Genomic DNA, 144179 nt, shown 5'->3' on the forward strand with positions numbered 1-144179 from the left:
GAATTGTCTATGTATATACACATGTATCATACACACATGCATACATACATATGAACTTACATGTGTTATGTTTACTTTTTAGGTAGGTTGATAGTAATATGATTCCTCATGATTTCTTTCAGATATCTCTATTGTTACATTACCCTCCTCCTTTCTTCTATATTTATTTCTTTTTTTTCTCTCTCTATTTAGAGTCACCCATTTTCCCCTGTTTACCTCTTAAGATCCTGTGCACCCAGCTATCCCCTCTCTGTTTCTCCTATCCCCGTCCTCCTCCACCCCAAGCAGTGGTCCCTTTTTACTTTCCTAGTTCCTGCAGTTATTCCAGGTTATACATACTCGAATCTGAAGACGTGGAGCTCAGAACCTCACATGAGAGAAAAAACAGGCAATTTTTGTATTTCTGAGTCTGAGTTATGATCATTTCAAGTTACATCCATTTACCTTCAAAGTTGGTGCTTTTATTTTCCTTTGTGCCTGAACAGTATTACACAGTGTTTATGTATCACATTTTCCTTATCTATTCATCAGCTGAAGGACACATTGGTCGTTTCTATTTCCTAGCTATTGTGAATAGAGCAGCAGTGAACATGGCTGGGCAAGTAAGTATCTGTAGACGAAGTTGTTGAGTCCTTTAGGAATATGCTAAGTAGTGGTACAAGCTAGGTCATGCAGTGTACTTATGTTTCAATTTTTGAGGTATCTCCACACTGATTTCTGGAGTGTCTAAAACAGTTTGTGATCTCCTCAACAGTGATCAGAGTCCCTCTTCCCTCAGATCTTCTCCAGGATTTGTTGTTAGTTGTTTTGTTGGTTTTGGTCATGCTGATTGGGAAAAGTGAAATTCCAAAGTTGTCTTGGTTTGCATTTCCCTAATTCCTGGAGATGATGAACATTTTTTGCAACATGTCTTAGTCTTGTTTACTTATTCTTTGGAAACTCTCTGTTTAGGTCCCAGGTCTACATTTTTGGATCAGTCATTAGTTTTTTGATTCTTTATTTTTGAGTTATCTATATTTTCTGGGCATTGATCCTCTATCAGATGTATAACTGGAAGGTTCTCTCCTTCTTTGTGGGCTTCCTTATCACTGAATTGATTGTTTCCTCAGCTGTGCATAGCTTTTAGTTTGATGAGGTCCAACTTGTCACTTTTAGGCCTCAATTACTGAGCAAATGCAAGTCCTAATCAGGAAGTCCTTTCAGGTGAGGCACTAGCTATTTCTTCTAGCAGGTTAGTCTTTAAGCTTCCATATTTGTGTCACTGATCCATTTGTAGTTACTTTTTATACAAGGTAATAAATAGGTGTCTGTTTTCATGCCTCTACATATGGACATCCAGTTTCCTAGAACCATTTGTCGAAGATTCCTTCTTTTCTCCAGTTTATGTTTTTAAGCGTCCTTTTCACATATTAGATGGACGTAATTACATGTACTAACACTTTGGTATTTGATTTTGTTCCACTGGGCTGTATGTCTGGTTTTGTACGAATACCATTTTTTTTATTACTATGGCTCTATATCTTGAGACCTGGGATGGTATCCCTCCTATGTTCTGCTTTTTGCTCAGGATTCTTTTGGCTATACATAGTCTTTTCTGGTCACATATGAAGTTTAGGATAGTTTTGATGGTGTTGTTGTTGTTGTTGTTTTATTTTGTGAAGGATGAGGTGGGAACTTTCACTGGGATTGCATTGAATCTGTAATGACCTTTGGTAGAATGTTCATTTACAAATATTAAAACTAACAATTCATGAGTATGCAATGCCTTTCAAATTTCTAGTATCTTTATTTCTTTGTACAGCAATTTAAAGTTTTCAATGTAGAAGTCTTTCATCTCTTTAGTTAGGTTTATTTTTAAATATTTGCTTTTCTTTCATGTTACTGTGAATGGGAGTGTTTCCATGTTCTTTTTCTCTGTATGTTTGCTATTGGTAAATAGAAAAGCTATGGATTTTTTCCAAGTTAAGTTTGTATCCTGCAGCATTGCTAGAATTACTGACCATTTATATTGGTTTCTGGTTGAATTTTTGGGATCTCTTATGTATAATATCATGCTAGCTGAAAATAGGAATAGTTTGATTTGTACTTTTCCTATTTATCTCTCTTCAATTTCTCTGTCTCTCTCTGTCTCTGTCTCTCTCTGTCTCTCTCTCTCTGTCTCTCTCTGTGTCTCTCTCTCTGTTTCTGTCTCTGTCTGTCTCTGTCTCTCTGTCTCTCCCTCTCTCTCTCTCTCTCTCTCTCTCTCTCTCTCTCTCTGTCTCTCTCTCTCTCTCTCTCTCTCTCTCTTTCTCTCTCTCTCTGTCTCTCTGTCTGTTTCTCTCTCGTCTTATTGATCTAGCTAGTTCTTTGAGAATGATACAGAGGAAGTTGAGAATGTCCCTTCTGCCTCACTCTACCCCCATAACTGGGTTGTAGATCTTCTATGGAACTCTGGTAGAATTCTGTTGTGAATCCATCTGGGCTTGGACTGTTAGTTGGAAAGTTTACTAGTGTTTCAATTTCATTTGTTATGGGTTTGTTTAACTTGTTGATCTCTTCATAGTTTAATGTTGCTTATTTGGTTTAATCTAAAAATTTTTCCATTTCTTTTAGGTTTTTCTAACCTAATACTGTTTTGGTTTTTAAAAAATATTCTTTTTTAATATTCTGAATTTCTTTGGTGTGTCTTGTAATGGTCCATGTTTATTTCTGACTTAATGGAACACTGTTTCATTTTGGTTTTTTAGTAGTCCCTTTGAATATTCTGAATTTCTTTGGTGTCTGTTATAATGTTTCTGTGTTTCTTTCTGATTCTGTTAATTTGGGTCCTTGTTTCCTCCTTTGGTTAGGTGAGCCTCATGTATGTCAATCATGTTTATCTTCCCATAGAAGCAGCCTTTAGATACATTAATTCTTTGTAGTTTTCCCCTTTGCTTATATTTCACAGATTTCCACTCTGATTTTTAGTATCTCTTGATGTCAGTTGGGTTGGAGTTTAGTTTGTACCTGTTTTTCCAAATATTTAAGTGTGTCAGAATTTTTTAGTGTAGATACTTAGTGTTATAAATTTCCCTCAGTAGGACTGCTTATCATATATTGCAAAGGATTTGGTATATTGTATTTTCATTTTAATTTTGTTCCAGGAATTTTAATATGTTTTTGGTTTCTTACATGACCCATTTTTCATTTAGTAATGAGTTATTTACTCTCCATGAGTTTATATACTTCCTACAGATTCATTTGATGTCAGCTTTAAGTTTTATTGTATTGTTGTCATGTAGGATATATAGAGTTGTTCAATATTCCTGAATTTGTTAAGATTTGCTTTGTTTCTCAGGTTGTGGTTTATTTTAGTAGTGCTTCCATGTGCTGTGGAGTAGAACATGTATACTTTAGTGTTAGAGTGAAATATTCTGTAGATATCTATTAAATTCTTTTGATATATGATATTTTTTTAAACTCTGCTATTTTCTCTTTAGTTTTTTGTAATGGGTTGGAGTTAACCTGTGTCTTTTATCCTAGTTACACACTTTTTATGAAGTTGGATGTGCCACAGTTTGGTGCACATCTCTGGACATATAGGTAGAGTCTTAGAATCCTAGAGATTTTGTGTGGTACAGAGAAGGGTATCAAATCTAAGCCTGAGCACTGGAGGTGGGACCCAGGCCAGATTCAGGGGTTGGTGCATAGATAAAGATACCAGATGGATTAACCTAGCTAGGCCTTAGTAATGGTTGTGTTAATATGGCAGGGCAACTGTTATGTTCTTAGGGTAGAATCTAGAAAGTACCTGAAAACATTTGGCAACATTGATTTGACCCTATTATCCATACATGCTTTATCAGCATCTAATCTGTGTAGATACATAGCTCCACTTTTACAGCTGCATCAGTATTTTACTCGTTAGAGAACTCCAAACCACTCTTACCACCACTTACTCAAAGATCAATGTTACATCTGTTCACTAAACTACTCATCATTCAAGTGCACAGCATAAGCCAAGTAAACCGTTTCCTTCCCAATTTGGTCTTGGTCTTGGAGCTTCTTCATAGCTGTAGTAACCCAAACTAAGACAAAAGGGTTGGTGTGTTAGCTCATTCATTTATAGTGCTTTCTGCTATTGTAAAAAAGGAAAAGAAAAGAAAAAAAAAAGAAAGAAACTGGGTTCAAACTGGAGTGTGAACAGTGAGCAGGATGTAAAGTGAATAAGTAAAAAATAAAATAAAATTTAATTTAAAAAAAGGAAAGAAAAACTGTGTTCAATTCCCAGTACCCACATAGCAGTTCCATTTTCAGAAAATTGGAAACCTCTTTTGATCTATGTGGCCTTTGCACACACATGAAACACATACATACACTAAGGCATACATACATACACTAAGGCATACACACACATACAAATTAAAATTAAATATTTTTTAGAAATTAAAAGATAAATTAACTGAAAAGAGATAAATTAACTGAAAGAAGGAAAATCCAAATTAATAAAGTTGAAGATGAATAGAGAAACATAACAGCAGATACTGAGGAAATTCAGAGAATCAAGACAACATACTGTAAAATTTTATCTTCTGCCACGCAGGGCATTGCCTGCATAATGCCATGATAATGAATGGCTAGGGAAGCAGAGGCAGGGAGATTTCTGTTAGTTCCTGTTCAGCCTGATCTATATAACAATAACAATGTCTTTATATTTTTCATTAAATTAGAAAATTTACAAAGAAAATGTGAATTTCTACATGCATATAACCTAACAAAGTAGAAACAAAATGAAGAAGATAATTTAAGCAAATCTATAACAAGCAATGAGTTAGAATGAGTAACTAAAATTCTCCCTATCTGGGCAGCAGAGATGGATTAGCAGTTACGAGCAGTGTGCTGTTCTTCCAGATGACTGAGTTATGGTCCTAGCAACCATGCCATACAGCTCACAATCATCTGTAACTCCAGCTTCACAAAGATCCAATGTCTCTGTCCCCAATATGTGCCTGCCTTCATGGGAACCACCCCCTTCTACACACATACATACAACTCAAAATAGAAAAAAAAAATCTCCCAACTAAAGAAAAGCTCATCATCAGATGGATTCAGCACAGAATTCTAACAGTCCTTCAAAGAACTAGCATCAGTACTCTTGAAATTATTCTGTAAAAACTTTCTAAACTCTTTTAACAAAACCAGTATTACCTTGATACCAAAAAAAAAAGGAAGATCCAACAGAGAGAGAGAGAGAGAGAGAGAGAGAGAGAGAGAGAGAGAGAGAGAGAGAGAGAGAGAGAGAGGACTATAGGCCAATCTCCCTGATGAGCACAAACCAAATTTGATCAGGTTGTCTTTTTTTTTTCCAATGATTTGGGGATTCCATGACATATGCAAATTAGAAAAAGTAATTCATCACATGGATATATTCAGGGACAAAGAACAAAAATTGTATAATCATTTCCATTGATGCATAAAAAGCCTTTGACAAAAGGCTTTCATGCTAAAAATCCTAGAGAAAGGATGGATGAAGGGAACATAAGTTAACATGCTAAAGGATATGTATGGCAAGCTGATGGCCACAAATATATTAAATGGAGAAAAATGCCAAGCGTTCCACAAATATTGTGAATAAAACAGGGTTTCTACTTTTACCAACCCTGTTCAACATTGTGTTTGGAGGCCTAAAACAATAAGACAAAAGAACATCAAAGCATTATAATAGAAAAGGCATATTAAAAATTAACACACCAAAATCAATAGCCTTCTTATATCCCAAAGACAGACTGAGAAGATATCAGGGAAACAATCTAATACATAATAGCCCCAGGAGAAAAGATAAATTTGAATAAACTTACTAAAAAAAGTGAAAAGACTTATATCATAAAAACTTTAAAACACTGAAGAAAGAAACTGAAGAAGACACTAGACAATAGAGACTTCCGTGCACCAGCAGAGGTAGTTTTATTATTGAGAAAATGGTCATCCTATCAAAATAATTTTTCACAGAAACTAAAAAAAAAAAAAAGAAAAAAAAAAAAGAAAAATTTCACATGGAAAGATAAAATCCTTGGCTACCCCAAGGAAGCCTAAACAATAAAATCACTGCTTGAAGGACCGGAGAGATGGCTCAGTGTTTGAATATTTGCTACTACCACAGACCCCCAAGTTTGGTGGCTCTAAGAAACCATGTCTGCTCAACCATATTTAATTCCAGTTCCAGGGAATCCTTGCCCTTTGTGGGCACTGAATCCACATTGGGCACTTACATGCAAAACACACATGTGTAGATAAATGTACAAAATATTTTTTTAAAAGAGAGAAAGACTTCTGTAGGTATCGTTATTTTTGATTTCTTGTTATACAATGGTATAGTGGTAGCAGCAGCATAGTAACAGATACGAAATGACACTTAGATCAGTGAAACAGGATTAAGAACACTGATATAGATTTGTGTACCTACAATCACCTGTTTTTTTTATAAAGATGTCCAAATACACATTGGAAAATAATACGCCAGTTTTAATTAAGGTTTGCATACTAAAACTTGACCTTTCCCTCTTACCCTGCATATAAATCAATTCCAGATAAATCAAAGACAGCAATTTTGAAGCTTTAAGACTTGTAAAAGAATGACTAGGCAGTAGTACAATTCAAAATATAGGCTTATATAAGGCATTTCCGGCTAGGATTCCATCATACAGAAAATAGACCCAACAATCAAGAAGTAGTAGTTAGGTTCAGCCCATGGCTCTTTCCATTTTTCCAGAGGCCTGCTGGCATCAAGGACATCTAGGTCTGCCTTCATCTATGGAGTCCTGCCTGACTGGGCTTGCCAACATCTGGGACAACCAGGTAAACTCTTTCCCAAGTCCTTTGCCTGCCAAATCCCCTTAGGCACACCTCTGTACTTCATTTCTGGCCCACAAAGCTGCTTGCATGTCCAGATGCCCGCCTGTACCCAGTAAAACCCCTTTTCCCCAATACCCTGCCTGCCATGTAACCCTAAAGCACACCCAACAGCAATAAACTGCATCCCCCTCCTCTGTGCTCCATTTTCTGGCCCACAACCCTATCTCCATCTTGGTGGTCTGTGGGTACCTGATACAACCAGATAGCTACAAGCCAGCATAATAGCACAATCAACAAGGGCTAGGGCAATATTGCACCAGCAGAGCCCAGCTATCCTACTACAACAAGCCCAGAAGAGCCTAATGAGGTTGAAGCACAAGAAAAGGACCTTAAATTCAATCTTATAAAGGTCTTAAATAAGAAATGAATATATCACTTAAAGAAATACAGGAAAATGCAATCAAACAGATGAAGACAATGAATAAAACTGTTCAAGACATGAAGATAGAATAGAAGCAATAAAGGAAACATAAACTGAGAGAAATCCTAGAGATGGAAAACCTAAGGAAGAGAACAGGAACTACAGACACAAGCAACACCAGAAGACTATAAGAGATTGAAGAGAGAATCTCAAGTATAGAGATAGAATAGAAGAAATCAATACATTGGTCAAAGAAAATAGTCAATCTAAAAAGATCTTGACACAAAATATCCTGGAAATCTGAGATACTATGTAAAGACCAAACCTAAGAATAATAGGAATAGAAGAAAAAGATTCCCTGCTTCAAGGCCAAGAAAATATTTTCAACAAAACAACAAAATCATAGAGAACTTTCTAGAATTCATTTAAAATGAAGCACGACATACCCAAACTTATGGGACACAATTAAAACAGTGCAAAGAGGAAACTTCATATCAAGAAATGCCTTCGTAAAGAAATTGGAGAGCTCTAATATGAGCAACTTCCCAGCACACCTGTAAGTTCTAGAACAAAAAGATGAAAACACACCCAAGAGGAGTGGATGACAAGAAATAATCACACTCAGGGGTAAAATCAATAAATAAGAAATAAAAAGGATAATACAAGGAATAACAAAATCAAGAGTTTGCTCCTTCAGAAAATCAACAAGATAGACAAGCCCTTCATCAATCTAACTAAATGGCAGAAAGAATATCCAAAATAACAAAACTAGAAATGAAAAGGGAGACATAACAACAAATACTGAGGAAATCCAAAGAATCATTAGGTCATACTTCAAAAACCTGTACTCCACAAAATTAGAAGTCTAAACAAAATGGATGGTTTTCTTGATAGACACTACTACCAAAGTTAAATCAAGATGAAGTAAACAATGTAAGATGACCTATAACCCCTAAAGAAATAGAAGCAGTCACTAAACTCTCCCAACCAAAAAATCTCCAGAGGCAGATGATCTTAGTGCAGAATTCTACCTGATGTTCAAAGAAAATCTAACCAATACTGCTCAAATGATTCCACAAAATGGAAACAGGAGGAACATTTCCAAACTCATTCTATGAGGCCACAGTCACCCTGACACCTAAACCACAGAAAGACTCAGCAAAGAAAGAGAATTTCAGACCAATTTTATCTACATCGGTTTGAAAATACTCAATAGAATAATTGCAAATCAAATCTAATAACACATCAAAGACGTCATCCACTATGATCAAGCAGCCTTCATTCCAAGGATGCCCAAGTGGTTCAATAAGCAACAATCCATCAATGCAATCCACCATTAAAACAAACTGAAAGGAATAAAAACCCCACATCATCAATTCATTAGATGCTGAAAAACGTTTGACAAAATCCAACAGCCCTTCAAGATGAAAGTCTTGCCAAAATCAGGAGTTCAAGGCCCATACCTAAACACAATAAAGGCAATATACAACAAGCCAATAGCCAACATCAAATTAAATGCAGAGAAATAGTGAAAGAAGTTTGACAAAAGAGAAAACAATTCCACTGATGTGAAGGAAAAGATAAAGTTGTCTATTCTCTCCCTATCTTTTTAACATAGTATTTAAAGTTCTAGTTGGAGCAAGAAAACACTAAAGGCGATCATGGAAACAAAGAAGTCAAAGTATTAGTCTTTACAGATGATAAGATAATATATACAATAGACCCCAAAATTCTACTACAGCTGATAAACCTTTTAAGCAAAGTGGCTAGATAAAATATTAACTCAAAAGAAATCAGTAGTCATTCTTCACATAGTAGCTTTACATTCATAATAGCTTTATTTACAATAGCCCAAAACTAGAAACATCCTAGATGTACCTCAACTGGATACAGAAAGTGGGGTACAGTTACACAATGGAGTATTGTGCAGATATTGAAAACAAGAACATCAGGCAAGTGAATAGAACTAGAAAATATCATCCTAAGTGAGGTAACCCAGGCCTAAAATGACAAACATGGTGGTACTCACTTTTAAGTGGATATTAGTCATAAAGTACGGGATAACAATGCTACAATGCACAGACCTGAAGAAGTTAAGTAACATGGAAGATCTAAGGGAGGATGCTTGAATCTCACTGACAATGGGAAATAAAGTAGACATGGGGGATGGATGTAGTTAGGGAACTGGGTGGGAGAGGGAGGATGGAGGGGAACAGGAGAGAAGGAGTTCAGGGAGGGCAGAGGGTAAGAGAACTGGGAGAAAGAACTGAGTTTGGGGGGGCACATTTGGGACAAACTAGAAACCTAGGATAATGAAAACTCCCAGGAATCTATGAGGGTGACCCTAGCTAAGACAACTAGCAATGCTGGATACAGAACCTAAACTGGCCACCTCCAGTAACCAGGGGAGACTTCCACTGGAGGAGTGGGGACAACAACCCAGCTACAAAACATTCAGTCCACAATTTGTACTGCATACAAGATGTGGAAAAGAGGAGCAGAAATTGTGGGAATGGCCAACCGTGACTGATCCAACTTGAGATCCAACTGCTGAGAGAGAGAGCCCACCTTTGCATAACTGTCCTCTGAGAGGCTTTACCCAACAGCTGATGGAAACAGATGTAGAGACCCACAGCCAAACATTTGGCAGACTCCAGGAAATCTTACAAAAGATTACAGGAACCAGGGAGGTAAAGACACCACAAGAAAACCTACAGAATCAGCTGTGCTGGATCCACAAGGGCTCAGAGATTCTAAACAACCAACTAAAGAGCATGCACAGGACAGAACTAGGCCCCCATCACATATGTAACACATGTGCAGCCTTGTTTGCACATAGAATCCCTACCACCTGGAGCACAGGCTGTCTCTGATTCTGTTGCCTGCCTTTAAACCCCTAGGCTCAATAGGAGAAGCAGCATCTACCTCTACTGCAAGTTGATATGCCAGGGTTGGTGGATATCCATGGGAGAACTCCCCTTTTCTGAGGAAAGGGGGTTGGGGGGTAGAGGAAGAAAAGGGAGAGGATGGGATTGGGAGGCTGGGAGGGAAAGGAAGCTGTTATTGGGATATAAAGTAAATAAACTTTAATAAAAAGTAGTAGGAGTTTATGATGTACTACAAAGGAATCTCTCATTTAATTGAAAAGGCAACCTACAGAATGAGAAAAAAATTTTTGGTAGCTACACATTTGACAGAGGATGGATGCCTTGAATATACAAAGAACTAAAGATAGTAAAGACTAATGAAAAAAGCAAACCAATTAAAAAGCTAGTTGTGAACAGAACAGAGTTCTCAGAAGAAATAAAAATGGATAAGAAGTAGATTTAAAAGTGTTCACCACCCTTAGCCATCAGAAAAATGCAAGTTAAACACTACATGGGAAACATGAGTTTCACGTTACCGCAGTCAGAATAACTAAGATTAAGAAAGGAAAAATAAGAAACATGGGTGAGGATGAGGGGAACAGGGAGCCCTCATATATTGTTGGCAGGAATGTAAACCGGTACAGGCACTATGGAAATCAGTGTTGTATTCCTTAAAATACTAGAAAAAGACCTGCCATATGTTTCAGCGATATATTTCCTGTACATACATCCAAAGAACTATGCTTCCAGCTCCAGGGACACATGCTCACCCAAGTTTATACATGGTTTATCCATGTTTATAGCTACTCTAGTCATAATATAGAGGTATGGAAACATCCTAAATGCCCACTGGCTGATGACTAGGTAATGATCTATATCCTGTGGGATCTATACCCAATGCAAATCTATTTTCATTTTGTATAGATAAAGAAAAATAAAATTTCTGGGCCAATGAATAGAACTGGAAAATGCACTGAGTGAGGTAGCCAAGACCCAGAAATAAAATTTCACATTTTCACTTATATGTGGATTTTACTGTTGACTCTTCAACCTTCTGAGTTTAACTTGGAAGTACATCCAAACTCCAGTAAACTAGAGAGGAGCCATTGTTGGGGAAGAGGAAGGTAATGGTATACAATAAAACATTGTTGTTAAAAAGAAGGAAAGGAGAATAATGAGGAGAGAGGTTAAGCAGAGAGCAGGATGGGAAGGTATTGTGGAAAAAGATCTCAGAAGAGGAGCAACACAAAGGTTGTTTGAAAAATCAATACGGAAATATACTATTTCTTAAGCTTTATATATACCTATGAATATATATAGTCATATATTTATTTAAAGGTGTTTAGCTGGAATTAACCTACACAGAAGGTAGTGCTATATGTTGCCAAATAAAAAAATACAGCACCAGGTGTGTGCAGCCTCTCCTTGAGTTGCTGGTCAGAGGTATCAGTATAAGCTATTGCCACTGCTATTGTTTGCTCACCAAAACAAGATAGTGAGACCTTATTCCTAAAGACACTACACAATGTAGTCACAGGACATGGAGAAGTGAAGTTAGTACTGACTGGAAAGCTTCCTTTCAGCTAACTATCATTTTTACCAGCCATGCAGGTGCTATGCAGGCTGCTGGTGCTTGGGGTCATCAACTGTCTTACTCCTAAGCAGATCCTTTGAGCTGGAGGAATTACTTATCAAGATATGCCCTTGATGTAATTGTGGCACAAATATTATGAGATTAACTAACTACCTTGTGATTGAACTTAACAACCAGTCCTCATGAGGAAATACATCCCTGGTACTATAAATCTGGTCAAGAATCCATGGCTGGGAATGCATAGGTTCCAGGGTTGAATATACTAGTATTATTTTTGTTAAGTGAGCATAATTTCAAAGTTCCCTCTAAATTCACATCTCTCTATAGATTTGGGACTAGTATAGCCTTCATACCTTATCAGAGTAGTTATTGTGTGCAATGAACAATGATTAACACTGAAATTCACAACTGGTCAAAGTTCAGAGAATAAGTGTCTTTGGAATTTTAAAAAACAAATGGGATAGATATATCACATCTCCTTTTCCCAAGGCTTGGGGACAATGTGGGACAAAGGGATGGGATGATTATCAAGATAAAAACAGTGTCTTCTAGGCATGATTAGACCACTGGACTTATGAACTCTCAGCAATTATAGTGGCTCGCACAAGACTAGCACAAAATCAAGCCAGTCGATATGGTGTGGAAAATGGCTCCTGAATCCTCACCATTACTGAGGAATTATTAAATCAATTGGGATTTGACACAAAGTCCTGCAGCAAGCTCCAGAGTGCAGCACTCTTGCCAGAATGAGTTATTGCTGTTGCAGTTCTCTTTGAGTTGTCTGTGTTCCAGTATGAAACCCCTCATCCATATTCCATTGAATCTTCAGTTTGCTTACTGGATTACTAAGCCAGACTTGGATAGAAATATTTCTTTACTTATTTTTCAACTTTATAATTTTATTACATTTATTTGTCTATGTGTATATGCCCATATGTAAGCATGAATGAGGAGGTAAGAGGACAATGTGAGGAGATTAGATCTGTTGTTCTACCATGGGGGCCATGGGAAACAAACTCATTAGACTTGATAGCAAGTGTGTTTACCCACTGAACAATCTTGCCATTCCCTGATTTCATTTCTTTTGTCTATCATTGGTGGTCTAATCTGAGTGGAGGTGTTTTTTCATGTATCCTTGGGATTTCACACAATTACACAACTAAAAGTGACTTTGAACATTTGATCTGTCTGTCTTAGCCTCCTGTCCAGTTCACTTTCCTGATGATGTGGTAAAAGTACTTATCAAAAAAAGTCTGTGGAGGGAGAAGTCTAGACAGGAACTAAAGCAGAGACCATAAAACAGGTGGCTCACTTTCCCAGACTTGCTCAGCTACCTTTCTTATACTAATCCCAGGCCCATCTGCTCAGAAGTGGTATCACCTACAGAGGGTTTATCCCTCCCACATCAATCATTTATTAAGACAGTGCCCCTGAGAATGCCCACACCAGGTCAATCTGATGGTGGCAATTCCTTAGTTTGTATTTCCTATTCCCATGTGTGTCTAGGCTTGTGACAAGTTGACAAAAGTATTGGGATTGCTAATATGTGCTGCCAACACCCAGCTATTTTAAAAATTTTAAGTGTAAATACAGCAAGTGTATATACCCATGTGGTATAATGTAATAATCCAATGGATGTAAAATGTACTTTCCTGTTTTATGACTGTGCTGCAGAATGTCCAACACAGAGTATAATTGCCAGAGGGACAGGTACAACTCAAAGGTAGATTATGGGCACGGCATGCACAATTCCCTGGGTATTGGATAAAAAACTGGTAGAGAGACAGCTAATTAGGATTCCACAAAGCCACAGTGACATACCTCCTCAAAGAAGGCTATACCTCTTAATCTTTTTCAGAAAAGTACTGAGGAACTTCCCTAGACTCCTGAAATTTTATTGTGAGAAGCCTCTAACTCTACAGAAGTTATGTTTCTGGGCTTAGAAACTCATTTATCTCAAGGAGAGCCAAGACTACTTCTGAAATGTCATTTGAATATCAACATTGAATTGTCCACAGACTGAATCTTAAGTCCTGTATATTTGTGCAACCACTGGACAAGTAGGGGTACGAGGAAACAGAACTTCAAACAGCTATTGAAGGAATCAGAGACAAAATTTCCCTATCAAAAAAGAATACCAATGAGCTAACTCCAGGTGTCTAAAGATTCCATCACAAATATACAAATATGAATAGCCAAAACAATAAGCCTTCACTAAAAGTTATTACTCCCATACTAATGTCCTCCAATAAAAGGATGACATAAAATGTTATAAAAGGATGGCTTAGATAATATAATAGATAAGGATTTCAAGACACGATAATCTAATGATGAAAACAGAATTTAATAAAAAGGGATAATCTTTGAAAGAAGCAAAAATGGGATTCAAAGGAAAGCCATACTCACAGATTGAACCAAGTGGTAGAGAGAATATGGGTTCTCAAAACCAAGGAGGGAGACTTGGATCGCTCAATCAAAGAAAATATCAAATCTAAAAGATTATAAGAATAGAATATGCAGGAACACTTGAGACACTGTAAAAGAGCAAACTTGGAAAAAATAGAGATAGAGGAAGGAGAGATGATCCAGGTTAAAGGTACAGAAAATATTCTCAACAAAATCATAAAAGAAAACTTCCTTAATCCAAGGAAAGAGATGCTTATCCAGCTCCAAGACCCAAAACTCATGTCATATAACAGTCAAAACTCTAAATGTATACAACAAAGGAAGATATTGAAAGCCACAGGAGAAAATATATCAACTTACATGTAAAGGGAGGCCCATGAGAATAATAGCTGCAAAGAAGACCATAAGAACCAGAAGAGATTGGACTAAATGTTCTATAAGTTATGATAGATCACAGATGCTAGACTAGTATATACCCAGGAAAACTATCACTCACAATTGACGAAGAAAGGAAAAAATTCCATAATAAAACAGCTTTGGGGAATTTATGTCCATGAAGCCACCTCTATAGAAGATATTAGAAGGAATACTTAGGACTGAAGATAAACATACCCAAGAAGACACAACCAATAAATAATTCTTGAAAGAAATGACTCAGAAGAGGTCTACAAATTTGTGCATGATATGGAACATCTTTACTACTTTAATTGTAGCACTCTGGAGGCAGTGATAGACAGATTTCTGATAGTAAAGGTCAACCTAATCAGGCTGTACAGTGAGTTCCAGATTCAGAGTACAGACAGCTAGGTCTACAAAGAGAGACCATGTCTCAAACAGTAAGTAAGTACGTACGTACACACACACACACACACACACATATATATATATATATATATATATATATATGAAGTAAAAGAGGTCTGAAACAATACTAGAGAACAACCTGACAGAAATATATGTTGTTCAATAATTTTCAATAACGATGGTCTCAACTTCTCAATAAAAAGACAGATTAATAGAATGAATCAGAAAATAGCATCCATCTTTTTGCTGCCTTGTGGTACATCTACAAAATGGAGTACTAATCAGCTATTAAAAACAATTTCATTAAATTCATAGGCAAATGGATAGAACTAGAAAATATCATCCTGAGTGAGGTAACCCAATCACAAAAAAAGCACACATGGTATGCACTCCCAAAAGCTCGAATTATCCAAGATACAACCCACAGACCACATGAAATTCAAGACGAAAGACAACCAAAGTGCAGATGCTTCAGTTCTTCCTAGAAGGGGGAACAAAAATATTCATATTTTCTCATTAGATTTAAAAGCCACTCTACAAGATAAAATCCGTATCTAAAGCCATTCTGTAGCAAAGAACCTATGGCTAGTCAGGACATAGGCTCTTGAAAGAACCGACTACTATTATTCTGCCAAGTGGATGTAGTATTGATCCAACTCCTAATGACTCGTTAACATTACATCCATAGATTATGCACCTCTCAACTGACATCACGAGAAGTTTCCATTTGTAATAGATGATTAACCCAGAGATCCATACTAGTAAATTTGTAAAGGATAAGAGTCTGCAGAATTCTCAACCTTTGATATATTACAGAACATATATACCAGTATTACACTCCCACTGTCTTCAAAGGCTTGGGGATCATGTGGAAAAGGAGGACGAAAGAGTGTAAGAGCCAGAGGTGATAAGTGCCTACATGGAAACATTTTGGACATGGTAGGGAAGCTTCACATATATACTTACCACTATTGTGGCGGTATCTATAAGACCTGGGCAAGCACAATCTAGACCTAATCTCAGCATTGGGAGGAGAGTTGAGCACACAATCTCACTGCTAGCCATGAAGCTACTGACAATTGCTAGTTGGTAGGAAAGGAAGAGAAAACGTTTGCTAAGAATGTAGTCTCTGGTAAAGAAGTAGAAGATCACACATCCAATTCAAGAATATTTGAGCAGCACAAACTGATTTTGAAGATGTTTTGTTTTGTTTTGTTTCTTACATTGGATGGGTAGTGAATGGGCAATGATGAATCTGAGAAGAGTTGGGGGAGGGGTGAATATATTCAAAACATATTGTATAAAAGTTTGAAAGAATTTCAAAAGAAGGTTTTGTGTGTGTGTGTGTGTGTGTGTGTGTGTGTGTGTGTGTTTTTTTAAGTTGGGCTGATCATTCACCCCATCAAGAGACAACTGCTCAGAAAGGTAGGTCCACCTTAAGTCATGGTCAAGAGATTTAAGAAATAATTTTCCCTTTAATAAGAAAATGTACCCTTTCTTCCCAGAATTACTGTTCTGACTAGTGCAACTGCCTACAGAGCTACATAAGTCTGCTGGTTTTTCTAAATTTCCCTTTTCTTCTTTCTCTCTCTTCTAAGATACTTTCCCTAACATTTGGACTTCACTATTCTTTAAAGCTTTCCTCTCTTTCATATGGATTCCTCTCTGCCATGTGGCTCTCCTCCATTCTGACCTAACTCAAATGGCATGGCTTTCTCCTCTTCTCCGTCTTACTCTTCTGAGCAGCTGCCAAGATTTACAAATTGCTTGTACTGGGGTCTTCACTCAATCAATCCAAAGATTAGACATGAGTCTTTCTTAGCTATGGCTACTTAGGAGTGGGAGGAGTGAAGTGAGAGAAGTGGGGAAGCCAGCTATTCATCATGGACTTGTAGGTGATGGAGAACTTGCCTAGGTAGTGGTTGATTCCCTTTGGCTTGATTTCTACCTGGTTGAAGGTCTTGTTGTTATACATGCCCACCATGTTGTGCTCCATTTCAGGCAAGATAATCATGTCCCACTGTTGGGTCTTTTATCACTGCTGGCTTCTTTTTCTTGGAAGTGCTTCATTCTTTGCCTTGGACAGGCACTTGTATAGCAAGTGTTTCTTCTGCCACAACTGTATGTCTGTGCACCAGATCCATGAGTTGCCCTCACAAGTCTGAATATGTTGGAAATGGAGTTACATTTGTTTCTTAGCTGCCTGCAATGTTAGTGTTGGGCATTGAACCTGAATCTTTTGGAATATCAGCAAGTGCTTAACTACTGAGTCATTTCTCTAGGATCATTGTTCCATTCCTAAATTCTTTTATGAATCTGAAATGGGCAGCCTTATTCCATGGTAACATTTGGCAACTCTGGTGTGACTTCTCCTAATTTCTATTAATAGTACAAGAAGCTCATGGTTGAACTACATGGTATACCTGTCATAATTTCTTTCCCTTTCTTTCTTTTTTAAACCTGAATTTTCTTCTCTTCTCTTCTCTTCTCTTCTCTTCTCTTCTCTTCTCTTCTCTTCTCTTCTCTCCTCTCCTCTCCCCTCCTCTCTTTTTCTTTTCTTTTTCCTTTCTCTCTCTTTCTTTCTTTCTTTCTTTCTTTCTTTCTTTCTTTCTTTCTTTCTTTCTTTCTTTCTTTCTTTCTTTCTTTAAGACAGAACCACATTCTGTGGTCCAGGCTAGTCTTGAACTCACATAGATCTACTTGGGATTTTCTTACCTTTATCTTAGAAGTGCAGGGACTACCCACATAAATCACTGTATCTGTCTTTAACTTTTAACACATTTTAAAATTTTTCAGGAATTCAAAATATAAATAAGAGGACACTCCCCTTTTCTCTAGCAGAGGGAAATAACTTTTACTGAAACACTCCCTGGAGTTTGAAGATAGTGTCTTCTTAGAACTGCTAATTGGAAGGCACTTTTCTTAAGACAGGCATTATTCCTTGAGACAGCCTGTTTACATTAACCAACATTTCTCTAATGCTTGTCAGTGTTTTATAACACATTTTCAAGTGCCAATTGTAGCTTGCCAGTTCTCCTCAAGTGTGGAGGCTGCAAAAGGAGGAAATCAGAATGGAAAAGCAGTCCCTTGGGGTTGGTACTGCTACAGTAAAACAGCTTTGCTCCTTGGTCTCATTTTATGTAGTCATTCCTAGACAGATGGGAGTTAGAAATACTGGATGAACTGATTAGTCATTGTGTGTAGAAAGTGGTGATTTCTCTGTATTTTCATATTTATTGTCCTTTAAGGCAATTGAGATATATTATTAACTACAGATTGATTGGCTGAAGAAGTGGCTCAATGGCTAAGGGCATTTGCTGTTCTTCCAGAAGACCTTGGTAGGATACTCAGCACCTATGTGTTGGGTCACAATTGTCTGAAAATTGAGTTTCAGGGGATCCCCCTCTGACCTCTGTGGATACACAAATAAACAAACAAACACAATGTGGAGAATTTATTTACACACAAACCATAACCTGTTAATGTCTAACAAAGTTTTCCCTTTAATAAATACAATGCAGATAGAAAAAACAAAACTAAAGAAAAAACATATCCCTATGCAGCTAAGGATAAATGCAGCTATATTTTGAACGATCTATACCCAGCCTCTATCTTCGTTGCTAGGATTGTAAGTGTGTACCACTTGGCTTGGTTTGTTCACTGCTAGAAATCAGACTCTGGCCTTTGTATATGTTAGGTAGGACTCTTCCAAATGAGTCACATTCCTACCACAAAGAAGCAGGTGCACAGGGCATACTAGCTGTCTTCTCTCAGGTACACCTTATCACTTTTCAAGGCATTTCTGGAAATCTGATTATTAATATGTTGCAAACAGAGTGGGCTCTTCATTCCTATTTGGAAACCTATCTGCTATAGCAAATTTAAGCATTGCTAAGTGAATATAATGAGGGGGAAACCTATATTTGTACAAAACATTCCAGATTCTATTTCATCATTTTCTATTAAACAATGATACAGAATGAGTTCACAACATTCATATTTCATTAGATGGCGTGAATAAGCTAGAGATGACTTAAATATACAGACAGATGTGCACCATATCTAAAGGACCTGAACATCCACAGATCTTCATGGAGACCTAAAATCAATCCTCTCAGGATACTGAAAGGAGACAATGGGACTCTGCATGAGAATAATGTCCACTGTTAGATTTAGTGCCCTTTTTCATTTCATACTGATATTGAATGGTGGGTACTCAGTACAATAATGGACATCAGCATAAGACTTCAAAAATAGAGAAAATTGTGTTGCACATAGATCATATGATGTGGCATGTTTGTATGCTTACACACACACACACACACACACACACACACACACACACTAAGTAAATACAATTTAGAGATTTCAGAAAAAGCAAACAAATGCAAATGGAGTAACAAAATAAAAACATCTGAGGATCCAGAGCAAAACCATTGGGCAATAATTTATTACTTATGGCAGTTTTCCATGATCAGAATAAAAAAGAATGTCTTCTTTTCCTAGAGATATTATATCAATTTTTAAACTGAAGCAAACAGCACTCACCCTAAGGAAATTAGGCGTAGGGGCTGGAGACTCTGCTCAGCTGCTAAGAGTATCAGCTGTTTTTTCCTGAGGATCTGGGCTCAATTCCCACCATCTACAGGATGGCTCACAACCACCTGTAACTCCAGGGGATCTGAAACCAATTTTGGTCCCTTTAGGCACTGGGCATGCTTGTTTTGCATAAGTACTTGCAGGAGGAAACACCCATACAAATAAGATAAAAATAAATAAAAGATGTTTTTAAAAGAAATAAAAATAGTTGTGAGATGATGAACTTGTTTTCTTAGACTTATAAAATAATTTTCAAAATTTTACACGTGTGTGTGTGTGTGTGTGTGTGTGTGTGTGTGTGTGTGTGTGTGTGTGTGTGACTTGTTGCTGCTTTTGAGGTCAGAAAACATGCTGCAGGAGGTATAATCTCTCCTCAGATTGCACTCAGGTGGTAGGCTTAGCTCCAAGTGCCTTTATTTGCTGGACCATCTAAAAGCCTCTTTCTAGGCTTCATCATGAGAAATTTTAGACAGAAAAAGGATAAAGGGATAATGACATGAATAGCTGAAGACTCATCCCATCAATTCTATAACAGTAAGCCTGTTGCCAAATTTGTCAAATTTGTTTTCTTTTCTCTCTGGACACACTATTAATTTGTGTTCTTTATAATTTAATCTTATACGACAGCCTATTGATAGAATCATATCATTTTCATTAACAAAAGAATCCCAATTCCATATTACCCAATGTCCAGCCCACATTAAAACTACCTGTAACCTGTTCCAGGTTTTCAATCTAATAGGACTGACATATAGCATTTTCCCCACCCCCACAAGCCCCAAAGATCTTGTTAGCTTCTCCCACTTGTCATTCTCTCATTTCAGCCTCCTGAGTACTGGCATCAAAGGCCTGTGAGCCACATAGGACAAAATCATACATAGCATTAGCCCCTTGGCAGACATGAAGATTTCTGTTTTGTTTTACCTTTAGGTGCTGTAGATAAATCAAGGACGTTGAGCACACTGGGCAAGATCTTACATAACACATCTGAATTTCTCTTTTTATTTTTCTTTCTTTCACTTTTAATTGACTTTAATAATAAATGTATTCTTGAGCCGAAGAAACAGCTCAGAGGCTAAGACCACTTAACTGTTCTTCTAGAGAAGGTGGGATCTGTTCCTACAACACACATGGTTGCTCATAAGCACACCTGTAACTCCATTTCTAGGTTATCCTAGCACCTTTTCTGACTTCTGTGGGCACCCAGAACAAATGTAGTACAAGTATATACATGCAGAACAAACACTCATTTACATAAAATTAAATAAATATTAAGTTACAAAATAAAACCCTTATTTCTGTATTTATTATTATTGTACATATGCATATGAAGTGTGCGGGGGCACACATGTGGAAGGCAGAAAACAATTTTCTGGAGTCAATTTTCACTTTCCATTTTTACGTGGGTCTAGTAATCAAACTCAGGCAGCTAGGCTGGCTTATCAAGTGCAATTACCAATTAACCATCCTGCCTGTCCATTTTCCTGAGATGTCTGTTTTTAGGAAACAATCCTCCGCTTACTTTTATTTCGATCTGTCACTTAAAATTGACTTTTAAATTTTTATACTGGGCAAAAGCACTCAATATATATCCCATAGCAAATTTTGACTTTAACCCTGGCTGGTGTTTGACTCAGTAAGTAGCCTAGGCTGGCCTTGAATGCCTTGATCATCCTGTCTCTACTTCCTAATAGCTGGCAATGATAACAGGTGAGGCCCATTGATGCCTACTTGGGTCAGTTGGTTTTGAAAAGAGCCCAAGGTTAGTTGTTTTGTGGAATGCCTCAAAATTCAGTTTATGGCGTATGACTTCTAGACCTAGACTTTACATTTTAGAAATATGGTGGCACCTTGAACATGCCCTGGCCTGTTTGTGGATTCTGGTCCACAGAAGTCATCTATCTTAACACCAGAGTGTAAGTGTTATTAAAGGCAGTGGTGGTACATATCTTCAATCCCAGCACTCTGGAGGGAGAGGCAGGTTGATGTCTGGAGTCTGAGGTTAGCCTAGAATAAGTGTTCCAGGACAGCCAAGGCTACAAAGAAACCTTGTTTCAAAAACCAAACCCAACGAAACAAAACAAACAACAAAAAGAAGACCAGGGTCCCCAGCTCCAGCTCCGAAAAAAAGAACCAAAAAAAAAAAAAAAGAAGACCAGGGATCTCCTCTAGTTGAGTTAGGCCTTAAAAGCTTCAAAGTTAATTAAGCTTCTGGTTAATTTCAGAAAGAAACTTTATTCAAATAATATTGTTAGAACAAAAGCTTCCAAGATCTGAACAGTGTCTGTTTCAATCTGTCTGCTGACTTCCGGTCAATTCCTTGGTTTATAGTCATTTAAAGGGGTCACATTCCCTATTATGCAAATTTTTAGGAAGCAGCATCAAAGTGCTTCCTCAAACCACTTTTGTCATTTTACTACTAAATTCCCTTCAACTACAGTGCAGCCCAAGGCAATACTGAACTTTGATCAACTTTACCAGGGATTAAAATAACAGTAAAGTTGTGTTCACTGAGGTCTTCACTTTGATAGGAATTCCAGGCAACATTTGACCAGGTTTCCAAATACTAGCTCTCCTTTTTCCAAAGCACCTTGCTGGTGTACAGGGAAGAGCTCTAGCAGGAACGTCTTCTTGGACTACTTCAAAGAATCCAACCTTGAATCTGTTGTATTGATGTGAAAATCCTTCACTTTTTCTTTTCTTTTCCTTAGAAAGGTGTTTTAGGCTTACCTGGACTAGAGGATGACCTTGAACTTTCTGATCCTCCTGTCTCCTAAGTGCTAAGATTATAGGCATACATTACCATGCCAGGTTGATGTAGCACTAGGCTTTTAACACAGGGCCTCTTGCAAACTAGCCAAGTGTCTTACCAACTGAGCTATGTGTCCCCCTTGCCCAAATGAATCGGACCACATGAACTTGAAAGAATGTGCCATCCCAAGTGCAGTAGAAGTAAACAGGATTAGAAAGAAGCAGTATGTAAAAGAACATGTAGTACAATGGTATTTCTATCTCAGTTCTGTAATGAGTGCTTATAAACACATGTCGTTTTGGGTTAATACTTCTCTTAGAATACAGACTTAAATAAACAAGTTTGTCTCAGGCTGACCGTGATGTTCTAGGGCCACAGACAAAGACTCTAATGGCCTGATTGACTGACTTCCAGCTTCATAGTGTAGCACCTCACGTTCTCAAACAGTTTACTTGAATACTGAGTGAATAGTTAATCTCTTATAAGTTTGGGGACTTAACTGAGGTAAACAAATGGCTGGACTGCAAAAGTAATCGTTGCGTTTCCTCCCACCCTCATCCCGGTTTCCAGAATTCCTTCGCTCCCCTTTCACTAGCCTGTTTTCCCAAGTTTGGTTTCGTATCCTGTGAAAGTATTGAAATTGCAAAAGAGACCTTTTTAATTATAAGTACTACAGTAATGAATTCAAGTACACTCATTTATCATAAAGGGCTTTCCCATCTGTCTCTAAAGCATACTTAGAAATGCTGTGTATTTGATAACATTAGCACCAAGCATCTTCCACATGTTAATGTTTAGCGTTTTTAGATCTTGTTGCCATTTCCCTCCTCCTTACAACTTGGTGGTGGTTTGAGAAACAGCACATTCATCTGTGTATTTAGGAGTGCCTGTGTGGTCTCTTCCTAATTTATTTGTTCTCCTGTCCTAGGGGATCCATCACAATCCCCCTAGGCAGGGAGATTAGGGAATGGGGCTGTCTGCCTTTACCCACCCTGCCAGATGAGGAAAAACAACTTCCCCCAAGTCCCTCAAGTTCTTCTGGCCACTGTACAAATTGTTCTTGAGCATGGAGACTTTCCAAAAGCTCTAATTAGCAACTCACAGCAAACATTTCTTTGCATTAGCTAATGATCCGGCCACACTTGTAAGCAAACAGAACCAACATATCTAATCAATGCTGAAAACCAACCAAATGACTATTAAACATCTGGATGTAATTTTCTAGTTAGAACAAAATGAAAACATATGCAGGTCCCTTTGATCTTCATCTTAACAAAGAAATTGTTGATAAAAAGCATACTGGTCAGTCAATGTGTAATTTTCATAACGTCTGCTGGTTTCTCTTCAAATGCTCCCAGTTTAATTTGGTTGGTTTCCTGCAATCTCTAATTTTACCATATTGTGTGAAACCACAAGAGATTCTTTGGATGTGTTTTTATTTGCGGTTTTACTGCTGCATGGATCTGCTACTGATTTTTTTTTTTTCCTTCTCTGCCTACTCCTCTTAACCTCCTCTCTTTGGGAATGGAGTATGAACGAAATGTTACAAGCACCACTGAGAACAATTTCTTGTGGACTCTACTCCCAGGTTTTTAAGAAAACACTTCAAACCAGACCAAACCAAACCCAAATCAACCCAACCCAAGCATGTTGACTCCTGCTTATAATCCCATTAGTTTGGAGGCAAAGGCAGGAGGACTGTTACAAATTCAAGGCCAGCTGGGTTTAACATAGTCAGCTCCAGGCTAGCAAATTTATAAGCAAGACCCTGTCTCAAATAAATACACTGCAGAACAAAGGGTGGGGATGAAGCTAAGCTGGTGGAATACTTTCCTTGCCTGCACAAACCCTGTGTGGTGACGCTCTCACAATCCTAGAAGCAGGAGAATCAGTTTGTGGCTAGCTTGGACTACATAAAACCCTGTCTCAAAATCAAAAGAAGACAAAATAGCCATGCCCATTTATTTCAAGTGATTATTTACACTGTGTTGAAAAACTGCAATTAGCAAGAAATGAATGAAAATACACTTATATGTGCATCAAGATAAAATGAACACATTAACAGGATAAAACGGGTATTGTTTTTTCCAAGACAATTTCTTATGGGGGTGGTATACTTAACATTATTGACAGATTTCAAAACAAAAGACCAAAGCCAGACAAGACATGGTGGTACATGTCTGTACCAAATCCCAGCACTTGGGAGGCAGTGGGAAGAGGACAGCTACACATTCAAATTTGAGGCCAGTGTGGTGTACAAAGTGAGTTCTAAGTTAGTTGCAACATAGATGAGGCTGTTGTCTCAAAAATCAAACGTATATACAAAAATGTGAAAAATCAAAATTATAGATTTATGAGTAAGATTATATGTTCTTTTAAGGAAGCAGAAGGTAACTGCACATATTTATTCATTTCAAACATACGATTAAAGCAACTTGATTGTCCTAAACACCATCATCTGTAACAGTTTGATGAATTTTGCAGTATAATTACAGCATGCCAATCAGTACAAATGTGATCTTTGAAAATGAAAAAGGACACAGCCCTCTTCTGTTCTCAGGGAAGATAACCTGAATGGAAAGGTGCCTTCAAAATCCAGACATCTTTTTATGTGCTTCCAATTTTAAAATCATTATGCACCCCCCCTTCCGCAAACTGCACTTAGAAATAATCCGAAGGGCTGTTTTTCAAAGGTTGTTCCTAAGAAAGTATTAGTTAAGAGAGTAATTCTAGTTTTCACTCACAACAAATTGGGGACTCCAGTGAGTTCTGTGAACAGTTAGTTCAGAGTAAAGACAGTGATTTAGAAAGTGGGCAAGTAACAATACTTTGCTTCTGACCCTAAACCTAGTACTTTTAAATCTAATTATCAGTGTGTTCCAGTGAGTACACCTGATAGGTAAAACTTTTGGATGGGACCCCGGGGAGAAAATTTCACTGTAGGCGGCATCTCAAGTGTTTCCAACCTGGCCTGGGAGCTGTTCAGACTGGCCATTGACTAGGAAAGTGATCAAATCACTGGAGAGGTTGCTTTCTCAAGTACATCAGGATCACAGGTGTTCAAAAAGCACTGAGTGTTCCTTTGGCTAATCCACACATCACCAAATCTAACCAAGGAAAGTGAGCCCTGGTTTTCTTTTCATTTTGCATCCTATGAAAACTAGTAACATAAACCTCGTCCCAATTCCACCTCAAATTACACTGAATCAGTTTAAGCGTTCACTGAGCTCTACAGATTGGCTGATACTTTTTTGTTTTTCATTTATAACTGATGTTCTTACAGACACATCAGTACTATACATGTTTAAAAGGTCATTTCAAACTCCGTAATGCATTGCCCATTTTTTCCCAGTATTTCAAAGAAAAAAAATCTGTTAAGTGCAAATTCATATCTATTTCAGAAAGTTCCTCTTAGTAAGTCTCTATAAAGTAAAATAACGGGGATGGATGTTTATTGATGCCCCAAACTTGTTAACTAAGTTTCAACAAAAGATAAATGCTTGCCCAAACAGTGCCTTTCTTACCAGAGAAGTTACCACCACACCGAGAAACTAAAACAGCATCATTCACTTGTGGTTCAAATAAAAAACTGCTCCACGAACTGCTCTTTAAAGAAGGCAAACGTGTGATGATAGTACAGGTTTTCTGCTAGAGAAACAGAAAAAAATTTAAAATAAAAACAAAAACAAACAAAACCGGAGACTCTGCATTAGCTCCGTAGCATTGTCTCCTTTACTTAAAACTTCGAAATTCCTCTCAAGTCAATCCTCATTAAACAAGACCCTCAAGCTGCTTCTTTTACCAATTCTCAGTGGTTCGCACGCCTCTGCCAGGAGTACAACCAAAGCAACTTAGGAGGGGGAGGGGCAGGTTTCAGGTCTCAACGCTGAGTTATCCCATTGCCTTTCATTTCCCAGACATTTGAAACTGACTAGTGCTTTCCAGGCAATTTCCAAAAACGCTCCTATCCAAACAGTGAGAGCATTCCAAAACCAGAACTCATATTTCTCGCGGGGCGCATCTCCTCTGTGCGTGAGATACGTGTGTTAAATACTGCCGGCACCATAGGGATTTTTCTTGCTAAACGGAGACAGGTCGACCTTTCAAGAAGTGGTGCAAAATCCTTCGAAGCCCATGCAGCGGTCCAGTCTTCCCAAGATGGTGTGCACAAGCCAGCTGCTGCACGTCCCATCAAAGACGCAGTTCACTTCTCGTGCGTCCGTGGAACAGCAGCTCGCGGAAAAATAAGCCTCCGATAAAGTTGTGAATGGAATCTCACCTTCGGAGTAGCACAAAGGGAACCAATACCGGAAAACCGCATTCTGTTCTTGTTAGCAAGACGCATCCCTCCCCCAACAAGAAACCCCGCAGTTAGTCTCTGGTACTTTCACTGAGATTTTCTTCAAGGAAAAGCAGAGCGAGCCGCAGGCTTCTGCAAACTTCAGCCCCCTGCTTTTTCTTGCCTGCCGCGCGCAGGTCGCTCGGCTCGCGCGCACTGGCGCGCTCCCTAACTCGCCCCACGTTACTTTGATTGACAGCCCGGCCCGCCGCTCTCCTTCCCACCGACCTTCGGAAGCGGCTTGCCAATCTCGGCGTCTAGCCGCTCCCCATTGGCTGGCGTGGGTGCCCCGCAGCTCCTCGGGCGCCGCGGCACTCAGAGCGCACAGGACGCGCTGGCGGAGGAGGGGCACGGGCGGGTGGGCGGGGAAACAAGGCACAGAGGCCGCGCGAGGTGGGCGGAGCGAAGGCCAACACAGGCTGTGGCCGGCATGCGTCAGTAACCCACGTTGGAGCGGCGCACGTGGTTGGCCGAGCGGCTGCGGCTCCGCCCACGTCCGTGGCCGCCCGGGTGCTTGCAGCCCCCGCCACACCGCTCGGGCGGGGTGCTGGTTTGCTAGCGAGTGTGAAACCGCGTGTTAATGTAAGCGGCGCAAGAGGCGCGGGCGGCGGCAGGAGCAGCGGCGGGGACCCCGCGTCCCGGGGCAGGAGCCGGGACTCGCCTTCGACGTGGCCCTCTGTGGAGGGAGGCAGAGCGGCAGCGTGCTCTCCGTCGCGCGGACGTTTGCCTCCGGGTCGTGAGAGAACTTTGCGCCGGCTGGAGCTGGTCAGCCCTTTGCTTAGAGCCGAGGAGGGGAAGGCAAGCGCTAGGAGTGTTAGAGCCGCGGAGAGCGCCCGGAGGCCTGATGCCCGGGGCAGGGGCGCGGCGGGCGGCCGAAGAGCTGCACCGCGAGCAGTAGCCGTGGACTGGAGGGAGAGCGCATACTGGCGTGACCCTGCCTGGACCCTGCTTGGGCTCCGCAGCTTCAAGCCGCACCGGAGACTCTGCAACGCCGGTCGACGAGCCGGGGGTAACCCGGAGCACACCGTCGTGGGAGCGGGTGACCTCCCGACCCGAGAAGCGGCACTCGCCTCTGGCTGTCTACGTGGGTTTTAGCCAAGGCGCCACCTGCACAGCCGCCGACGCAGGGAGGAGACACACAGCCCCCCTGCATCCGTGAGCCACCGAAGGGAGCGCACCCGGGGCACCGGGTGGAGGGCCGCCGTAGGTCCGGGCGCCCCCGCTGCTCAGACTCCCAGGCGCGGGGCCGAGCCGCCCGCAATGTGGCCCTGAGGGCGGGGGCCGCACCCGTCGCGCCCTGGCCTTGCATCCCGAGCGCCCCGTGCGCCGGCCTGCTGCGCTGCTTCGCGTTCCTCGGTGGAATTCAAGTTGGAAGTGGCGCGGAGGATAGAGCTATCCCGGAACAGAGCCGCGGCTGCTGCCAGAGCGATGTTCCCTCAGAGCCGGCACCCAGTGAGTCGTCGGCGCGGGTGGGACCTTGCCCCGCGCGGGAGCCCAGGAAGCCCCATTTTCCCTTGCCCGCCCCCCCTCCTACTGGATGTCTAGACGGGCGGACGGGCGGACGGGCGTCGCGTAGTCACAGCCCGCTTATCCCGAGGCTGGAGTGATCCCTGCTTTGCCCTCGTCTTGCCTGTTTACGTGTAGTCAGTGCGGCCCGGTCACTCCGGGACTAGGGGCCGAGAGGGAGTTGGCATTTCATCTCCAGATCCTGGGTCTTTCTCGCACCGGTTGGGGAGGGGCAGCCCGGACCGCGGAGCTCTGACTTGGGCCTTCTCAGCCTCCTCCGGGCCAGGTGACCCCAGAGCACTGGGCACACACTGTCCACACTGGAGGCAGACTTATTTCTGAACCTCCTGAGAAATCAGGGCCCCAGGAAGATCTGCTTTCTCCCTCACTAAAGTGAACCCGAGGGCTCGAGTTTGGGCCTCCGTTCTCCACCACCTCTAACTTTATTTTATTTTATTTTTTTTGTTTATGTCCCATCTGCTTCTCCCTCTTCTGACTTTTCTGCTTTATGCCCTCATCCTCATATCTCCTCCCTTGGTTACCCTTGCTGGTCACCTGCAGACGCCGCACCAGGCTGCAGGCCAGCCCTTTAAGTTCACTATCCCGGAGTCCCTGGACCGGATTAAAGAGGAATTCCAGTTCCTGCAGGCGCAGTATCACAGGTGCGTGTCGACCTGCTCGGGTGGTGGTCACTTGGGGGGTCCCTTCTCACACAGGCCAGGCTGCTAGGGCTGTTGTACTTAGGGCTTGTGTCCAGGCGGTGGCGTGTGGAGTCACAGTTAAGTCCTGTCATTCACATTACCCCCCTTTCGTCGCTCTTCCTGGGCCGTCCCTTCTGTTGTCTCCTCCTCCTCCCATTGTTTCCCCTTTGCGCATTTGTGGCAGTTCCAGGGAGTCCCTTTTCGTGTATTTTGGAGTTGCATGAGAACCGTCAATATTTGCGCTTCGTTTATTTGTTTTGCAACAGGCTGAACTGAAACATGGGTTCAATCAATGGCTCAGTCCTAGAGTGTGCGTTCAGGAAAGCAAAGCCGTGTTGCAATCGCTGTTTGCCATACTAGAAAATTGGGTTGCCTGAGACAAAGTCCATTAGGGAAGGCTAGATGGGTTTAGCTGTGCCCATCAAGGGTGATTAGGTGGTAAGATGTAGATATGCGTGGCCCACACTCTGGGGTGTTTGGATAGACTAGGGAACTAGAGTCACATTCACCTCTGTTCTGGGTTCTTTATGTAATCATACCTTCTTCTATGGATTGGTTAGTGGAAATTATAGCTAAAAGCCCCATCTGTAGTGAATAGTCCAGAAAAGCTACTTATTTTTCTACTATGAGGTTTTGACTAATTGGCGCAAAGCAGTTTCTTTGAAGATTTTTACTTTTGTCATGCTTGAGAAAAAGGACCAAGGAAAAGCTTGGTGGCTTGGGTGTGAATTTTCTAAAGTTAGTCAGGGACTTTCTGATTTTTGACCTTTTATCTACTTTTATACCGTATCTCCAGAACTTGAGGCATACTTGCACACACTGTTTACTGAACAGGGACAGAAGAACTTCAACCCACTTCGTTTGCTGTAGCTGCTTGTCATGTCTTGGCAGGGATTCAAAAGGTTTTGAAAGGCACTAGTCACTGCGAGGAGTAACTTTACTTACCAGTAAAGTTTTCAGACCCGAAGACTGTCTTTGCTGGAGAATGGGGGTTGTGCAAAGGACAGACTTTGGTGTGGTCAAGAGAGGAGAGGACAGCTGTGTTTCCGTTCTTGGCCTCTCTACAGGACGTGTGCCCCACGAACAAAAAAGGACAGTAGTTGGTGGATATTCCCCGTCGTTCACCTTTTCCAGCATGGAATACAAAGACAGCTTTTAGGAAGTGTGCCCAGCTTACAACTTTTCTAAATTGTTTTTGCTTGAAGTGCAAATATGGGAGGCAGATGTTAAAACAAGTGACATAATGTTTACCTTAAGCTGCCTGTTTTGTTTTCATAGTCTTAAATTGGAGTGTGAGAAATTGGCAAGTGAAAAGACAGAAATGCAGAGACACTACGTGATGGTAGGTATCAAAGCGAGGAGGACCTTTTCTCTTTCTGTAATGGTGTGTGTCCTTCCCACAACCATGAGTTAACAGCATGCCTGGTTCTTCTCTTTACAGTATTATGAAATGTCATACGGATTAAACATTGAAATGCATAAACAGGTAAGCTATAGCTAAATCTTAAGCTGCGAAATCAGTTTATAGGTTTTCACTGTACCGGCTTTGTCCTCGGTCACCGCATGTTAAGGGGTGGGTGTTTGTGGGCTGTTTGTCTGCCCCCTCTGAGTTGGTGGTTAGCACTCTGCAGTAAGGATTGTTTCTTCACAGTTACAAGACGAGCTAGGTGAGATGCTTTGGAAATGCTTATGGGTAGACAGGAACTGAGCTCAGTTTGCTTTTCCACATGGATGGATTCCTCCTTTAAAGGTCTTGGATATATTGTGGTCACTGGAGTTTAGAACAGTTCATATTTTCATGTCATGTTTGCTTATAAAATGTGGAAAGTGAAGGGTACTTGGGTGTTTCTTTAATTGGATTTAATAAAGCATCTGACTTTAGAGTGCTCTTATGCTTTGGGGTTCCATAAAGTGACACTCAGGATTATTAGCAAACATGTTTTTGAAAATTTTCTCAGTTGATGCAGATTTGGAGGTGAAAAAAAATTTCCTTTTTACAGCCAATGAACGTGTTGGAAGGTGCTTCAGCCTTAGTGGTTTTAAAAGCATGAAAAGATTAGTGACTGGAAAGCTTTAGCAATGACTTGCGTTTGCAAGTTCCCATAAAATTCACACTTATGGCTACTATAATGGTGTATAAAAAGAGTATTGAGCTGGAACAAGACACTAAGGACCTCATAAGAGAAGAAAAGCTAAATGATTGCTCAGCCCAAAGGACCCTCAATTGAGTAGTCATTGTCTGCCAAAGAAAGCATTAATGGCAGGGTGCAAGTGTTCTGGAGATATGCTGACATTCACTTTATCAAAATGCTGGTACAATAAGTCTTTTAGAAATCGATTGACTCTTAAAAAATTATCATCAGATGAAGTTGCACAGTTGGACACGTTTCAAAGTGCAACAATACATTTCTTACTTGATGTATATGTGCTATTTCATCTCAGACCCTTGTTTCATTAAATTAAAGAGCATGGCTGACCGGCTGGGGCATGGTGGGGAAATTGATTAGTTCAGCTTTCAGAGATCTTCCTTATATTCAAAGATTTTCATTAAGCAAGTTTGTTTCAGAGTTGAATTCTGCTTTTGTAACTCTGTAATCTTTGATTTTTAATTCATCATAGATTTCATAATCTTGTACATTAGATCTGTTCTCAGATACATGTTTTCAGAGCACAAAGTTCAGAGCCTTTCCTTAATAATGTAATGATCCTTTTGCAAAATGTTTGTCTTACTGATTTGCAAATTTTCTATGTGCGGTTGTTTTCCTGTGTTTCTATAGCTGGTGTTATGTTGATTTTAAGTCAATGATTGTGAGCTAGAATATCTTTTGTCTGTACGTATTTAAATAAACTTGCTGTCTTGTTCTAATTTGCATCTTTTATTTTGTAAGTTTCTCTTTTCTGTTACACTTTCTCTTTTAAGTATTATGAGCACTTAGCTTTTTCTTAGGCACTTAAACTGGAAGGATTTAATGACTTATGTACAAGCAAGCACCTCTCGGTCCTGTGATATGCATTAGTCTTATTGGGGAAGCAGAAAGGTGTGTAGTTCTGAGTTCGGGTGACTTTTTATTTTCTATGTACAGAAAAGGCGTAAGGAGCCAGGAGGGTAGATTTAACCCTGGGGTGAACAAAGTTTTCTCTTTGGTTCTGTATTGTTCTGTGTGGGGATTGTGAGTATATGTGAGGATCTTTGTATGGCAATATACATTAATAATATACTGTGTGTAATTTGGCCAGTTATTTGAAACAAGTGGGAAGTTAAGAGACACCATATTCTTCATAGTAAGAGTATTAAGCCCCCTGAAATTTAGTTTTTATTGTAAATGCTGGCAGACCATTCACTAAAATGGTGTGCAAAGTCATGCTGTAATTTAGTTTAAAGTGATCTTACATTTGAAAAACATCCTTCTGAATGTCACATGTTAATAGTAAGTTTTGAGGAGGCATTTGGTGCTGTTGGTGATCATAATTCTTATTAAAACTAGTGACGCCTGGCCCCCAGGGTGTAGCCAGGCTCAAATTGATGCTTTTTGCCGCCTGATCACCAGCATGGTCTAAGTGCTCATTATATTGTAGAGAGGGCCTTTGGAGCGCTCATTAGATTTGACAGGAATTCTCTCTAGGGGGAAACTGGGCATTAGCAAGACTCCTGACAGGCTGAAATTATTCCTGCTTTATGGCTTATAACCAAATGCTAGCAAGGCATCATCAGGGGACACAAAAAATTGTCATTTCTGACAACATCTTTGTTACTGAAGAAAGGGTAGCAGTGAAAAAAGGGTAGCAATGGGGAAATTTCTCAGGGAGAGCACTTGAATGCTGTTAAGATTTGTCTCTAGTACAGCTCCTGCTTTCCCTTCCTAGCTTTCAACAGCTTTGTCAAGATCTCACCACTGACTTTTCTGTCTGGGAGTTTTAAAGTGGAAGTCCATCCAAATCAAGAGTGGTATAATTGTGGTTTCCTTTCTTGGTATGGTGCCCACAGTCCATGTTTATGTTGTGTCAACACTTCCTGATATAATCTTCCCATGACTTTTTTTCTCCATTCTGGGGCTGGTTACAGAAAAGGCAGCTTATTGAGACATAATTTTTCCCCCTTGGTGATTTTAATAGGTTGCTGATGTCTTTCTCTTTCCTGTGTGGGTGGTAAATTTTCTTTGTGATCAGCAGAGAGGTGGGACCGATTTGTGAGAAAGCAGGCAATTCTGAAAACACTGAAGTGTTGAAAATTGTATTGAAAATAGCAAGCTGGTGTGAGTCTGGGTTCAAAAGCTGATCCCCAGAGGAGGAACTATAATTTTTTTGTTGCGTCCTATGTCCCTTAATAGTTTGGGAGCCAAGATGTATTGTATGACCTCTATATCTTTTCTGCATGATTATAGAGCCAAGGATATAAGCTAGTATGGTGGCAAATACCTATACCAGCTTGGCAGTAAAGCAGGGGGATTTTGAATCTGAGATCAGCCAGGGTTGAGAGCACCCCTCAAAGAAAAGATGGATGTGGCTATAAGTGATGTTCCTCATTTTTGACTGTATCATTTTCAGTGGTTGTCTACCTCCTTTGTGACACATTGAGAAGTAGCTGAGTGGTAGGTGTTCCACCTTGACAGAGCACCTGGAGATCAGTGCTTACAATCATGGAAACTTTAGCTGGGATTGCTTGATTCAAGAGTTACCAGAACTGCTTCCTGTCTCCTTCAGGCTGCTTAGGAATATGAACCAGTTGCAGAATCACTTTTGGACCTGTGTCCTGACCTCTATCTCCTGCTGTGTGTCTTTCCAGGTCACTCAATCTGTGTTGATCAGTGTTAACATTTATAATTAAAAGCAAGTAACCAGATGAATGTTCTTCAAGTTAGGAAATTTACTAGTGCTGGTTTTCAGCTATTTGCTATTTGTGGGGATCTAGTCACTGGAAGGTAGAAAGCTGTATCCATCCCATTGAGCAGTACTGTTGTCATCCTAAATTGTATTCAAGAACAGATAAACATGACTGGAATCTTGTTGAAGACTGGCAGCCAAGCAGTCACAGTGTATAACTGCTTTTTTTTTTTTTTTAAAGATTTATTATATATAAGTACACTTTAGCTGTCTGAGACACACCAGAAGAGGACATCAGATCGAATTATAGATGGTTGTGAGTCACCATGTGGTTGTAGAATTTGAACTTAGGACATCTGGAAGAGCAGTCAGTGCTCATAACCATTGAGCCACCTCTCCAGCCCCTATAACTGCTTTCTGTTAGAGTGAGCAAGATGAGCTCTACAACTTCAGCCTGACACTGGAAAGAAAGATGATCATTTTTTCAAAGGTTTGACTTTGGGAGAAGTCACATGATATTTCAGCATGTGTGTGCACGTGCACTCACACACACACACACACACACACACACACACACACACACACAGTATCTTATATTGAATGAATTTTGGAGTGAAGGTACCATTCACAATTTAGATACATGCTTCTAACTTTTCCTAGAAAACAGATTATTCTTTAGTGTGTGCATGCTTGTGAATTATATTGGTGGAATCAGTAGGGATTCATTCCTTAGGTGAAACATTTCCTGTTTTTTCTATACGATTTACCCTTGTTCTCCATTCTGTTGCTGAGGAATGGCTTTGATTCCTCCTGATCCTCTGCTTCTCCATGCCCTCAGGTTCTACTTTTTTTTTTACTACCTAACAGTTTAGCTGTGTGTTGGTTGTTTTCAGTTTCTTGTTTTGAGAATTTTAAAATGTCACATTTTATTTATTTTGCCTGCATATATATGTGTATGTTGGGTGTGCCTGTGTGTGTGTACAGTCCATGTATATTTGCATCTCAATTTGATCTAAGATCTTTTTAAGGATGTAACACAAGGCCGCTACACATGTAGGATATCTGATCTATTATTGAGCTGCTGAAATCCTACAATCCTGAGAGACCCCCCCTCCCCCCAGTAACAGGCTTAGGAATGATTAGCCAGAGGGCAGCACTTAGATTTAAGCTCTACCAGGTTTTAATCACCTTGCAGTACAAAGAGGGTAGCTGTCATCAAGATTGGAGTGTCCCCTAACTTGGCTTTCATGAGCCAGGCTTGGTGTTTACAAGTATAAATTCAATGAGATAAAGCAGGTGTGTTTAAAGCCTGGAGTCTGCAGTGTAAGATTAGCTTGCAGGATTTTTTTTTTTAAACAAACAGGCTTGATTTCTTACTACCTAACAGTTTTTCCCCAGCCCTTGTCTAATTTCTGTCTATGACCTGTATTCAGGCACGGGATGTGCCAAAATCTGGCAAGAAAATTAAGGAGGCATCAGAAAACAAGTTATAATTGCTAGCTTAAAAAAAGATTTATATTCAGTTATGTGTATGTTGGGGGTTTCTACAGTACAGCAAGTATGTACATAGTGATGCAGGTTCACGAGGAGGTCAGAAAAAGGAGTTGATCCCCGCAAGGTAGAGTTGCAGGTGGTTGTGGGAGCTGGGAACTAGGAATGGTCTTCTGCAAGAGCATTGTATGCTGCTACTGTTTTTTAGACAAGATCTCTGTATATCCAAGCTAGCCTGAGACAAAGAATTAGACCTGTGAAGTTCTCAGTGCCATAGTCACCTCTCCCATCTGCCTGGGACAGATCTTGACTAAGATCTATCGGTTTGTCACATAATTAGGGACTGGGCATCTCATGAACAAGTCCCAGGTCCTTAGCTTATGTCTTTATGAATTGAAAAGGAGAGTGAGTTAAAGTCTTAATTCTTTTTAATGCAGGAGCCACACCAGGACATGTTTACAGATCCAGCACTCTGTACAGACTGAGGGGAGCTCTTCACCAGAGCACTTAAGATGTTCTACCAAATAGTGTTTGTTAAGAACCACAAACAAAAAAATAACCTTCAGTAAATAAATCACCTTGAGTGGTATTGAAAGGTAGAGTTAGTTACTGGTTCATGAACCATTTTACATTTCTGTACAGTTGAGTCTTTGTTCTTTTCCTCCTGTGGTTTCTGGATGTGGATTAAATGAGAGGAAACAGAGGAAGCAGTCCAGGAGACTTTGACTCAGGCAACTTGTCCACCTCCACAGCTTACTGATATTGTAGCCTAGCTCCTGCTGTAGCCTAGCTGGCCTTGAACTTTGACAAAGTTGAATGTTTATACCTTTGGAGTAGCCCTTATAAGAATTATCTACTAGTGTATAGTACAATACTTAATGTGGAAAACCACAGCCCCACACCCCACACTCATGTCTTTAAACTTTGTAGTACTTGGGATGGAACCCAGGGCCTCACACATTCATAGGCATGTACTTTACATTCCCAGCCCAACTTGGTATTTTAAAGAGTGCTGGGGTATGTGTGTTAGGAGGCTAAGGGTAGGTGAGTGTATAAGTAGGAGGAAGATTTTCTTTTTTTTCTGAGGCATAGTTTGATATGATATTCACATATTGTTCACAAAATTTTTCATTGTGCTTTGTATGTAGTATCATATAAAACTATAGTTTCATAATTTCTCAGCTTATTACCCATTTACAATGTCTTTTTACAATGTTACTACAGTTTATCTAGTAACCTGTGATTTAGCACAATTATTTCAGTTTTTAACATTTAAAATATGAATTGTTTTATTCTTTTGACCTACTTTGAAGCAACCACAGAATCATTTTGAGAACCTAGCATTGACTTCCTTCCTATTCAAACTTTCATAATGGTTTTCTTAAGTTTAGGGTTGATGGTGTCTTGCCATTTTTGACAAAGATGGGATACTTATCATTTCTGATAGAGAAAAAACAGAGAAAGAGAAAAAATTCTGAATTTTTTATCAATGAAACTTTCTTAAAAACTGTGGTAATAACCCACCAAGGAGCAGTATAACTTAACAGATGCTGCAATGTTTTGCTCATTCTTTAGAGAAGGTAAGATCAGCTCATGCTAATGTGGAACACAGTCATGCTGTTCTGTTAACCTGCTGGAGTGCATGCAGTATTTAACTGGATTTGTTTTAGCAGCATACTGATCCAACCGTGGTATTTACATTGTGATGTCTTGTGCATCCTGCTCACTAGGTATTTTGAGCACAAATTACTAGAGTCATTTCCTGCCCACTTGTAGTCCATGTATTATAGTGCCGTGTTGATGTATTATGTACATTTTGAGTGAATTGAATATTTTACATGTAGGGATGAAAGTATACGTGCTAATGTATAATTATATCTTGTTGGTTTTTCCAGTGTATTGCTGGTTAAATACACCCTAGCTCAGTCAGAGAACTGCTTTTCAGGCCTGTTAGTACACTTGGAAATGTAGGACCTTTCACGTAGTGAATGCTTCACGAGTTTGGGGCTTAGGGAGGGTGATCTCCTTTAAGTTTTAATTGCCATTCAGCCTGTCAGTCATCTCCTTCTATGCCTGCCTCTGAGTATTTATTATTATTGTTTCTTTCTGTACTGCCTTTATTTTCTGTCCTGTAGCTCTCTGAATCCACACAAATGGGTCTCTTTGTGTTAGTAGTCTTGGACTTTTCCTCAAACTTCACATGGTTCCCTTAGCTTCCTTCAAGTTCTTTTTACCTTAGGACTTTCTGAATTAGCCCACAGCAGTTAGCCCACACCACACATTTGAAATCTGAGTTTTTGTCCTATGCCTTGTTTATTTATTATTCCAGCTTGTCCAGAGTCTGCAGGTAGGCAGCACATTTATTTGCATTCTCTGGAGTTGATATACATCGCAAACTTGATGTGGTTAGTACACTCCCATGTTCCGTGCTGGTTGCAACCATTTTGGATCCCCATTCTCTGAGATTTGGTGAGAAATCCTTTGCTAGAAACAACAAAAGAAAGCCAACCATTTGTGCCCATTTTAATGTACAGATACAAAAAGTAGCCCTACCCAACAGTTCAGATCCATCAGTAAGTCCATGGAACCCAGGTTAAAATCTTGAATCAAGATTTGCAACAGTGGTTCTCATGTTAAAATTTAAAATTTAAAATGAAAATCTGTTCAGTTGGGCACTTACAATGTTCATGTTTTTTTTTTTAAACTTGTTTGAGACAAGGTCTTATAATGTAGCTCAGATCGGCTGGAACTTGCTATGTAGACCAGGGTAGCTTCAAACTCAGATCTTCCTGCCTCTGCCTCTTGAATAAAGACATATTATTATATATGGTGTCCGAAGTCTGTAAATTAAAACATTTTATGCTTCTTGCCTGTTACTGGTTTTGGTGTGTATAAGGGAGTTAGGGGTGAAATGGTATTACCTAGCCAAGGCTGGCCTTAAAGCTAACTATTTTGCCAAGGATGTCTTTGAACTCCTGACATACTTGCTTCATCTCCTGAGAGCTTGGATTACCTGTATGAAGAAAGAGTGGATCTGGAGAGTAGGTGTGGGCTTGGTAGATGACAGGGACTTTCTTTTTCAGCAAGTGTTAGTCAGATTTGATGTGAGGAAGGGGTCTTCATGTGTATATTAGGAGTTCTATCTTAATGGATTCTTCCTATTTTCAACTAAACTTATCCTTGTGCTTCAGCATGTTCGGATTACCAACTTACATAGCATTAAGGCAGTTTTCTTCAATTCTTCCCCAAAACATAATTGGTACTTAAATAGAAAAGCTCCTTTGGGAAGGTGGCCCAGTGAAGTACTTGCTGTTGTAAGCATGAGAAACCTGACTTTGGATCTCCAGCAGTAACGACTGTTTTGTGCTTTGCTTCTGTAGCTTTAACATTTGTGTGTGTGTTGGGGGCCAGAGGAGGTTGCAGGCAAATAGTAGGGTGTGGGGTGGAGAGACAGAAGTGGGCTTTTTTCTTTAGCCCAGTCAGTGAGTTCTAGGTTCAGTGCAAGACTTTGTCTAAAAAATAAGATGAAGAATGACTGCAGAAAACACCCAACATTGACCTGGTCCCTCGTCCCCTCATTCCACATATACATGGGCACCTTCTTCAGCCCCACCTCTACCTCCCTGCACAAAGGAAATGCCAGATTGCCTCACCAGGCCTCCAGCCACTTTGCTTTAGGCCCCTCAATCAATCTCTACAGAACCTTAGAAATCTGCCTACAGTGTTTGCTAGGGAGACATTGTTTTATTATTACATAATTAGTAAAAGTATATCCTGTCATACTTTTGCAAAATGAAGATAATTTTGAAATTTGTATGTATGTGGGAAGTGCCCTAGTTGGGGGGGGGGCGCGGCGGCGGCGGATTGTAGTTCTAGAGGGTGAAAGGAGTATGAAGTGCTAAGGAACAAAACTTATTTGAGACTCCCTGAATAGGGGAGGACCTAAGGCTAGGTTCCCAGACAGCAGGTTGGCTCTTTAAGAGCCAAGCTTTTGTTTATTCCCAGCACCCTCTTATGCTTTAAGCAAATAGTGAGTCAGAGCTACATAGAAGTGTGGTGGTGTCCAGTGGTGTATTGACAGGCTCAGATACAGAAGAACCAGCATCAGGGAGGTAAACCATTGGGATTTTCAGTAAATATATTACAGCACACAAGTGACTTGCCGATACTGCTTGTTTAGCAGTTTGCGAGGGCAATGGCAGTATGGATTTTTGAATTAGAAGGAAAGGGCTGTTCTTTCTCTGTGCAGGAACATCTACTTGATGTCTGGGGAGGAAATTGATTTGGAGAACAAAATGCAGCTGCCTTTATGCCATTTGAAAGGCTTCTGTAGATTCGTGAGTGATAATAAAAAGGTTGCTTAGGATTTAGGAAAGGGTGTCTTAACACTGATAGGCATCTTAGTCCAGAATGGAAAAGGGATGGAGAAAAGGTATCCTGTCCTCATGCAGCCTACAGTTAAGGTGCTGGATTGCTCTACTTAGTGTGTGTGTGCGTGCGCGCGCATGTGTAGTTACTGCTGTTGTTTGACACATGGAGCCCTAGTAGCTCCTAATTCACTATGAAGGCTGGAAGTGAACTCCTGATCCCCCTATTTCTCCCTTACAAGTATTGGGATTATAAGCATGTGACATCATTCACAAATATTTTTTTCCTCCCTCCCTCCTTTCCTTTTTTTCCTTTTCTTTCTCAATGATTTTTCTGAGATGAGCTATACCATCGTAGCTGAGCTAACCTTTAACTTGGTTTACTGGAGTAAAGCACCATGTCCAGTTCAGATAGTTGTTGTTAATATTTTGGTTACCAGGGCTGCTTGATTCATTACCGTGGAGTAGACTTTATTGGCATTAGGGTAACTGTTGAGTTCTTTAGTCGTGGAGCTTTTTGAGAATTTCCTATCTGTTCCCTCTGTCTTGTGGGTGGATATTAACCGCATCACTTCCAATGATATACTCAACAAGTAATAATAGGGACAAGTAAAATTAGTGTTGACCCAAGCAGCTCCCCACAGGTAGTTATTTGCAGGAGGAGGGGTGTTAGAGCTGTTATCAGGTCTGTTAGGAGTCCTTCTAAATGACATTCACGCTCTTGACCTTACACATCTTGCTTCATTTATAGTTCCATCTTGTTTCTGTTTTTCAGTCCTGGTGTTCTTTTTCTCGGTTTGAATTTTCTTCATTTTTCTCATTCTAATTGTAAAGTCTTATTTTACTGATTTCCTCTTTAGATCATAAGCATTTGTCTTTAGGATCAAAAGGAGAATTTAAAAACCAAAATACAGCCCTTGTTGGCTGCATCCACTCTTTAAGAAATATAAAATCATTAAAATGACAAACATAGGCCAGCCAGCAGTGTGACTCAAGTATTTAATATATCCACCAGAGGAAATAAAGTGGGTTGGTTTTGTTTTGCTTTCCATTTACTTGGTTCATTTTCATAGAAGTGAATTTCAACAGAATAAATGATAGAAGAGGTATATAAGTGTGTTTTATATTCTTTTCTTTTTAATGCAACAAAACTAACTCTGAAGTTGAAAAAAAAAATGTCCTGAAGATAAAAAAGTTTGTTTGCATAGTTACTAGATTAAGTTGTGTGGTTAGAGAAATTTCCAAGCCTTGAAACAGGGATGATTGTGTATGTATGTGTACATGTGTATTTGTATAGGGGGTACTGTCTGCATGTGGTTTTGTTTTTGATACAGAATTTGTAAAGTGCTGTGTAGTAGACTTGGATAATTATTTTCTGTATCTATCACTGGTCTCAAGATGTTGGTTGACTTAACAGTTGTTGCCTAAATGTTAATATTGGGAAAAGTAAAAACAAGAACAGCAAAACCCGAAGGACAGAGAAAAGTGTTACCTTTGAGAGTGGCTGCAGATACTTATTGTCTTTATTTTGTGATGGGGTCTTGCTCTGTTAATGGCTCAGATTAGTCACGAATTCCCAAGGTCCATGAGCCTCCTTCCTCATTTCACTAATAGCTGGAACTACAGACATGGGCCACTGCTTCTGGATGACATGCTGAAAGTTGAGACTTAGGATTCTGAAGAAACTTGTTATGTCTGTGATAAGTACTTATGGTGAAGAAGGGCACAGCACAGTCAGCCTGTTCTCGGGCTGAAAAGTAAGTAGCCCAGCTGTCTGTAGAGTAAGCATTGGTTGTTGACAGCTCTGTGAGCTGTCAGTTAGCTGGGGCTTCAGAGCCTTCCCATTTGTAAACAAGCTTACTATCTTACGTTCTGGGGCCATGGGCTTCCTTGGAGCCAGTGTCTACACAACTGTAGAGAAGACTGGAATTGGCCCACTAAAGTTGACCTACCGCCCATACTTTTTAGCGGACCAAAGGCCAAACTCATATACTGCTAAATTCAATTCTTATTCACAGACAACCTTGGGTATTGGGGTATTGTTGAAGGAAATGAAGGATATTTGACTCTTGCTTTCTCTAAGAGCACCTAGAGTTTTCTTCTCGGTTGTTATATTTGTATTTATTTCTATTTCTTGACTGATTTACAAAGAACTTGACTCAGTTCTCTTAAAAGCTCTGAGTTCACTGGCAGTGTTTTTAAACAATACTTTTAACTATTGCATTATATGTAACATGGATTCAATATATAAAAAGTGATTTTAAGTAAGTTTTTCTCATCAGCTTCTGGGATTACTCTTGTCAGTTTTCTTCACTGCTGAGACTGACATTGTTCTTTGGTTTTTATGGAATGAGTGCCATTGCTGCTTCTCAGACTCAGTGAAGAGCTTTTTGAGTAGACTTTGCATTGTGAGAATATGAGTACTGACAGTGTTTATAATCGGAAGTACAGTTGGAAGACCAGATTCTGCTGTTCATCCCATACTAGTTAATATGGCTGCACAAGGGAGATGAATGCGGCTCCTTTTCCAAGTCTATTACTCAGGAGGACTGTAAATTTGATTGGCTGTTACAATTCTAGCAGAATCATTCGATTTGAGAGCAATAGAAAGATAAGATATCCAATTACTCAAATGATTTGCAGGGTTAGCCAACGTTGTCATGGAGACATGAGTTGGAACAAATTAAATTTTAAGCAATAAAATAATCTTAAAGCCCGTCTGGGAACAAGAAAATTTGGCAGTAGCACTTACCTGAATTGAATCTTAGCTTGACACGATGTTGTTTGACATTGATATACTGTGGGGGCCTAAACTTATATATGATACATTATCTTTAAAAAAAAAAAATAGCCAGCTAAATCAGTGAAAGAAAATATTGATAAAAAATCAAGGGGAATGAACATTTATTCTGTGGCTTAAAGGATAATTGGTCTTAGGTTCCTAAGATGTTTTATATTTAAGGATTTAAATGCCTTAAAGATGAAGTGGCATTAATTGGACATTTTAGGAAAAGATTGATTTAGCAGCCACATGAATTTTCAGGGCTGCTGTGTTCCTATGTGTTTGCAAATGCAGTAGAAATCCTGTGGTTGCCTCTCAGTGGGGGTGGAGGTGTGAGCATGGCATATGTCTGTATGTACAATTAAGATTTTGGCATATACTGCACTGAAGGTACATCTGTGTATTTGGTAAGTTTTCTACTTTGTAGTGTCTCTTGCAGACTAGAGAACTGTCCTAACCTTCAGCTGGTGACCTAAAACCCAAGTAAGCACTGACCTTGAGGTCTAGAAATTACTCCCCTTATTACTACATTGTTTAACTGGTTTCTGGCTTGTGCCCTGGATTTGAAACCAGCCCGATGCCCAGAAGCATGGTAGCGGGTGGACCTTTTACCCACATGCCTGTTAGGTAGATGGAGATGAAAACTGCTCTGAGGTTGAGCCATTTGCCACATTCTCACAGCCTTCCTTCGATTTTCCTCTCATCCTAACCACAGATCATCTCAAATGATTCAGTAATGACTAAAGTGCAATATTGACCTTTATTCCCTGGTGGATTACTGTGTTTCACAGTCCAAATGACAGGAAGTCTATTCAGTTCTGCAGAATGAGTGCAGCATTATTGAGTCAGCCTAGCCCTGTGGGAACCAGACAAGTGCAGACCAGTGTAACAGAATACATGGGTTAAATTTGGTTTCTGATGCTCTGGGAAATGAGAGCTGGCATGTTCTGGGACCCACATGGTTAGCGAGATGTTTTCTGAAAACACCCACATGCATTGATTTGTCTGCTTTTAAAGTAACTTGTAACTTGGGTCTGGCCAGGAGATAAATTTCTCTCATTTCCGTCACCTGGGTTGCTGTCCATTTCTCTTGTACTTCTATGAACCCTAGGATGACAATTTAAAACCATGTTTCATAATTACAACTGGGTCTGGGACTGTATTTTCTTTGGCATAATTCTTTTTTTTTTTTAGTATAAAATGAAGTTTATTTGGGACATGAGATAGGGGCCTGAGAAGGGAGGACAGGCAGAGAAAGAGGGGACAGAGAAAGACAGAGAGGAAAGAGAAAGAAAGGAAAGTGTGGAGAGAAGGGGTGAAGGCAGAGAGGGAGGGGACATAATTATTCTTATGTATGTTTGGTTACACTGTAGCCAAATACCCAACTCTTCTATGCAGCATCCAAGTTTTCTTCAGAAGCACGTGGGGCGTTGTTACTTTAGAGGACTGGTAATTTTTTTTTTTTTAAGATTGGATTTCTCTATAAGTTATATTTCAGTGTTGTAACTCCTGCTTGCATAAAGCAGTGATTTAATTTCTGGTTAAATTATAATTCTCTTTTGCTTGCCTCAAGAAAAATTGCCTCAATAATCTAGTAGGTCTGTATGCACCCAGGTCATTGTGCAGACAGTCTTCTAAATAGTGAAGCTTTTCTGGGGGCTATGCTTTGAAAATTTTTAGTGTTTAAAATTTGTTCTAAAATGCTTTTGAGAATTTTTTTCTTGTACAGTTGTTTGTTCAAAGTGGTTTCTAACTTACATCCACTTACTGGCTGAGTGTAGCTGGTACCAGTTCTGTGAACCCTAGGATGGGACAGGCATGGAAGTATCTCCCCTGCTCCCTCCCTACAATTCTCTTCAGGATTCTTTGGAGCTTTGCCTTTTTTCTGATGTTGATTGAAAAGAGATTTATGCATGCCTACCTGGGAAACTAGGACCACTAACTTCCTTCCTGAGGGACTATTCCTGTCTGACAGCTCAGCCTGGGAAATGGAAAGATTGCTCAGGGGCTGGGCTTTTCCAACTAAAATAACACATATACATGTCACATGCACAGCCACTGTGTTAGGCCATGAGTGTCCTTGCTTTGGGTCTTGTGTTATAGTCTTAACAGCTTTTCCTGAGATGCCTCTTGGGAAGAGCAACTGCTACCATGTGTGTGCAGGTAATTTAGTTATATATAGCGTGTTTATAAAATTAGGAAACCCCTAGCCCACAGTTGCATCCACTGTCCAAGATTTCAGTGTGTTAAGGAAGCACGCATGCAAAACTGTTTTTCCGTTGATGGCCAAGATGTAAACCACTGGGGTAAGGAGGCTTTGCTGTGTCATAATGGACAGTATAAAACAGAGGTCACAGTTGTCTGGAGGTCAGTACCAACCAAAACAAGTGACTTGGGCCTCAGTGATAGCTGTAAAAGGGAATGTTGTTTGTATCATTGCAGTGTACCCCACCTTGTGAAAGAGATACTGCTTTTCAGCCAGTATTTGACTTCTTGTCCTGCTGTGGAATCTCAGTTGGCTCATGCAGGTCATGTTTTGGTTTTGCAGTTGCGATTCTATTCTTCTGGGGATGATGATGATGATGATGATGATGATGATGATGATGATGTCATTGGCTTTTCCTCCTACTGATCTTGCTGTAGGTATTTTGCTTTAATACAGAAACTGTATTTCCATTTTGTAACAAGTCAATATGATTTTATGTGAAAAGGCCCTTTGTGAACTCTGTAACAAGGGTTTCGGAATAATAGAAATGAGCCAGTTACAAGCCTAAACAGCTGTGATGCTTTTGTCAAAGATGCAGCTTTACCAAAGTGACAAATTAAAGCCCAAATGTTCTGCTTGGCAACAGTTGGGTCAAAACATTTAAATCATTAATTAGAAGGAACTTAATGGGGGTGGGGTGCAACTCACACAAATACATCCCAGGCTCAGACCTCATCTTAGAAAATGCAACTGAATTCTTTGGGGGAAAAATTAGGGCAGCCCTCAAGTGAGGCCTGACAAGCTTGTCATTTGCAAATAAATCAAAAGACCATCCTTGCAGGAAGGAGACCCAGTGAATAGAGTTGCTTTGTCATTCTTTGATGAGCCCCACACTCAAGCCTGCTATTAAAAATGAATGCATTCGAGAGGCTCTGCATTAAGAACATAAACAATTAAGGGCACTTGAGCTGGTCTGCTGCGAGCTCCTGAAGAGATGGCAGAGTTTTCTGCACTCTGCCTCTAGAGCCAGAGAATGGAGCAATTAGTGTTGCTATCTCCACCCAGGCAGCCTTCAGCACTTCTTTCTTTTTCTTTCTTTTTTTTTTTTTTCTCCTTTCCTCCCTTCTCTGAACCCCTCCTTGTTTTCAGAGAGGCTGACTATAAAGAAGAGCAGTGAAGGAGAGGGCTGAGCCCAGTTGGAAAGGCTCAGGTTTGGCAAGTGTAGAGGCTGCCAAGTGACAGAGAGAGGGAACATAAATATTACTATCTGCAGTAACTGTGGTAAGTTCTGCTTCGCTGTACCACCAAAGCTTTCTGTCCTTTGGTGTTCTTGGTTTTGTTTTAGTTAAAAGTTTTAAGATAGTACCTTTATATTGCCACAGAAGTTGGGGGCAGTATCTGAATAGTACCTGAGATTTTGCAAGAACACATGACTTGTGTTCTTGTCTTGGTCTTGTTTTATGGAACTGTTAGGAAGGTTGCTCATATGTCATAAGAAGGCTTTGGAGAGAATTGGAGAGAATTCTAGATATGCTACCAGGTTAGTTATTTTAAACTTTGAGTCCATTTCCAGGAAGAATTGGTTTGAAATTTAGAGAGATGTCACAGGGCCAAGCTGGAGCTAAGCAGCTGGTGCTGTGCCACTGAGTGACAGTTGATGGAGGTAGATCCCATAGTGACTCTGAGTCCCCACAACTTTAGGAGTACCTAGGAACTGTGAGAAAGAATTGCAAGTTTCCAGGTCCAGATCTCTGGCAGAAGCCCTGGTGTTAAGGGAACTGCTCTGGAGATCCTGATTAGACACCACTGGTCACCTCCATGTGAGGATAACCCATATGCCAGGGCTGTTGCCTAGGAGTGACGTATGTGCCAGTTCATTCCTGAAAGCAAGACAATAACAGAACCAATTCTACATCCTTTTGATTAAGATTTTTCCAGTATGTCAGTTATTGACATTAAGTGTATTTTAAGCAGAAATCTACTTATTAGGATTTTGGATAACCTTACCAGTTCTTGAGCATGTTGCTAATACCAGAGGTTACAGTGTAAAGTCAGAGTGGGAAACACCGAAAGGTTACTCTTTACTGAAAAGGGGTTGGACGAGACCACTGGGTGAGATTTGCAGTGTGGTGTACATAGCATTGTGGAGGCAGTTTGTATACATATAGTCTGAACTAACTTTAGACGTGTCAGTGTTACCTTCAGGAACAAGATAGGCATTTATGAATTGTGCTTCCCAGGTGGGAAAGAGTGACAGATATTATTAGTATAATGTTCTTTGTGGTGGAGATACTGACTATAGCTTGCTTGCTTAAGGCTTTATAGGTTGTAGTTGCTATTCATAGTTCATAGTTGGAGTTGCTTATAAAATGCCTGTTCTGGCAGGCAGAGCCTTTTTGTCAGAGCAGCAAGAGTACAGTGACTATGTCTTTACAGGTCACCGGACCTACTTCTTGTGATGTCATTATTAGCTGAGGGGTGCCAAGGCTTGTTTGATTGTATGTCTACCCAATTGCATTGCTTTCCAAATAAGACTTGAGTTTATCAGCTTTGGGTATGGAGCTTCTAATCTTCCTTTACTGTGTTAGTAAATCATTTTCTTTTTAAATGTTGACATCTATATAGCGCTTTGAGGATGGACAGAGGCAGGCATGTAAATAATATCAGGGATTGTTAACATAACTGTTCTCTGGGTTGTGGGGTTGACAGCTTAACAAATAAATAACAGATTGAAACAATAAACCAAGACCAGTGTTTAGAGAGACTGAGGTTGAAGGAGTCACAGGTACTCTAACCATACAACATAGCCATCTTTTGTTTAGCCCATTAGCTTGCATTGATTGCCTGGCTACACACATGCACATAGATGTGCATACTACTACAGAGTTTTTGTTCCTCCTCACCCCATCTAGTGAACATATTGGCCATTTTAGAATCATCACAAATACAGAGTTGGCATGTATTTGACCATTCCTTTAATACTAGGTAGTTGATTTATCAGGGTGTAAATGTTAGGTTTTTAGAAATGTGTCATGGTTGTAATGTGTGGAACTATTACCACATCCTCTCCCTCCCCTTTTGCTTTAAACCAGCTCTGCAGTGAATAATTTTTTTTTATATATATGGAATACTTTGCAATTTGAACTCTTTCCTTAGGATAAATTTTTAGCTGTGGAGAAGCCATTCCAAGTTTGGATAATTTTCTGCTTTTGAAGAACTGTCTATCTCTTTTTTCCAAGACCCAACTGTGCTGGGAACATGGGGTGTAGCTCAGTGGTAGAGCAATTATCTATCATGTGTGAGGCCCTAATGTCAGTTCCCAATACTGCCCAAAAGAAAACCAAAAATGACTACTGTATTAGTTTACTGGCCACAGTGACATGCCGTTTTCCTGAATACACAAATTAGATTTTAATACAAAGTTTATTTTTTCAGAAGGCTATTTCTTCATTAAGCTCATGCAGCCCAGGTTTAACTCAGCTTCACTCTGTAGCTGGAGGTGACTTTGAATTCCTCATCCTCCTCTTCTGTGTTGCGATAACACTCAGTTTTATGAGATGCTGTGAATTGCAGTGTGTGTGTGTGTGTGTGCGTGTGTAATTTTAAGTTATAATAACAAGTTCCAAATGACCAACCTTACTTAAAACAAAATCTTACGAACACTTCATTTACTGTTTTTCTCTAGGCCTCCAGATTGGCTCAGGGAGACCAAAACAAAACCAAATCAGGAAAAAAACTGCAGTAGCTTTCTCTGCCATTAGTTTAAGTACTACTTTTTAGGATCCTTCACTTGGTAATTTAATCCTGGTGAAGTTTTACCTCCCTAAACTGACTTTGGGCAGAGTGCCACAGGACTGTTTAGAGACCCTTGGGCAATTACTCCTGCACAGTTCTTACCCTGCTTTGAGTTTCAAATGGTATTCAGTATGCATTAACTTTGGATGTAGAGGGGAAGTGCATGAACCCTGGGGAGTGGGCTCTTTATTCCTTGTAATTGAACAAAGTATGAGGAGTATGAGAAGAGAATGCTGAACTTTTAGGAATAGAATCCTGATATTGTCACACACTGATCCCCCAAGAACAAAGGTTAGTTTAAAAGCCTTGTAGAACATTTCTAGTTTTCATCCGTCACTGAGTTTTGAGGTATCTCTTGGTTTTAGCTCCTTGAAAGTATGCCTGTACCTCCTCTGCATCATTGTTATTTTGGTAGACATTTCTGAATAGAGAGCCAGGCCAATGGTTCAATCACTAAGGATACTTGCAACATAACCCCGAAGAACTAAGTTTGATCCCAGCAGCTATGCAGAGTCTCATGCACTTGTGAGAGTAGAGACAGGATGATTCCTGGGACAATGATGGCTGTCTAACTAGTCAATGAAGTTTTCTTCTGATAAGGAACATCAAGGATACACAGTCCCTCTACTAGCCTCAGCCTGGATATATAGATGCTCTCACTTTTTATGTACCTATACCACACACTCATAAAACACACACTGTTTGAGTTGACAATGGCCTCCAGATGCTAATTTGCTGTTTCTGCCATAAGGTGTCTGTTGTAACCTAACAGTACCAAAAATATTTTTAGCTTTGAGAGTAAAACCCTTTGCACGTGGAAAATTCAGTTGACAGTGTTTTGGTAGATGGTCTGGTTTTCAAGAAAGGTAGAAGGTGTTATTAAAGGCTTTAAAATGTGTTTTTTTAAGATTTATTTATTTTTATGTGACAAAGGTTTTGCCTACATGTATGCATGCATAACAAACATTCCTGGTGCAAGAAGACCATAAGGATCTCCTGGAATGGGAGTTATAGTTTATGAACTCCTGTGTGTCCTGGGGACCAAACCTATGTCTTCTACAAGATCAACAAATGATCGTTAGTCACCAAACTATTTCTTCATCCCCTAGTTTGGGAAACTCTTAATACTAACTAAGATAGGACCTGATATAACTACCTGTCAGCATCGAAACCTAGAAGAGAAACATGGATGCAAAACATGGCTGTTGTTAATTCATGCAACAATAAGCATTTTATCAGGTAGCCCTTGGTATTTAGGCAGAAGACAGTATTCTTCTAAGAATCATCATCATTGTTATTTTCATTTTTTTATTTATTCCCTACCCCCAACTACTGCTTTCATCATTTTGAAGAGAATCAAAGGGAACATTTTAGGAAGTGTGGATATGGAAATTGGAGATTTAAAATCCCACTTAAAGAACTCACAAAGCATTTACATTCATCCTCACTGCCAGGAGGAAGGCGCTCTTGTTGATATCATACATGTGGACAGAGCTGTGAAGCTCAGCAACTTGTAAGTAGAAGAAGCAAAGACTTGGACTGAGTTCTCCTGGCTTTCTGATCAGGTGGTATAAGGTTGCTTTGGAGACCCGACAAATGGGACTTGTTAATATTAAAATATGTTCTCTTACTACTTCCGTAGGTGAAGTGAGTAGCTGGAATGATGGTGGCCCAAGGCCACTAAACATACCTGTTACTGTTTTATTATTTTAACCATATGTCATGCCTCTCTATCCATGTATCCCTGTGTGCATGTGTTACATACTCCAAATAAGTTATCATAATCCTTACCTTTTATGTTTTGCCATGCTCGGGTACTTGTGTATGTATATCAGGCAAGTAAGTACTGTACTTCTGATTTATATCTCCAGCTGTGCATATATTACTTAAAAATAATTTTATGTGTTTGTTTTGCTGAAATTTGTGAATTTATAACACATTCATGTCTAGTGTTCACAGAGAGAATGGGAGTTACAAGTAGTTGTGAGCCATCATATAGATGCTAGATCCCAGACTTCTGTAAAAGCAACCAGTGCTTTTAAATACTGAAACATCTCTTTAGTCCCATGTATATCTCTTTTACAATTGAAATGAAATCTAGACCCCATTTTAAAATTGTGTTTTCTAGACATTCACTGTTGAGTTCTTTGTATATTCTAGATACTAAATACCTCTGCCCTTGTATAATTCGTAAGAATTTTATTTTTAGACTATGTGTCTCTTTATTCAGTTGATGGTATCCTTTACTATGTAGCAGCTTTTCAGATTGATGAGGTCCCATTTATTAATTGTTGGTTTTAATGCCTGCACTGTCAGGATCTTGTTCAGAAAGCCTTTTCCTGTGCCAATAATTTCCAGCCTATTTCCTGCTTTCTCTTTTATCAGATTGAGTGTCTGGTCTTATGTTGAGGCCTTTGATTCACTTGGAATTGAGGTTTTGTTTTTTTTTTTTTTTTTTTTTTTTTTTTAACAGGATGATACCTTTTGGTTGTATTTCCATTCTTCTACACATAGCTATCCAATTTGAACATCACCGTTTGTTAAGATACTCTTATCTCCAGTATGTATTTTTGGCTCCTTTGGCTTTATGTCCAGGTGTTAAGTTCTTCTAGTTCATTGATCAACTTGTTTCTTTTCCTTACTATTACTGGTCTGCAGTATAAGTTTAAATCTGAGATGATTATACCTTCAACAGTTTTGTTAAACAGCATTCTTTTAATGTTCATTCTCATTCTCTCTCTCTCTCTCTCTCTCTCTCTCTGTGTGTGTGTGTGTGTGTGTGTGTGTGTGTGTGTCTGTATATATGTGTGTGTCCATATGATTTAAGATTATTTTTTAATATCTATGAAGTATTTTGCTGAGAATTGCATTGAATCTATAGAAAAGCAATGGTAATCCTATGATGAACCTTAACTGTCTTCTTTAATTTCCTTCTTCAATATCTTATAGTTTTTAATCTTACAAGTCTTTTACTTAATTTGGTTAGAGGTATTACAAGATATTTTTGAGGTTATCTTGAAAGGTAGTTTCTCTGATTTCTTTTCTAGAATGTTTTGTTAACTGGTATATAAGGTTTATGATATGTATATCAATTTTGTATCCCACTACTTTGCTGAAAATATTTGTAAGCTATAGAAATTTCCTAGTGGTATCTAGGGTATTTTATATATAGAATCCTACTGTCTACAACAAGGACCCCTCCGCTCCCCGCGCCAACTTTCTTGATCTCTTTTAGTTGTCTTATTGCTCTAGCTAAGACTTTGCACACTATATTGAACAAGTGTGGAGAGAACGGACTTCATTGTCTGGTTTGTGATTTTAGTAGGCTTTAAGTTTCTGTTTAGAATGTTGGCTGATGTCTTGGTATAATTTGTCTTTGTTATGTTTCCATATATCCCGTGCATCCCTTGTTACTCTGGGACCTTTTATCATGAAGGAATGTATGATTTTATCAAAGTCACACACACTTTCTTGCAGATGTCGTGATTTCATTCATCATTATGGCTCTATAAAATTCTATTGTGTACATGGATCACATTTTCTTTAATCTGTTCCTCTGTTCCTAGGCTGGTTCTGCTTCCGAATAATTGTGAATAGGGATATCATGTGTGGTGCGTTGACTTATACAAGAGTGATATAGCTGGCTCATGCAGTAGTTCTAGTTTCAGCTTTTTGAGGAATCTCCACAGCTCTGTAGTGGTTTCATCAGTTTACACTTGCACCAGCAGTGTATAGTGAACAAAAACAAGGGAGAAAGGCTGTGCCAATACCCCCTTTCTTCTGCTTTTGTCCTTTACACCTTGGAAAAGCAGGTTGCCTTGATAGGGTTTTTGATACCACTTTGAATGAACTTGCTGTAACTGTAAAAATGTCCCATAGTAATCCACTGAAGGTACTCAATGAGAAGATATTAGGGGATTTGAAACTCCAGATTCAAGTGACAGTATAATCTAAACCATATATATTTTCTGATTCAAATACTCCTTATTTTTATCTTTTTTTAATGAAAAAGTATGTATATTTTGCCAGTATGTGTGTCTGTACACCATGTGTGTGCCTAGTACTCACACAGGTTAAAAGAGTGCATGGGAACTGGAGTTACAACTTGTTGTGAACCATTATGTGGGTGCTAGAAGTGGAATCTGGGTCCTGGGAGAACAGCCATTTCACCAGCTCCATCATTATCTTTTAAGTGACCAATAAAATTTGCACTTACGCTTGTTCTATAGGGAGCTCTGGTATCTATAGTTTATTTCCAGGTAATTATTGGTAATGTGGCTTAAGGAACAATTTTCTACCTCTGGGAGTGAGATTTGAAGACTAAAGTTTCACCTTCTGAACTGATTGGGAGGTGTTCTAAACATGTGTGTGGCTTTGTCTTTGTAGACCGAAATCGCCAAGAGATTGAATACCATTTGTGCACAAGTCATCCCATTTCTGTCTCAGGAAGTAAGTAAAATGTTCAGCTGTTAAAGTGCAATTATGCTGCTTCTCTGTTTGCAAATTAGCCAGTTTTAAGATGTTAATTTTATCACAGGGAACAAGTGTGAAGAACATCTGTTACATCTCAAGTGTGTCAACCCTGTCATTCTGTCTAAGGCATACAAGGGCAGGCTGCTGGAGGGGTGACAGTATCTCAACCCCAAATAATAATAATTATTTTTTTAAACTGAAACGTGACTATGAAGCATAAAAAATCTCTCTCTCTCTCTCCCTCTCTCTCTCTCTCTCTCTCTCTCTCTCTCTCTCTCTGTGTGTGTGTGTGTGTGTGTGTGTGTGTGTGTGTGTGTGTGTGACTATGACCTGGAACTCCTTGGGTAGAATAAGCTGAAGCTGGCCTCAGATTGACAAAACACTGTTTGTCCCTTTCTCAGTGCCACCACTGCTGGCTAGGTGTATGTTTGAGTAATAAATGCTTGATATGATTCAGGTACCCTTTTCTGTTTTCTTGAGCTGACTTGAAAGTAACTGCATTGGGGTTGATCTACATGAAAGCATGTATGCATAGTCAAGATTCATTCCATGGAGAGCGTAGATGGTAATCATCATAAGAATAAAATGAATATTCATATCATGTTGATTCACAGAGTAATAGATAAGCCATGTGGTTTGAGTTTACATTAATATGTGCAGAAGGAACCCTTCATAGAAGTAATTGGAGATTAATTCAGCATTGTATTTCAGTTTTGCTTTGAAAGTGTTATCTTCCTTTGGGTCAGAGGAATAATGTGTTTTCAATATGTAAAGATAAACTTACGTTGACAGGCAGGAGGCCAAGCTTAACGGGGGGGGGGGTTGGAGTGTGGAGTTGGTTGTAGAGCACCCTGAGCACCTTCTGATTGCTTGCTAGCTTTCAGTGACCTCTACTGGTCTCCTCAAGTTAACTGTGACTATATGTTAACTACATGTAGAGTTGGGGAGTGGACAAGGTGAGTTTTCATTCTTTAAATTGAAAACAGAACTTTCTCCTTGGAGTGTAATATCAAAAGACTCAGATAAATATTGAAAAAATTTCTAGTTTTTTTAACAATATTGCTGATGCATCTAGATTTTATTTTTCACCAGAGAAAACACCGACTGACTGGTTCCGTTTTAAGTTTCAAGAGAGGTGTTTGAATTATTATAAACGTCATGTGCCTAAACATACCACTATAAGCTAGGACAGTCAGTCCTCCATGTTCTGTTTTTTGTAGTATCTAAAGACAGGTCATCATTATTGATATCCACTCTGATATTTACTATCCCACTGGGAGTTTAGTGATGCCTGGAACTCTTCAGAAATAAAGAGAAGCACCGTCACATTGTCCTTTCTCTTTGTTCTGTGTTCTGTAAAATAACACTTGCATGATGACCTGCCTTTTGGTCTTTGTTGTCAGAATGAACAGGGAAATTCTTAGCTGTTGCTAACAGTTTTTTCTCCTTGTTTTCAAAGCATCAACAACAGGTGGCCCAGGCTGTCGAACGTGCCAAACAGGTGACCATGGCAGAGTTGAATGCCATCATCGGGGTACGTGGCCTACCAGGTCTACCTCCTACAGTGTGTATCACCAGCTTTCATTTCTTTATGGTTTGATGGTATAGCACTCAACTAAGTTTGTGTAACTTATAGATGAGTTATTTGGTTAATAAGGGAGGGAGAAAGGGGGCTAGGGTTGTGTAGAGATGTGTAGGGAAGAGGAGGTCATAGCACAAGAACAATGAGAGAACACTAGAAGAGGAAGGAAAATAACTGTCCTAAATAGAGAAGTAAAGAAATTTATCCTGTGATACGTGAAACCACCTTTGCTGCTAGTAGTAGGGTAGAAGGTGTAGGTCACTTTCTAAATACTTTCCTTGTTTCTTTCTGTCTAGTGTCATTCTACCACAGTGAGGTCAATACAGGACTCTGAATTATTCCCAAGTACTTCTTGCCTTTTGCTTTCTAGGCACTGAAACCTGTGTGGTTGTTTGATTCTTCTCTTTCTGGTTCCCCTTTCATGAATTTTAAAGTGGCATGCCAATGAAAAACTCCCTCGCCAGGGAAGAAGTGTTAATTGTCTGCCCTAGTGCTCTGTGGCCTTTCAGGGTTCATGTCTCTGGAGTTTAGCCATCTCTTCTTGCTGGTGAAGTTGGTTTCTCTTGTCAATCACAAGGTATTTGTTCTGCATTAAGGGATCCAGTAAGCCAGGCATTCTGTCTCTTCCTTTGCTGGAGTTCAGCTCCACCCACTGTAGAACCTAAGGTGGTTCTCACATGTTCTGCTCCTTTTAGATTAAAGGAAAGAAGTAGCTGAAATGGAGGTAGGGTCCTTTATTTTATTCATACCCAAGTTTCTCAAATGAATTCAAAATCACTCATTTATCAATTTATGTTAATTGCTTGTGAGAAGATGCCCTGCTGGTCTTTATAGTTCCCTCAGACACTTTGTAATGATAATTAGACATGCTGCTGTAGGGATTAAGAGTGCCATAGTCCAGTGCTGTGACAGACAATGGAACCAGTTAATCTATCAAGGTTTAAAATTACATCCCCACTGGAGATGGGAAAAACACAAGAGCCAAGGAGGATTAAAGAATGAGCCCCAGCTTGAAAACCCTCCTTTCATCAGTTTCTCAATTGCAGATCTGCAGTTGGGGTGCCTGTGGTAAGCTATTGGCAGTCAATTAGGTGAAATAAACTGGGAGGGTGACCTTCATTTCCTTTTAATAGCTTTTTCTTCCGTGAACCAGGGAGCTTCAGTGGATTTTCAGCTTAGATTTTATTCAAGCCGCTTTATTGCACTTGACAGCTTAGCTCTGCATAAACAGTTCTCCCTCCTTCCCCCCAGGTCTGGGCTCTGTCTTTCTTCCCCTCCTGTATCACATTTTTGACTGTTACTTAGTGGGCTCTCTAATCACATTCAACAAAGAACACAATTATGCCTGCATTTGTCTGCTGCCTTCTCTACCCTTTTCTAGTGTAATGCATTGCTTTATTTCAGAGATCAAATCAAATATTCACTGGCATTTTTGCACATACCGTGTTTGATTAGAAGAGACTAATCGTGATTGTACTTGGAGCTGGAGCTGGAGCAAGGAATTTTTTTAACCAAATGAATGAGGATGGAAAAGCCTGTTTTGATTAAAAGAAAACATATGCAAAGCAGATCTCAAGGGCCCTGTTCAACTTTGTGGGACATGTTTGTTTTCTGATAGGCTCTAAATTATTACATGTAATTTTTCTGGTCTTTGTTTGACAGTACTGGGGATTGAACCTGTGGCCTCACACATACTAAGAAAGTACTCAACAAATGAGCCACAGGGCCAGCTATGTGTAATTTTTCAATAATAGAATGAATACTAGTCTTTGAGTTCTCAGAGACACTGCCCAGACCGTTAAAATCTTTGTACCTGCATTGCAAAAGGAGGAAAATGCATTAGCCAGACAGATATTTATAGTTAATATTCATTTTGAATAGAATCAGAAAATAAAAATAGGTTATTTTAGAAGGGTAGGTGAATTGCAAATTTTATTAATAGCTTTAGTTTAGGAAAACATGTTGAGATTACAAAGTAAGATTAGCTTGATAGTAATAACCCAAGTTGGAGAATTGGGCCAAGAATTAATGTATCATGGTGTGTTCAGCATTTCAGCATATGCAGTTTTTAATCATTCAAGTGGTGGGCTCTTTATGATTTATGACAGGCTCTTTGAAAGTTTGCAATGATCAGAAATAGCCCCTGACTTTAGTTTCATGCTATGGCATATGCTTGATTTTTGCTTGAAAAGAACTGCATATATCCTAGAAAATTGAAGTAGCATAAAATCGGGCTGACAATTCAGTGGACCTTTGCACCCCTTCATTGCACATGCAGTGTGCCAGCCCGTCTGGCCAGAGGGGAGGTAGCACTGGGAGACTGTTCATTCAGCAGCTGTGCAGAGAAAATGCAGCCTGTTTGTTAGCAGCTGTCAGTATTGTTCTAGGGTGGGTTAGGGTGAAGAACAATGGGAGAGGCCAAGCTCTTCATCTTCTTTGACTTTCAGACTAAGAAAAGAAAAGGTTTAGACATCTATTTTAAGTGTGAAAGATCAGGAAAGAGTACCCTTTAAAATGCAAATGGGATGAAACCTTCCCTTCCTTTCAAGGTACTATCCTAGCTCTTATGGCTTGCTTGTCATTGCTAAAGATATTTTAGCTAGTAGCTTGGGCTTGTCAAGGACACCAAACTCTTGGTGAGCTCAGCTTCTGTTCTTGGCCTCTGAGTACTCTTCTTCAACTGGAGGAGTGGGAAGGTTCTACTTTTTTTGTTCTTGTTAGTGAGTGATGCCAATTTCTTACCAGCATATTAATGTTCTGCAATCTAGGAGAAATACTGAATTTTAGTTCTTTTCTATTTGCTTTCAGCCTTTATCTAGAGTATTGATATTTAAGGGAGAATTTTCACTTAGTTATTTTTAACTAAGTTACTCAAATATTTTTGTTACTTTTTTTAAAGATAGGTTTTTACTATATAGCTCTGACTAACTTGCTACTAGCTGTGTAAACTATGTTGAATTCATGGAGATGCCTCCAAATGTCTTGTTTTCTGAATGCTAGGATTAAAGGTACTTAGCTAACACACCTGGCCTTTTGTTGACCTGCTAAAAGCAGCTTTGATAGCAAACTTGTTGACTGGCAGAATATTAACTACAACATTGCTTTTATTTAAGAGAGAGAGAGAGAGAGAGAGAGAGAGAGAGAGAGAGAGAGAGAGAGAGAGAGAGTGTGTGTGTGTGTGTGTGTGTGTGTGTGTGTGTGTGTGTGTGTGTGTGGCATGCGACATGTGTTGATCCTTCTTCTGTTTACATGTGTTTCCAGGGTCAAACTCAGGTCAAATTCACCAAGCCAAAGTTAGATTTCAGATTAGCACTTTACCAACTGGACCACTTCCCTGGCCAACAGGATTTTTAGTGAAGACTCCCTCCTTTTCCCCATATATTTGTGCTGTATTTACATCATTCCGTCCTGCTCTTCCCCATACCTTTTCCATCTCCACTCTCCTTCAAATTCATCACCTCTTTAATTCCCCTCCTGGCTCCTATCTTCACACACATACCTGGTGTAAGCACATACATGCACACACAGAGTGCACACCCTATGGAATCCATTCCATGTTTCTCATATGTGCTTAGGGATGACCGTTTGGGATTACCTAACCTATTAGGGAGCTTGTTCTTGGAAAAGATGAGTTGTTACTTTTAGTAGTCATTAACTGTTTGTATCTCTGTCCAAGGGTAGGTAAGGCCTTGGTGAGGTTTCCCCATCTACATTGAGATGCCAACTGATGTTGTCATTGGGTAGGTGTTGTTTTAGACAGTCATACTGTTGATTGTTCATGGATGCAGCTTCCTGTCATACAACTGTAAAGCTAACAAAGCACGACGATGACTTCAAGGTAGTACTGAGGGTGCAGTACTGGCACTTATGGCTTGGCAGTAAGCAAGAGCCATCTAAGTGAACTTAAGGTTTACTGTATAGGAGAGAATTCATGCCCAATACTGAGTACCCAGCGAGCTACCTGCAGTTGGTGAGATCATGGACCTTAGGAGAAACTACTAAACCAGTATTATTTCCCAACCTTATTCAAATATGCTTATAGTCACTAAGAAGGAATAGCTCTTATCCTACATCAAAGAAGCTTTTTTCCTTTCCTTCCCCCCCCCCCCCATTTTACTGCAAGGATTGTTCCAATTGGACCAATTGATTTCACACAAAACCACTGTTGGAAAACAATGCGTTGTGGGAAAGAAAACCTCATTCATTTGAGGCCTTGCTCCTGTATTGAATGTAGAGCCATATTGATGCCTACAGCAATATTAAAACTTTTTTCTTTTTATTTAAACTTGGATTTTTACTAAAAACAAAATATAAAACCATCTGCTTATGTCTTACTAGTGGGGTGGCTAATGGCTACCTGAAACAGGGATGTAGAGAACTTGAGGGTGAGTCTATATTCTACATGAGACTGAACTAAAGCTTCTTTCAACCTGCTCAACTTTTATTGATTGAGGTTTCAAATGAATTTTTTTCAATCAAGTTCTATCACAACAATATTAATGTGGATGTCCATATGCTATAAAGCTACACAGCTGCAAAAAACCATGCTCCTCACCCACACTTAATAGATGTCTTCTGTGCAGTGAAATACATGCATTCGAAATGTCTAGCCTGGTCGCTAACAACCCCTGTATACATCAGGTAACCTTACTTCACAAGGGGTAGGTGGTTTTTGTCATCCATTATGTTCTCTAAATTTTCTTGCTTGCTGAAAGAAAATAATTGGATTTTGAGTGAAATAATGTAAAAATAAAAGCTGAGTGCCCCTTTTAATTTAAAGAAAACAATTACATGGTTGTGTATTTTATTTCTGGCCACCTGTTCTGTAATTTTCTAGTAGTTATAAACAGTAGATAGGTACGTTTTAGTGTCCCTGTAGATACACAAATGAATGTGTATCTGCAGATACACCTAGCTTCATATCTTTTGAGAGCCTAAGACCTTAGCTGGAAGTGGTCACCTAGCATGTGATCCAACTTCTATGAATTCTGTGGTCATGGCAGTTTTGTCCGCCTCGTTTTATAGATGTAGTTGCCTAAGTTCTTAGGTGTAGCCTTGTGTGTATGGTTTATGCATGTTGCTGTGTCACCTCCTTGGCCTTTCCATGAGTATTTGTGTTTCCTGAGTGCATTGTCTATGATTCAGCAGGGAAAAAGCACTGCCATTTTCCTCCCTGCCCATTTGTTTCTGCAAACCTAGGACTTTGAATGTGCTACACATGCATTTTACTGCTGAGCTAGCCCTCCAGCCTTCTGTTTAGGCATATGTACTCTGATGTTCAAACAAGAGGACAAATAGAGGTATAGCTAGGACAGACCAGTGTTGGTTTTCATTACTCAATAGAAGAGTATCCTAGTATCCTGCCTTAGTGATTTTAAGAGATACAGTAGAGATTATGTTTTCTGTCTATAAAATGTTAGTTTTTTTGGTAGTAGCCTCATTGTTGACTATATAAGAAAATGTGCACAGTTATCTATACCAGTATCTGAACTCGGGAACTCAAGAAATTTGGGGCTAATCTGGGGAATATTATTTTTCTTTGCAATCAATTTGGATACAGTGTGACTTATTTTTCGTGCATATATTTTCTATAAAGACCAGGATGGCTTCAGTAATTGGTTAGGTTTCTACATTCCTGCTTCATAGGCAAACTCACACCTCTCTGTGCTTTTAAACCAACTTTATATGAAACACAAATAAAGCTTAGATTATTGTGCCTTGATAGCTGTGGAATATGTGTGTGTATGGGATGTCTGTGTGTCTGCCCAGGGAGGGGACTATAATAATCAATTATAGATATAAAAAGTGCTGCACTGTTGCATGGGATGATTGCTTAAAGGATTAGCAAACTGTTGGATTATTTTCCTTTACCTATAGCTGTTGGTTCTTGATGAGATTGTAATGCTGGAAGTTTAAAGAGGATGAGCTTCTTATTTTTAGGACGATGCAACTAATGCCAGGAAAGCCAATCTTTAAACCTACCTTACATGCCTTTCTAGAAGAGTGTATCCTGATACTTGAAGAAGATCACAAAGGTACAATAAAGATGAATCTTCTTGTTTCAAAGATGTAAACCTTAAATTCTAATAGTGTAAGTCAGTTCTACCATATTCTGCCCCCATTTTTTCTTTCATAAAACAGTCTCACTGTATAGCCCAGGCTGGCCTGCAACTCAAATCCACCTGTTCAAGCTTTCCTCATAAAAGAATTATAGATGTGTGAGTTTTAGTTGATTCCTTGGTATGAGCATTTCATACTTATACATATATGTTTTTAAGAGAGAGAAACTGCTCCATAGAATATAGGGTGTTGCATTTTATAGATTAAACATGTGTGGGCCTGTGAGGATTTTTAAAATTGAGATACAGTTCATGTTAAATTGACCCTTTAAGTCTCATAGTTCATTAGTATATTTAACCATCACTGTCTCATTCTAAAATGTCACCACTGAAAGAAACCCCGTGTCTGTTATCATTGACTTCCCATGTCCTCTTTTTAACTGGCTTGTTCAGAACACTATATATAAGTAAATTCATATAATATATAATCATTCATATTTGGCTTATTTTATTTAGCACAATGTTTTTAAGGTTTTTCCCATCCCTAAGTGGCCTGGGAAGTACTCTGTAGACCAGGCTGGCTACAGACTCACTGGGGTTTTCCTGCTCATTATGCCTCTGGAGTATTGGGTCTCAGCTCCAGGTCTCAGATATTTTATGTTTTTTTTTTTTTTTTTTTTTTTTGGAGCTTGGGACTGAACCCAGGTCTTTGCGCTTGCTAGGCAAGCGCTCCACCACTGAGCTAAACCCCAACCCCTATATTTTATGTTTTGAGACAGGGTTTGGGCTGATTACAATCTGTGTATTTAAGAATGACCTTGAGCATGTGCAGCCTTCTGGGTGCTGGGATTGTAGACATGCTCTACCGTGGCCTTTATGTAGTACTGAGGGTCAGCTCCAGGGCTAAATGTGCATTAGAGAAATGCTCTACCAAGTGAATTATAGTTGGTATTTTCAGTCAATTTTATTAAGGAAATAATAGCATGGCATATATTTATCCCCTTTATTTGTCCATTTGTAAGTTCAGTAGACCATCAGGTTGTGTCTACTTGTTGGCTGTTTTGGATAATACTGCTGTGAAATAATTCACAGGAGTTGAATTCTGTCCTTTTACCATATGTGTCCCCAGGATAGGACTCAGTTCTTCAGGCTTGGCCGCAGGAGGCTGTCTCTGGTCCTATTTGGAAGTTTTTAATGCCAATTTTTTTCTTCTGTTGGGAGTAAACCTAGGAGTGGGATTTGCAGGCCATTAGGTAACTTTATATTTAATTCCCAACATCTTCTATTTTCCAAAGTGACTATACTGTTTTACATCTCCAGTGGTGTATGTGGAGTCCAGCTTCTGTACCATACATTTTCATACCTTGTCTACTTTGTTAGAGTGTAGCCACTGTAGGTGTAAAGAGGTAGATCCTTGTGTTTTAATTTACAAATCCTTTCTGGTTTTTTAAATGGATCTACCTAACACGGCTTTTTAAAATGTTTTCAGACCCTTTAAGTACTAGATATCAGACATAAGTCAGGCAGGGAAGGTGGGATATATATTGTAGTGGCTACACAAATGAGTTGGTCGCAGCAAAATTCAGAAAGAGTAAAGATGGCAAGGATTTAGAGGTGTGGCCTTTTCTTTCGGATCCCTTTCTGGATTTCTGTCACTTTATTTTGCTTTTTCAGCTTTATTGGAGCACTGTTGACAAATAGAAATTCTATTTAAGAAGTATAACATAATGTTTTGATTATATTATTACAATCAAACTGATGAACATTTTAATCATCTCATAGTCTAATCTCTGTGTAGGTGTGTGTGCGTGCATAAGTGTGTGTGCATAAACTTAAGATCTCTTAGCAAATTTCAAATACACTACATGGTATTATTGCCGATGGCCACCATGCCGGTTTAGATTTCCAGAAGTTATCTTATGTAAATTGAAACTTTGAATCATTTGACCACCATCTTCTATTTTGCCTAACTCCTGGTAACTACTTTCATTCACTCTGTGCTTCTCTGAGAATCTAGATTCAGGTCAGGCCTGGGGATGTAGCTTAATTATTAAGAGTTCTTGTCTAATATGCATGAAATTATGAATTTGATCACCAATACTGTCATAAATTGAGTATAGTGGAAAATATCTCAAAATCTAGAATTCAGGGGTCATCTTAGCTACATACTCCACCCCACCACCACACACACACACACACACACACACACAAACACACACCCTCAGTACTGGATTAACAATGATAACAACATGGAATGATACTGTGGTGAGCATGTGAGTGCAAATGACTCTTTGAGACAATTTTATTTCCTTCTAGAGTAGGATTGCTGCATCACTTACTTAGTCTTTCTGTTCTGAATTTTTTTTTTAGAAGCTGTCTAGTGTTTCCTATAATACTATTTGTCATTTAGGTTCCCAGAAACACTATCTGTAGGCTTACTTTTTGCTATACCTTTCACTAAAACTTACCTGGTTTCCTTTTGATATTATCCTGAAAGGCATCTCAGTTTTTCTGAATGAACACTGATGACCAGTGATACATTTTGATATTTCCTTGATGTGACCCCTCTTTTGAGAATTCCTTTTGTCTGTTTATTTGTCGTTGTTGAACTATTGCCTAGTTCAGATTATGGTTTGCAGGTATTTTTTGCTATTTCTTAGATCATCCCTGTGTCAATTTCTGGACCTTTTAGTGCATTGCTACTTTAATCTTCATTGCTTTCAAATGACTGGTGAGTTCTTGGTCCCAGTAAGTCGCAGCTTTCTGTTTGTCACTCTTGCCCCTCAGAGAGAATGAGAGAGATGGGAGGGGGGCACTCATGTAATAGGTTTTCAGACATCTTTTAAGAGTGGTCTTGAAGTTGATGCTGCCAGACAAACTTCCCTCTTGATTATGGAGGGCACCATTTCTTTCTTCTGTTCTCTAGACCCCCACGAGAAGAACAGAGAAGAATAGAGAGCTAGAAATTAAGGAAGAACATTCTTCAGAGTTCAACAATGTCACATCTCGCTCCCTTAACAATGTTTACATACATATTGTTCTCAGTGCTGCTTACTGTGATTCAGGTGTGGAGATGCCAGCTAAGGGAGGGGCTTTCAGTCTAGTTAGGTTAAGTGTGATTTTGGTGACATGGTTTTTCCTGGGTTTATAAAATGAATTAAACTGGAATTTGGTGGCTGGTGGCATGGAGGATTCTTAGTCCCGTGCATATTTTTTTCATAGTTTGTGTACTTTCTGGGCAGCTCTATAGCGATGGATCCTGTTGCACTTGTGATTGAGAAGAAAAATGATAGTGACCACACCACTAATGGTTGTTCCAAATGCCAGTAATACAGGCAGGTTTAGTATAGTATAAATTCAAATAGCACGGCTACTTCATGATATGAATGAGGATATTTCATTCCCTGTGGGTTTTCAGGGTTTGGTGTATGCTCTGACCTTTTACTCAGCCAGTTCCTACCTCTTTAAGTCAGAGCAAATCTACACTTTATATGACCTGTTTAGGTATCAGAACACTCCGTTCAAGATAGCCCCAATTTGCCTTTTATTTCTTCCTTTCTTTATTGTTTGAATTTTTAAGTTGTTACTAAGATCAGCTTCAGAAAGCAGGTTTTCTTTTAAAATGTATTTATTTAGTTGTCTTATTGTTTTGTAACCAAGACAGACACAGAACTTACAACACACTTATGGATCTGACCATTCTATTTTCTCAAGTGTTATGATAACAAGTGTGCCTTACCATGTCAAACTTTATGAAGTGTTAGGGATTCATTCAGGCTACATTGACAGCCCCTTGATTGTTTATTGCTTGCTGTATTTTGAGACAAGTCTGCCCATATTGGCATCAGTCTTGTCCTATCCTGGCCTTCCAAATACTAGAAATGTGTTGTGTGCATGAGTGAGTGTGTGTGTGTGTGTGTGTGTGTGTGTGTACACATGTGCGCTCAGTGCTCCAGTGGAGGTCAGAAGATAGTTGTGTTGGTTCTTTCCTTGCCCCACTACATCAGTTGTTGGATTGAACTTAGTTCATGTGGCTTGCTTACAGATGCCTTTACCCTCTGAGCTATCTTGACAGCTCTCAGATTTTTGTTTTTTCAGGTGTGACAAGGGACTCAGATGGTGATGACAGTTAATGCTTGAATATTGAAAAGGATTATGTTTTAAACAACAGTTTGCAGGATCACCTTGGACTTGGTGGGTGGAATCAAGCTGTAACCAGTTTTTTCCAGCAATGGTGGCATTTTGGGTCTCCTGATTGTCTGGAGAGCTGCACTATATGTTACAGAACAACATCTTCCCTCAGATACAAGACTAGTACTAGCCTTCAACTACTGTTTGTCCAGGTGTCCCTGTCAAGTTTCTCTGTTTGAGAGCCACTGGTCTCAGAAGATAGCCTAAGGAATGAGCTTTATTAGGAAAATGATGCCCTTCAAAAAACATCTTGTATTGTTCATACTGGTGAAGACTGAACACACAGGTCTGAGCAAGGCAGGCTTCCCTCTATCATTGAGCCCTACTTCAGGCCTTAAATTTTTACTTTAAAAATCACAGATGTACGCACTGTTTTTCTTGTGTCTCTATATGTTATAAACCTGTACGCATTAACTGAGAAGTCCTAACTTTTTAAAAATATTTCTAATGCCTGGATAGGAGTGAATTAACCCATCCTTGCTGTCATCTTGAAAACCAGTAACAGATGACATTTGGGTCTATGGAGGGCAGGTACATGAAAGTTTTCTAAATAACAAAATAGTTGTTTTGCTGTCTAGGAAAGCAAGCATTGTATTTGACCTAAGACACATTTTTAAATGATGTTGCTGCTGTTTGCTCTGGGAAATGGTGGTATGTACCAGAATGTCTCAGGAAACTGGAGAGAAAGTGTCCCTTTAGTAGCAGATGGAAAGAGGTGTGGACTGCCCCTCTAAAGTCTAATGAATCTGATGTGAGCCGTTTATTTAAAATAAATGTTTATTTAAAGATTCCTGCCTTTCCAATATTATCTGCCTTTGGAAGAAAGGCTAGTGCCGTGTCTGGGAACTTGATTCTCATTTACAGGGATACAGGAACAAACATTGAGAAGTGGTACTGAGAGAAGCTGTGCTCAGGAAGTCTAAGAACAAGCTTGTATTTGTCACTGCCTTAGGCTCCATGGTAAAAGTGGATTTGTGACTGGGTCCATGACTTTGGGTGATCTCAAGAGCATTTGTCCTGGCTGCCCTGGGAGCAAAACAAAGTTGTCTTTGGAGGAGATTGCCTTCTCCCTCTTTTGTGCTATGAATGTGAGCTTGACCTTTCTTTTAGGAAGCAGAGAGGATTTTAGTGCTCAAGGCTCTGAGTCATATTTGTGTCATACCTCTTAACTTTGAGCCAGTGCCTATGCATCCTACCTTAGGTGAGTTGTGGGCTCAGCTGGGATCATAAACATGAATGTGTAACTTTGGCTCAGGAGGCAGAATGCACACTCAAGTTTCCCAGAACGCAAAACATCTAGATGGCTGTGACCCATCTCTCTGTTCTTCAGTATTTGTACTTTTTACTACAGTTTTACTACATTGCTCTTAAAATTATATATTTATAAAAATATTTTTGTTAAAGCAAAAGAAAAAAAAGAAAAAGACCTTTAAAGTTTCCTGAGCCAAAGATGGATGAGCCCAGTTACCTCTAAGTGATAGACAGAGACAGGTGTTTGTGCAGGGCCTGGAGAACAGGCCAGGAGTAGAAGGTCTCTGGGCCAGTTAGTCTGTTGAATATTCCCATTGATAGTTATTAGCCCAACTCTTCGGCTTAAACACATGCAGTTCCTTCACAAGTGTGACAAAGTATAGGGCTGTGTAAGCTCAGCCTTCTTTTCAGAAGTATATTTTGATCAGCTTTCTAGTTTGTTGTTTTCCTTCTGTAAGTTACCTTGGAATTGGGAGGGAGGGGTGACAAATCATAACTGTGTAGGTACCTATATAAATGTTGCCTAGCACAGATTCACTGCCAACTGAAATCCTGCATCTGAGGTGCTCAGCCAGTGGTTCCATCATGCGAGTTTGTGGAGGGCTAAGAGGGGTGTCATGCTGTGCTTGTCTGTTCTGCTCTGTTCAGTCTCTTTTTCTTTAATCAGAGCTGTGCCTAATGACCCGAGGCGGGCTTGTGTTCGCTTCACTGCTTCTCCCAAGCTGGACGTGGCTCGTGCTAGCGATGTAATGATAGTAATTGCTAGTAGGGCAGACCTGTTCTTCATCCTCCTCCAAGCACATTTCTTATGGCAGGTGTCTCGTTCCTAATTAAGTGCTAATGAGCATGCCTAGCGGACCGAGATGCTGCTGCCAGCTTCTTCAGTTTTATGTCTCACTGTTGCCGAGCTCTTAAAAGGTGACAGAGCAAGAATTAGTGTCTTCTGGATGACAGGAAGGTGATTTTACATGTAAAGAAACTGTGATTGTGATCTCAAGTGGAGAATGAGTAATTTATAAATACTTTCCAAGAACGTTATTAATGCTGTCTGTTTGGACCTCACCCCTGTTTTCCATTTACCCCTCTAATTAAAACTAATTCTCTTAGGAGTGGAAATTTGAGATGAAGGTGGATTACTAAAGCTGTTTGAAGGTTCTGAGAGTGAAAATTTTTGCTATAAATATCAGCGTTTTCAATTGCTTAAGATGTTTTTTGTTTACTCTTGAGAGTAGGAAGTGCATCTGAATTGAAATTAAAAATGAATTTCTAGTGTGGGTGGAAACTACTGAACTTAGCTGTAAAGAGTTCTGTGTTTTGGGCAATAAACAAACATGCAGTTCACTCCTGAGAAATGAGCATGAGTTAGAATCTTAAACATTTTTAAACATTACAACTTAGAAATAGAGATTTAACTATTTTTACTGTGTCATCAAAATTGAATTTTATATTGGATAGCTGAAATAGGTCTAGATAGATGGTTCAAGCCATTTCTATGTATTTGAGTGCAGTACATTTAAATGTGATACATGAGAGCAGTAGTGTGTTTTCTTAAGGATACATTTGTAACTTTTGGAATGGATTAGGTAGTAGAGCCAGCATGGGCGGCAGAACAGCTGGCTGGGGCTGGGGCCCTCTAAACCTCTGCAGTCAGCAGACAGTACTTCTCCCCAGGTTTCAACCCCTCAGTTTCAGCACTTTGTTCTGTAACATAGACAAAGGCTGGGTTTCAGGAATGAATTTTGGGTGAAATGAATAGCTAAAAAAGTTGACTCCACGGTTTCTTCGAGTGGCCAGCCTGCTTCCTAGGCCCATCTCCTGCGTAGGGTAGTATGGGGCAGCTGTAGGGTTCACTGAGTCTTCCTTCACCCTAGTGAACCTCAGAAAATGCCATGGAGCTTGGCTGTTTCTGAGAAATGAGGTCGTCATTGCTTCCCTACAGTTTGCAGAGGGCTTGGTGAGCTAGGAACACAGTGCAAGGTGTCATCCAGATGCTAGCACTTCTTGCTTTCTGAGTTTTGTGATAGTTAATGTTGGGTGAAATGTATTTACTCCATAAATATTGTGGTTACTTAATTGCATTTACCGTGTACCTTGACTAAATTCAGTCAGCTCAGAACAGGTAAGTCAGTAACCACATTGAAGTTTCTCCTCAGAGGTACTCAGATAAGATACACACATGATTCTTTTAAAGTAGCCAGGCTTGCCCAATAATGAAGTTTCATTGTTCAGGTTGCTTGCAACTAAAAGTGGCAGGTGAAAACTCTAGGTTAGATTTGGGGATTGGCCGGGGGTGAGTACTGAGGGGCAAAAGCTTTTGATAAGTTGAAAGCACTAACCTCATTTCCTCTTTCCTACCTCTGTCTCTTATTTCCTTCTCTGTGTCCAACTTATGGTTCTTTCTTATATCTTCTGTTGCTTCTACTTTTTCCTGGATGGTTTCTCTATCACCACCTTCTCCTCTTCTTCTTCTTTCTCCTCTTTCTCCTCTTCCTTCTCCTCTTTCTCCTCTTCTTTTATTTCTCCACCCCTTCTCTTACTCTTCCTTCTCCTCCTCCAACCACTGCCAACAGCAGCAGCAGTTGCAAGCTCAGCATCTCTCCCATGGCCATGGACCCCCAGTACCTCTCACGCCTCACCCTTCAGGACTTCAGCCTCCTGGCATCCCGCCCCTTGGGGGCAGTGCCAGCCTTCTTGCGCTGTCTAGTGCTCTGAGTGGGCAGTCTCACTTGGCAATAAAAGATGACAAGAAGCACCATGATGCAGAGCGCCACAGAGGTGAGAGGCCGGGCAAGCCAGATTAGGCTTTGCTCTCATACTCAGACAGTGCTGCAGAGCTGTGCCTCGCTGTGGAAAGCCCCAGCCCCACACAGAGAGCAAACAGTGAGATAACAGGAGCTGTCGCAAAGCTTTCCACTGACACTCAGTTCACCCTGCCACTCTGCAAGGTTTGCCTTGGGCAGTTGTGGGGTTTTCGGTCTTGCTAGCCTGCAGGCATCTTGACATCTTAGTAACTGCCTTTTTAATGCCAGTGGCCTGTACCATATTATGGAGAACTGTTAACTGCTTAATTGGGTAATTTTCAAAGAAAGTGATGTTTGTTAAATGGGGCGAAATAAGAAGTTAAATTTGAAAGTGAATGTGTTCAAATGAAAGGCTTGACAATTGCATCTGTTACTAGTTTTGTAGGCTTTAATCCTAGTATGCATTAAATATCGGGCAAATTGCACTTGACTAATTTTTGAAGAAAAGTAATTTATTCTGTCAAGAAATTAAAAATAGGCTTTGTGTATGGTTAAACTGTAAATCTTATGTTTACAAAAATACTGTAATCTTCAGGAAATCACTGTATTAGGAATGTGCAATGACTTACATAAATAAAGCCATTTTTGAAACTGCCTGGGGCCTGTGTTCTAATTATTCCCCCCTTTTTTTATTTCTGTTCTTGCCTCTGTGTCTGAACGGGCGTGTCTGTGCATTTCTTGGTAACCTCCGGAGCAGACAGAGAGCCGGGCACGGTAAGTACCCCAGCGCCTGTTGCACATGAACACAGACCCACTTGCTTTTCCAAGCTGCCTTCTTCGAACACAAGCACCAAGCAGACACACAGATGCCCTATGTGTACTGACCTGGGTTTCTCTCTTTTTTTTTCTTTTTTAAAAATCATTTTATTTTTGTGAATACTTGCCCTCTCTTTTCCTTTATAAACCTGGCCTTGAGGAGAGGTGCCTGCCTTGAAAGTAAAGCTGTTTACTGCAATTCCTTACACCTCAATGTACAGCCCAGACCTGCTTGAAAATGTGCATTATGTATGGCGTCTGGTTTGCATATAGTGTAAAAGAATATTCATTTTTGCCTTAACAGCTATGTTATTTCAATCTAAATGGTTTGTTTTCATTGTGAATGCATCTTAGTTGATAGCTTTCCATATCTGTTTCCTTATTCTATTGTGGTATAACCATGATGTTAAATTTCCTTTACACCTAAGGCTGCATTTAGGAGCTTCATAGTGAGGGCTGTGTGTTTACAGAGTTCGTATTTTCACAAATCTAGTCACAAGTACCCTTTTATTAGTCACACGTACCCTTTTATATGCTGAACACTTTTCACTGCATGTGACAGTTAATGTTGGGGATACACATTTTAAAGTTGCAGAATGAGAACCTTCTCTGTTTAATCAGGGTGGCCCACAGGTTCTATTTATTCTCATTTCTGAATACAGTAATATTTTAGCAATCTGTAAAATGTGGTTTAAAAAGGACACTGAATTTTAAATCATTCCTCCCCTGTCTTCTTCCTTCCTGCCCTGAGAACTGAATGGAGGGCTTCTTGCCTTGAAGGAAAGTTCTGTACTATGGAGCTAGCTCCTAGTGCTGTTCCTGCTTGTTTCTCTGTCCGCCTCTCAGATTCATATTCATATTTCTCTCTCTCTCTCTCTCTCTCTCTCTCTCTCTGGGTGTGGGTGTGGAATGATTCTATTATTTCTATAATGTAGGTCATTGAACTCAGGTTGTCAGACATGATGGCAGGTGTCTTTACCTTCACAGACTTACACACACACAGAAACACACACACACACCTACCTATAAGATGGATCTCACTGTGTAGACTTGGGTGTTGGTTGGGTCACAGATATGTGCCAACATATTAAAGTTTTTATGTTAAGAGTTTAGGAAGAAGATTGCTCTTCGACAAGTTCAAGATCCCCTACCACCTTTCTGTGTAGAATAGAAAATGCTTTAAAAGTTCTCTGAGATGGGTGCTGCTGTGTTCTTATATTGTTATTTGTCTAGGGGTATGCATATTTATTATGGGGGAAAGTAGTTAGGTTTTTAATTATTAAAGTATATGGTTTTAAAGGTAGAAGGGAAGAAAACAGACAAAAGCTTTAACCAGAAAATAAAATACCTAATATGCAGAGTATAGGTTTGAGTAAATTGGTTTTGCTTTATGAAGAAACCCTTATATTTTGCCATTTTGGTGTCATTATGGACTGTCACCTTTACTTCCATGTTCATTCAGTACAGTACATTTTAAAAACCCAGCTTTAGACCTGTAAAAATCAACAGAAGATGTAGTGAAGAACTGTGTTGCATGTTTTCATCTGAATTTATCTTATTTAAGAGGGTGCTTTTCTAATTTACTATTTCCTGACTCTCTTATTACTCTTTAGCCTTGAATGTATTCATTGTGTGTTACCTACATGTAAGACTGCTACAGTTAGGAGTAGGTAGCTATACAGCAAAGGCATTTTGTCAGTCAAGGACAGGACAAGTGACAGAAATGCTAAAAGACACAGTTTCAACCTCACAGCTCAAGTGTTTCCACTGGCAGAGGACTGAGAAATGTCTTGGGTCCAAACAGGTTTGTATGCTGAGGCTGCTAAGAGGCCTTGCCCACAAATATGCAATCTTTTCCAATTTTGACTAAAATTGTAAACAAGTACTTAATAATTGGAGGAAATGAGAGTGGGTAGGAGGGGATCAGTTGGATACTCGTTTTTAAATTGGTCTTTTAGTTAGCATATAAACTAAAAGGTTTCTCCGACTAACATGAATCTCTGCTTTCATTGTCTTTTTTTTTTTTTTTTTTTTTTTGGTTCCTACTGGTTTTCCTTCTCCCAAATATATCCTCCCTCTAGTTTCATCCTCAAATAGTGTAAAACAGTTCTTGAGTTTTAGGAAGCTATGGATTATTTCTGAGTTTATATTCAGTGACCTTCATAGAAACATGGAGGACACCAATGATAGAGTGATGATGGCTTGTGTCCTTTAACATGTACAATTTTCGATAAGCTTAGAAGTGTATGTATGTATGTATTTGCGTATACTGTCTTTCTGCCTAATAATTATCATTTCAGCACTGAAAATAGAAAAGTACACTAACTTTAGTCAAACATTAATATAGCTTGTAGAGGAGTTAAATTATTCTCTTTATCTAAGGTAGGTTTTGATGCAGTAGAATAAAATTAAAAGTTAGCTTCTCAACTTGGCATAGAATTGAATATGAGAACCAGTGGGTAATGAAGGTTGAGTATTTTTAGTGCCTAAAATATTGTAGTACTCTTTGGTAAGGACTTGGAGTTGTGAACTTGACTTTACTTGACTCTCTGCTGCTCTCTTTCTTCACTATGGAGATGAAGAGGATGGTTTCAAGTCAGTCTGACTCAGTGTTTCTTTTTTAACTGAGGACCCCAAAGGACTCTTGATACACTTTGACATTTACAATATTAGAATAAAACTTTAAAAACCATTTAGATACAGAGCTATTCAGTTGTGTTAATCATTTTGATATTAATGAAAAAGCAATGTTTTCTGTAAAGCAGGCTTTTGATGAGTGAATTGCTTTTTAATATTTTCAAATATCTCTAATTCTGGCTTAAAAGAAACTTGACTAGGTTCTGACCAGTTCATATATTCAGTCTGTGATACAATTGTTTTCATGTCATTCTTGAAGAAAATTTGTCTTAAGAGATTTGTGAAAGTCTCTGGGTCTTTCTTGGGGGATGGGGGTTCTTGACTCAAACTCAGACAGGTTGAGCCATGACTACACTGACTCCTTTCTACCATTTTTTGCTGCTTGTATAATAAACATACTGCTTAAATTAAATGCAAAAATGTGCAACTCCAGAGGAAAATGGCTGTATGGTAGGTGCTTCATCTTTATTTCCCAATGATAGTATTACTCCGTTTGTTTTTTATGCTTCTAGGTTATAAAACAAATGAACTTTCACATAGGCAATATGTTTTAGTGTAAAAGCTGTAAAAAGAAAGTACTAAGAACAGAATATTCCCTAGTGGATGAGGCAGAATACCACGAAGGGCTTGTGCTGGGCTTTCCCTCTTGTTTGTTTAGTTTTAAATTTGACCAATAATTCTCAGAGTCCTTTCCCTGACTGCCTGTTTGTTTGTTGTTTTCTGAATTATTTTGTGTGCAGATGCCTCTGTGTACAGGTGCACCATGATCTATATGGAAAGGTCAGAGGACTATTTGTGGGAGTCAGTTCTGTCTTTATCTGTCTGTCTTCTGAGCCAGCTTTCCAGCCTCTTCCTTTTACTAGAGTCAAGGACTTACACTCTGGTCCAGGCTAACCTCAAGACTCAATGCCCATTTTCCTGTCTCTGCTTGCTAAGTGTTGGGATTGCAGGCAGAGCCTACCATGCCTGTTTGTTGTTGTTTTGCATTTTAACTTATAAACCTTTATATGTAAGTATGGCTGTTGAACAAATAAATAGTACTAAAGAAAGACCGTATTCAGTGAATGAGTGTTTGCCTATGTGTATATGTACCATGTGTGCTCCTCTTGCTTGCCAAGGGCAGAAGAAAGTATAGGTCTGTTGGAACTGATGGTTCTTAGGCACTGTGTGAGCCCTAGGAACTTAACCTGGATCCTCTGCAAGAGCAACACATGTTCTTAACTGCTGAACTATGAATAATAAAAGAAATAATGCACAAATATTATTTAGTTTAAAGGTGACTTCCATTAAATTTTGTCTAAAAGGAGTGTCACTTAAACACATCTACTTGAAATCCTTGGCTTTGGAGGACCAGCAAATAATTAAATTTCTTTAAAAAGAAATGGTAGAACAGGCTAGATTGGTAAGTGCATACCTGTAATCCCAGTAAGTGTGGGTTCCTCTTCCTTTAAAATCCAATTAAGAGAGCAAGCAAGATAGCTCAACTGGGAAAGGTGCTTCATGACCTGAGCTGAATCCCTTGGGCCCACATGGTAGGAGGAGAGAATTAACACCTGCAACTTGTCTTCTAACCTGTACATGCATGCTGTGGTAGATGTGTATCCCTACCCTTTGAGTACATACTCAGAAAACACACAATATTTTTAAAATGTATTACACAGGTTGTACAGTGCATTTATGGATGTGACTTCCATCTCCCTAGGTGGAAGTATGTCATCCTCGGAGCTAATCCAGCAAAGCAGGCCTGCTCAGTAGAGCACATTCAGCTTTGTTGAAAGTAAATAAGTGTAGTGAAGGGTCTTTTGCCTAACTATTTACAGATTAAATTTTGAGAAAGGATGGCTTGGATATTCAGGGGAAAAAATTGAGATAATTCCTGTAAAATATTGACTTCCAGGGACTGTAGGAAACATGAACTCTACTTAGGCAGTTGCCTCTCTACACAATCCTGTTTTGGCAATATTTATCACTGCTTGAAAAGAGCTGACATTCCTGCTGGGAATGAAGTCCTGAAGGAGACAGGCCTAGTGATCTTAGGGGGTCGGGGTCGGGGTTGGGGTTGGTGTGTACCTGTGATGGTGGGGGTGGGATTTCTTTCCTTAGATACGTGCTGAGGCCTGTGCCTCCTGGGAAGACATTCAGGTCTGTCTAACTGTGATCAGTGCAAAAACAGGCATCTTTCACCCTATCAAGTTTTATTTACTTTTTATGGGTATGGGTATTTTGCCTGTATGTATGTATATGTATCACATGTGTGCCTAGTGTTCTCAGGGACTAGATGGCAATGGATCCTGTATTGCAGATGATTGTAAGCTGCTGTGTAGGTGCTGTGAAATGAACCCAAGTCCTGGGAGATGAGCCAGTGCTTTAACCGCTGAGCCATCTGTCCAGTCCAGACCCCATAGTCAGTGTTAGACTTTGGTTTGTATAATTAAAAAACTTTGTGAGCAGGTATGTGGTTCTTTTCCCTTTTTCTTTCAACCTTGTGATCACTGCTATTTTCCCACTGGTAATTCAGATAGCATCTGTATATTTCAGAGCTGTAGACAGAGATGCTATTAGAAATCCAAGCTGCTTAGGTCCTGACCTAATGTTTTGTTACTTTAGGGCCATTTCTTACATTAGGAAATGAGGTTGAATATCTTATCTGAAGTACTTGGGTCTAAAAAGTGTTTCAGACTTGAGTTTTAGAATTGGGAATATTTGTAGACTTACTGGTTGTTAATGAAAATGCTCTGAAGTCTAAAGCTATTGTTTAAAAAGTTCAGGTTTTGGAGCTTTGAAATTTTGCATTTCAGATTAGAAATTTTCAGCCATACATAGCCAGGCTGAAAGAACTGAGAGGCACCAAAGTACCCCCAGTAAGAAAGACTTGACACACTGACTTTTCTGTCTCTGTGTTATGAGTTGGGGACATAATTGTGTTAAAGTCACTTAGGTTGTTTTTAAGTATTTGTTGTGTTCCTGAGTGAATTTGTTTTGCTTTTTCTAGAAAAGGAATGTGAAGGGCAATTTAGGGGGATGAGAAGTGGTGACAGAGTCATGTGGTTTAATGTGTCACATTCAAGTATAATATTACAGGCTCAGTTTCATCTCCTGCAAGGCCCACCTGCATAGGTCTGTGTGGTCCTGGTAAAACTTATCCACATTCTGCATGTTACTGTCTGTGAGACAGATGTGCCCTTTTCAGGCTTGCTGCAGAGTTTGGAGAGGTTACGTGTGTGCCCTATGGATATATTTTCTACTTTCTCGTTGATAAGTGGTGATCCCTATGGTTATGAGTAAAAGTGCTTTTTTTTTTTTTTTTTTTTTTTTTTTTGAAGTGGGTAGTAGAAAATGTGAATGGCCAATTTGTACTGCTGCAAAAGTGTAGTGTAGGGTGATGGCTTAATTGCCATCATGTGTCGATGGAGACAACAGACAGATGTGATGGGGTGCATCCTTACCTAATTGTTTTAATGTTCCCCGAGAAGTTAATTGTCAGTGTGGAATGTGCTATCAAATTAGGTTCCCACCGTCTTAGTGTAACTGAGGATAAATGAGGTGTCTCGAGTCTCCAATCTGTGCCTCTGACACAACCACTTGTCCTGCAGGGAAGAGACTGTTCCCAAGGGAATCAGCATAGCAGCTGGAGAATTCATTTGAATTGTGCTCTCTTGATTAGAGGAAAGCCTGTCTAACATTTGCTGTGTCAATGAGTGGCTCTCTCTCTTGTTTGCTATTGGTGGTTTCAAGGTTTGAATTTGTTGTCAGAGAAGTTACTTAAGTGCTTGGAGATTTCTGAGTATTTGAGAAATGTAGCGTTCACAAGGCATTTTGTTAAGTTAAATACAGGATTCTCTGAGTCGATGTGTTCAATCACTACTGATAAGTTGCTAAAAAAATAAAGTTCTTGGAACAAGATCATACAGACTGCTTTTATCCTTATCAAAGTACCTGAGTCTTTGCTGCCTTATTTAGTGGGTTGCAGTGACAGATCAAGATAACATAATATCAAGCTTGCTTGAGGTTTAGCCAGTGCTTATCTGTAAACTCTTACAGAAAACTATAGTTTTAAAATTGCATTTCAATGTTTAATGTTGGATATTTTAAGAACCTATTGGCTTCCCTTACCATCAGTTTGAATACTTTGCTTACTGTCTTGCTCAGTCTTAGCTCTTTACTGTAACAGACAATGCCCTGGTGTGTTTTATGAAGAATGTTCTCTATTACAAAGTGTCATCGCTCTTACCTAAAGGGAATGCACACAGGTAGTTTTCTTTGGGGATTTGTTTTTTTTCTGAAATAGGTGTTCATGTAGCCTAGGCTGCCCTTGAACTGCCTGCCTGAACTTACTGATTGTTGCAATTCTAGGCTCATACCATTCTGCCAGGATGCCAGGATGTTTTACCTGGAGCTTTTCTCTTGAAGAACTCCATAACTGTTCTCTTGGTAGTGTGGGGAGGATTTGACTCCGGGAAACTAAGTATCTTTAATACTTATTTGTTTGCTGTTGGTGTAGATGCTCCAAGATTTCGTCTGCTCAAATAATTCCAGCTTGTCCTAAGGGAAGAAGCCCCTTTGTGCTGGACTATTAATCTTGTCCAGTCATTTCCTGTGTAGGTTCTTCATACAAACAGGAGAAATTAAGCAAATAATGTTGACCTGTTTTCTTTTTTCGTATATGTCAGTTATACCTCTCCCTTTAAGTATAAGCATATACAGGATATAATGTTATAGTTCAGAATATTAAGTATGGGTTTTAGACCCTGATTTGTTCGTGTTTGTCATGTTCCTGTGGGCTGCATAAATCCTAGTTTGAGGTCTTGTAGAAAACACAGAATAAGATGATTTTGTTTATTTAACAAATTTTTAAAATAAAAACTTAAAATGCAGCCTGAAATTCCAGTCCTTGAGATGTTTATAATAGAATCGTGCCCAATGTTAACAATATCTGAAGGACCTATAGATGAAAACTTGCCAATCACTTGTTTTGGTTCTAATGTTGGTAAAAATCTGATGCTGTTAAATCTTCACTCAGCAGGCATCTATTTGATGAGTTCTGTGCAGTAAATTAGAATCTTTGCAAGCTCTAGGAAGGGGAGCCCTTTGCCATGGCACACAGGTCTATAAGGTCTCCAAAACTGGTCTATATAGAACAGCATCCAGGGTAGATGTATTGCTTGTGGCTTTGCTGGGAACTTGGCCAGTGTATGTCCTGGCTCATTAGTAGTAGGATTTATAAATGGAAAGTAAGAAAGTCTGTCTTTCTTGGTAGTGTGTGTGTGGAGGTGTGCTTATACGTGCAAAAATGAGGAGTCTTGAGGTCAACTTTGGCAATCTTCTTAGGTCACTCACCACCTTAGTCTTTCAGACTAAGGTTTTCTCACTGAACCTTGTGCTGCTCATTTCACTGAGACTAGTGGGCCAGTGAGCCCTTGGATTCACCTGTCTCTGTGGGCTGCCTGTTAATGTTGGGGTGACAAGACACACCTGCTCCTTTACATGGGTGCTAGTGATCTAAATACACTGTTCTTATGCTCACACAGTAAGCATTTTATTCAGGAGTCATTCCCTCAGCTCCTGTTTCTCCGTTGTTATTTGTTGTTCTGCATTGTTTATATTTGTTCTGCCTGTGTGTGCCTGTGCCCGAGTTTATGAGAACAGTATGAGTGCAGGTGCCCAAGGAGGCCCAGGGTGTTGGATTCCATGGAACAAAAATTACAGGAAGTTGTGAACCAACTGATTGTGGGTACTGAGAACTGAACCCAGGTCCTTTGCAAGAACAGTCAATGCTTTTAACCAGTGATCATTTTTTCTTCCCCCCCCCTCAGACTCCCTTTTTTAAGAGACAGGTAATATTATATTTCCAAATAAATCTGCTTACTTTGAAATAGACTATTTGGTTTTCCAAGTATGTTTACACTTGGTGTGGAAAGTCTATAAACCCGATAGATCAAGAAGTTGTGTGTCTGGTAGTAAGGAAGGGTTATCAGAGAGTATATATCGGGCATCAGTATGTCACAATAGAATGTGTAGCACTAGTCATAAGAGCCATTGTTGGTTTTATTTGCATAATATATATGGATACAAATATTTTTTGAAACCAAGTTTAGAATTTAATTTCTTGGGAGAGAAAGCACTTGTGTATTCTACCACTGAAAGTGGTAGAAGGGTTGTAATCTTAGGCTAGTCATATCTATTCTCTGGACATTATTTGGTATTCCAGGTAATATGCAAGATGAAAAGGAATGTCTTTTAAAGCTTGCCTTTACCTCTGCCCATACAGAGGCTTTTGTGCTTGATACATTATTGTTCTTTCCCCATATAGGTGCTGTATGTTCAACTGAAAGCCTTTTACATGCTAGGCAAGTGTTTGGCCAGCTCAACTGCAAGCCATTTTAGGAACTTAAGCCATCTCAATTTCATTGTTTTGCAATCTTCTTTTAAATGCTTTTTAGATAACGTAGACTTGTAGATAGCCTGTGACATAGTCATCAATTTTGAAGGAACAAAGGGCCATTCAGTCAATATTTTAGTTTTATCTTATAGTTCTTAATACATGTATCTATCAGTGACTCATAATGACAATCAAGATAACTGTCCTATTCTTCATCCATAGGAGCAAGTAGCAGGTACAACTAGAACGGTATTTTTACTATCATAAGAAATTCAGCAGTACCTAGAAATTACTTCATGTTTCAGGAGAACAAAGGATAAACATCAAATATATACATATCTTGGGCAGTAGTTGGAAGTCAGGAACACTGTTGTTGTTTTCTGAGTAGTGTAGTAGCCTAGAGCATTACACTCAGAAAAACAGGTCATTGAGGCACTGTGTCTTTCTTGGAGGGTAGACTTAAAGGTTAGTAGACATCTGGCAGTGGCGTGAGGCAGGTTCCCTGGCTCTATCTGATGTTCTGTGCCTCCCTGGTCTACCTTTGCTGCTTTTTTGAATTAAATTGATAGCATCAAAAGCATTTAGAGATGCTTTGTTTTGTAACTGTAGTTGAATGGGCTAATCTGTTAAACAGGAATGTTAATTACTAGCCCAGACCAAATTTAGGGGAATTTGCAGAGGTTTTCAAAATCTTCAGGTTGTAGGCCTCACTCATATAAACTGCTGAAATGGAAATTACAGTAGTAAGTTCCGAACTTACAGAAGCAGAGGGCTCAAAACATGGTACCCTTACAGGCCTGCCATGGAAATGTATGTTACTGTCCCAGCAGAAACTGGTGTTCTTGTAGAAGTGTGGAATGCTTTTGGGTTTGGACTGAGTATTGTGGGCTATCACTGCTGATTTTGCTAGAGACTTTAAAGTTGCTCCAGACCTAGACTTTTTTATTTATTTATTAAATTTATTTTCAACTTATTCACTTTACATTCTGCTCGCTGCCCCCTCCCACCATAACCCCGTCCCACAATCCCATTTTCCCCTTCTCCTGTGAGAGGGTGGGACTCCCTGGGAGTCCCTGACCCTGGCACTTCAAGTCTCTGAGAAGCTAGGCACTTACTCTCCCATTAAGGCACTGGTGCAGATGTAAGGCTGAGTGAGACACAGCCCCACTCATGATTCATTTGTTCTGTTCAGAGTCTGGATATAACCTCAGGGCTAGAATGTCCTCAATATACTAGTAACTGCTGTGCGTGGGGTTTATTAATTCTCATCCTTGGCCAGCCATGGGCCCTGGTTGGAGTCTGAGGGTTTTAAGGAGGTAATTTTTAAATAATTATTCCATAGATCTAGTCAGTTCACCTTTCAGCTCCAGGCACTGTGGGCCTTTGAACTGAATTTGTGGGTCATTCTACCTTTTACCTAATCCTCCTGACCTTTTGTTTTGTTTGAACAATCATGAATAAAAAAAAGCTCAGCTTTGGATCGACTCTAAAGTGGGACAAGAGATTTCAAAGTGCCTTCTAGTCCCCAGGTTTCATTGTTTTTGTTTTTTGGGGTATTTTTTGTTGTTGTTGTCGTTGTTCCTGTGTGTGATGGAATTGTCAAAGTAGGGTACAGGGCTTATCCTGGTAAGCTTGGAGAGCCAACCACCTGGCCAATTGTGTGTGACTGGTAAGGAATGGAAATCCACAGCCTTAAAAAATGTTACATAAAACATTTATTCCTGGTACATACTGTGTATTGTGGTCCTCTTTGGGCCAGGAAAGGTGGCATAGTTGCTGACTCTCTGCCCCTACCCCCATCCTTAGTTCTCAAGCATCTTGGCAGAAATTGGGGTTATCTGGGCTTGTGAAAGGCAGTTTTTGCACAGCTCTTTCAGTATTGTTCAATGCAGTAACACATCACTGAACAAATTGGCCCCTTGCATATGCTAATCCAGCTCTTACAAGAGCTCTTTGCAACAAGTTCTGCTTTAGCCTGAGGGGAGATGGGAATTGAAAGGATGGGCAGGTCATGTCATGTGACCCCAAAATATCTAAAATGCCTGTTTTCTTTGGGTCAACTGTTCATACTCAGCATGTGCTGAAGAAAGTGTCCTGTATGGTTTGTGGCAAAGCTTAGTCCAAGTTCTTGCTTTTGTGTAAGAGCTGCTTTTGCTGTTGAAGGTTCACAAGTAGTTAAGATTTCTTCTTTGTATATTAAATTTCAGTGGTATTGACCAACAATGCCAAATAATTTTCAACAATTAATTAAAAGAACTTAAAAATCCTTTATTTTTATGGGAAATATGATTGGGCATTTAGGAACTACTATTACTCCTACGTGCGTCTTAGGTACCTTTTAAAAGAGGCACATAGTGACTTCCTGTCATAATATGCCTAATAAAGTGATATCAGGAATTATTCAAAGACTTCATATTTCTCCCCAAAAGTTGCAGTGAAAATGAGTAAAAACACATCTGTATACAATCAGCAAGTGCCTATTTTTCCAACACTAAACAGAAGCACAGTTTGAGTAAATAGGGCCTCAAGGATCTACCAGGGTTTAAACCATTAGATAGGTATAAAGTCAGGTTTCTCTTGATGCTCTGTCTAAATGTTTGCCACAGGGTCTTAAGACTTGTGACTTAATAGAGATGCAAGATTGTTGGAGTGTCCAGTCCCTAAAACAGTTTTTCCAGGTTGGGTTTCTTTGCATAAAAGCGGCCTAGGAAGAAACCTTTATTAGTACTTTTTTGTCTTGCAGAGTAATTCCCTCTTGGTCCCAGACAGCCTAAGAGGCACAGATAAACGCAGAAATGGTCCAGAGTTTTCCAGTGACATCAAAAAACGGAAGGTGGATGATAAGGATAATTATGTAAGTGAATAAAGGACTTCACATAATGATAATTTACTTGCTGCTTTCCCTGTGAGCAAGTATCCAGGTGTAATGCTAGAATGAAATAATTCTCTTATCTCTTCATACTGTAAAGCAGGTAAGTTCCTACACTGGAAGATGTTATTTCTCATCAGGGCTATATATTATATTCCACTTCATTTGGGCTTAGATCTTTTTAATTTAGTTATTCACAAAGGGAACCGGAGAGTAGTGTCAGGTTAGTTGAGCACCAGTACCTGGAGGCTGAAGCAGGAGGATTACAATGACAAGGCCAAATTGGGCTATCTAGAGAGAACTTGTCATAAAATCAAAATTTGGAGAGATAGCTCTGTGGTAGAGTACTTTTAACATATGCCAGGCCTTAGATTTGATCAGCAGTGTGGTAAAAACACATAGACACTACAAAACAAACAAACAAAAAACAAACAAAAGTATAACATCAGACTGACTTGAGCCACTTGCCTGTTGGCCTTGAAGGAAGGATCTACTTTGAAGCTGTGGGGAAATTTAGACACAAGGCTTCTGTTTCTTGCTGGCTTGCCTAAGCCTTCAGCTAATAATAACAGTTTGTTTGCCAGGAATAGTGCCAGGAACCCTGTGCTCTGACACAGATCATTTCATTTAGTTCTTACTAAAACTTGCCAACTTGGGTATCATCTTCATTTCATAGCTAATGAAACTTGCCAGGAGCTTGTGTTTCAGCAGAGGTCATGGGTTAGTAGCACTCTGGAAGCACCTTCTTCCAAAGCCATGCTGTATTGCAGTCCTGAATCTATTTTTAGAGTTGGCATTTCCCTAGAGGTCCTAGATCACTTCACAGTTTATATCATGATTTAATAAACATCTCAAAAACCAAGGTCATTGGCTCTCTCCAGTTTAACCCAAGCCATTTAAATATCCTTCTACTACTTTCTGTTGCTTAGAGCTGCATGAGTTTGCTTTCATTTAGAACATTCAGTATCAGCAATCAAGAAGGTCTATGATGTTCAGAAGGTGGACCATTTGCTGATACCTGGTTCTGTATTATCAGTTTCTCCACAAGGCTTGCATATTTAATTCAGCAATGAGGGACCAAGAATCAGTATTTTGACCTGATGTTTTTCTGGTACTAATGTCTTGTCTCCTTACAAAAATGAGATTATATTGGAACATGTGGGAGGCAAAACCTAAGACCAGAACTCTTTGACAGAAGCTTACTGTATTGTGCTGGTTTATATTTGCAGAAGGGCCCAATACAAAGTTGCATTTCAATTGTAGAAAATAAGAATGATTCACGTCAGAATGCCATGGGAGGGGTTATAGGGTATGGGAAATGAGGATCTAGAAAACACAAAATTCTTAGACAGAATGAAGATACTTTTCTACAGCAGAGTCAGATGAATTCTGTTTACACAACCTGTTACATGTTTATGAAGAAGTATAAGGCAGGAGTTTTAGGTCCCAAACAGAAATGATAAAATGATAAGAATATTATTTTTTCTACTTGGGTCATTATAATACTATATATGTATTTCTCATATTTATTTTTCATTGAAAGGAAAGGTTTTTTTCTAAATTAAAAAGGAGTGCAATGGTAGTAAGTTCTTTGCTATAGTTAATCCATTTCACCTTTTGTACTATGAGCATTTTAATAGATCTTTTCCTATAGAGAAGCCTTTTAAGTTTATGGTTGTTCACCATTTCTACTCTTGACAGCTGAGAACATTTGTGCTTTTCTTTGACACTAGAAGCAGATAGGTTTTCTTTATCACTTTTTTTCAATGAAAGTATTTCAGTAAATTTTTAATTTGGATGCTTTTAACTGGAGCATTGGCTGTCAGTTTATGCTGCTGGTAACTTCCATATCACTTTTGTATTGGCCTAGCAGTGCCGCTTGTATCGAAAACCTAAGACTACCCCAGTGACATACTTTGTCCAGTAAAGCCAAACTTACCAAACACAGCCACTAACTAGGGGCCAAGTATTCAGGCATCTGAGCTTATGGAGGTCACTTATTTTACACCACACTAAGAAAATGGAATTTTTCAAACTTTGATATGGGAATGAACTCATCTTTAACTCACAGCTTTTCTAAATGCAATGTAACCCTGGAATTTCCTGTGATTAGCCAACTTTAGAGTTCAATGAAAAGACAGTGAAGAACCCTATACTGGATGGCAGTGCCCTTCAGCTACCTCTGTCTGCTTTTTATCTTTTTTTACTTCCATATATATGGTGCCTGAATGTACATGTGGATATATGAAGTTGACATTGTGTCTTCTATAGCACTCCAATTTTTTGTTTTATAGAGTCAAGAGTCTTGCCAATTTCCTAGAGTCCATCTACCTAGAATGTCCAGGGATCCCCTATCTCTGTCTCCTGAGTACTAGAGTTACAGGTACCCTCTGAGCCTATATGACATCCCCGTGAATTCTGGGGATCTGAACTCCAGTCCTTATACACAGCAAATACGTTAGCCATTGAATTAAATCTCTCCAGCCACCTGATCCCCCTTTTTTTGAGACAGGAAATCTTACATAGTAGCTAGGCAGGCTTCAACTCATTTTGTAACCAAGTATGACATGGGCTTGAACTTTCCTGACTTGAGTACTGGTGTGCAGCATTTCATCTGATATTGTACAGTTCTGGGCTTCAAATCCAGGGCTTTGTCCATAGTAGGTGCTCTGAATTGAGCTGTATCACCAGCTGCCACAGTTTATTCTTTACATGTGATAGATCTTTTGTTTTGTTTTTTTTTTTTGTTATAATTAGTGACCTCATAGAAAGGTGGCATAAGTTATAGTTATGAATTGACTGTGAGCCCCATACTGACTAGCTGCATATCTTTAAGTATAAAAGCAATGGTATGTTGTTCTTTACTTTGAAATCAAGTGTCCTGAATTCTAATATGAAGGTATACAAATTCAGATTCTAAGAAATTTACTCTCATTGCAGACATCAAGCCCTTTGAACATATGTTTTATGAACAAATTGAGACTGGGCAGCTGGCTTGTACTACAGCAGCATTTAGCTGGAGCTCAGTGTACCCTAGGTTATAGGGCAGTGGGGGAAAGGTAATGGTAAATGCCTATAGACTGGAGCCTGCAAGCTTGTTTAGCTTGTCTGCTGCCAAGAATTATTGAAAAAAACTGAACAGTTCAAAACTTATTCTTAGTTTTTACTAAACAAAATTAATTTTTTTCTAGGACAGTGATGGGGACAAGAGTGACGACAACTTAGTTGTGGATGTGTCTAATGAGGTAACTTTTTCATCAAGGATTTTCTTGAATAGTGTTGAGAAAAGTCCAGTTGTAAGTGAATGGATTTGAGTTACAATATCTGTGTCTTGGACCTTCATGTATCAAGAATTTAATGGATGTTTATACAGAGTAGTCATAACCTAATTGAAACTGTAATTTCCCTTTTAAAACACTTGGGAATGTAGCTCAGTTCAGGAGTGTTTGTCTATCATTGGCACCAACTGTGTTTGATTCCCCAACCCACCAGAAAGAAAAATCTGTTTCCTAAGTCATTTTTAATTTCTATGTTGGATTTCTGGCTAGAGGATGCACCTGGGTATTGGGAGAGAAATGACTGTTTTCCTTATGATATGGTTCTGGGCATTGTATAAATACCATTTTGCTCATTTAGGGAGCATTATACTTCTTGAATCTAAAAGATTTTCAGTATTGTCCTTTAGTTGAGAGTATAAAAGAGTATGTTCATTCTGAGTTAAAACATGTCAACTTGTTATTGTGTGTTGAGGACCCTTCTTCTCCACATGCAAGCCCCACACACTCACCCCGGGAAAACGGAATTGACAAAAACCGTCTGTTGAAGAAAGATGCTTCAGGTAGCCCGGCATCCACAGCCTCCTCTGGAAGTTCCTCATCCCTGAAATCCAAAGAAGTGAACCTGGTAGGTAGGAGCTGCTCTTTTCTCTGGGTGACACTGCCATTTTCTTTGTGGGACATGGGATCCTGAAGTGTGTGAACTAGGGATTTTGCTGCTTAAAGGTTTTGTGTGCAAGTTTTGAAACACTTGCTGTCCTATTCACTATTTATCATTACCTCCTTTATCTCTCAGACCATGATTAGAATGACTGTGTAAGTTTCTGTTCATCAGTTTTTCCTTAGATATGGTCATGACTCAGCTCTGTGAAACTTAGCAGGTAGTAATGAATAACTGTCCTAAGGTATCTTGATTTTGCAGAGCTACTGTTTATGGGGTAAACTGAGCCATTGTGCATATCACATCCGAAATGGCATATGCACAGGAGGCTTGGGATCGTTGGTGGATGCATCATAACCCATTCATGTGGTCCTTTAGCCATTGAACAAATCTTGTATTTCTGAGGATGGCACTGCTTGTCTGTAGTGGCTATATTTGGGAGGATCTGGCAGGAAGGAAGCTCTTGAACTAGAAGTGAAGTCTGTCTTACATTGTGAGACTACCTCAAAGCTGATGTTTGCGTTGGTGGCCTCAAGGTTATTGCTTTATGCAATTAGAGTAAAGCCAAGCCTGAGTAACTTGCTGAGAATAATATCAAATCCTAAGCCAGAGCTTGGAGAATTTGGCTCACTCTCTTTTCTACACCCTGCTCCTTCTTGAACAGTGTTCTAGGGACACAGGAGTTGGAAGATAAAAGAAGATACCTTTTTTATTGTATTACTGTCTCAAGTTATAAAGGTTGCTGGCAGGTGATAAGTTTCCTGTTTGCACTGGTGAGTCTTCTTTAGCTAGGTAGCCATAGAGATGTCTTTTGGGGCCTGTGTATAAGCAGTGTGGGACGAGTACTTCTGGAACTTTATCTCTGAAATGCTGGTTTGCTTCTAAAATAATTGGTAGTTCCACTGTCTGTCACTGTCAGGCTGAATCCCCAAAAGGTGAGGCTGGGGAAAGGGTTCCACTTTATAGATTTGGAGGCCAGGTACATCCTTTGAAGTGGCTTAGAAAGAATCTCTGTGTGGTCATCTTTCTGACAGGGTAAAGACCCTAAGTTCACAAGCTTCATGGAAAAAATTTTTTTAAATAAAATTTGTGGAGGATCATGCTCTGTGTGTCTCCGGCTCGAGTTTTAATCTGGCAGGAAGAGGAAAGGTCAACATTTCTCACTCACAAGTTAATGCTGTCGACATTGTGTGGATTTATGAAAATTGGCTAGGGAGTAACTAGAAGGTGCCCAGTGCCCCAGCTGCTGTTGTGATAAATTGTGTAATATGGCTTGGATTAAAAATAATACTCATTTAATTTGTTAAATGATACCAGCATGAAAAAGCCAACACGCCTGTTCTGAAATCCAGCACACCAACGCCTCGGAGTGACATGCCAACCCCGGGCACCAGCGCTACGCCAGGCCTCCGTCCAGGTCTCGGCAAGCCTCCAGCCATGGAGCCCCTTGTCAACCAAGCAGGTCAGCACCCCTTCTCCTACTGCGCTTTGTTTCCTCTATCCCAGCTTGATGTGTTGTCTGCTAATCTCCTGACAGTTTGCCCCTGAATGTGAACCACTTAGAGCTGTTCTCCTGTTTGAAAAGGCACGGTAACAAGCACATTTGTCCTGGATTCCAGCAGCTGCACCAGTTAGTCTCTAACTATTTACAGTCAGCTTCTCTTTTATTTCAAAGGAGTTCAAATCCTAGTGATTACAGTAAAGTTTCTGATAGTTATTTCAACATAATCTTACAAATCGTCGTTCTATATCTGGCTGATGTTACTAATATTAAGTAAGCCCTTTGTCAACCAACCAACCAACCAACCAACCAACTAACCAAAGTGGCTGACTTTATAGCCAAAGTATATATTTTGCCACCTGTAGTTGGCTGGGCTGTTTTGTTTTATTTTGTTTTGGTTTTTTGCTACATCTTCAGGAATCAGGAAGTTGGGAGGGTTTTGCTGATACTCTAATTCATGAGGTCACTCATAACTTTGAAATTGATCTTCCTCACTGGACAAGCTAAAATGCAGCAGCTTGAGTCCAGGGAAGTTAGGCACCAGAATGCTCTTCCTAAAGCCCTGCTCTGGTTTGCGTAAATCCAGGATTTGGTTTTCATTTGGAATTGGTACCAGGGAGTGGAAAGTTCGGACTCAAGGAGAAATCTTGGATTTTATCCAGAAAATCTTCTTTTGAGATTAAGTCAGGTAAACACTCAGAATCTGTGCCTTGGCTTGCCCTTTGTGAATTGGGTGCAAAGATGTCGATTAATCCTCCTGGCTTCCTGGTGTGGCTGCTTTGCCAATGAGGAAATATGAGGGTTGTGCTTTCTGTCCTTGAGGAGAATTCAGCTGTGGGAAGGAATGGATCTTGTGTCTAGATTGGGGATCATGATTGCTGTCCCCTGAAATCCTGCCCATCATTATAACTAATGACTAGAATCATTGGTCAGGTTCGGCATGATAGTCAGTTTCATCATACATGCCATGTTTCCTTGCAGCAGCTGGCCTGAGGACGCCCCTGGCAGTGCCTGGCCCATACCCTGCCCCCTTTGGCATGGTGCCCCATGCAGGCATGAACGGAGAGCTGACCAGCCCTGGCGCTGCCTATGCAGGTCTACACAGCATGTCTCCACAGATGAGCGCTGCAGCTGCTGCAGCTGCTGCTGCTGTGGTGGCCTATGGGCGCTCCCCAATGGTAGGTCAGGTGCTTGGGTGTGCTCCAGTGAGTAGGCAACCCAAAGGGTACAGGGCCCAAGGTGTTAGTGATCAGGCAACAAGCTTCTGGGTACACGAACTGGGATGAAAGGCATAGAATTGTATCCTGGGTGATTGGGTCTAAGATATATATGCCCTCACTGCCTTAAATGGAATACACCCAACGACATGCTTGGAAACAAACACCAAAGGTGATTCTTACTGCTCAAGCCACATATTTACCTTCTGGTCAGCCTTGGCCAGTATCCTGGTTATTAAGCTAGGGCAAATGTCTTTTGTTTCAGCATGTCTGTGGATGAAAACAGCAGTGTTTAGAGTTTCCTTGGATGGATGGTTCCAGGATAGATACAGCTTTCTCTCACCAAAAGTAATTTTTTTTTTAAATCTGAAAATATTGAAGTGAATATTGTCATGTATTTTTGAGCTGTTTTCCTTTTTCTACATCTTTAAAAGAACATTTGAGAAGCCATAACCTTTTGTTTTCTATACCTATATGTTCTTTAAAGTGAACATGCTGGCTTATGTAAAAGAAGAGATTTTTGTCTGAGTTGGACAGATTTTAAAACCATTGGGCCAGTCTCTCTATGTTGCCTTATGTTTTGTCACTCAAATGACCTAGGTTTTGTTTTGTTTTTGTTTTTTTTTTACCTAAAAGATACAGAACTGCTTTTGAACAATAAAATTACACAAGGAAAAGGAGTAAAATACAACTCACAGCAAATCTTTCCTGTAAGCCATGTGAAATATATCATGGACAGTTTTGTCTTCTTTACCTCCTTGAGTGGATTGCCTCTTGTAATCTAGTGTGAAAGTGCTTAATTGTTTTTATGGTGCACAAACAGGGTAGCATAGAGTCTGTAAATACTGACTTTGATGAGTAGTGTCCAACAGTTTTGGTTACCACAGGGGATAGTGTGGGGTCAGTGCTCTTACCATTTTAGGATAATAGCCTGTTACACTGTAGCATTCCAAAATGTTCTAAGGGTTCCCAAGGATGAAAAGAATGAAATAGCCAGTGGTATTAGTGCTAGACTGTTTCCTATCTTCCCTGTATTTGCTCAGAAAGACAGGACCACTGATGTCTATGGAAAATGTTTATCCTGGAATGCTGGTACCTGGATTGTACAAATTGATCATACCTCCTCTCCACATCACAAAACGGAAGTGTGTTTTATAGTGTTTTAGATGTGGTTGAGTTACTACATTGTATGTTTTCTTTGGAAAAATACCAGCCCTTGTTACTGTGCCCACTTAACATTGCTTAGGGGATATATGGATTTCTTATATGAACTAAATGTCCACAGAGTGTCCACCTGGCATAAACTGAGTCTGCCATGCTTTTCTTTTATTATCAGGTTGGTTTTGATCCTCCTCCTCACATGAGAGTACCTTCTATCCCTCCCAACCTGGCAGGAATACCTGGCGGGAAACCGTAAGTACCTTTGTTCCTTAGTTTGGGGATCTGTTTCAGAAGTGGTAGGGTCAGCAATGTGGAATCCCAAGGGCAGATAGGTTGGTATGTTTCCAAGGAGACTTCTGAGGAGTGCTAACACTTTTCTATAAATAGGTAACTTGTAGGTGTCATTCTTCTATCTTCTCCATGCGTGTAAGCTCCTAGCTCATGCATTTAGTTATTTTTGAAGAGAAACTATAGAAGATGAGGACAGGTAGGAGGAAAGAGCTGGAGAAGCTCTTTTGCAGGAAGCTGTTGTCTTGATGTGTGGTTGGAAGACAGCTGCCACATTTTTGCTCATGCTGTACACAGGTAAATTGTCAGAAACTCTTCAAACCATGGAGGCTTAAACTGCTATCTCTTTACCCAGAACAGTACAACCATCTCCTTGTTTTTTCTAGAAATATGTTATTTGGTTGGTTGGTCTTGTGGGACACCCATGTCCCAGTTTTGCTGGTACTTTGCTTTTGCAGTTTCCTTATGAGCGAACAAGAGACTTAAGTTAAAGGATACAAAAACATTCAGAGCGTAGAAACACTGCATTGCTTTATTCTAACTCACAAAAGTAACAAATTAAATAAAAATCACTTCCTTTTAGTGTAAGTTATTAGAAACATTATTTCAGAGAATTGCTGATTTTCTCAAGTTTTATACAAAGCAGAATTAAAATGTAAAGGTCAAGTCAATCTGTGTGTGGGGGGTGTGTGGCTGGGGGCATTATGAAGTTGACTTTCCAAAGGAGAGGTTCTAAAGGGTATGCCTCAGGCCTCCATTTAGTCTTTATCCCACCCCTTATCCTCAGGACTTGTCTTTACCTTTAATCAGTATATCTTGAGGGAATATGAAGGACAAATAGCTGTCTAGTAGGAAGAGATACGAGTTAAAATCCTTGAATAGATGTTCAGGACATGCCTAATGTAGAGCATATTTTTTTTAAAGTTTGTATATGCGTGTGTTTGTGTGAATGTTGTTACAGGTAGTCTGTGCACCTGAACATGCACACACATGCAAGATTCGAAGCAAAACATAGTGATATAAGTGTTTCCTTGGCTTGTGAATACCTTGCATTTCTTTGTGTTGAAGATGTTTTAACACTAGTCCTATTGATTCATAATGTAGGAAGCAGACTCAGGTGGATTGCAATTCTGAATACCTAGACTATATACCACAACCCTTTTTCAATATCACCACCAACAAAAAGCCCTGCAACTATAATTTAACATAATGTATATCAAAGTGCAAAGGCTATAGTAGCAGTTTGTTAAGATTTAAGGTATCCATTGATACCTGGATCTGAACTGCCACTGCTAACGTGTATGTGGTGATGACATGAGCTGCATTGTGTGAGGAATACAGGATTGATGGGTAGTATGGAATCAGTGAAATTCCCCATTGCTAAGTACTGGTTATATAGTCTCATTTCTAATACTAACCCATTAATTTTCATGGAAGAATATGTACCATTTATTGTCTCAGTGCTTCTCGGAGATTTATAGTGACACATTTAGTCAGAGTCATACTTCTGAAACAGGATAATTTATTTGGAGGAAAAAACCACACAAATTCTAAGAACTAATTCTTATAAGAGTCAGTAATCTTGAAGTGACTGCTAATTTGTGACAGACAGTGGCCAATGTTTACAGACCACCCTTTGCTAGAACTGCTGGGAGGCACTTAAGAAAAATAGAGACAAATCAACATGTCCTGGATAGGGTGAACAAAGAATAACAGCTATGCAAATAAGTCTGAAAAAGAGCAGCTGAAGGAATATTTGGGTAGGCCAGCTGGGGGTGGGAAAGGTATCCATGGCTTCATAGCATATCCTGTATTTAAGAACAAAGGACTCTTCTCCAGGAAGAGGCTTCTCTCTGTGTTTCCTACTGTGAGGGTCTAATAGTGTGGCCCCTGAAAAAACAACTACCAACTACAATTCTACTTGTATTAGGTTATATTCAGGCAGAGCAGTAGGTGACAGACAAACAAACACATGAACAAAATTGGGATGGGAAAAATCTCCTTAGAAAGGAACATACACAATGCTAAATCTCATGTGTGAAGCACTAGGTCAACCAGGATCCAGTGATAGGGACAGCCAGATCACATAGTGGGCAAGAAGTAAAGGACTTATGCGTATGGATAAGTGCCTCCAGAGAATGAACTCCAGGTTCAGCTAGGCTGGAGGGACACTCACATCTGTGGCATAAATGTTTATGTCTGTATCAAGTTGGTTATGGTAACCCCTCCATGCAAAGCATACCTCTGAACAGATAAGTCCAAGGACACAACTTACAAATGTGAAACTCTTTAGGACTTTGAGTGGTAATTTAAATCTTCATTCCTACCCCCAGAGGCCACACTGCTGCTAAATGAACATCATCTTGATATTCTTAGGCTCAGTTGCAAAATACAGCATTTTACCCATTACTTTAGTCTTTCCTTGTAGGGTACAGTTTGAGGCCCCCACATCTGCTCATCAAGTTTCCAGGCACTGTTACATCTTCTCTGTGCCTCTTGCATTGGGACCTACTGCCTGGCTAGAAGGGACCTGAATTGGAGCTCACAGCCAAGGAAATTTGTGGTGGGGAATAGACATTTGTCTTCCACCCTTTCAGAGTCTTTCTATGGCCTTGGGGCAGTGGTTCTCCATTTCCCTAATGCTCTGACTCCTTAATACAGATCCTTATACAGTGTTGACCCCCCCCAACTAAAATTATTTTTTGTTCCTACTTCCTAATTATGCTCTTGTGTTAAATTATAATATAAATCTCTGTGTTTATAATGTAAATATCTGTGTTTTCTGATTATCTTAGATGACGGCTTTGAAAAGGTCTTTGAGCCCCCAAGCCACATGTTGAGAATCACTGTCTGGCACTAAACTGACAAGACAGTTTTACAAAATACACATAAATTGTATTATCCTTTGTATTGTATTGTTTTTTATATGTTGTTGAGATTCCACACAAGATAATAGAGTAGCAAAGGATAATCAAGGCAGAGAACTCACACAAGAACACTTGTACATAATGGAATGATGACAAGAGAAAGTTCTGATTCAGAGCTATGATGTGTTGGGAAATAAATGAAAGAAAGGGGTTATTTTGATCTGTTCGGCATTGGTCCCTAGATTTTGGTGATAAACTGCAGGGTGGTAAGGTTAAGGACTTAGCTTTTTTGGAGTTGGGACAGAAAGTCTCTCAAAATATGCTAACAAAGCATTATTTAGGTTATATCTTAGTTTGCTGTAGTAAACACCACAACGAAAGGTTGCTTTGGGAGGAAAGAGGAAAGTGTTCATTGAAGTCACACTTCCAAGTAAACAGCTTATCACTGAGGAAAGTAGGGGCAGGAACCTGAAGCAGGAACAGAAGGAGAATCATGAGGATGCTTGCTCCTCAGGCTTACGTTCAACTTGCTTGATTACACCTCCCAGGACCACCTCCAAAGAATGACGTGATTTTGGAAATGCTTGGGATTAGGCAGTGGTGGGATGCTTACCTAAGCCATAGCCCTGCTGAACAGCTATCATGTATCACATGCTTCCTCGGATGCTGCACTCACACAGCCTCTGCAGATGTATTTTCACAGACATTTGCATTCCGGCAGCCTTCTGTGAGGTCTGACACACACATTGACCTTGAATTATAGTCATGTGAGTAAGTCCTGTTTCTGCCTTCTTTCTCCTAGTAGAAGGTTCCCCAAATTTCCTTGTCCCTTAATTGGAGATACCCCTTTGGGGTAGTTGTAAGTCAGATTAATTATAATTCGGCTTCAGATTGTAGAGGAGTTCAAGTTTTTTTACCCTGTGCTTGAACATCAGTCACATAATTCTGAAGTCTTCTACCTACTCATTTAGTACATAAATTATGCTTTTAAAGTCCTTTTGGGAGATTGTGTAGACCAGGATAGAAAGCAGATACTGTACACTAGAGTGTTTCAGATGTGGTTTGTAATTAAATACCCAGGGCTGGTGAGATGTCTCCATGGACAAAAGTACTCGGCACTAAACCTGAGGACTTGAGATCTATTCTTAGGTCCACAAGTTGAAAAGAGACAACCAACTCCTACACACATTGCCCCTTGTTCTCCCCAGTGTGAGTCTGTACACACAAACATAATAATATTAAAACTAATTATATGTATATGTTTTTTCCCAAAATAAAATAATGGAACTCTCAAAAAAAAAAAAAAAAAAAGTCCTTTTGGGGGTATAGAGCCTAAAAGGGAAAAATAAAATCAGGCCATTAGAGAGAAATTACCTCTTAGGAAGAAACTGTTTTTCGGTAGCTTCTAGCCAGGAGGGGTTCAGTGCCAGTGTCTTTTATCGCACCGCCCTCTGCCTTCTCTGATGATTAACGTGGGTACCATAGATAGCTAGTTTAGTAGATTTGAAAACTTAGTTGTCTTCAAACTTAATTATGTATGGGGGTTCTTCAGAAAAACAAGTAATATATAGTAAAGAGGAAGGGGACTTTATACAAAGAATTCACCCATGTGATTATGAAAACTGAGAAATCCTGTGGTCTACCATCAGTAAGCTGGAATCCTGGGAAATCTGACTGTGCGCTTCTGACTCTGAAGGCATGTGACTAGGAGGAATGGAAAGGTATAGCACTTTCAGCTGGTGTTTTAGTCCAAGTCTGATGGCCTGAGAGCCATGGGTACTGGTGTCGAAATGACAGGGTAGGCTAAGCAAAGAGTGAAATAAACAATAAACTTTTATCAACCTTTTTCAGTTTTAGCTGGGGTTGTTGTTTTGTTTTGTTCTTTTGTTTGTTTTGTTTTGTTGGTGCTGTTTTTGCCATTGTTTTGGACAATACTCAGTGTTGCCTGCCTACATTGGTGAGGGTGGGTCATTTTATTCTGTCTACCAATGAGATAATCATCTCTTTAGAAACAACCCCCAGTCACAGCTAGAATGTTTTCAGCCATCTGGGCATTCCCTAGCCTGGGCAGATTGACACATTAAATTAACCACTATAGTGATATTTGGCTTTTGAAGGCTGTTGCTTGCTAAAAATGGTGTCTGTTCTGTGTTTTTCTTTTGCTATATGGGTATTTAACTTGTTTTCAACTGGTGGGTCATCTGGTTGCTTCTTCAGTCACCTTGAGGCAGGGCCTGTCTTTGTGTGGTTACAGTTGCCCCTCCATGAACCCCCTTTTCCTTCTTTATCTCTTCAGAAATGGCAGAGTTTATGAGATAGAAATAGAGTTTGTGTATTTTTCTTCACATTTGTCTACAGCAGGTGGTTTCGTTTGCTAGGATTTTAAAATTGTTCAACATAGCCATATTTCCTTCAGAAACCTTAGCACATGTTTTGCATTGTGTTGCAACCTTGCTCTTTTGTCCTTCTCCGGCACACTTAAAAGTCTGGAATGTTTAGCACATTAGTACTTGGACATCTCATGTTGACTCTGCCTGAGTAATATCTCTTCTTATCAACATCATACATTTTTTTCTGCTAGTAATCAGAAAATAGATGACTTGTTCAGACTCAGTGGTTAAGCACCAGTTCTTCTATGGGCTGATGAAGATATTTCATGTGACTTTAAAGAACTGTGGAACAGGAAAGGCAGAAATGTCCTATGTGATAGATGTTGTAGCAAAGATGCAGAGAAAGAGCTACCTGCAGGGAGTGGTGGATGGGGCCCAGGTGATATGTACCTAGGAGAGGGGATGCTCTTCTAGGCAGAAGGGAAAGTTCCAAGTAATGTGGGACACCTTGAAGATGTGGTAGCAGGGAATGTTTTGGGAACTGGGTTGTGCTCCTAAGTGGCAAGGAGCTTAGTGTCTTGTGAAGCAAGATTAGTTGGCTTTAAAATCTTGAAGGATCTCAGAAGCTGTAGAGAGGCTAGAGAGCTAGTCAAGGTTGTTGAACTGCTCAGGCTTTTTGTACCTGTTAATATAGTAAGGACTTTCATATCAGCAGTGCGATGTCCTTGGACAACAGGGACTTATCCCCAGAGTCTCTGCTTCATTACTGTTTATTGGATTCTGCTAGTGTGGTTTGATCTTTTTCCAAGTCACCTGCGAGTCTTTAAACACCTGTTTTCTTTTGGTTGCAGAACATGAATAGCTTTGTTAACAGAAGATAGTCTGCTTGCTCAGAATGCATTCTTGGTATTCAGCTTACTGTTTTGGGAAGAACCTCAGGAGAGGACCTTTTCCTTTCTAGTACGTCATCTATACCATTTGCCCAATAAATGAAAAGCCCTTTGCTCTCAATAGGTGCTGATTTCCTTTCCTTTTAAACTGGTAAATCCAGTGGGCTTTCCTTTCATTTCTTCAGTTCCACCTCCTGATTTCAGAGTCAGAAGTGAATGGATCAGTAGGAGTTTAGCTAGAAAGCTGTGGAAACAGGGGCCTCTTGATGGGGGTGGACTTAGAGTAGAGTGGTCCCAGATCTTTCCGTTTCTGACTCAGTGTGCTACCAGTATCCTTTCCCTGTGGACATTTCTTCACATCTTTACCTATAGACTTGTCACTGTGCTTGTTCAGGTGACCTACTTACCTCATTAGACATCCCTTGCTTGCCTGATTGTTTCCATCTGTGTTTTTCCTGTATTCCCCCCACCCCCCACTGATACTTGCACTTCCCCACTGGAAGTTACATTCAGCAGAGCCTCATTGGCTATTATATTTGTGGTGGATTAACAATGCTGCTGTTTCCTGGAGACTCACTGTAGTTCCCTAGTACTGTCTTAATTCTAACAGCCAATCCTTATACCAGAATGTGCTTCTATTGTTTTTTTGGGAGTGTTTTTGTTTTTTGTTTTTGGGGTTTTGTTGTTGTTACTGTTTTTGTTTTGTTTGTTTGTTTTTGTGCCATGTGGATCAGGAGACAGATGCTTCAATAGCTAGTCAGTAAAACCATACACGTTTGGTGTAGCTAGCAAGCTAATGCCCCTTGTCAAGTCCATTTAATAGAAAAGTCTAGGTTCTTCAACCCGGTCTTCGACTTAATGTAGTGGGTGAGTTGGGAGGGAGACATTCCCTCTACTTTTTCGTGAATGAGTAAGTGTGCCATTTTAAAGATGTAATACAGGTACAGAGCAGTGCATGTATCATGTGTATACTGCTCAATTGCTTTTTACTGGTAGTACCCACCTCTTCCTAACAGCTCATTGAGGAGCAATACAAATCTTTCTCTTAGAAAGTTTGCTCATCACTTCAGCCATGTGGAAAACCTATACTATGATTTTTTTGCCTCTTTCTTAGCCTGTACAAACATAATCAGGCCATTCTTTTGTATCTGTAACTCAGGTCTAAAAGACTCATCCTCACTTATTGACAGTTTCAGGTCAAGTGCAGTCTGAAAGTATTAACACTATAAATGGTTTTTTTTCGTGATTAGTAAATTAAACTTCATAGATTGTACATTGAAAAGCTAGCTCTAATGTGACTTTTGGTTTAGGTTGCCCCCTGGGACCCCGTAATGTATCCCATGAGGATAAGGAAAGGTGGTTATGCTGACTGACTGTTTGCAAATAACCCATCCTGATTGGTGATGTTATTCCTAATTTCTCAGCCAGTAGAGAAGATAGTCTCCTCTGGGGTCTCTACCATTGACATGGACATGATACGGGGTATTGAAAGTTCCTGTTACTTTTGTGGGTGAATAGCTAATTCCAGCCATCTCTGTTCCCTTCATGTTTTTCTCTCTGGATCCCTGGAAGAGAGCACACAGCCTGAGTGTTGTTCTGGTTTGTTCATGTACTAAGGCTCTATACCTTCCTCTTAGGCCCCCAGGACTGATTTATTAGCATCCATATGTGCTGCCCACAGGACAGATGGGTGTTCACAGCTCTCATTACACTGTGAATCCAATTTAAATTGCCTCAATATGATACTTCTGAGCTCCTGTGTTGTTGGAAGAAGAACACACTTGAAGATAGGTCTCCCCAAACACAATAGACAGCTCTCCCATCTGTACTTGGTACAGATAATTTTATTAATCTGAAACATTTAACTCTGTAACCAGTGGAATTCTCATTAAAGATAAAACCTGGGATTGCTGGAAGGGCACCTGATACAGATTTGTTAGGGCCCCACCTGGATGTATGAAGACCAAGCCCATTATGAGGAGCACCATTCCCTAGGCAGGAGATCCTCAACAGTGTTAAGAGGAGAAAGCTAGGTGAGAGCAGGCAAGTAAGGTTGGATTCATGTGTTTATTCTCTTTGCTCTTGACTGGATTTGATACTTCAGGTTTGTCACCTGACTTCACCATAATGGTGGACTATAGCATGAGATTTCCAGCCAGGTGAACCCAGCTTTCTCTGAGTTGCTTGTTTTCAGAGGGTTTTGTTATTGTTGTTGTTGGTAGTTGTAGTGGTAGTGGTGGGTTTTTTTGTTTTTTGTTTTTAATCACAGCAACAGAAATGGAACAAAACTACAACATAACTTTGCTAGTGGATTTTGTTCTACCAGTTAATTGAAGTCCAGAATTCTTGAAGGACAGGAATAGTAGACTCAAACCTCTAAGCTTTGGTAGTTTTTTCTCCCAGAGCAACAAAGTACTATTTGATTGGAACTACTGATATCACATAATAAGTAGTGTGAGTACCTATTCTGCATTTATATATTTCTTTATTGCTAAGAATAGAGAGAGAGTCTTTCTGAATTGAAAAAAAAAATCAGAGCATGATTTTGAGGATTGAAGAATTAAGGGCAGAGGCAGTGATTTTATATATATGTCTTTTTTCTCTCAGAACATTCTTTGTGGCTTCTGTTCTGAAACTCAGTTATTCAATCTGAGTTATACTATTTGTTTGCTAGGCCTAAAGACACATGCCTGCTATAGTAGTAAATTGACAGGAAGATGAAACGTTCAATGCCATACTGTATGACTTAGTGGGACTCTGTCCCCAAAAGGCGATCTAGATCTATGATGTTCGAGAGAGGAGAATAACAGGGTTCTGCAGTCTAGGATGAGAGCAGAAACACCGCACATCTTCCACTCTTTGGCTTTGCTGTGTGTTTTATGATGACCATTGTGTGCTAGCTCTTGGGAGTTAGATAATAATTTAATACATTAGAAGAAAAAAGTCTTGAATTTGGTTGCCAGAGATAAAACTACATGACCAGGATTAGGCTCATTCGTGCTGAACTGGGACACGAGCACAGCAGATAGACAACATGAAAGTTTCCCTTGTTTCTCATGAAAGTCAGCAACCCAGGGCAGGTGTCAGCCCAGCGGGGTCTTCTACCACTCTCTGAAGTTACTTCTCATCTTCAAAGTCAGCTTGCAGTCTGAGGGACTTCCTGAATCCAGTCAGCTTGCTTACTTAGGCATTGGGAAGGAAAGGCATTCTTTTTTCTTTATTGTTTTCATCGAGGCTTGACCCTGCATACCCTACATAGTACTCAACCCTGAGCTATCCCCGGTTCCTTTGCTTTACTTTTGAAAGTGTTAGAAACTTTAATATTTAGGAAAGTTTCAAGTTCACAAAAACTGTGCAGAAAGTTCTCAAGTGTCCCCCTTTCCTACCTGCCTTTCAAGTAAAGAACTAAATTGAAAGTGCTCTATGCAATTCTACCTGCCTCTCATTGTTCAGCATATGGTGCCCTGGCTAATGTGGAACTGGGAAGATGCTCTTTTAGCTGGTTGCTTTGCCTCCATTAGATAAAATTGTGGTTCTGGGGTAAATATGAGAAATTGCTGGGTAGGAAATCTGTCATCTGGTATCAGACCTCTTTTATTTTTTTCTTGGTTATGTGAGAGAAATTTGAGACAAAAGTGTAAATAATGTGTTTTAAAAGCAGTTTTTTTAAAAACTTAAATTATTTTGTTTATGTGGTATGTGTGTGTGTGTGTGTGTGTGTGTGTGTGTGTGTGTATAAATATACTATGTGTGTCTGTTCATGGAGGAAAAAAAGAAGGGGTCAGATCCTGTAGAGCTTTGTGTATTTTAGAGCATTGTAAGATAGTAGCTTGAATATAGAATTTAAATGTAAAGACTTCAACTTGTTTTGATTTCAGAAGGAGAAACCATAGCAAGGAAGCCCCCACCTTTCCCCACCTCCCACTATAGCTCCCTTTGTAATAAGTATGGTTTTCTTTCATTTAGAGCATACTCCTTCCACGTTACGGCTGACGGACAAATGCAACCTGTCCCTTTTCCCCCTGACGCCCTCATTGGACCTGGGATTCCCCGACATGCTCGGCAGATCAATACCCTCAACCACGGGGAGGTGGTGTGTGCAGTGACCATCAGCAACCCCACAAGGCACGTGTACACAGGTGGCAAGGGCTGCGTTAAGGTCTGGGACATCAGCCACCCTGGCAACAAGAGCCCCGTCTCTCAGCTGGACTGTCTGGTGAGCAAGCATGAGGTTCACCCAAGCTTCACTTTCATGAGGAAATAGAAGCCCCTCTGTTTTCTATGTTGGCTGGTCAAGCTTTGGCCCTTTTTGCTAATTGAGCAGGATTTGGTTACTGCTACTACATTGGTTAAATCCTGATGTTGATTTATTTTTGGAGATGTTTTGCAGTGGTTTGGAGTTCACTTTGTAGACATGATTTCCAAGATGGTGTCCTGTGCAGTAGAAAAAAAAGTAGTTAATGTGGCCTCTGACCCCAGCTCCCTATTCATTGTTAAAATTCCCTGTAAACTTCAACTACATATCAAACCATCAACATTGGCTAATGTGGCATGAAAACCCAAAACCAAACTGGTTTGTTATTGTTGAGGAGGTGTGGAGGTGGCTTTGCCTTTCTGGTAAGACTGGAATAGAAAGAATTGTTTCCAAAACCACTAAGCTATTCCATCAAGAGTCTAAAAGCACCTATTTGCCTTATGATTGCCAGACCCGTAATACTGGTCTTTAGCAGACTGTCAACTGGGCTGTCTTGCTTATACATCTAGATGATGTTATTCTCAAATGAGAAGGGCAGATCTTTTATTAGAGATAAAGACCTAATGATTGTGTGTGTGTGTGTGTGTGTGTGTGTGTGTGTGTGTGTGTGTGTGTGTGTGTGTGTGTATGCTTGAATGTAGTGGTGGTTTTGTTTTGGTAGTGCATACTTAGACTGAAAGTACCCTTTGGCCCTCTATCAGGGTTGGCTTTGATAGAGAGTCATCTTTTTGGCCTTTTGATTAAGAAGATTCCATAAACAATAGCATGATAATATTGAGAAAGCCAATCCCTCAAATTCTTAAATAAGTACAAAAGCAGATTTGTGGGTCTGCACTGTCCAACAGTAAATGATGGTGCAGGGTGATGTTCCCCACAGAAAAGTGCATTCACACCTGCCTTCCACCTAGAGGCTTTCAGTCTGTCTGTGCAGTTGCAAATTAGGAATACAGCTGTGCAGACCTGTGAGTTTATTCTTTGGAAGAAAACAATGGCAATTGGACACTGGTCCTTCCTGTAGAACAGAGTGTTCATGAAATCTCTCTCTTGAAGTTAAAAAACAGAACAGCATTTAGGAATATACAGTATTATCAGTTGGCAGTGCTCCACAGTGATTACATTTTGCTATTTCACAGAACAGAGATAACTACATCCGTTCCTGTAAATTGCTACCTGATGGCTGTACTCTCATAGTGGGAGGGGAAGCCAGTACTCTATCCATCTGGGACCTGGCAGCTCCAACTCCCCGAATTAAGGCAGAGCTGACATCCTCAGCCCCTGCCTGCTATGCTCTGGCCATCAGCCCTGACTCCAAGGTCTGCTTCTCATGCTGCAGTGACGGCAACATCGCAGTATGGGACCTGCACAACCAGACCCTGGTGAGGTGAGTAGAAGGACTCCCCTGGGAGAGTGTGGAAACGGAGGCTAACTGGCCCCCTGTGGGTGACAAGTGCATTTGGCATGTGCCAGAGTGTCACCAAGACCTTATATCATTCACGTTACCATTCTTTCATCCACATTGAGATGGCAGATGTGGCTTTGTCAAGGGACAACACAATGTGGACAATACAGGGGTCTCCAGTCTAAATGATTTGAGGTTGGCCAGAGTCTTGTTTGTGCAAATCGAAATCTACTGACACAAGACAACAAAAGAACATTAAAAATAAGCTTCCATTGCATTGAAACCACAAAATAGCTTTAAAATATCTGTATTTCTCCATAACTAACTAAGAGGGTCATTCCACCTGGGAGCACACAGGCCTCTGATCAGCTTCTAGACCCTCTCTCTTCCCTCAGCCACTCCTCTTGTTCCATTTAATGCTCATACCAGAGTCATTCCAGAAACTGTTTTTAAGAGTAAGCACTTAAGTCAAATGTAGTGTTGGGTAAAAACCTGTAACTTAGTCTTTGGGAAATAGAAACAGAGATTTTAAGTCAAGACTGTCTGTATCTCTATCCTCTACTTTATAAATGAGAGCCAGGCACAGAAGTAACTTTGCTGTGGTCCTGTAGACAGACCTGGCATTCTGTTGCATGCTGGCTCCCTGGAGTAAGCACTAGTCATGTGTGTATGGGGGGGGGGTGTGCCTTGTATATGGTTTAGCTTGGACTGGCCATGCGTGGCCAGTGTCTCCTCTGTGTGACAATCCTGTATTTCCTATGACACAGCATATTCTCAGCAGTCAACAACTTGACAGTCACATGAGGATGTACATGAAGTGGGAGGCTAGAGGAACTCCTCCACCATTGCTGATGGTACACAGGGAAAGATGTTTGGGATGAAGGATTAATAATTCTTTGAGTTGAAAAGGTTATAAGAAGTCAGGATGAAAGAAAAAAGTCGTGACAATTGTTTGAAGAAACAAAAGGAAGAAAGGTACCACAAAGATCACTTCATTCCAGGGTGATCATGGAGAGGCCAACTAGTACTGTTGAGTACTTGTTAGTCAATAGCAGGGAATAAGGCATGTGAAAGGAGAGGGCGAGTAGGGACAGGGATTGACGTAGGGATCATGCTTGTGAAAGACTCCTGGTTCATATCTTGGCTAAGAATTCAGGGTGATTTTTCTTTCTCTTGTACTTTTAAATTCTAAGCTTGGCACTCTGTGGTAATAAGGTATGATGGGGCCTAGAGAAAGAAAGGACCTTTTTGGCATTGAAATTCCTAACCAGTTGTATTCTGGGTCTTTCCTGGTTCTGAAGGTGGGTCCTGACCTCTCTGATCTGCCCTAGCCAAAGCATGCTCAGCATGTAAAGTCAGGTTTATAAAAGTCACTGCATACCCCATCTGCCAAGCCCAGACCCCACCTTGGTCATATTCTTTCCACTGCCCATCTGACTTGTTGCCTCGTGCTCTTCCAGGGGTCAGAAATCCCTGCTACCTACTGATTTTGGATTCTCTTTGAAAGTTGTGTGAAGGTCACCTGTAAAGAAAGCCTTATACCAGGGATGGGGTCTGGCCAGTGTCTGACCTCCTCAGTACTTTTCTTTGTCTCAACCTAACACCTCTGAGGTCAAGAGGCTACTTGACTTGGTTTCTGGGAGTCCACATTTTCTAAAGCAAGGCCCTTTATGATTCAGAAGGGCTGAGTACACAAAGTTCATGCTGTGCTAGCAGGAAGGGCTCTACTGGTAGATTATCTTCTAAATGAATGTGTTCTTGGAAGAAGCCTTTTCCTTTCTGTGGGTTCAGTCTTGGCCACTGAAGGACTGTTCTTTATCTTTCCTTAAGGAAATTGGTTTTTGTGTGTTTATCTTTATTGTCTCTTAGTACTTAAACTCTTTTCCAGACCAGGGAAGAATTTCACTGGGTCTGTTTATCAGAGACCATAGGATACCTGGCTTCTGGCAGCATCCTGCAAGCCATTCCATTTCTTTAGGCTGTGAATGTTGAAAAAAGAAACAGAACCTACAGGGGTTGTTTCCTGTGCTCCTCAGGGGAAGGTTACTTTGATACTGCACACCAACAGACACTGAGATGACACACAGTGAGTCCAAAACTAACAACACAACAGTGTTTACCTTGAGCTCTGGCAGGAAATCATTATTCAGTCTGGTTTGTTTTATCAGGCAATTCCAGGGCCACACAGACGGAGCCAGCTGTATTGACATTTCTAATGATGGCACCAAGCTCTGGACAGGCGGTTTAGACAACACTGTGAGGTCCTGGGACCTGAGAGAAGGACGGCAGCTGCAGCAGCACGATTTCACTTCACAGGTAAGTGCTTGGCTCTGGCCTGCTGTGCAGTCCAAGGGTTCCCACCTCAGCATCAGGGTAGCATGGTAAGCAGATGAGTTTAAAACCACAGATATACAATACTTCCCCCCCCTCTCTGTCTCTCTCCCCCCCCCACCCTCTTTCTCACACACACACACACACACACACACACACACACACACACACACACACACACACTCACTCACTCACTCACTCACCATGCCCCCTTTAAAAGGGGAGGAATGATTACAAAAATCCTGCAAGTCAAACCATGTTAAGATGCTTTATGTACACGTGGTTTTGGTGAAAGGTGCAGTAGAGAATAGACAGGCTTTCTTCAGCAGGATACACAGTCTGCTGAGTGTATTATCACCATCAAATGCAGAACGAGATTGAAGTGAATGTTAATTTTTTTCAAGGAGTTTGAACTTGTGGATGCCCATCTCCTTTCTTAACCTTATAAAACAACCATGGCGAAGTCCCACCACTGAGGGGCAAGTGCACACTGGGTTCTATTCCTAACCAAGAAGGTATTTGCAATTGATACCTACTGGTAATGGAAAACTCGTTTTCTCCTATGGAGGGTCATTACATACATCTGCTAAACTCTGGGCAGCCCCCATACCTCAAAGTAATTGACCAACATGAACTCCATGGGCTTTGGGAAGAAGGGGGCTTTTTTATGTTCTTTGGTTTGGTTTGGGGTTTTTTTGACTTACTGATGTTTTGCTTGTTTGTGTGTTTGAGAGGGGAGGGAGGGAGCAAGAGAGAATATAGAGGTGGTTGGATAAGAAGGTGAGGAAGATCTTTGAGAATGGGGGAAGGGAAGATGATTAAAATATATGAAGATTTTTTCAATAGAAAAAGATATCATGACCAACTATATTTACAGAAGGGTTTTAAGGCTTGACTCTAGTGTAAGGCAACCCTACTACTTCAGCCTCCAGATTACTAAGATTAAAGGTTTATGCTACTATGACTGAGTAGTTGTAAAATAATATAAAAACAGCAGCTTTTGGAGAATGGAGACTTATTTGGCAAAAACAGTGCTCTCCCTTTACTGGTGTCTTCCTCATGGTAAAGCTATTCTTTTGTTTACTACTCCCCACCTCCCTCTATCACTTCCTTGCTCACTGTGTGTTTTTTGTTTTCAGGTAATAAAAATTAAAAAATTGGGTAAAAGTGGAAAACTATATATATTGTTTTAATTCTATTCTGTTCCTCTGATAAAATATCATGACCAGAAAGCAGCTTAGAAGAAAACAATTTATTTAATTAATTATTCCAGGTCACAGTCCATTGTTGTCAAAAAGTCACAGTGGCAGGAGCTTAAAACAGCCGGTCACATTGCATCCATAGTTAAGGGGCAGAGAGGATGGGAGTACTGCACACACGTTAGTATATTATCTGTGTTCTTCTCATTCAGTCCAAGGCTCAGCCTGTGAAGGGGTGATGTACATGGTGGGTCCTCCACCTCAAATAACCCAACTAACAAAATTTTTCACAGTCACGCCTACAGGCTAACCAAATCCAGGTAATTCTTTGTTGAAATTCTTCCCAGACAACTCTAGGTTGTGTCAACTGTCATATCTACTCATTTTAGGTGACTGTTGATTTTAGCTTTACAGTCATTCCTGTTCTACACTTCTGTAGGATATGCAGCACACTATTTTAAGAAAATATCAAATGTCTACAAAGGTCAAACATTGCAAGCTTATATCAAATACAGACAATTATATTACCTATCCTAAGCAGGTATCAGTGCCTGGTCAGTTTTGTTATACCATCCTTACTCCAAACACTGGATTTTTATTTCTCCCATAAGCATATTTCAGTTAGCGTCTCTTAATGATGACTTCCAATGCTATTCTTAAAGATAATTTCTTATTTCACAGCATGGATGGAACTTTTAGTCTCCCATTTTTTCAGTAGAGGATTCTGGACTGGGCTGCATTCCATGTCCCTTCCCAGTCTGGATTTGGCAGATTAAACCTGTTTTTCAACCCAGTACTTACTTGCACGATTGCTGCCATCTCACTTCCTTAATTTATTGAGTAAAGCCGTCAGTGATCCTGTCTTACCTATAACAGATCTTCTCCTTGGGATACTGCCCAACTGGGGAGTGGCTTGCCGTGGGCATGGAAAGCAGCAACGTGGAAGTTCTGCATGTGAACAAGCCTGACAAATACCAGCTTCACCTCCACGAGAGTTGTGTGCTGTCCCTAAAATTTGCTTATTGTGGTGAGTTTAGCTATAAGAGTGTCAAGGGCCTAAATGAAGGAATACTTTTTAAAATATGTTTAGAGATTGTATCTTGGGGGGTGTGCTACTCCATGCAGCTAGATGCAATAATTCTATTGCCCCTCAGAGCAGAGTAATGTGTGTCTCAGCATGCTTTGTTAATTTGAGAAAAGTCAGCAGGCACTGAAATATATGGTAGGGGTGGGGCGTAATTGTCAGTGCTCTGAAGTGTGGAGGGTAATGATGTTTAGAATAGGACAACAGTGAAATCACCATGTGCTGACTATATAATGAGGAAACAGTGTTAGAAGGATGATAGATGCACTCAGATTCTTTTTCTCTAAATAAGATCAGAGAAGGGAAAGTCCATGTGGAGACTCTCAGTGTGCTTTGTATGCTCACATATTTGTTCATTGGCTAAGAGGATATATGGGTGACTGACACTATTTAGGCATTCTATATGTATCTAATAAGATGAGCATTTCTGATTAGTTTGATATTTAATTCTTATGCTCTCATTGTTTCCATAAGACCCAAAATGGCTCTAACACTGAGTCATATACTGAATGACTTATGATGTGGCACACACACACACACACACACACACACACACACACACACACACACACACACACACACACACACACACACACACACACAGATGGGTGAAAAAGTTAGCTATCTTCATCCTTTATCCTCCTGCCACTCACTTCTTGTTTCTGAGGCAAGATGTCTCACTAAACTTGGAGCTCGTCCTTTAGCTACATTGTACACTAGGTGACAGCAAATGCCCAAGACCTATATGTCTTTGACCTTCCCACACTTGTCCCTGAGGCTTAAATTCTAAGTACACATAGGCCACATGGTAGAAATCTGAATATGTGGACATGCTTGCACATGTTTATCCACTCAATAATCTCCAACCTTCTGACAACTTTAATTATGAACAGGATCACACCAAGGAGCCTAGATTTAAAACTCGCTTGGATCATACCGACAACCCTTTGGATATGGAATTTAATATGTTAAAAATGTTCTCTTTTAGGGATAGCTAGATCATTTCACGGGTAAAGCACTTATTATTACTAAAGCACGGTGACCTGAGTTCAATCTCTTAAACCCGTGATAAAAGCTAGATGAGGTAGCTCACATCTGTAGACCCTGCACTCTTACAGTGCGATGAGAGGCAGAGACAAGAGAATGGCTCTGGAAACTTATAGGGCATCAATACACACAGTAATAGAGAGCCTGTCTCAACAAGGGGGAAGGAGAGGACCAACTTCACAGTTCTGTTCTCATTCACACATGCTCCTTGGACTTTCAATTTGCATGCATAAACACAAACACACATGCACACACACCACACACTAAAAACAGTGCCATTTACTTAATTCCAACAGGGGGATTTTTAATATTGCTGGAATCACGTGTGCCTTTGCTAATTCTAGGCAAGTGGTTTGTGAGTACTGGAAAAGACAACCTCCTAAATGCCTGGCGGACACCATATGGAGCCAGCATATTCCAGGTACAAAAATGCCTACCTTGTGGCCTTTGAAATAACTAGTGAAGTTGCCTCCAAAATGGAACACATTAAATATTCTCTGCCTGCTGTTTTTTCTTACAGTCCAAAGAATCTTCATCAGTGCTTAGCTGTGACATCTCTGTGGATGATAAATACATAGTCACTGGCTCAGGGGACAAAAAGGCTACCGTTTATGAGGTCATCTACTGAGAATACCATGGCTTCATATTTACAGTTGAATTGGGCCAAATGTTTGGAATTTGTAGAAATAGAACTTATAATTTAAAAAGAACAAAAACAACATCAAAAAAACTGAAGAAACCTGTTTCCAAATCTTGACACAGAACTGCTTTGCGTCTACAAAAAGAAGGCACCAAGTCTATCAGTAGACAGTCACCTGTCTAACTTTGGACACCACAATCACACCGAGGCCACAGGTGTGGAATAGAGGAGCAAGCTGCTGTCTGCCAGTCCTGCCTTTGCCAACTGTGAGCTTACTGTTCTGTTTCTTGCAGTTCAATTCACCTTGAGTCCTTTGTAGAGCAGTGGTGTCTCCAATGAACTTGTTTCTTGGTTTTGCATCTTGTGATTTTTTTTTCTTTTTGTATTTTTGTTGTTTCAACATTTGTATAAATTGTAAATATATTTGGTTTATTACAGTAAAACCTTTAGTACCAGTAAGTGGTATTCTTCCTTGACTCTTTTTAATCAATACGTTCGATTCTTAAATATAGCTTTTATGAGTAAAGTCTACGTGCATATAGGTAAGTTCCTGGTACACTTGACTTTGCAGAAATAAACTTGACTGTGGACATCTGCTGTTTTGAGACTGATCCCATCAAGTCCTTGGGATCAACAGAAACTCAGGGTCAGAACTGAAACTGTCAGTTAATGACAGATTTAATAGATGACATTGGAATTACTTTAATACTCATTCTTTGAGATTCTTGTAATTAAAACTTAAAACTTATTATGATTTTTATTCTGGTTTTAGTATGTATAGGCTCTTACACTATTTTTAGCCTCACCTTGAGCTGGTAGCAATCTTCTTGTCTCAGCTTGGACTACAAGTGCGGGCCACCGTTCCTGACTTTTTTAAAGTTAGATAATGTATCAAACAGTGATCCTGTTTTCACATATATTCATCCCTCCAGCCTTCTTCCCCTTCATCCCATCTGATCTCATATCTCATAAGTGTGAGCTTGTGTGTGTGTGTGTGTGTGTGTGTGTGTGTGTGTGTGTGTGTGTGTGTGTGCATGCGGGCGCGCGTGCGTACGCGTATGTTTAAATATAAGATTGCGTTTATGAGAGAAAATAAATCAGTCTTTTTCTTCAAGCTTACAAAGTTCTGCCTTTTCCTGATATCCTACTGACAAATCAAATCCGTATTATAGGAAGGCCCAGTCTTATCTACATTATTTCTCTTGTATTTCAAGGAATATATTGATGATTCATGTTTAGTTTTATGATGTGTGCTGTTTGGAAAGCTCTGGAGTTCATGTCCCTGGAAAACTGAAGTGGAAAGTCAAGTCTGTTATGTCTCATTAGTTCTTACTTGATCTATTATGCTGATTTACTTAATGCAGCAAGCTTTGCCCCATTCATCTCATTAAGACTATCCCTGCAGCTCTGGACATTGCAGTCTGGCATTAATCTTTTGCCCTTATTTTTATAGACACATTTTTATTAATTTGATTAGGTGACATCTGTAACCCTGGGCTCTTAATAAGTTACCAAGCATGTTTTCTTTTGAAGAGGCTACACAACTTATGCTTTTTATATTTGTTGTTTACTACCATGTATTAGAAAAGAAATGGTTAGTAAGTGGCAGTAGCCAAGGAATTTCCTGTGCCCTTGTTTCTTACTATTCAGTGAACTGGTAGCTGTTCTTTATGCTTTCATTTGTCACCAAAACCTTTTTATATCTTTAAAAATATTAGTTTTCACCCAAAAACATTTTTTCAAAGTTCATTAAATATTTTTTATTAAGTAAATAGCAAATCCTAATGGAAAAGCTGATTTCTGTCTCCCTTCCCTATATTGTGAGTAGGTCTCTCCTCTCCATCCACCGAGACAGTCAGCTATATAGTGATAAAGGATGCAGAACTTTATTTCTCTCCTAGCTTAGACTCAGGCACAGGCCACAGTATTGCTGTAGTTTACAAATCCACTCCTAACTACAAACAGGGAAGGACGGAAGTTCAGGAAACTGAGCCAGTGAATAGAATCTGCTCCATCCCTCCTTACCAGTCCATGAGATGGAACAAACATGGTGTGTCCAGCCTAAAGGGAAGTGGCTCTAGGAGCCGAGAATGGGAAGTGGAAATTTAGGAAACTGTTGAGGTCATCATTTCTCACTTGTATAACGTGAATGGTAAAATTGTTGTGCCTATTGCTCAAGGTCTTGTGAACCATAATTTGATACTCATCACGATATAGTGGTACCTGTCTCATAATGGAGCACAGATGGGGCCATTGTCTTTCCCATTATAGTATAACTCCACGTTAACTGTGTGTGTGTGTTTGTGTGTGTGTGTCTGTATACACATAGGAGCTTTTACATTTATAGGTTTCTCTATGATTATTTCAAAGGTCTTTAGTGTTGTTAATCATTCTCTGTTTTCCTTCCTATGCCCTGTCCTCCCATTCCAAACTCAAATTTAATCCATCATGTTTCACTATTCCAATTCAACCCTTTATGCAACCATGTTCTATGTTTTCCATTGAAAGCCCCTCCCCCAACAAATACTCGTTTCCTAACATCTATGGTTGTTCCAAATATACATATCTGAAGATTCCAGTTAATATCTACAAATAAAGGAAAACATTAAGTGTTTGTCTCTCTGAGTCGGGAGTTACCATACTCAAAGTGATTCTTTCTAGTTGTACTTAATTTGCCTACACATTTCAGAAGTTTGTCTTTATCTTTTTCTAACAACTGAATAAAATTCCAGTGTGTAAATAAACTTCCTTTTCAATATCCATTCATCTGTTGACATTTAGGCTGTTTCCATTTCGTGACCTACTATGAGAAGAGCAGTTTTGAACATAGATGAGCGGGTATGTCTATAGTAGGATATAGACATATTTGGGTCTGTGTCCAAGAGTGGAGGAGCGTGTCCTGTGAAAATCTATTTCTAGTATTTTAACAGTTATCCACACTGATTTTCCTAGTAGTTATATCATTGTATACCCACCAGCAGTAATTAGCTGCTGAGAATTATTTTTCCATATCTAAATAAACATTTGCTGTTGCTTGCTTTTTTTATTTGAGCCATTCTGTTTCCACTGTAAGGTAATGTTAATTTGCATTTCTCTGATTGCTGAGAATGTTGAACATAAAAGGTCCTCAGCCATTTGTAGTTCATCTTTTCACGACATTCTGTTGATGTCCATGCCATATATGTTGTTGGTTTTCTTGTTGACTGTTTTGAGTTCTTTGTGTATTCTAGATACAAACCTCTGTTAGATGTATAGCTGGTAAAGTCCCGCCCCCCCAAACCTAGGATATGTCTTCCCTCAAATGATGGTGTGCTTTGTTGTGTTCCCCTTTTAGATTCATGAGGTCCCACTTGTTTGTTAGTGTTAATGTACTACCAGAATCCTATTCAGAAACACCTGTCTTGTGCCTGTAAGCACAAGCACCTTCCCTACTTTTTCCTTAGGTTTAATCTACTGGGTCTCATGGTGATGTCCTTGATCCATTGGCATGAACTTTTATACAGGGGAAGATATAAGGATCTAGTTTTCTTTACATGTCACTATCCAGTTTGACCAACAGCACTTTTTGAGGATGTCATTTCTCCAGTATGTTATTGGCCTCTTTGTCAAAAGTTGGGTAGCTATAAGGATTGTGAACTTAAATGCAGGATTGTAGTTCTATTACATTGATCAGTATCTCTGCTTTTATGCCAGTAACATGTTGTTTTTATTGTGATAGCATTGTTACACCTTAAAATATAACAAAGTATATGTATAAGTGTTGATACATCTAGTAGCTTTTGGTTCAAAACTGTTTCATTTTCTTGGGTATTTTGAATTTCCATAAGACTTTTTTTTTAATTTCTATGAAGAATTGTGTTAAAGTTTTGGTGGAAGCTGCATTGTATTGGTAGACGACTTTTGATAAGATGGCCATTTTCACAGTTTTCTACCAACCAAACAACGGTGTGAAGGGAGGGGCCTTTCTGTTTTTCCAGTCTTTTGGTATTTTCTTCAAATTTTTTCTTCAGTGTCTTAAAGTTTTTAATTCTGTAACTCTTTCACTTGCATTTATTCCAAGGTTTATTTGTTTGTTTCTGAGGCTGTTGTGAATGGAATTGTTTGCCTGATTTCTTTCTCAGTGTGTTGGTCATTTGTACTTAGGAAGGCTACTGGGTTTTGTGTGTTTATTTTGTATCCTCTTACTTTGTCAAGTATGTTTATCACCTGTAGGAAATTTCTGGTGGAGTTTAGGGTCTTATCTATGTAGGAATTTGTATCATCTGCAAATAAGGATACTTTGTCTACTTTCATATTTACAGTCCCTTTATCTCTTTCACTTGTTTTATTACCTGAATAGAATGGAGGAGAGTGGCCATAGAAACACTTTTTTCCCCCTCCATTTAGGATGATGTTGCCTGTGGGCTTACTGTATATTGCCTTTCTTAGATTAAGCTAAGTCCCCTGTATTCCTAGATTCTTTAGGGCTTTTCTCATGCAAGTATGTTCGATTTTTGTCAAAGGCTTTTTCTCCACCTAAAGAGATAATCATTAGATTTTCATTATTCAGTCCATCTATTTTAGTAGGTTACGTTTATTTCTATGTATGTGTTAGATTACATTTATTTATGTATGTATATTGAACCATTTCTGAATCCCTGGGATGAAGCCAACTTGATTATAATGGGCAATCTTTATGATGCGTTCTTGAATTCAGTTTGCAAGTTGAAGTGGAAACTTAAGGATTCTTTGGAAAGTCAGTTGTGTCGGAAGCTGTTTTCCTGGTGCAAACACTTGAAGGAGTGTTTTCCTGAAGCAGACACAGATTAAAGGATGTTTTGCTAAAGCAAACATATGGAAGGACATGTGAAGAATTCTTCCCTAATGATATGCATATATTGGTCTGCCTTACATAACATAGCTGAGTTCTGTTTGTTATGACTCCACAGAGAGAGTTATACACACACACACACACACACACACACACACATACACACACACACAAAAACCTCTGGCTGCGGTTTCTTGCTGCTTCCTCAGACTTAGGCTGATATAGACTCATGAGCTCGGGTAAGACACATGGTGAGGCAAGACCCTTGGAGGATACATCATATTTGGAGGGAGTATAAATAGGACTTAAGGGACTGTCCTTGGCTTGTTTGCTAGTAGAGCTAGCTGTGCAACTCACCTTTGCATCTTCTCTGAGAGGCACAGCTAAGAACTTCTGACATTCCTGTTGACCTGGGTTCCTCCTGCTGATTAACCTGAGGCCTGCCCGTCTCTGCTAGATTATGTTACCTGTGCTGATTCAAGTTTGCTATCCTGACTGTTGAACTAATTGGACTGCTGGTATATCCATGAAGTATTTGCAAGTAAGCGAAGCTGCCAGTGCTGAGCTGTGAGCAGAACTCCTGATCTCCTGACAAAGCAGATGGAATTTGCTCCAAAGAACCATTTCTAAATAGGCCGATTCTCCCCATATCCTTTCTTTTCCTCTCTACCTCTGATGGTTGGAGGGCTACAAGGAAAGTTAAAGGTTTTAGAACCAACATTAAAAGTAGATGATTCATCTACATCGTTCAGATTTTTGGTTTGTTGGAATATAGATATATTTTAAAATATTTTTTTAAAAATGATTTCATGATTCTTTGAATTTCCTTGTTATATAACTTATCTGATAGCGACTCCTTTTTATTAATTTGGATCTTTCTTTTCATTGATTTGGCTAACGGTTTGTCAACCTTTTCAAAGAACCAACATTATTAAATCGATTCTTTGTTCTGTTTGCTTTGTTGTTTTCTATTTCATTAATGTCCAGGGCTGATTTTGTTTTCTCTCCCCATCTACTTCTTTTTGGGTGCTGTTTATTGTTTTTTCCAAGGACTTTGTGTGTGTCTGAACTTATTTGAGCGAGCTTACTTGCTTGCTTTTTTTCTTCCTTCCTTCCTTTCCTTCCTTTCTTTCTTTCTTTCTTTCTTTCTTTCTTTCTTTCTTTCTTTCTTTCTTACTGTAAGCAGTTAGTGCTGTGGACTTTTTTCTTAGGACTGTCTTCATTGTGTCCTATAGATTTTTGAGCTGTTGTGTATTCATTCAGTAATTTTAGGAATTGTTAAAATTTTTGATTTCTTTCTTCCTCAAATTAACACTTATTGTCCACAGCTTCTGAACTGTCTGTGGTTTATGTCATTGATACCTAACTTTACTCTATTGTGGCAAGATAGGAAATAGAGTGTAATTTGATATTTGATATATATTTTGGACCTTTTTTATATCATAATATGTAGTTAATTTTGGAGAAAGTTTCATAGGCTACTGAGAAATTCTTTTTGTGATAATTAATTAACTCAAAACCACATGTACAACAAAGCATACCTGAATCTGGTACAGATTATGTGTGACTACATTGAAACACTGTAAAAGTACATGTGACACTTTCCATAATGATAGGTTTTGTCTATTGATGGAAATGTCTGTGAGCTACACATATTGCACAAAGGTCACCAGGCTGGAGAGTACCTCTAGCCAAGCCTTCTCGGTGGAAAGCAGGCTTTGTATTTCTTCTCTGAAGGAATAACCTTGTATTTTTCAAGTCTCGGGTTCCTCTAGTACATATCTGTAATCACAAAGGCCTCTGTCCCCCTATATTTAATGGATAGTTTTGTTAGGACTAATAATCTTGTTTGACAGATTGGACTGTTCAGGACTTAAAATACGTCTTACTAGGCTTTTCTGGTTTTAATATTTTCTATTCTAATATAATTGCCTTTATCTCTTCCATAAAGCTTTCAATGTTCTTTAGTCTATGTTCTTCATATTTTAATCATACAACATGAATTACTTTCTTCTTTGGATTTTTCTATTTGGTATTCTGTAGGCCTTTTTTGTACCTAGGTGAGCATAACTTTAGGTTTGAAAACTAGTCTTCTATGGATTTACTGAAGATATTCTATGCATTCACTGTAGCATTCTGTATTTCTTTTTATACCTTTAATTCAGGAGGTTGAAGTTGTTTTATTTTATTCTTCATATGTCATTTTTAGAATTTTGGCCTTCTGATATTTTGGTTAACTATGTGTTCTTCTGGTCTGTGTTTCATCACTTCAGCCCTGGTCTATACGATTTTTTGGCCATGTGCTCAATTTTATCTTAGCTTTTTACATTTGTAGAGCTTTGAGATATATTATTATGTTATTTATCAGTGTGAGCCCTTTCAGCCATAACCTTTCCTCTAAGGACTGCCTGCCTATGTCCCTGGGGTTCTGCAAGTTTCCTTCTCATTTTCATTTATTTCCATTTGTTAAAATCTCTTGGGTTTCTTTAGTTTAAGAGTGTATTATTAGGTCTCCAAGTATTATTTTCTGCGGTTATCATTGTTGTTGATTTCTAGTTTGATTATACTGTAATTTGACAGATGCAGGGATCTTTTGCTTTGCTTTTCTTCTTTTTCACATCCTTCCTTTTGTTTGGCCTTCTTTGTGTTATTCAATATGCTCAATTTTACAGAAAAGTGTCATGTGCCATTGATAAGAATGTATTCCTTACTGTTGAGTACAATATTTTGTAGATCTACCAGGTAAGTTTGGTTGACCTATGGTATGATTTAACTCTAACATTTCTTTGTTGAATTTTTTTGACTGCTGTTGTTGTTTTGGGGTGTTTTGGTTTTTTTTTTTCTTTTCTTTTTTTTTTTTTTTTTTTTTTCTGAGACAGGATTTCCCTGTGTAATTTTGGCTGTCTAGAACTTGCTGTAGACTAGGCTGGCCCCAAACTCACAGAAATCTAGCTGCTTCTACCTCCTGAGTTGGGACTAAAAGTGTGCACCAACATGACCTGGCCTTTGCTGAGTTTGGAGGACATGTCTATCTAGTGTGAAAGTGAGGTACTGTTTCCAGACCTATGCAGTGATTTGTGCCTTTTAATGCTAGGACTCAGAAAGAGTGTGGACCCAACAAAGCCTCACTGTGTCCTTTGAGCAACGTGGTTTATTTTATCTGATGAGTCTTGGTAGGCTGCCTTCATTTGGGTAAAGCTGACCACACTCATAACTATGACAGCTTTACAGCAAGCAGCCCCAGTATTTACTACCATGGAATATGCTATACACTTTACCTGTATCCCCTGTAAACTTTGTAGACTGAAATACTAAAATTGTGGAAAATAAAATATTCTTATGCAGAGTTGAGTATGGGATGAGTAGGGATAAAGTATGAGTAAGGGGAAAGTAAAGTAGAAGAATGAGAAACCAAAATAATACAATGTGTTAGGTTTAGAAACAAGAACAATGAAAAGAAGAAAAGTTTTATAAGGCACAAATAACAATGTATCAATCGAACATTTAAAATATAAAATTGTGGTTATTAAAACAAAAAAGAGTTAATTTTAATGAATATGATATTATGATGTATTTTTCTATATATAAAGTAAAATTTAGGATTTAAAGGCATATAGATCCAAATGAACAGTAGACTAAAACAGTCATGGTTTTCTCAGTCAGTGCTTCTTTCTGGGTGAGAGAGCCCGCCTGCGTGTTTGCCCTAATCCGGTCATCATCAAGCATCACCTCCTCACACAACCTCCTGGGCTCCATCCTACTTCCTGAGCACAGGATACTGAGGATCCCCCTTGCAGATTTCTTTACCACACTGCCTTTTTCCCTGGCTGTGCCTTTAAGTCTGGACTTTTCCCTATTTTGCAGCTCTATTGGTTTGTAGCCTTTGTTTCAGGGGTAGAAGCATAAGCAGTGCAATTTCCCACTTAGGGTCCCTTTGTCTCTATGTAGGGTTGTGGGGATGGGTCCTGGAACCATTTTTTGGTTGCGTCTTCTAAGAGATCAACTCCTGTACTGTTCTAGTCCCTCCTTTCAGTCTAACTGGTTACCTTGGGAGAGAGTCCAGAACTTTCTTTCCAGGACTCTTTGAACTGTTGGCAGAAGAGGGTGACTGGTGGTCTTGTAAAGCTCTCAAATTTCAGGCTAACATACTCCTAATCAGGCACTTACTGAGGTTTGCTTTGCATTTTTAACAGCACTAAGTCCCATCCTGGGATACTACCTGTACAATTCTCTATGTTTGCACTTGGAAGTGTCCTGTTGACATTAATCTTATTTTTTGACATTAATTCTTTTTTTTAAAGAGTTCTTTAAGAAATCAACTCATTGTTTGGCTTATTTCCAGCACAACTACTTTTATAATCAGTCTGTCTTTATGTCTTTTCCCTTGTCTCTCTCCCCCGCCCACCCTCTCCTGTTTATTTTATTTAGACTTGTGTTCTAAGTATTATTAAGAATCAGTAATTCGTGAAAATTAAGTGTTAATGATCCTTTGATTACCTCAGTGAGGTAACTAAGTGTATGAATGTCCTTTTCATTACTTTAGCAAAATACTTGATCGACTCAATTTAAAAAGTAAAAGGTTGGAGCTAGTATGTAGTTCAGTGATAATAGTGTTTCCCTAGTGCCATTAAGAAAAGGGGAAATCTTTATTTTGACTCATGTCTTTGGGGATCCAGTCCATGATCAAGTAGATCTGTTGCTTTTTAATGGTTGCTACTGCTGTGGTTGAATATCGTGATAGGAGTATATGTATGGTGGTACAAATAGCAATGGCTCAATAGAAGAGGGACTTTGAATAGGTACTTGGTCTCTCTTAGAATTTTTGTTGCTGTGAAAAGACAGCGTGACCAAAGCAATACTTACAAAAGAAAGCATTTAATTAGGTTTGGCTTACAGTTACCTGTTATCATCATAACAGGAAGCATGGCTATACACAAGCAGACATGCTGCTAGAGCAGTAGCTTAGAGTTGTACATCTGGATCCTCAGATGCAGCAGGAAGAGAGTATCAGTGAGCCTGCTTTGAGCTTCTGAAGCCTCAAAGCTCACTCAGTGATACACTTCCTCCAACGAAGTCACACCTCCTAATAGTGCCACTCCCTATGAGTCTGTGGGGGCCATTTTAATTCAGGCCACCACAGGGTCCCTATCCCCTTTAAGGACACAGCCACAACTACTTTTACAAGACACTTACCTGGGGGCTAAGCCTTTAACATGGGGTCTCTTATGAGATGTTTTAGATCTAAATTATCTACGGAAACTTTAAATAGTAAAGAAACCATCTAAAGAGCAGAAATCTGTAGCCTGCCCTGAACTACTGTTTTAACAGCTCTGTAATTATATAAGTAACACTGCAGTTGTAATGAGAATGTCATCAAAAACAGCCCAGTGGGCACCATGTATCGGAAAAATTCTTTGGAATGAATGAAGTCCTGCCTAAGTGTACACCATGGGGGATACATATTTATGACTTCTCTAAGTGTACACCATGGGGGATACATATTTATCACTTATCTAAGTGTATACCATGGGGGATACATATTTATCACTTATCTGTAGCCTTGAGCACCTCTTTTTTCAGTTCTTTCTTTAACTGAAAAACAGATACCCTTACAGGGCAATTGGCAGGATTAAAGAAGTTAGAATCTTTTTATAAATAAATGTGTATTTCTTGAGATGTTTCTGCTTGGGTCCAACCAAATGGTAGTTACCTACAGGTGACTTAGGCAGTCAGGGTGAAGACTGACAGAAGCTTTCATGCCATGTAAACAGTACATTTGTGACTCTATTTCACTTAAATGATATGATGGCTATTCTTGTTTGTCAATTTAACAACTTCTGTAATTAACTAAGATCCAAATGGCTAGACACACCTATGAGGGATTTTTTTTTTCTTAATTGAATCATTTGAGGTGGGCAAAACCAACTTTCCCACTGAATCTTTGAGGTGGGAAAATACACCTTTTTTCCAGATCTTTTAGGGTAGGAAGGTTCATCTTTAGCTTGCTAGCAAGTCCATTCCTTCACTGGCATTAGAACCTACTTCCTCAGGATTACAGCATACACTGAAGACCAGCTGAGACATTCAACCTTTTGGACTGATCAACTACTAGATCCTTGGACCTTCCATTCATAGGCATCTGTTGAATTACCTGGACCACAGGAATGTAAGCAATTCTAATAAGCCACTTGCATGTGCGTGTGCGCGCTTGTGTGTGTGTGTGTAAATGCTCATGTTGTAAGTTCTGTTCCTCTAGAGAACCCTGAATAATATAGACTTATTACTTGAAGTGTAGTCACTTTTGCTGTAAATGATTGTATCTCTTGCTGTGAGTAGGGCATACTATGTCCCTTGTTCTATGTCTAGTTAAAAATTTGTTCAGCAGAAATGTTTCAGCTTTATTGTTTGCTATGAACCTGATGTGATTAGGTGCATACAACATCCAAAACCATTTGCAAAATGTTCAGCAGCCTGTTTCCAAACCAGAGACCCTGTAATGTCACTAAAGGAAGAGGCAGACTACAAGCATTAAACAGGAACCAAAATATTTCTTTTTTTTTGTTGTTGTTTGGTTTCCCTGGAGTATTTTTATGTACATATAAAAATATGAGCACTCTATATTCTGCTCATTGGTGATTACAAGTTCTTATGCTTCCTGTGTCTTTATAGTTGACACATAGATTCCTGACTCAAGCAGGTGAAAGACCATTGTAAAATTACTAAAGTGATATTCTTTTTACAGTCAATAATAATTCTGTTCCAAACATCCTCACGAAGGACCTCTTCCTTCGTCCTTCCTTCCTTCCTTCCTCCTTCCTTCCTTCCTTCCTCCTTCCTTCTTCCCTTCCTTCCTTCCTTCTTTCTTTTTCTTTCTTCATCCTCCTCTTCCTTATTCCTTTTTTTTCCTTTCTTCTTCCTCCCCTTCCCTTGAGCTGTTACCGGGTGATCTCGAGAATATTCAATTATAGAGCATAGATATATTCCAAGTATTTTTACCCCTCCATCCTTACCCCATGTTTTGCCTTCATACTGTTTCCCTTTCATTTTTGAGCCAGACTAGCTTTGAACACAACAATCCTCCTGCCCCAGCTTTCTGATTTGCTAGAATTACATGAGCATATCAACATGCCTTCCTGCAGCCACATTTGATTTTGATGCTTGGCTTTCTTTCAGTGAAGCATGTAGGTAAAGTCAGCTGCCTCTGATGAAAGCAAGTATCTCATTTAGGATTTACTTTTAACAAGCACTTTAAGAACAACACCTTTCACAAAGAATGTTTTATATGGAGGAAGTGAAATAAATCATCTTTTTTTTATAATATGAATTGTAAGCACTCAAACAAGGACAATGACAGAGCCTGTATACTCTGAGGTTTTTTTGGAAGTATGTGAAATGATCCATGTGCTACTCTGTAAAAGACTGTTAATGAGAAAGACAAAGCTCTTATTCTTTCGGTGAGTGGGTAAGTGGCTAACTGCCTAGAGTTTTCCCACATGGGAGCAAATTCCTTTTGTGGTTTAGAGCGTGCTCTTCAACTTACACTGTTCTACTCATTCCAAGTGCAGTGTTCTGCAGTAGTGAAAGCCTGATACAAAACCCCACTTCTGGAGTGTGAAATGAGGCCATTCTTAGTAGTTTAGCTCAGAAGAACTCTCTCAATCCCATCTCCTCATATCAGACAGCCATTTTCATGCCACTACATTCTCTATTACAGTGTGCATGAAACTTTTTTTTTTAAAAAGCAACTGTAGTCCTTTGGAAAACAAGTCTGTTAATGTGAAGACACACTGACTCATGGGAGGACGTGACCTAGTAAGATTTGTTTGCAGTTTCTCTCTTTTTTCCATGTAAGAAAAGTGGACATGAAGAATTTAAAAAGAAAAAAAAAAGTGTGTGAGTAGGTTGGTCAGAACCATGGTGGCCTGAGCACGAGGGATGAGATAGTTGTCACCAGGTCATAGTTTCTAAGGTCTGTGACAGCCCTTGCTATGTAGTTAGGTATTGAACTTGAATAAAGGAAACTTTGTTGTATTTTTTGGAAACCTTTTGAGATGGCTATTCTTTAGTGTCAACTTGACTACATCTGGAATTAACTAAAAGCCAAGTAACTGGGTGCATATGTGAGGGACTTTTTTTCTTAATTAAAACATTTAAAGTGAGAAGGCCTGCTTCTTTTTGTTTCATTTTGGGGGGATGAAGATGGTGGTTATTTTTGCTTTTCAAGATAGCGTTTCTCTGTGTAATCCTGGATGTCTCTGGAACTCACTCTATATACCATACTGGCCTCCAGCTCAGAAATTCACCTGCCTCTGCCTCCTGAGAGCCAGGATTAAAGGTCTGTACCACCACACCAGGCTGGAAAGATCCATTTCTAATCTGGACCTTTGAGGTGGGTAGATAGTGTTTGTGCTGGCTAATTTTATGTTAAATTGACTATGGATATGCTGGCTAATTTTATGTGAAATTGACTGGATAGAGTCATCTGAGAGAAAGGAATTCCAAGAAAATTCATCTGTAAGATTCAACTGAAGGCAAACGTAGAGCTTTTTAACTACAGATTGATATGGGAGTAATACTCCTACATGCCCTGTGTAAGTGCCTGCCTTCATATTCCTGCCATTTTTTGAGTTCCTGTCCAGAGGACATAGCCTTTCTTCAATCCTTCCCCAAAGGTACCTATGGCCTTTTACAAAGGTAACTACTGTGGGAGAAAGAAAACAAACTTTCCAGGATCTATTGGATACTGGTTCTGAATTGTACTGATTCTACGATACCCCAAGAAACATCAGTGGCCCTCCAGTTAAAATAGGGGCTTATGAAAGGCAGGTGATCCATGGAGGTTTGTCCAAAGTCCAACTCACACCAGGTCCTCTGGGTCACTAAACTCATCTAGTAGTTATTTTCCCAGTCTCAGTGTAGATATAGTCAGACATTGGGAAAATTCCCACAATGGTTTTATGACCTGTAAAATGAGGGTTATTATAGTTGGAAAGGCTAAATGGAAGCCTTTAGAGCTGTCTGTGCCAAGAAAAATGGTGAATCAAAACCAGTATCATTTCCCTGGAGCAATTATTGCCATTATCAAGGACTTGGAAGATGCAGGAAAAGTGGTTCCCACATCTTCCTTTAACTTTCCTATCTGGACAGTGCAGAAGACTGAGTGTGAAGAATGAAAGTGACAAATTGCAACTGCTGTACCAGGTGTCATGTCTTTATTTCAGCAAATTAACATCTCCTGGAACAGAGCATGCAGCTTTTGATCTAGCAAATGCCAGTTTCTTGCTACCTGTTTGTAAGGACTACTAGAAGCAAGCAAGGGCAGCACTATGCCAACAATTTTTGCCTCAAGGATATATTAACTTCCAGCCCAGTGTCATAACTTAGTTCAAAGGGATCTTGATCTTCTATGTCTTCCACAAAATTCCAAATTGCTTCACTATATTGATTTTATTATGCTGATTTAATCAAATGTGCAGGAAGGAGGTAGTAACACCTTTCAACTTGTTGGCAACACATTCGAATCAGAAGTTGGGAAATAAACTCAACCAAGATTCAAGGGCCATCTCAGTGAAATTCTTAAGAATCCAGGAATGTGGTGCGTGCAGAGAAATTCCTTATAAGGTAAAAGATAAGTTATTGCACCTGTCCCCTCCGACCACCAAGAATGAAGCACAGCATTCATTTATTTAGTGAACCTATTTAGATTCTAGAGACAGCACATTCCTTACTTGGATGTGTTTCTCCAACCCATATGTCAATTAACTTGGAAAATGCCTAGCATTGACTGGGTCCTGGAACAGGAGAAGGCTCTTCAACAAGTCCAGGCTGCTGTGCACACTACTCAGTTGGACCATATGATCCAGCAGACCCAGTGGTACTTGGAGTGTCAGTGGCAGAGGTAGATATTGTTTGGAGTCTTTGGCAGGCCTCTATAGGTGAATCACAGAAAAGACCTTTGAGATTTTGGAGCAAGGCTCTATCATCATCTGCCGATAACTATTCTCCCTTTGAGAGAAAGCTCTTGGCCTACAATTGGACCTTACTCAAAACCGAACATTTGATAATTGGCCACAATGTCATCATGCAACCTGATCATCCTATCAGAAGCTAGATGTTATCTGACCTGCCAAGTTATAAAGTAGCATGTGTACAACAGCAATCCATTATCCATGGAAGTAGTATCTATGTGATTGGACCTGAACAGGTTATGAAGGCAGAAGCAATTTATACGAAGTAACCCAAATGCCTATGGTTTCTACTTCCATTACTTGGCCATCTGCTGCCAAGCATGCACCTAAAGCTTCATGGTGTGTGTCCTATGATTGATTGATGAAGGGAAGACTAGGTCTAGTTACTGATCATTCTTCACATTATGCAGGCACCACTCAGAAGTGGACAGCTGAAGAATTACAAACCTTTTCTGGGATAACACTGAAAGACACTTGCAAAAGAAAATCTGCACAATGGGTAGAACTTCGGGGAGTACACATGGTTATTTTATTTGGAAGGAGAAAAGGCCAGGTGTGAGATTGTTGATTGATTCATTGTTGTACCCAGTGGATTGGCTGAATGGCTGGGACTTGGAAAGAGCATGATTGGATAAATGGTGAGAATGATATCTGCGGAAGAAGTGTGTGTACAGATCTTTTGAGATGAATGAAGGGTGTTAAGATACTTGTGTCCCATGTAAATGCTCATCAAAAGGTGACTTCAGCTGAGGAAGAGCTCAGGAAAGAAGGTTTATTCTGTGGACAGCCTCTTTTCAGTCGTCCTTTAATGTGCCTAGTGGGTCCATAAACAAAATGGCCTTATTTATGGGGTCAACAACATATGCTACCAAACGCCAGGACTAACCTGTCAACAGTTGCTGGTGAATGCCAGATCTGCCAACAACAGAGATCAACACTGAGTTCCAGATGTCACACCAATACCCAGGATAACCAGCCAGTGACTTGGTTGTAGGTTGACTACATTGGACCATTTCCTTCATGAAACTGTTAACACTTTTCTTTACTGAAGCAATACTTATTCTGACTATGGATATAACTTTCCTGAATGTAATGCTTCTGTCAGAACCACCATCAGTAGACTTACCTAAAGCCTTATCCACTATCATGGTATTCCACAGAGTACAACTTCTGACCAAGAAACTCATTTCACAACCATAGATGTGTGATAGTGGGACTACGATCCTGGAACTCACTGGTCTTAGCATGTTTCCCACTGTGTTGAAACAGTTGGCCTTTTGAATACAGTTACAGTGCCAACTTGCTGGAAGCTTAGAGGGCTGAAGCTAGATTGAACCAACTTCGATTATTTGGTACAGTTTTTCTCATTGCCAGAATCTATGTGTCCTGGAATCAAGGGTTTGAAAAGAAAATAGTTTTACTCGCTGTTTCTCCTAGTCATCCTCTAAGAAAATGTTGGTTCATTATGTTTTGCTGGCCTAGAAGTTTTGGTTCCAGAGCTAGGAGTGCTTGTGCCTGGAACCACAACAAACATTCCACTGAAGTTGGATCGCAGGCTTACCCCTGTCCACTTTGGGTTTCTGATGCCATTAAGCCAACAGACAAAGGAATAGCAGTGTTAAGAGTGATCAATCTAGATTACCAAGGAAAAATTTGATTGCTTGTCTGTACTGGTGGTAAGAAAGGTTATGTTGGAAAAGGTCAGGGAAACCTGGCTTTTGGGTACTGCTTGCACAAACATGGAGCCACAGTCTGTCTTAAGAGAGGTTCCGTGCACCAAGGACAGGCCATGACAATCAGAAGAACATGTGCAGGCCACATCAGTCAGAAGAACAGGTGACTGACTTACCTGCCTGAGAACTCCCCTACTTTCTAGATTTTAGATTCCATTCCCAAAGACCTATTCCATTACTACACACACACACACCTCACTGCCCTGCTCTTATCCCCAATATCAGCTGCAGGGCATACCAGTCTGTAGAACAGCTGTCCTAGTGGAGGCCACAACAGTTTAAAGAATGGGTACAGACCAAGTAAGGCAGAAAAATAGGTGAACTCTGGCAGAGACTCACTGCTGGACAAGAGACCACATGGGCCTACAGAAATACAGGTAGTCCATGAGTCATATTGGACTCATCTCCAAATTGAGTGGATATCCATGCTGTACCACAGACCAAGATAGCTGCCAGAAGACTGGCCATGAACTTGTACAGAGACAACCTACTGCATCAGAAGTCATGCTGGCTACCAGAAATCCAGGCTGAAAAGACCAGAACACCAAAAAGGAAACAGAAACGAAGGGACAAAACACCCACCCAACAAATACAAACTCAAATCAGCACCTAGACTATGATAATTCCAAACCCAAATGCCTAAATACTAGTGCAACAAGGACAGGCCATGACAATCAGAAGAATGCGTGCAGGCCACATCAGTCAGAAGACAGGTGAGTGACCTACTTGCCTGAGAACTCCCCTACTTTCTAGATTTTAGATTCCATTCCCAAAGACCTATTCCAGTACCCACACACACACCTCACTGCCATGTAAGAACACAACCACAGCCAGGGTGATACCACTGGAGCCCAGCTATCCTAGCACAGCAAGATCTGATTATTACAACACAGCTAAAGCGTAAGAACGACTCTAAAATCAGCTTGACAAAAATGATATGGGTCCATAAAGAGAGGGAAAATGCCTTAAAGAAGTTGAGGACAGGACAACCAAAACTTGGGAGGAAATCAATAATTCCCTTAAAAATAGTAAGAGAGCCAAGGTGCAGCAGGACTTAATGAGGTGAAGGAACTAAGACCTGAAAATGGAAATAGAAGCAATAAAATAGAAACTGAGGGAATTCTGAGAGTGAAACATCTAGATAAGAGAACAGTAACTACAGACACAAGCATCACCAACAAATGCAACAGGTGGAAGAGAATTTCAAGGGTTGTAGATAAAATTGGAGAAATTGATGTCATGAACAAAAAAAAAAGTTATATCTAAAAGCTTGCTAACACAAAATGTCCAGAATATATGGAACATTAGGAAAAAACAAAGTCTGTAGAAGAATCTGAGCTCAACTGTGATATAAAAAATATATAAAATAAAATCATAAAACTTTTTCTAGCCTAGTGGACATGTCTATAAAAGTTCAAGAAGCTTAGTAAACACCAAATAGAAGGAAAAGAAAGGAAATTATTATGTGGACGGCCACATAATAATTAAAACTAAACATATAGATCAAAGAAAGAATATTAAAATCTGCAAGGGGAAAAGGCAAAGTAAGATATAAAGGTATACCTATTAGAGATAACACCCGACTTCTAAATGGAGTCTCTAAAAGCCAGAAGGACCTACATAAATGTTTTGCTGCCCTAAGACTGCAGATGGAAACACAGAATACTATACCCAGCAAAACTGTCAATAACCAAAGAAAAAGAAAACAAGGCATTTTACGACAGAGTCCAATTTAAACTATTTCTATCTATAATAGAAATACCCCCACAAAAGGTACTAGAAGGAAAACTCCAATGCAAAGGAGTTAAATACACCAATGAAAACACAGGCAATAAGTAATTTCATGACAGCAAGTCTCAAAGAAATTAAACACACACATACTACCAACAAATACAAAATAATTAATCTTTTGTCATTAATATCTCTCAAAACTCAATTTTCCAATAAAAAGACACAGGCTAACAGAATGAATGTTAAAACAGGATCCATCCTCCCACTGCATAAAAGAAACAAATTTAATCAAGATAAATATTACTTCAGAATAAATTATTGAAAAGGTATTTTAAGTACATTTTAGTAGAAAGCTAGTGTAGCTATTCTAATATATAAGAAACACACACACACACACACACACACACACACACACACACACACATATATATATATATATATATATATATATATATATATATATATAATTACTCAAAAGAGGTGGGGAAGGTTATTTCATTCTCATGAAAGTAAAGATCTACCAAGATGACATTTCAATTCTTAACATTTTGCCCAAACCACAAGAGCACCCACATTTGTAAAAGGAACATTACTAAAGCTTAAGTCACCACTAACCAATGGGTAGACTATCCCGACAAAAACTAAAAAGAGAAACAATGAAGCTAACAGGCATCATGAATCAAATGGACATTATAGCTATATAGAGAATGGTTCACGCAAACCCAAAAGAATATCCCTTTTTTTCAGCACCTCATGGAACAATCCCCCAAAATGACCACATATTTGGGCATAAAGCAAGTGTGAGCAGACACAATAAAATTGAAATGAACCCCTGTAGCCTACACCATGAATAGTATGGCTGGGTCTTCAGATAGTATTATGTCCAATTTTAGGAGGAACCACCAGACTGATTTCCAGACTGGTTATACCAACTTGCATTCCCACCAAGAGTGAAGGAGTGTTCCTCTTTTTCCACAGCCTTGACAGCATCTGCTGTCACCTGACCTGAGTTTTTTTATCTTAGCCATTCTGACTGGTGTGAGGTGGAATCTCAGGGTTGTTTTGATTTGCATTTCCCTGATGACTAAGGATGTTGAACATTTCTTTAGGCGCTTCTCAAACATTCAGTATTCCTCAGTTGAGAATTCTTTGTTTAGCTCTGTACCCCATTTTCCATAGGGTTATTTGATTCTCTGGAGTCTAACTTCTTGACTTCTTTGTATATATTGGATATTAGCCCTCTATTGGGTGTAGGATTGGTAAAGATCTTTTCCTAATCTGTTGATTGCCATTTTGTCCTAATGACAGTGTCCTTTGTCTTTTTGCAAATTTATGAGGTCCCATTTGTTGATTCTTGATCTTAGAGCATAGGTCATTGGTTTTTCTGTTCAGGAAATTTTCACCAGTGACCATGTATTTGAGGCCCTTCCCCACTTTCTCTTCTATTAGTTTGAGTGGATCTGGTTTTATTGGAGGTCCACTTACTGATCCACTTGAATTTGAGCTTCGTACAGAGTGATAAGAATGGGTTGATTTGTATTCTTCTACATGTTGATCTCCAGTTGAACCAGTTTTGTTGAAAATGCTATCTTTTTTCCACTGGATGGTTTTAGCTCCTATGTCAAAGATCAAGTAACCATAGGTGTGTGGGTTCATTTCTGTATCTCCAGTTCTATTCCATTGATCTACCTACCTGTCTCTGTACCAATACCATGGAGGTTTTTTGTTTGTTTGTTTGTTTTAACTATTGCTCTGTAATACAGCTTGAGGTCAGGGATGGTGATTCCCCAAGAAGTTGTTTTATTGTTGAGAATAGTTTTAACTATCCTGGTTTTATTTTTTTTAATAATACCAGATGAATTTGCAAATTGCTCTCTCTAACTCTATGAAGAATTGAGTTGGAATTTTGATGGGAATTGCATTGACTCTGTAGATTGCTTTTGGCAAGATGGTCATTCTTATAATATTAATCCTGCCAATCCATGAGCATAGGAGATCTTTCCATCTTCTGAGATCTTCAATTTCTTCACAGACTTGAAGCTCTTGTCAAAGAGATCTTTGACTTGCTTGGTTAGAGTCACACTGAGGTATTTTGTATTACTTGTGACTATTGTGAAGGTGCCATTTCCCTAATTTGTTTCTCAGCCTGTTTATTCTTTGAGTAGAAGAAGGCTACTGATTTGCTTGAGTTAATTTTATATCCAGCCACTTTGCTGAAGTTGTTTATCAGGTTTAAGACTTCTCTGGGATACAGGGATGGTTCAATATACATCAGTCCATCAACATAGTCCGCTATATAAAGAAACTCAAACAATAAACCACATGATCATCTCATTAGATGCTGAAAAAGCATTTGACAAAATTCAGCACCCCTTCATGTTAAAAGTCTTGGAAAGATTAGGAATTCAAGGCCCATACCTAAATATAGTAAAAGCAATATACAGGAAACCAGTAGCCAACATCAAACTAAATGGAGAGAAATTTGAAGCAATACCTCAAAAATCAGCAACTAGATAAGGTTACCTACTCCCTCCCTACCTATTCAATATAGTACTCAAAGTCCTAGCCAGAGCAATCAGACAACAAAAGGAGGTCAAAGGGATACAAATAGGAAAGGAAGAAGTCAAAATATCACCATCTGCAGATGATATGATCGTATACCTTAAGTGACCCCAAAAATCAACCAGGCAACTTTTACAGCTGATAAACACTTCCAGCAATGTGGCTGGGTACAAAATTAACTAAAAGAAAATCAGTTGCCCTCTTATATACAAATGATAAACAGGCTCAGAAAGAAATGAGGATATTAATCTTTCACAGTAGCCACAAATAATATAAAGTATCTTAGGGTAACTCTAACTGAGCAAGTAAAAGACTTGTTTGATAAAAATTTTAAGTCTTTGAAGAAAAGAAATTAAGAAATTTATCTGAAGAGTGGAACAACTCCATGCTCATTGATCAGTAGGATTAACATAGTAAAAATGTTCTTCCTGCTAAAAGCAAAGTATAGATTTAATTCAATCCCCATCAATATTCTAACAATTCTTTAAGGACCTTAGAAGAACAATACTCAACTTCATATGGTAAAACTAAAACCATGGATAGCTAAAATAACCCTATGTAGTAAAAGAATTTCCAGAGGTATCACCATCCCTGATTTCAACCTGTACTAAAGAGCTATATTAATAAAAACTACATGGCACTGGAAAATAGATTGATTCATGAAAACATCAAAGATGCAGACATAAGTCCTCAGATAAATCTGCACATGGATGAACACCTGAGTTTTAATAAAGAAGCCAGAAATATACAAGGAAAACAAAACACCTTCAACAAATGGTGCTGGTCTAACTAGATATCAGCATGTATATCATATCTATAACTGTGTACAAATTCAAGTCCAATGGACCAAAGATATCAACATAAATACAGATACACTAAACGTGATATAAGAGAATATGGGGAATAGTACTGCACACATTGACACAGAAGACAACTTTCTCAACAAAAGAACAATAGCAAAGGCACTAAGATCAAACAATAATAATTGGAACTTCTTGAAACTAAAACACTGCTATAAGACAAAGGACATATTCAAAAGGACAAAACAGCAGCCCACAGAATGAAAAAGGACTTTCACCAACTCCACATCTGTCAGAGGGCTAATACCTAAAATATATATAGAACTCAGGAAATTTCATGTCAATTAACTGAATAATTTAATTTAAATATATGTCACATATTTAAACATAATTCTCAACAATGGAATCTCATATGGCCTGGAAACACTTAAAGAAATGTTCAACAACCTTAGTCATCTAAGAAATGCAAAACAAAATGACTCTGAGATTCCATCTCACACCTGTCAGAATAGCTATGAACAAAAACTTAAAGGAAAGGTCTTCCTGCAAGCATGTGAAGCAAGGGGAACACTTCTCCATTGCTGGTGGGAATACAAACTTGTACAGCCAGTTTGGAAATCAATATGGTGATCTCTCAGAAAACTGGGAATTGATTTGCATCAGGGCACAGCTATACCCCTCCTGGACATATACCCAAAGGACACTTTATCATACCAAAAGACCACTTAACTGGTTATTATCTTATCATATCAGCTTCCTTTATAATAGCCAGAAACTGGAGACAGTCTAAATGTCCCTCAACTGAAAAATGGATAAAGAAAATATGGTAGCTTTATAAGATTAATTATAATTTAATTGTTCAAAACAATGACTTCATGACATTTTTAGACAAATGATCATCCTGTGTGAGGTAACAGAGACCCAAAAAAACAAACATGGTATATACAAAGCTTATATTGGGATATTAGCTTTGCCTTGTAAAATAATCTTGCTATAATCCACAGACTTAGAGAAGCTAAGTAACAAGGAGCTGTTAATAAGGTAATGAAAGGATTTTCCTGGGAAGGGGAAATAGAATAGATTACTGGTGAACTGGGGACAAATGAGATTGTGGTAAGTGGTATGGGGTGAAGAAACACTGGGAGAAATGGCTGAATTGGGGTGGGGGGGTCACTTTTGCAGGCCGATGTAGAAACCTAGTGCGTTGGAATTTCCACAGAATCTATTAGAGTAACCCTAGCAAAGATTCCTAGTAATGGGGGACACTGAATCTGAACCGATCTTCTGTAACTACATAATGGCTTAAGTGGAGGAATTGGGACATCAACCCATTCACAAAACCTTTGACCTACAGTTTGCCCTGCCCACAGAGTGTTTGGCTCTTCATCTTCAAAGAGACCAGAGAGACTTCATCCACCAACTGACGGAACAAGTTGCAGAAATGAGGATTATAATAGGCATGAGCTTTTCTGTAGTTTTTGTTAAGAGTATGTCTGTAAAGATATTGGTGTTTTCCTCCTCAACTTTTTATCATATAATATGTATATGTAATATAACATAATTTAAGAGAATATCACTGGTTATTATCTTGGTGTTTTACATAATAAAAGAATGTCCCTCACAGGAGATATCCCCCTATTCAAAATCTAAGTGTTTGTTGTTATACAAAGGATAGCTGTATCATGATAGGCATGATAATTATGACCTGCATAAATATATAATGTGTTTGTAATTGTGTGCAATAGTTATATTATGGATAGATATTTTTATAACCTGGTTATTGTTTTCAGTTTGAAATTAATCCTGGCAGAAGGAGATATGATTGTATGTCAAGTGGACAACACATGGATTTATGAAGGCTATTCTTGGTTGTTAGTTTGACTACATGGCACCTGTGAGAGATTTTATTTCTTAATTCAATTATTTGAAATGGAAAGACCACTTCTGATGTGGATCTTTGAAATGGGGAGATACACTCATGTTCTTTCTTTTATCCATTTGAATTATAAGCAATCTACAGTTTTTGTCTTCTGGAACAACTGTGAGTTCTCAGCTCCTAGCATAGAGGCCAGCGTTACCAATTCTGTTGCTAGGGAGAACAGTTTCAGATGGGTGCCAAGAAGAAGAAGGGGTCCAAGATTTCATCTGAAACATGGAAAATAAAACCCCTAATTTTACTAGCCCTACCCATCTAACATCAGTTTCCATAGAAACAGGATGAGAAAGGCTGTGGACAGGCAGAAACTGAAACCAAATCCACATCTCTCTAGGTAGCTGGCATTTTTTTTTGATATATGCATATGCCAGTTTCTACAATCCTATGTATACCATTTGGCTGGAAAGGCTCGGTTATTTGAAGAGTGAATAAAATGAAATATACCCAGCCACAATGTCTTTCCTTCTAAGGTATGATCAAGCAATTTCCCATTTCAGAACATGGTCCAAGTGGTTTGTCTTTCTTTCCCCAAATCTTTGACAATATGCATATCCCACAGTCATATTTGCCTTTCTCATTTATGTACTCATACTTAGCCACACAATGACAATCTACTTTTCATTGTAAATCTAGTTGGGAAAATATCAGTGCCTCTACCGTCTTTACCATAGGAATCTAAATATTAGTGGCAGTGGCATTTTTTTTTTTAATATATGCCCTAGATTGGCCACATCATTAGCTTATTCCCTTGGAGATGTAATGATTACCAGAAAACATTGACTATTTATAATAATTAGAAACCACCATTTTGCTTTTATGTTTTATTTTTGTTTTTGTTTGTGGTCCTGGAAATTGTGCTCTACACAAAGATGAGAAGACTTAGTGTCCTTCAGCCCTCACTGTCTTTGTGCAGTCATTCTGTTTACTCACATCATCAACGTTCTTTGCCTTTGTAAGTTTGTTTGGTTTTTAGATGCGGTGTCGCATAACCCAGACTGGAAGTACCTGAAATTGATGATAATCTTGACTCAGCCTCCCAGCTGCTGGGATTATAGGTTGTGCACATACTTCTAGCTCTCACCAAATGCTTACATTTAGCTATTATAGTTAATGACTGTTTGGATTTTTTAAAAATTCCAACTCTGTAAATTTTACAACGTTTAAACATATTTTAAATCATTTTGTTCAACATTTCAGTGATGAGAAACTTGAGTAAAACCACAAAAACATAAATGCAGGCCTTTTAAAATAAAACTAAAGTTAATTTTTGAACAGAAAACAAAAAACAACAACAACAACAAAAAAAAAAACCTAAACAGATAGAAAAGCCATTGGAGCAAATCAAAAAAAGTTTTTATCAAATTGAACTTTCTGAACTTTAAGTAGTAAACCACAGTGACATGCAGAAGAGAAGATGTCTAATACTTTTATTAAATCACATTATATTACCAATGGAATTTTAGAGCAAATCTATATCCCATTTCCTCCCTGGAGAGGCAGAACAAACTGGGTTTTGTCCAGCATAAATTGGAAGACCTATCGTTCAAGAACTTCACTGAAAGACTTGCTCCCTAAAAGTACAAGACATTTAAAATGTTAAACTATAAAATGTAGACAAGCCCCAGTAAACAGAATATATGTGCTAGATGACAGTAAATCAATAGTATGGCTTTCAACCAGGTAAGGGGTTGTAAGTGGACATAATGGTCTTGATTTGACCATTGGTTGACATTAGACTGTTTCCGCTTTGCTGCAACGCAAATGCAAAGTGAAGTCCATGGAAAGTATATTTTTATAGTAGGATTCTCATTGCTTCTTGGATGAACCAGTTTCTTGTTTCTGTGACCAAATCCCTGACAAATAACTTAAGAAAGTCAGAATTTACTTTGGATCATAGTTAGAAGGGTTACAGTCGATCATAGACATGGTATGACAGCAAGAACTTCCATGATGATTGGAATAAGCAGCTGGGATTCTTCACCTCATATATTGGAAGAGGAACCCAAGAATGGACAAGACATAGGCTGAGCTATAGAATCTCAATGTGCATTCCCAGGTACCTACTTGCTCCAGATACATTCTACTTTCTAAACATCACCACCAGCTAGGAATTAACTATTCTAACATATAAATCCATGGATGATATGTTATTACTTCAAACCACAGCACTGGTCAACCAGCACACAGTACAATTGTCTCTTTCTGTGCAGAGTGGAACAGCTCTTGACCAACCAGATTACCTAGGTAAACATCAGGCCACAGTGTGTGTTGATTCCAATAGTGTTTGATTATGTTCTGTGGTTTTGTATCCTGTCCATAAACATTCATTCTCTGTATGTATGCTGGTACATTTTTACAAAATAAGCTTTGTATTAAATGGCTTTACCCAATTATATGCTAATATAAATGTGTGGAGCATACTTCAGATGGACAACACTAAGCTACAATTTTACTCTGATTAAGTAAGCACATTATACAGTCATTTTTAACTTGTTTTGGTCTTATGCATATATATATACATATATATATACATATATATATATATATATATGGTTTCTGTTCTTAAGAAATCAAGTCAGCAAACAGGAAAGGAGTAGGAGGTAAAGAAGAAGTAGGTTTTGAACTCATAATGTAAGGCAATAAAAATAACCTCAGTAATTTTGAAAGTAATATTTTGTTGCAATGTATAAAATCCAAAAAAAGAAAAAGAAAGAGAAAAGAAAAGTTACCAATGTGATATAGTAAGAGTTCTATTCTCTGCTGGTAGGAATGCAAAATGGCACTGTCTCTTTAGAAGGCATGCTTGTTATTTATCTATATGAGCTGACAACAGACTCACACAGAAACATGCACATATATGTTTGCAGAAGCTGTATTCCTAATTCCTCCAACTTAGAAACATCCAAGATGTTCTACAGAAGGTGAGTGGATATGTTGGTTACATTTTTGGTCAGCTAGACTCACGAATAGCCCATGAGCTACCTAGATACTTGTTTAAATATTTTCTAAATATGCCTATGATGTTATTTCTAGATGAGATTAATGTTTGAATTGGAAGACTGAGCAAAGCAAATTGCTTTCTGTAATATGCACCCCATCTATAGAAGACCTAGAGCATAAACACTAATAGAATTTGTTCTCTTTGCCCATGTTTGAGTTGAAATTCATGCTGCTCCTACCTTTGGCTTCACTTGGGCTATGGTTCATATTTTTGTCCCTTTTGGGTTTTAGGCCATTGGATTTGCATCTATACCATTAGCTTTCCTAGTCTGGTGGATAGCTTCCCACTTCTTGGTCTTCATCATTCCAGACCCAGTTCCTTATATTCAGTCCCCACCCTGTTCCACATTCTACTGGAGAATTCATTATAAAACAGTAGCTAAGTGGAGATTTATACAAAAGAATCCTACTCAGCATTTAAAAGAAAAATCTATTGAGGTAATTTAAATAAATGCATATCACTGAGAGAAGCCAGTCTGAAAAACCTATAAATTGAAAGTTTTTAACTATAACAATTTGGGAAAGGCAAAATTCTGGAGACAATGTAAAGGTCAATTAATATTGACTAGTGCAAATGGGGTAAGTAGATAGAGCAGGATGTTTAGGACAACGAAACGATTCCTTATGAAGCTACAATGGTGGGTACATGCCATCAGACATTGATCCAAACCCACACAACATACAATAATGAACTTTAATGTTGGCAGCTGTCACAGGCTGCTGCTATGCTGGTGTAAAACTCTGTGTTGGGAAGTTACTGATGGAGGAAAGGCTAAGGGGACTCTCAGTGATTTTCGTTCAGCATTAAGCATCACTTAAAACTATCTTAAAATAAAGACTAATTAAAAATATGTGATGAACAATTTAAAATCAGTATCTAGCCTAGTGCTTACTTAACAGTTTTGAGTCTGCTGGGTCATGCTTTTACTTGAAATATTTACACAGTGTTTATCACAACTTTTTTGCATAACATATTTTTAAAAATCATTACTTCAAAATAGTAATTATCTTGATAATGAATGTTTTGGTGATTTCTTTTAAGATTTCCATTCATGGCCCTATCCTAGCCCTGAGTTCGCCATTTATGACATATGATGCTAGTTATAAAATAAGGTAACACATTGAATATTGCATTAAGGAGATTGTAATAATTTTTAAAGAAAAATTTGAAAGATAATCCAATAGAATAGAGGATGAAAATGGATAAAGGATATAATTCAAAAATCATGATGCCACCCTTGCTTCTCCATTGTCAACAGGCTACACATAACACCCAGTTCACAAGATACCTGGGGGAGGAATAAAAAGACAGTGACCAAGAGTTGAGAAGAGTTCAGAATAATAAATTATAATGTGTAACACATAATACAGAAGTAAGACAAATTTCTGCATTCATCTGTCCAAAATTTAAATAACTCCTACCGATTGTAAGAACATGAAATCCTTTGGCAATGGGCTAATAAAGTTAAAGTTAATTTCAGTGATGCAAGCATGAGCAATAACAAATGTTGGTAATTTCTATGCAGAACACCTTGAACTTCATCAGCCAAATTATGAGGTTAAAAGGTGTTTTCAATAAAGGTAATGAGAAGTTTGTTCTGAGAAAATTTCTGCATTATCAAGACCAGAGCATCAAAAATGAGATTTATATTTACTCCAACTAGGATTACATTCAATGCAGTTCATGGAATTCTTTTCTTAAATGACCCATAGTTAGGAGCTCTTTATCCTCTTAAATGTCTTGTTATAACCAAATAAATGAAAGGATCAATCATTATAATAATAGTACCTACAAATTATTTTCCATGGACATTTATCGGCAATGGTATTGATTTTCTTGTGTCTGTACCCTTGAATCAGGGTTGGTTTCTTTCAGCTTGCTTTCTCCAAGGGCAAGTATCTGAGTAATAGTAAGTCTTTTAGAAGCAACTGTTACCTTCTGGGAAATATGACTTCATTATTGTATTGCAAAACCTCATCTACTTCCCTGAAGTGTGAGTGTTTACCATTACAGAGGTGCACCCACTGGCAGCCAGTCCCAGGGGCCAAGTATGATGTAGATAGACAAGCCTTCATACAAACACCTATGCCTTCAGGAACTTAGATTACCAACCATCAAGAATATAAAAATTAGTAAATCATTGTTTGAAGCCATTAAGTTTTGTGGTTTGAGGTTTGGGGTTATTATTCATGAGACAACAAGCAACTCAAATGTGCTAAGATGGATGCTTGCACCAGAGTCTTTCAATATACAAGCTGTTTTTTTTAATTCTTTCTCAAAATATACCATTACCAGTAGACTTTTCCCCTCAGCTACAGTGCAGCAACATTTACTGTCCTCTTGGGTATTATGAACTGCACATCGTGTGGAAGAATCAAATGTAGATCAAGCAGCTGAGCCCTCTATGATTGGGTCATCCAGTACCATGTCCTGTAACTGATATGCTCTTTTGAAAGTACTGAATTGCAGAATTGCTTGTGTGCTTATTACTGTTTCTATAGATATTGATGCATACACAATTGTTTTAGCAAGCCATACATCATAATATATTTATTCTCCACTGACAAACATATCTGAAATCCATATGCTAATTAAGAACTCTGGTGCTAAAATAGATATTTGCAGAATATGGGTGTGGACTGGACTGTGGTCCTTCACTGCCTCATCATCAGAATGCTCAACATTCAAGGAAATGAGGGAATTAACATATGTGGGGCACTGATTTTGTTTCTTCCCTTTCTCCAGAAGATAAGCTCAGATATATGTCCAACTCTGTCTTATACAAGGAAGTAAGCTTAAAGAGGACAGGAATTCTCCATAATAACAACTAGCAAACAGCAGGAGGGATACTCAGAACCAACCAAGGAGGAGTCTGGGTACAATAGAACACCTGGAAAACTTGTAAGCATTTCTCTATAGGGGCCAGAGTTTATGAATCAAGTCAGTTTTCTACTGAAGTCAATATCAAGGGACTCACTCTGAGAAGTGTGCTTTACATGCCGGCCACTCATTGTTCTGCAAAGCCATCAGTTTCTCCTGGAATCTTATAGAAATGTACACTCATAAATTCTAACTGCTACCTATGAAGTCAGGATGTGTAAATCAACAGGATTGTTGGGTGATTTGTGAGATCTTAAGAAGCTCTTCTGAAGCGAAAGATAGATGTCTCTTCAGCAAGGCTTGCCATACATGTATGTGAGCGATTCTCTGTGGTCAACCTCCTTGAATTTCATTGATTTCATATTTCCTCATTGAAATTTGCTGCAGACTGAGTCTTCCTCGTTAATTGTCGTCTATGGAAGACGTCCAGTCGTTTTCATTCAATTCTTCACCAGTGTGGCATTTCTCCTCTGGCATTTGGGCAGCTCTTGCTTGTATGTCACTGGGTATGTAGCAATGGTGAAGAGCTGCAGAAAGGTCAGGAGCAAACGAGGGAAGCAGGAAGTCTGGGTACTTTCTGAAAGTCTGGAAATATAAACTTAGTCTAGCCTTCAGTAATGTTGATGTTGCTAAGTGGGAAACAACTGTGGAACAAGCATTTTGGTGGCAATGGACAACAGCTGAGAATTCTGAAGTGAATGAGCTGTTTCTTTGGTGGCTCTGAGAGAGATTTGGTAGCATCAGCTGCTTAAATACTCAGTCCAAGGAATTTGATCTTGGGTGATTGTGTAGACAGAGGAGGTTGATGAACCTGTTTTGCCACACCAGGACACAAGGAAAGCCCCATTCCTTAATCCTCCTGATCCCAAGATTTTCTTCCTCTTCTTTTTCTGTTTTAGGAGTTTTCACATTTTTATCAACTGACATCATCCACTCAGACAAACAAGCACACTCTAATCCGGGAGCAATAAGCTCTTTTTAAAATCTATTTCCCTCTTCATTCAACAGATATTTAGCAAACAATCCCAGCCTTTGAACAAAGGTAAGTAAGGTCATCCCTTTCCTTGCAGAGGGAAGCATGCTAATTTTAAAAACTGCAGGCAGCACAGCAAACTGAAATGCAATGTGTATATTGTAACATTTACTTCTATTATGAAGAGCTTCCCATTTTTTCCCAGAGCTTTGATATTTTGGGGCTATCCTAGAACTAGGTGCTCATAAGGTCCTACTTGCATCTCTCATGTACATATTACAGTCGATCAGGTAGGCACTGGAATCAGGGGGCCTCATACTCCTAGTCTGAAATGGATAGAGACATTACTTTGGTACTTTGGAACTCTGGCAGAGAGCCAAAAGTCTTATCTTAAAGTATGTCTGTCTTTTAGTCTGAGTATTGTAGTAGGAACTAGGACTATTAGATTAGGTTTAGGGTACCTTGGAGGGTCTGTCCAAGGTGTGCCAATAAGAGATCAAACCATGAAACAGATGGAATGCAAGAGGTTAACTGAGTATAGGGAATGAAAGGCTGTCTCATAGTGGGGACATGTGAGGTGCATGTTGCATAGGAAAATACAGAACTTGTAGTGACAGTGGAAATGTCACTTGATGGTGGATGATGACCTAAGCTGCTGGCGTTGAGTCTCTGAAGGCAGGCTGGCAGAGCTCCTGATTTATAACAACTATGATACTTGAAATACATGGTTAAAGTACTAGCAGAGACCATGGGAAGACCAAAGCAGGGATGCAGCTGGAGTGAGGCTGTGTCACTCAAAGTCAGACCTGGTCAGGGGTTGATTTCTACAACGTAGCCGAGTGGCTCGGTGGACATGGGCTAGAGAAAGAGTCAGTTAGAGGACCTGCCACTCCTTTCCTAGTATAAATTGGCATACACCCATTCCTTCCCTCCTCCAAAGTAGGTGGGGAGTTTTATTGAGACAGTGAAGAGACACTATTGGGCACTAATAGTGAACACTGTTAAGATTACCTAGGCTTGGAAAGGGGTGTGCTTCACTGCTATTGAGACTCACAAGCAGCCTTCAGCTCTGCAGAAATATGTAAAACTTTGGGGTAAAGGTCAAGGTTGTGTTTCAAGAAAAGTGGAAGTGACTGAGCATACTGCAGCTACACAGGTGTTAATGGAATTTTGTATGCTCTCAGTATCCTGGTTTAAAACAAAGGTGTGGCATCTCCCCAACATTTGCTTCTGGTTTTATAAATGCATCCAGGAATGAGTACAAGTGAATAGATAGTTTTAAGACAAAGGAACCAAGCCCTATGTTGTGGCAATCCTATAGCGTATCATCAGTGAGCGCAACAGGAGACAGTGGTTTACAAGGATAAAACACAGAAGTTGCTTTTCTGAGTGCGTGCCTGTTTTGAAGAGGACCTGAGTTTGGTTCCCAGAACCTGCATCAGGTGGCTCACAAGTTCCAGTAGCTCCAACTCCAGGGGGTCTCAGGGCTCTGGGTTCCGAGGGCACTTGAACATTCATGCATATATCTACACACAAAAGGATACAGACACATTGTTTCCAAGTTCCTGCTAGGATCAGTGGGCCTCCAGGCTAGCAAGATCACAAAATGATGCTACCCTACAGAAGAGAGACTGGAAATGAATTTGTAGTGTACCCTGTTAGGGTTCGAATTTGTTTGAAATCTAATGTTTGTCTCACACTGTTCTACTGCCAGTGGCAGCATTTACAATAAATGCAGAACTTAGTGTGCAGCTTTGTCAAGATACTCTCTCCTGCCTCATACACTAAGTCATTGTCACGTAACATCTTTTTAACAAGCTCTGAAGTTGTGTGAATTATAAGCAAAGCTTCTCTTGTCAGCCCTTCATCTTACTCTTCAACTAGCTTGCAAATGCTAATTTGCCTCCAATGGATCATACATTACACAGAACATCTTGGCTCAATCGATTTCTTTTATGATCTTCAAATCTTAATTTCAAACAAAGCGTTGCTCCTTTTTCAGGAAAGAATTATCTTCTATGCAATGAGTGAGAATCTCCTGAGGCATTTATTTGAGATGCATTGATTCCCTTAAGGTCACCTAACCCATTAAAATACGTGTTGTATTTCTGGATAACTAATGGGTCATTAGAAAATGGGATTGTGAGCCACCATGTGGTGGCTGGGAATTGAACTTAGGATCTCTAGAAAAACAGTGAGTGCTCTTAACCTCTGAGCTTCCCTGATGCCAAGAAGTGCAAGCTGACAGAAGCCTGACATAGCTGTCTCCTGAGAGACTCTGCCAGATCCTGACCAATTCAGATGGGGATGCTTGAAGCCAACCATTGGACTCATCACAGGGACCACAATGGAGGTGTGAAGGGAAGGACTTACCTGGCATCAATGGGAGGGGAGGCCCTTGGTCCTGTGAAGGCTTGATGCCCCAGTATAGAGAAATGCTAGGGCAGTGAGGTGGGAGTAGGTGGGAGAGTGGAGGAGCACCCTAATAAAAGCCGGGTAAAGGGGAATGGGATGGGGGTTTGCAGAGGGGAAAGTGGGAAAGGGGATAACATTTGAATGTAAATAAATAAAATATCCAATTTTAAAAGAAAGAAAATGGGATTGTATGCAAGATAAAATTGTGACTGTGAGCTGATCTGTCCATTGGAACATTTGCTGATTGGGAAAAAAAACTTTTTTTTTTTGGCTTAATCTTTTGCCAGACCATGGGAAGCACTGAAAGTTATTTTTCATTTGTCAGACCCAATTTTGAAAACAAAGAAGCAATGGAATTTATGATTTTATCACTGTTCCTGATTAAGAAACACTGGCTGCCATTTAAAAGAATTGTATAACCATGAAGGTTACTATTTGTTTCCGTTGTTGGCTGTGAATTGTGGCTCAATGTTATCATTTCCTTTTGTCTTACTCTGAGAGGCCAAACATGTGGGAACACTATGCTAATGAGGTTAGATATTAAGATGACCAGTGGCGTAAGCTGAGGAGTGAGTGGAGAAGGATTTTGATATCTATGCTTTCCAATATTTTACAGTTTTCACTACTGTGGGCATTAAAAGCCTCCTCAGGGCTGATACAAAACATGAATTAAGTTTCTTTCCCACTGAATGGTGTTTATACTTCAAATTTTATCTTTTGAATTTATAGCTTGAAAAACAGTAAACCTTACTAATTTGTTCAATATCATCTTTCTAAATATTATTGAGATTCTACAACATATATGTTTAAGTGTGTGTACATATATATAATTAAAGATTAGCCATAAATTAAAGATGTCAGTATTTTTGTCTTGCTAGTGACTTTTATTAAGCTCAACCCTAAGTCTTGGTTGGGACTCCAAGCAACAGATGCGACTTGCTGTGGAGGCTTAGTGTGTGTGGCAGGAAGCCTAATTTTTGGGTCCTCATAGACAAGCTGAGCTCTCCATATCAAGGTTCATGAAGTCATAAAAATATATGCATAGCTTTTAAATTTCAAGGTTATGTAATGTATGATATGCCTAAAGTTGTTGATGTGTCTTTTATCTCTAAAGTTTAGTGAGTTTAATTGACCCCCTAAATATCTGCTCTTAGGAGAGCAAGCAAAGGATACAGTGAGAGTCAATAGCTCCCAATCATACCGGTGCCACTTTGTGTATTATTCTCATTTATTTTAGTTTTAGGATTCAATTTTCTGCTATTTATGGGTAGAGATGTGACTGTGGCGTATAAGAAATGACACAAGGTGAGTGTGGTGACATGCTCTTACAATCTTGGCACTCTGGACTAGATTTCTATAGCTTGTAAGATTTAATGTAGGCCTAGAATTGAGGACCCATCCCATGAATTTTCCATTGCATGTTGTTGTTGTCTGTGGAGATGGGCTATGAATGGACATCTGATACATATCCTGCTCCCTTTATCCTATATACCAGGGTATTTTTATCTACAGAAGAATTAATCTATTTAATCTACAAAAGAATGGACCATGAAGATGTGAGAGCCTTTTCAAAGACCAATTCAGTTGAAAATTTCCTGAGAGTCGATGAGAAGTGACGATTTATATCAAAGAATATAATCAACTCTGTGTTTGTAGAATCTCATATACAACTGGAGAAATAACTATCTGAAAATACACATATATCTACATTAGGTACATAAAACTTTTTTCTTTAAATTATGATGACTTATATAGTATTTATGCTATATTAGTTATTACAAGGAAGCTAGAACTAGATGTGGTGGTACATGCCTTCAATTCCATCATTAAGGGGAGGGCACAGAGGCAGTTAGGTCTCTATGAGATTGAAACCTGATTAGCTATATTTGTCATGGATCTTTAGAGGAACAGAACCCATACAATGAATGCACACACACACACACACACACACACACACACACACACACACACAATGCATGTGAATGTGTATATGTATGTGTGTGTGTGTGATTTATTAAGTCAGCTTCCATTAAAACTGTCTCTCACTAAGAGGTCGAGAACCCAGTAGTTTTGAGGTGCTTAAGACTGATGACTCAGCAGTCAGAATCATTCTGTAGTAGGTGTGTAATACTAGACTAGTGAACAACCCAATCATTGATCAGTTTACAAGGATGCCAATCTCAATATTATCACTGAAAATCTTGAAGTTTCTTGGAGAGCCACTGGTCCTTCCTTACCCATGATTAGAAGCCTGGAGAGGCTGGTTCTGATGTCTTCAAAGGCATCAGCAGCAACAACAAAGGAGATGAATCCAGTGGCAAGAGCCAAGGCCTAGAGCTCAAGAGACAAATAATCTTTCTTTGGCCATGGTCTTTTGGTCTGGAGGGCTACCAGTAGGGGAGTTTCACACTTCCTACACTAATAAAAGCAATGAAAACAATTCTTCTGAAGAGGCTTCCTATTTAGGTGATTTTCCCCTGGTGGTCATTGACATTAAAACCAACCATAATGCTGGTCCACATACAGTTCTAGGCCAATGAGGACAGCACAGTGAGAACCTCAAAACGAAACAAAAACAAAATATCCCAAATAAGAGAAAGAGATGACCTGTAGTTCCCAGAAGGAGATATGTCAAGTTTCATGCAAATATTATAGATTTTAAATAATGAACTTGAACAGCCAAGGATTTGGGGCCTGGGATTAATTCCCAGATATTGAGGGTAGCTGTATTGATATTTTGGTTAAGGGACTCTGTGTTACTTATTCAGTCACTATGAAAGAAAGATTATGGCAGTCCATCTCTGCACACTTTCAGATAAGAAACACGAAGAACTTATGATTACCCAAATAAGCCATCAGCATGGGTGGAGGTCCTGTAATTGGCAGGTGCCAAGAACTGGGGTTAGAAATGACCTTTCCAGGACTTCTGACACATTCCTTAGGTGTGTCTCCCCTAACTGTCTTCAGAACAAAAGATAGCAATTCTGTTGAAATCAAACTACCACATTCAAGTTTCCAAATTGTCATGCTGAGCTTGTTTCTTTCTCACTTGGAATGACTTCCTCTTCTGCCACATCATACTGGTATGTGCTATGCTGAGCCTAGCTGTAGGTTGGGTTAGTTCCTATCTGGTGCAGGAGGGTATTTCTCCGATGAATAAAGAACTGATTTTATGGGCTATTAGAAGTCATTTTATTGCTCTGTTCTTTTAGCAGAACAACAATACTTGGTTTTCTCCTAGGCCCCTGGCATATCTAGTCTCAGTTTATCGGCTACACTGTCAGGTATGGGCTCCTTCTCAGGGAAATGGGCCTTAAGTTCAATTACATATTGATTGACTGGTCTCAAGCTTTGTGCCCCCATTGCACCAGCATGCAGCTCACTGTTGTAGATTTCGAGATTTGTAATTGGTTTGTTGTTTACCTTTCTCTCCCGGTAGTGTGTGCAGAGTACCTCCCACTACCATGAACACCAGTCAGGAGGGGTGAGGACTCTAGGTTAGCACCAGTTCAACTCCTCAGTGTTCAGTGAGTTGTGTAGGTCTTCAGAGCTGCCTGATCTTTAGAAGGTGATTATTATTTTCCCTGAACTTATTCTCTTTTTCTTTCTTTATGGGGGTTTGAGGGAGGTAGGAGACGTGGTCTTGCTGTTACATAACCCTGGCTACCCTGACCTTTGTCCTGAACTCTCAAAGATTTTTGTTTGAGATAAATATGTTTTGGGATGAAGTGTACAAGATGGGCACATCTTCTTCATACATACAAAGCTCCTAACACTTCCTCGGTAGCTCTTTTAACACTCATTGCAGCTTTTGTCTCAGGACAAGAGTGGGAATGACCCTAGTGCTAGTGCTTGGTACTTCTCTGTGTACATGCTTTCAGCAGCAGAAAATCAGAACGCACAGGTGACTATCTGTATGCTGCTCATGTAGACTAGAACTGGGTAAAGAAAGTTAACCTAACTAAA

The 144179-nt window shown here is 39.4% G+C and overlaps 1 protein-coding gene across 12 annotated transcripts; it reads left to right on the forward strand.

Annotated features, from left to right (window-relative positions):
- The first annotated feature begins 27101 nt into the window (after nt 1-27101).
- Nucleotides 27102-107863, forward strand: Tle1 (TLE family member 1, transcriptional corepressor). 12 transcript variants are annotated; one of them, XM_032902716.1, is made up of 21 exons: nt 27102-28044; nt 28660-28760; nt 30078-30141; nt 30241-30285; nt 52648-52710; nt 54194-54298; nt 68388-68592; nt 69316-69332; nt 81134-81244; nt 84451-84504; nt 85010-85162; nt 86513-86657; nt 87283-87384; nt 87678-87874; nt 89250-89326; nt 99416-99665; nt 100838-101085; nt 103272-103419; nt 105510-105660; nt 107109-107185; nt 107285-107863. In XM_032902716.1, exons 1-21 carry the CDS (start codon nt 28021-28023, stop codon nt 107390-107392), a joined length of 2445 nt encoding a protein of 814 aa, XP_032758607.1. In that variant the 5' UTR covers nt 27102-28020; the 3' UTR covers nt 107393-107863. The 12 variants fall into 12 exon arrangements, with proteins under 12 accessions (XP_032758607.1, XP_032758616.1, XP_032758625.1 ...); XM_032902725.1 differs by having other exon boundaries at nt 68391-68592; XM_032902734.1 differs by having other exon boundaries at nt 54194-54268.
- Nucleotides 107864-144179: the final 36316 nt, after the last annotated feature.

Source organism: Rattus rattus, chromosome 1 (assembly GCF_011064425.1).
Source record: "Rattus rattus isolate New Zealand chromosome 1, Rrattus_CSIRO_v1, whole genome shotgun sequence".
Lineage (NCBI taxonomy): Eukaryota > Metazoa > Chordata > Mammalia > Rodentia > Muridae > Rattus > Rattus rattus.

What these genes read in the sequence shown, in the direction of transcription:
- Tle1 (XM_032902716.1), top strand. Translation starts at nt 28,021, where the DNA reads ATGTTCCCTCAGAGCCGGCACCCA. An exon ending in CCTATGGGCGCTCCCCAATG is followed by an intron (nt 87,875 to 89,249) that starts GTAGGTCAGGTG and finishes TTTTATTATCAG; the next exon opens with GTTGGTTTTGATCCTCCTCC. An exon ending in TCTCTCAGCTGGACTGTCTG is followed by an intron (nt 99,666 to 100,837) that starts GTGAGCAAGCAT and finishes GCTATTTCACAG; the next exon opens with AACAGAGATAACTACATCCG.